At 37.9% G+C, this 144,179-nt stretch overlaps 1 protein-coding gene across 1 annotated transcript; it reads right to left on the bottom strand.

Annotated features, from left to right (window-relative positions):
- Nucleotides 1-30,098: 30,098 nt before the first annotated feature.
- Adgrl4 (adhesion G protein-coupled receptor L4) lies at nt 30,099-121,491 on the bottom strand. Its single transcript, XM_051195361.1, has 15 exons — nt 121,400-121,491; nt 119,967-120,116; nt 65,784-65,933; nt 65,338-65,408; nt 63,923-64,102; nt 63,636-63,819; nt 62,304-62,420; nt 58,061-58,266; nt 56,854-57,030; nt 55,409-55,612; nt 53,913-54,133; nt 53,724-53,790; nt 33,383-33,474; nt 31,607-31,775; nt 30,099-31,208 (listed from the first exon to the last, which is right to left on the bottom strand). The coding sequence occupies exons 1-15, from the start codon at nt 121,419-121,421 to the stop codon at nt 31,146-31,148; spliced, it is 2,073 nt and encodes a 690-aa protein (XP_051051318.1). The 5' UTR covers nt 121,422-121,491; the 3' UTR covers nt 30,099-31,145.
- Nucleotides 121,492-144,179: the final 22,688 nt, after the last annotated feature.

Here is a 144,179-nt window from a genome sequence, read left to right as displayed (position 1 = left end):
ATGGGAGGGACAAACTCGGAGGGGGGACCCCTCACTTCTCACACTGTTATCTGCATTTACCCTGATGTCCTCCTACACTTTACAAGGTAGCATGAAATATCATGCCATCATCTGTAATTTCTTTCTCCAACGTATGCACCCTAAGACTAGGCCTCTACATCTATCTGTGTGCTTGGCTTACTCAACCACACTTTTCGCCGCTGTCCAACACCATTTGTGTCATCTTCTTGCTCTTTGTCAATCCAACTTGTTGTCAACAACTCCCTTTGACACCTCACCTCTTTTAATGAAATCAATTCCATATCCATCACTGCAAGGGCATTCTTGCCAATTCCTTACATTTCCTTTCTTTTTGATTTCCCCTTTTGCAGCAACCCAAATGTGTCCTAAACTCAGATCAATCGTCTGTATAATTTGCTACTTTCCCTTGACTGTGTCAGCCCTTACCCCATATACTCCTGCCATCCCCCTTAACTCCTTCTTAATTTATCAACATAATTGTCTAAAATTCTCCATTTTATTGTCCCCAATTTAGTCATCAATTTGGTCCTATCAGGATTCTAACCTCTTCTTTCCACTGAATTAATAATGGCAAAACTATACATGCCCCTTGTCTTACTAAATCCTTTGGACAGTTAGCAGTGATTTTTTGTGATGTTTGAGAAGGAGGCTGTCCTTTTGACTGAACAATCTTGGTTCCTGTGTCATTACATTCCTCTTGTCACTTTCTTGGGATTTGTTGTTCCCTACTTCCCTAATAAGATGGGCTTGAATTGAAGTAGTTTTCTCTTCTTGTTTTATACTACATACACTGCCCTGTATTCATACCTGCTGATTGAATCATTTCACAAATAATTCAAATTTATATGCCTCACAAGGTGCATATCAGTATATGCAATTTAAACTTGATGCTTGCCTTCAATAACAGGGGAAACATCACAAAGTAAATAAAGCCAGATTAAATAAGTGATTCCTAGTCATTTCCCCAAGAATATAAACAAACTTAAGAGCAGCACACACATCAGCTCCAGATGTATATGATGGATATGGGGACAGGCAATGTAAAGGTATTTTATAAATGTAGCCTTGGGGTAAAACATAGCCTATTGCTTGGAGAATTTATTCTTCCCAAGAAGAAAAAGTAAACTGTGAGTCAGAATATGCTCTCTTGATATGTGTGGTAATAGAGATCCAACCCAAGACTCCACAAATGCTGAGAACTTCTAATGGTAGTTACTGAAGATAGCTCAAGTATGGCCAGGCTTATGCATGTGTATTCCATTGATACCAGTAGAGTGGAGTAGAATTTTTCTTGATTACTTCTGAAAGATAAAGGATTTTGGAGAAGGAGACACAAGGAGAGAGTGTGAGAGAGGGTAGGGAAATAGGAGGGAGAGAGAGAGAGGGAGGGAGGGGTGTGTGTGTGTGTGTGTGTGTGTGTGTGAGAGAGAGAGAGAGAGAGAGAGAGAGAGAGAGAGAGAGAGAGAGAGAGAGAGAGAGAGCCATGGAGGTAAAAACAGTGCCATGGCACACCTTCTATTGGGATTTTTGAGCTGGTGTCAGCACCTAACTCTCAGAATGAGCAAGAATGACTACAGCATGAAAGATAATTTTGTTCTTGGGCTTGAGTAAGTCCTGTGATCTAGGTAAGCAAATTCTACACTGCATCATTTGCTGGAATAGGGTTCCCAGAGAACCCCACGCACAGTGGCTATTCTGCACTGGAGAAACTAGATTCTGGTGTGCTGCTCCAAGGACGCTCTCAGCCGTGACCCTGAGGCATGCCTTTAAAATCTCCTAGCAATGGATGCGGACAGAAGAAACGAGGCAGGGGATGGGGAACTGGACAGACACAGCATGGTGACTTTGCTTTACGCGAACTTGCTTTGGATTTCCAGCTTCTAACATTCTCAGAAATGTCTATAGAGAACTAGAGAGATTTGTTACAGCCTGGAAACGTGGGTGCAGAGTGGAGATGGGGCTTAGAGTCACTGTCATTTGGGCTTCACATATCAGTGAACTGTCATTTGTACTCACCGGTTTATAGGGCAAGTCGGAAGTTAATAATCAACCTCTCACACACGGTAGCGTGTGTGGTGTAGAGCTATAGAGAAAAATGTAGCATACCTACTGGGGGCTAGATAGTCAACTCTTGTCTTAAGCCAATTTCAGCTGGTGATGGTTGGAAGCCCATTTCCTTTGTATGCCATCCATATAATTTGAGTACAAGCCAATGTGTTTTCCCAAAGTACATTAACGGAAACATCCCATTTTCCTGCACTGCTAAAGCGAACCTTGAAAGCATATCCCATATTCCAATCTGAGGGGTAAAAGCTGCTCAGGGCTACTGTGTCCTTGGGATGTCTGTGTGAACTCTCCATTAGTGTTTAATAGCAGCTGGACGTGTGCATCACGGAGATAACACATAGAGGACCTGAGACTGTGTAAAGGACCACATAATATTAGGGCTTTTCTTGTGGAATGGATATAAAAATGATTGAAATCCTGGGTTAAGGGGGAAAAAATCCCTGTATTCATTTTAACTGTCTTCTTTGGTGGTATTTATAGAAACCATTTTTTATTCTTTTTCCAACAGTTTCACCCACCATGGAAAAAAAAATAAATGATCTCAGTCTGATTTAATATAATATATAACCCCCCTCCCCACTCTGCAATTGTTCCAAGTGCTGTTCAGCTATAATAACATTTCCTTGGAATCTGGAAGGCTGCTCATAGTGGACTACCAAAATTTGCTTTAAGTTGACAGAATTAAAAGATTCCCGTGTATGTCTTTGAACATATATTGGTACATACAACGATTCCTCTGTGTGTCTTTGTACTTATATGTATTGGTATGGGTAAGTGCAAAATGTTTTTGTTGAATATTAAGATATGTACATAAAACGTATCGTTTAATTTGATTAGAAAATATTGAGTATTCTAAGTTCTGGTTGGTTCTCTTTTCAAGAAAAAAAAAAAAAAAGTCCTGTGCTTTTTCTTTTTAAATTTCATCTTCTGGTTCTACTCCACTGACATAAAGAAAACAGTCTAAATTTTAGGAAACATTCTAATAAATCTGTAAAGCACCAAATGAAAATATCTCTCTGCAGTTACGGAACCCACTGTGGTGAAACTTGATGGCTTCCATTTCATTTTTAAAGGCAGAGGTCCCCAAACCTCACTTTCAAACTCCGTGAAGGCGCGCTTGAAGAACTCTTGTCAGAGGCCGTTTCTCTGAGTGGCATCTGTGAAAACTGCAAGGATTCCCTTTCTTTTGATTCCACAAAGGCCATGGGTGGGAGGGCTGACCTGGCTGTGAAATCGGGGCTTCGGGCTGTGAGAGAGCTGGGAACACTCACCTGCGGACCAGCATTTTGGAGCTGAGGTCTTCCGTGTCTCCAGACCCTTTAGTGGAAGCTGTCTTGTTAAGTTCAGATAAACCAACACTTGCTTCTTGTGAGGATTTTGTCTTTGCATTTTATTCTGTACTGAGCTCGAGGTAATTAAAATTTTAAAATTTAATTTTCCTTTTCAAACACCATATGCGCTGTTTTGAATGTATTTCTGAGATGGAATTTCATTTCTAAAAGTCAACCCTATTATTATTTAAATCTATTTAAATCGCACATCTCTAGCTCCTCATATTGGACCCCCTTTTAGTGAATCCCGAGTCAATGTGACATTGGCTACTTATATTTTCTAGAATTTTGAAGAAACTTACTTTAAATTATGACTTTATTTTCATGGAAATTATCTTGGGATTCTTCTTTTAAAGATTTCCCACAAACTATGTTAAAAGATTCTATATTTTAAATGTCACATACACATAAGAAAAAAAAAAATCTCATCAGTCCAAATCCTATGTATTCCTGTCTTGACCCATTTTTTTTCTCATTCATCCACTCTTTAACCAAACTCTGAATATGAAAACTTTCTTTTCGTTTGATATACTTCTTGTTTCTTTTTGAATTTTAAAAAATCTTATTGATTAATTAACTGTGTATATTATTTAAAACTCCAGATAATTGTTCTTGAGTTTAGGAAAAAAAAAAAAAAAAAAAGTAAATTCAGTTTCCTCATCTCTTGCTTTTAAAGAGTTGTCCAGGAGGTGGCACTAAAGCATCATATAAAGGTCTTGTCATGCTTATCAATTTTAAAAGTACACCCACCTGGATGAAAAAACAAAATCTCAGCAAGGTCAAGAGGTTGTGGTATGCAAAGAAGGTCTGTTTGCAAACAAATGAACAGAAAAAAAAAAACCAATTTTTTACTTGAAAAATCTTAGTACCTTAACACTTGGTGGGTAGATTAAAAATGCTTTCTGTATTTATATAAACCTTTTCTTCCAAATAAGAGAAATGAATATTACACAAAAAAACCAGGGTTTTGTAGAAATATGTGCTTCCTTTGGCAAGAATTAATAGAATCAATCTTTGTCTCCAAAGAGTTTGCTAAATGTTGTATAAAATATCACATGAAATCTGCATAAAATTGGAATTAAAAATGTATTTATTAGTATCCATATGGTTACAGACTCATTTCAACACAAGGGAATTGGCGTACACACTCCAATTCCTATTAGTGTTAATGGGAATTATATGTGTGAATCCCCAACTCCCAGTGCTTGGAGACAAAAGTCTCTGAAAGGGTTTTTAAAGTCTGTATTTGTATTGGTTTTGCTTATGGTGAAACTAAAACCAGAGTAGGTGTTTCTAACATCTTTAAACTTAGTAGGGACGGCTTGCACCTGAAACAACAGGCCCCAGAGTGTTATTTATCCCAGCTGAACATTCAGTTTCATGTGATGATCAATTCAGAGCCAAAAGCTAGAGAGGTTTCTTGGATTGCCAGGCCTGAGTTCTGGAACAGGGCCATTCTCAAAGAGCTACCACAGCTGTTCCCTCAGTAGCCAAGGTTGCTCTGGGTTTAGCTTCCAAGAAGAGAAATCGCTTTGAAGCAAATGGCAAAGAGCAAAGCCTTTTCCCCATCCTGACCTTTTGTTCTGCAACTTCTTGGTTTCACCCAACAGGACTGCTGGGCATTACCAATTGCTCTCAGGTGTTTGATACTCTACTTGGACCTGAAGCTGGTAGGCAATGGCCAGGTAGAAACAGGCTCTTCCCAGAATGCCCCGGGCCCAGAAGCAAAAGTGAATGAGAGCGATACTACAGGAGGAGCAGGTTCTGACTGACATTTGTGGTTTGGCAATTACCCAGAAGAGCGAAGAAAGAGTTTTGACAGCTGGGAGATCCTTGCCATACAGACCTAGAAGATTCTCGTGTGGGAAAAGCCCTTCTACCCAGGACTGCCATACGCCAGTCTTTCTCTCAGCCAATGGTCTCTCCTGGCTCTGCGTCTCTGAGCTCAGCCATCCTAGATGACTAACACATATGGAAGGCTGGAAGACTGCACGAGGTCTCCAAACAGTGATATCCTCTATCTCACCAGGTCCCACAGGCTTTCTGCTCACAGTTAAAAGCCCATCTGCTCTTAAGTATGTACTTTCAGTAGCCAGTCTTCAGCTTTCTGCCACTGTATCAGACGTTTAGCCAATGTTTATTGAGCAGTTTCAGGGTGGCCCCTGATGTTTGTGCTGCTTAAAAAAGTTCCCACTCCTTTCCATTTTATCTTTTCCTCCTTAAGCTTTCTGATTTTAACTGGATTTGAAAAAAGAAAATTAAGAACTTTCTATTTTCTTTCTTCTAGGTGGGTTGTATCAACCATTTTGGATACTACTGGTTGCAATTGCCAAACTGGTTCCTGACAGTGTCTACTCAGCCTTTGCATTTCATGAGTAGGTTTCAGACGGTATGATTGAGTACATTCTTTTAAAAAAGTTTAAAAAAAATCTTTGTGTTAACCCAAAGATTCACTCTCCGTTATCTCTTTCATGTTTTGTATTTTTTAAAGGAAAAGAAAATACCTGCCTGTTTGTTTTTTGGTTGTCTGGCTATCTATCTATCTATCTATCTATCTATCTATCTATCTATCTATCTATCCATCCATCTATCTATCTTATCTATCATCTATTTATGGTCTATCTACCTATTAGCTATGTACCTCCCTACCTGTTTGTCTATCTACTATCTGATGGGATTGTCCTCCTGTATATATGTTTCTCTTATTGGTTAATGAATAAAACACTGTTTGATCAATGAGGCAGGAACATAGGCAGGTCTAGGAGACAAGAAGAATTCTGGGAAATGTAGGCAGAGTGATGCTGCTTGAGGAGTAACACCATGCCAGGGCATTTCCAGGTAAGCCACAGCCTCATGACAATGCATAGATTGATAGAAATGGGTTAATAATTAAGACAGAGATAGCCAATAAGAAGCCCATCGGTCAACAGTTTTATAATTAATATAAGTCTTTGTGGTTTATTTGGGACTCCAGGGTGGTGGGAGCCAGCCAAGCCAAAAAAAATCTCCATCAACAACTATCTTTTTTTTGTTGTTGTTCACTTCATATTCAAGGCAGGAGTGAAAACTGCAGCCCTGTTCTATGTGTGTAGTGATGACTTGCTTCATTGATAGAGCAAATTGCCTGTTGACAGTGGTTGACTGCAGCTGACATTGTCTAATAAGGGATGGAGGCTTTCTATTGATCATAGCCCAAAAATACCCAAACTGAGTTTTGTCCCTTTAAATTTTATTGACCATAAACTGGAGAACTTGTGCCTCTTCAGTTTACATTTGATCTGATATTACAATTACTTTTTACTATCTCTCCATTCACACTCTCTGAAAGGACACACACATTTCGTCAAAGAAAGAAAGAATACTATTTCTTCACAGGTTCTTTGCTTGGGAAAACTCAAACAGTCCCACAAGCAGAGAAGATCCAAAGAGATGCACATATTCTAAGTTTAAGGGACATTCTGAGGTCCTTGCTGAAATGTTTTGATTTAATGTCATTTTTTTCCAAGTTGAATATAAAATAGTATTTCTACAGCAAAGGATCTTCAATCCATATCTCATTTACCATATTTAAATCCCTAATCCTCTAATACCAATTCAAATAGCAGTCCACTTACTAGATGCCAGCTTTGGGTCACCATTCAATGAGAAATGACAGGCAGGGAGAACAGAACTCTCTAGCAAGTAGTTAATGGGTGTCAAAGAAAGCCTGGATGACTCACAAATGGCCAGACTTTACACGTTATCCAATAAGCAAGTATTTTCCAATCACTGTGCTAGGCAGTGACCGAAGTAATCATCATTCTTAGAAAATCATTGCTGTTTTTCCAGGGGTATCTAGTACAAATGACAACATAAGCCTCCTCATTCTTAGTGCCACACTCATGCTAAGTACCCAACACCCACCATCTCTCTAATCTCCAGAATCACCTCATGAAATACACATCCCAATCTCTATTTTATCAATGAGGCAATTAAGGCTCAGAGAGGTTACAGCCCATGGCTGTAAGTGACAAGAGCATCATTTCAGACATCTGAGATGGAGACCTTTCTCCACACCTTGCTGGCTCCTGCCCTTGGAAATGCAGATGATCAAATCACATTTCCTGCCAGGAACACTGAGCACCGTGAAGAACACTTGGGACTGAGCAATACATTTTCTTGGCACATTTCATTGACTAATTAAAAAAAGAGGTGCTGGGGTAGTTATATTTTATTCCATTTCCAGTTGGGAAAACACCTTGCTTCAAAGCTTTGTTGTGTGTGTGTGTGTGTGTGTGTGTGTGTGTGTGTGTGTACATACATACATACATACATACATACATACGTACATACATACATACATATGGGACAGATCACATTGTTGGCAGTTTGGAGGAAATGTTTGTAGTTATTCAGAATGGGAGTCTGGTCCATCCCCAACACATACTTTCACATACAGCAAAACACAGCTACAGTACAGTCCTGCTGTTCAGAGCGTGATTGTGGGCTGTATAAACTGGAGTGACTTTAGGAGGCAGGAGTTAACTCTCTGTCTTTGGCATTTGTAAAGTCCTTATTAGAGCATCCCACTTACCAAGTGAAACAATTTAAACAAGATTCACAGAACCTGAGGAAAGCCGAGGGGAGGACTAAACAATTCTTTCATCACCTCATGTGAAAGATTCTGTTCATCAAATGTTCCAGCATCCAGGGATCCAGCCCCACAGGGTTGGATCCCTATCTGGTTTGCTGATTTAAACCACTGTAGTTGAGAACCTTACTGTGGACACAAAGGACCACTCAGGTCTATGGGTGGGAGAGAAAAGTGAAGCAACAAATCCACAAAGGAAAAAGTGGTTCATTCTGTTGTTACATGAATGATTCTGGTAGGGTTGAATTCTGAAGGAGATTTTTATAGGTTAGTGGGAGAGTTTCTTGTGGGATTTGTCTATAAAAAAAAAGGCAGGCCAGGACTCTGTGCTGTGTTTATGGGAAGCCAATGGAGCTCATGGAAGGAAGACTCGGTAGACGAGCGTCAAAATTTAAGGTGATCTCAGGCATGTAAGGTTTGAATGTCATGTTAAGACGTTTTTTAGGTTTCTGTTTCTTTAATTTGTGAAGAATAGAACTAAAATATACTGAACTGTAATAGGATCACGATTCATAAGGAGACATATGTAACTTATAAGAATATTCTTTCTTAAACCTCAAAACTGTGCTAAGGCCTAGAAAAGTTTAAGTAACATCCTTAAGTTTTGTATTTTGTAAACAACATGTCTGTCTGAATCTGTATCCACTTGCCCCAGGTCCAGAGCAGCAACTGTTAAGCCAGAGTACCTTATTATCTGTGGGTACTGGGGAAGGAACACGAACTGTTAGAATCATATCAGTGAAGGATGCCTTAGAAATACAGAAAAAGCAGAGATAATGAAATCAATAAGATTACTGCAATAGTCCAAGGAAACATCATTTAAAGATACAGACATAGAAATTGTGTCTAAAACAAAGATATGACTGAGACACTAAAGTAATCTAATAAGGACTCACGTAGATGATAGAGCATTTTTTGATGCTATTAGGAAAATAGTTAATTTTTATCTTCTCTTAGTTTTGAAAGTACAGTGGCTTCTTGTGATTGGATGGAGTCATGAGATTAATTTGCAGTAAGAAGTCTTATGAAGACGTGAAGTATGTATTAACCTGTGCCTGTTTGTTTAACCTCTAGTGCAGGACTATCTAGGGTCCCCCTCCCATCTCTTTCTCTTTAACAGTGGAGAAGGTAACTCCACTAGTCCTTCAGTGCCTCTGGAGAGTAGAGCCATGATAGTCTACAAGAGGCTTGAAGGACATAATCCTCCACACACCCAAAGCTGGCCCTGAGGTCATAAGGACAGGAAAGATGTCCCTGCCCACTAGCAGCTGCAGGCCTTGCTCCATGCAACATAGTAGAGTTGGCCCCAAAGGTGTAGATGTGGGTGAACCAACTATGAGGCCCTGAAAGCTGGAGAACTGGCCCCATCCCTTGCTCATGTCTGTAAGAGGTGAACTAGCCAGGGCAATGCTAGAGAGCTCACCCTGGTGTCAAAGTCAGGGGAGAGCAAGTGGGCTGACCAACCTTGCAAAATGAGGCCTAGAACCAGGTTTATATGTTGGCCCATCCTGAAATCACTCCATCTGTGATCTGTGATTTGCTGGAGTGTGAGTGTGTGGGGGGGCATAGATGAGGGCCAGCCCTGTGAACCCAGGGCTTCAGGATCTCTATGACACAGGGCAGCAAGAGCATGTCCAGGAAGAGTCCCAGTGAGGGCCCAGTGTTGATTGTACAACAGAAACCAGGGGCTTGGAACCAGGCCAATGATTCTTTTCAATAAACCCTTGCATGAAAAAATGTATGGATAAAGGCATTTACTATGTGGCTCACTGTGTTACACTTCAGCTTCTACAATGGGATTTTCCCCTTCTTCCATTTTTCTTCCCCCTCCTTTTCTCTTACATTTTATTTTGGTTTATTTTGGGGTGGGGCAGATGAGTAGGATCAAGATGCATGATGTGAAGTACACAAATAACTAATAAGTAAAAAGAAAAAACAATAACAACAACAACAACAACAAAAACCCACCCACCCACCAACCAGAAAAGAATTGTTTGCAATGCATTACACTACAGTTTTAGGCTTATTGTTATTATGGAAAACATAACCTGTTATGCCAATATAGACAAAGAGGACAGTAGCTACGATTTATTAAATACTCACTGTGGCACTCCCAATGTGTGCATCATTATTCCTATTTCCGAGGAGGACCTGAGATGTGCTATTGTTACAAGAACTTGTTTGAGGAATACTTAAATGTGTAGGCCAGAATGTGGACTTGGGTATTTTCCCCCAAGACTCACCTCATAGAGTGTTGTCTTCACTGTCTATCACATGTCCTTGTCTTGAAAACTGGGGTAATGGCCACACAAGTTCACTTGAAATAAAGAGTAGGATTCCTCACTGTATGTGCAGAGGTGCATTTTTAATGCTCTTAGGTAAGCTTGGAAGTTGAAGCCGCAGCACCTTGGGCAACTTTATGTAATTTACTATTTGGGAGATGATTTAAGGTTAGTTTGGCAGACAGACCATTCTTTTCAAAGGTTTTCCATTGTAATCATGAGATCTATGTGTTTCTTTCAATGGCAAAATATTTTGTACATGTGATCAAGTTAAAAATATTGAGGTAGACAATTCTTAGATTACTTGAACATTTCCAGAAGAGTCTCTATAAGGGAAAGGAAGAAGAAGGAACTGTGAAGATCAAAACAAGCAGAATAGTGAAAGTCAGAGGGAGCCCTGAAGAAGCTAAACCACTCACTGATTTTGAAGGTAGAGGGCAGGGGTCATGCGCTAAGGGAAGCAGACAGCTTCCAAGTTCTCCTCTGCATTCTGAGAAAAGAATATGGTTATGTCAACCTACTTTTGACTTCAGACCCTAAATTGAAGCTGCACTCTTGTTCCTTTAAGCCATTAACTTTGGAGATGATTTAATAGTTATTGAACAACAGTAGGTTTGGATGGTTTTCCTAAGGAGACTGATATTGACCCTGGGTTGCTGGTGGGACTGTCTGGAGAGGGATGGGAAGGGAAATGGGAGGTGCTGTAGGCTGAGGCAAGGTCAACTATACATGCTGTTTAAACCTACAGAGGCAGACACAGGCCATGATAATGGGAGGCCACCACAGCTCTGTGAGGGGAGAATGTTAGCAGTTTTTCCTTGCAGGAGAGAGGCCCCAGAATTCTTCTCTCTCCATCCTCCATCTTGAATCTCCTCCTTCCTACTTCCTCTCTCCTCCTTGTCTCCTAGTCCCACCTATCTTGTTTTCCTATTGGCCAACAGTGCTTAATTCATTAACCAATAAGAGAAACATATTTACAGAATGACATCTCTCATAAGGAGAACTAAGGTCAAGCTCCCTACCGATCTTCTATGAAGCACAAGCATTTACACGGCATTTACACGGGTGCCTGAGGTAGGGCTTTACCCTCATACTTCCAGGGAAGGCACTTGGTAGAATGCCATCTCCTCAGCCCCTAAAATAAACCAGCTGTCAGTACCTACTAGACGCAGCCGCTAGAGGTGCGTCTTGTTGATCTTGTTGGTTTCAGACCATAGGAAGCAAATCCCAAAAGTCCTGACACCCCGCACTACAAGAGAAAAGGCCAACTCACTGCAAGTATGGCGGTGGTTCTCAGTATGGAAGCAAGAGAGAGAATTTTCGGAAAGTACAGAAACAAAGCATGTCTGGGAAACCCAGCCAGATGAGTGCCATCAACACCCACTCACCGGCAGTCTGTCATGTATTTCCCTTAGCATGTAAAATCGCCTTCCCCTACAGTGGAAGGATTGCCTCCGGTGGTCACTACTGATCGGGTTGTTTGGACTTTGTTAGCGCTTCCTCGCCACCTCTTCAAGTTGTGGCAGGACCAAGACCCTCTCTGCTGCATTAAGGCTGGGAAGGGGAATTAGATGACATCTCCCCAGTAAACTGGGACTGGAGGGGAAATAAGGGGGAGGGGATGGGTGATAAGAATATGAGGGGACAGCATGGTCAAATTATGACAGTGTTTTTAATCCAACACCATAACTGATTGAAGGAAAGGTTATTTCATCCAAAAAAATCACATAATTAATCAGTTTCATAGATAGATTCAAGTCACAGCTTGAACATGGCTATAGGGTCTGAGTTTTATATCTTACTTTCTAGTTTTTATCAACTCTTTTTAACTACTCTGTTCTTCAATACCAGACCAGTTTACCCAAGCTGCTGTCTTCGCCAGTCTCTCTCTATCTTCCCATAGTCTGGTGTTTCTAAGCTGTTGTCATTATAGTGTGTGATTATTGGTTGCTGCCTATGCTCTGCACTTCCATGCAAGGTCCATGGGAACATAGCCTTGATCTGTTCATTTAGAACAACCTGGTACATGGTGACATTCATGGCTTTGACTAATTCAGTGACTGAACTATTACTGGCTACTTAATGCAGACCAAGAATTATTGTATACACTTGTCAGAGGATTTGGATCAAAGAAAGAAGACAGTAATTATGACATCATAAGCAGCGTTTTAGTATGTTCAATGATGATAAATTAAATGAGTTCATTGGGTTATAGAGTAGTGAAGAGAATATCAGGAAAATGAAGAAAAGAGCCCCCTATGGATGTATGGGAGCTGAGGTCATGTAGCAAGGGCAAAGGCTCTGATGCTGTACTCAGCTACAGAGTGAATTTCTACCGTGTTCAAGGAAAGGGAAGTTGATGTTAGAGTAGGAAGCCAAATGAAAGGCGGCCAGAGACAGAAGGAGAAGAGAGAAATGGGTCATCATCGAGAGCCTTAATGTTATAAATAATTGGGATTTGCACATTGTGGTTACTTGAGTATGATGAATAAATAAATGAATAAATGATGATTTTAGAAGTCCAAAGTCTCTGTTGTGTAAGGTTATGTTAAAAAAAATATAGAAGAGTGACCAAGCATTTGAAACTGTGTCTATTTGTGAACCATTGCATAATTACTTCTGGAGATATGAGGAACAGAAGTAGATCAAATGTGGTCAGTGTTTGTCCTCAAATTAGTTTTTGTCTATTTAAAACATTTTTAAAAGTTTTATTCGTATCATTTAGCTATGTTGGGAAAGAACAGTTATTTCCCAATGGTCAGAAGACAGTTTCAGGTATGGCCTAGGATAATAAATTTTAACAAGGGGAGACTAGGCAAACAGTGTATTCTAATCACATTATCACACTCCTTTATCTCTTTTAGTCAGTGGGAAACATTCCTTTGGCACTTATGGCCTCAGCTTTAGATTATCTTTCATTAAAGTCACTGTTCCAGGCATTGGGAACATAAAATTAATTGACCAAGACATGCCCTCAAGAAGCTCATAGTCTAGCCAAACAAAATATAAACAAATCACATTAATACGACGTGCTGCTTGGCATAGTAGAGACAAACTGCTTGTTATGGGGGCATGCTGGCTGGGGCCCTCAGCTCATTTTCACAACTCAGAGCATCCCCAAGCCTTCCTTGTTCACAGATCACCTTTACCATACTCTCCATGTGTATGTTTTGTGGTGTGTGTGTGTGTGTGTATGTGTGTGTGTGTGTGTGTATGTGGTAATATATAGACCCCAGCCCATGCCAAGTCTGTGAATTCTGCATCTCTACAGACCAGGCTCAGGGGATGCTTTTCTGACAAGACACCCAAGGATTTCCACCCACACTAGCATCACTGAATTCCTGCTATGTTCCCTCCTCTCCTCCAGTGCTGTCTGGTAACAGGGCTGAGCACAGCACCAGCTGCAGTCATTCGGTTAACAGCTCAGCTGAGTCAGGGGAATTCAGAAGGTAGTCAGTCAGCTGCAAGCTGCACAGACCTGAAAATTCAGAACTGAAATAGAACAACACAGGCCCCCAAGCTACTCTTCAGACTAAGCCACCACTGTGGCTACCTGTGTGGAGAGCCCAAATAGTATTGTAGGTGATATTCTGCATTGAGTTTTTATTGCCCATTGCTACTTAATTATTTTTGAAAAACAGTTGGTGTTTGATAAAGTCCTTTTCTAACCACTAATATGATGAACACAGCTTTCCTTAGGGTCAAATAGATGCATTTATCAAAGTTAACCTGATGATCTAATTAGGGGCAGAGAGGTTGATAGTTTAGATGATATGTTTTCTGCAAGCTGCCAGGAAGGAAACAGAAAGGAAAGGCAATCAATAGTCCTACTTAGCTGTGAAATCTCTGAACCACAGTAATGACCAGCATGGCAAGATATGCCCAAAGTTGCAATAGTGGCATGCATATTTTGAGTGGTAACCAACTATCCAGCAGTCTGAATGGACTCAAGGACTGCTCAATAGAAGGGAGTTCATAGCTGGTACTATAAACCTTCCCAACTACCTGTGTTTGCAGTGGACACAGGCCTTAGAGTAGAATCTACTTCTGCTATTTTTCTAAATCTAATTGGATTCCAACTACATTCCAAACACTTATTCTTATGCCTACAGACAAGTGTAGGTCACACTTCTCATAAGAAACATTTGTTTTTGTTTTTGTTTAAAAGAGGATATTCCAGAGATCCACAAAATATAGAGGATAAGTGACTGTGGGTTGTCCATCCCCAGCTGACACATCTCCCGTGCAACCCGTGTAGGCTAAGACATAGAACATCACAGAAGAGGACCAGGTTGCCTTCTATGAGGTAGTGTCTTCTAGGCAAGAGAGGAATGCCACAACCCTGAAATCTCAATGTGTTATATGACATAAACAGTGAATAGTGACCACACCACTGTCAAGACAGTCTGGATGGACAGAACCTTCCACTTGTAGATGAAGAGCTGCAGCCAACCAGTGTCTGCTGAAAGAGGAAGGGTTGGTTTTGTCCAGCAGTAAGTCACAATCAGTCATCTCTAAATGTATGCACATATGAGCTACACTAAGCAGACTCAGTAGGCTTGGGGTATGTGTGCATGTGTGTATATTTGTGTAGTGTATGAACACACACATACACACATTTGCTCAGAGGTCAGGGGAGGATGCCTGGTATCCTACCCTACCACCCTTGGCCTTATTTTTTTTTCAATATAATTTTTTATTTAAGTTAGAAACAAGGTTGTTTTACATATCAGTCCAAGTTCCCTTACCGTCCTGTTCTCCCTTGTTCCCCCCACCAAGCCCCATCCCATCCCCTTTCTGCTCACTAGGGAGGGTGAGGACTTCCATGGGGAGTCTTCAAAGTCTGTCATATCATTTGGAGCAGGGCCTAGGCCCTCCCCCATGTGTCTAGGCTGAGGGAGTATCCCTCTATGTGGGATAGGCTCCCAAAGTCCATTTGTGTACTAGGGATAAATTCTGATCCACAACCAGAGGCCCCATAGACTGCCCAGTCCTCCCAACTAACAGTATATTCAGAGGGTGTGGTTCAGTCCTATGCTGATTTCCACTATCAGACTGGAGTCCATGAGCTCCCCTTGTTCAGGTCAGCTGTCTCTGTGGGTTTCTCCAGCCTGAACTTGGCCCCTTTGCTCATCCCTCCTCCTATCTGCTGTAGGATTCCAAGAGTTTGGCTTAGTGTTTAGCTGTGGGTGTCTGGTTATCTTTCTAACAGCTACTAGATGAAGGTTTTAAGATGGCTTAAAAGGTAGTCATCAATCTCATTATCGTGGAAGGGCATTTAAGGTAGCCTCTGTACTGTTGTTCAGATTGTTAGTTGGGGTCATCCTTGTAGATTTCTGGTCATTTCCCTAGTGCCTGATTTCTCTTAAAACCTATAATGACTCCCTCTATCATGGTGTGTCTTTCCTTGCTCTCCTCTGTTCTTTCCCTGATTCTATCTTCCCAATCCATCATGCCCACCTCTCCCCTCCTCTTCCTCCTAACTTCCTCTCCCTTACCCCTATGCTCCCAATTTAAAATTTTTTTTTCATTTTACAAATCTACCCCACTTCCACCTGCCTACCCTACTCCTGCTCCCCTGCCTCCCCCTCCCCCAATTCACTCCTCAGAGGAGGTCAGACCTTCTTTCAGGAGTAAACAAAGTCTGGTATACTTTGAGACAGGATCAAGCCCTTCCCCCACATCAAGGCTGAGCAAGATATCCTGCCATAGGGAATGGATTCTTAAAAAGATAGTTCATGCCCCTAGGATAGGCCCTGACACCATTTCTAGAGCCCCTTCCCAACAGATCAAGCTACATAATTGTCACCCACATTCAGAGGGTCTAGTTGGGTCCCGTGCTGGTTCCCCAGCTGTCAGTCCATAGTCTGTGTGCTACCACTAGCTTGGGGCACTGTCTTGTGGGTTTCCATATCATGGTACTAAACTACTTGTTCATACAATTCCCCTTCCTCTTTTCAATTAAACTCCAGGATCTCAACCCAGTATTTGACTGTGGGTCACTGCATCTGCTTCCATCAGTTACTGGACTCAAGTTCTATAAAGACAATTAGGGTGGTCATTAATCCAGTTATAGGAGAAGGCCAGTTCAGACACCATCTCCACTCTTGCTAGGAGTCTTAGCTGGGGTCATCCTTGTGGATTCCTGGGATTTTCCCTAGCACTAGGTTTCTCCCGAACCCCATAATGGCTTTCTCTGTCAAGATAGCTCCTTTATTGCTCCCCCTAGTCTGCCTTCTTCATCTTTCATGTTCCCCTCCCTTCTACCTACCTCCAAGTTTACCCAGGAGATCTTAACTATTTTCCTTTCCTAGGGTCCTCCATGTATGTCCCTCTTAGGGTCCTCCTCTTTACCGAGCTTCTCTGGGGTTGTGGATTGTAGCCTGGTTATCCTTTGCTTTAAATCTAATATCCATTTATGAGTGAATGTATGCTGTGTTTGTCTTTATCTCTCTCAGTCTGGGTTACCTCACTCAGGATTTTTTTTTTCTAGTTCTATCATTTGCCTGCAAATTTCAATATGTCATTGTTTTTCTAACACTGAATAGTACACCATTGTGTAAATGTACCACATTTTCTTCATCCATTTTTTGGTTGATGGGCATTTAGGTTGTTTCCATGTTCTGTCTATTACAAATAATGCTGCTGTGAACAAAACTGAGAAAATTTCCTTATGGTATGATTACACATTTTTTTTGTGTGTGTGCCCAAGAGGTGTATTGCTGGGTCCTGAGGTAGACTGATTCCCAATTTTTTGAGAAGCCTTCATATTGACTTCCAAAGTGGCTATACAAGTTTGCCACTCCACCAACAATGGAGGAGTGTTCCCCTTACTCCACATCCTGTCCAACATAAGCTGTCATCAGTGTTTTTGATCTTAGCCATTCTGATAGATATAAGATGGTATCTCAGAGCTGTTTTGATTTTGATATCCCAGATGCCTTAGACAGATTTAAACAGAGAATTAATAACAGAAGAAACTCAAATGTCTGAAATAAACTTAAGAAACTGCTCAATATCTGTGGCATCATTTTTTCAGATGTGGTCTCTCATTGAATTGACAGTCAGCAAGCCTGGTCCTTGTATCTCAGTCCATACAGTGCTGGAATTACAGGCTGGTACACATAGCCACATTCAACACTCTTTCCCACTGAACCACCTCCTTAGACCCTAGAAAATTACTTGAAGTAGGGAACTCAGCTAAAGGAAAGAAATAGAAAGAGAGAGGTAGAAAATGAGGAATTAAAGTTCAAACAAAAATGTGACAACAAGACTATCTTTGATTTGACCTCAAGATCACTTTCATTGTTTTAGAGCTTTTACTGATGCCAGGTGCTCATACATCCTTACCAGAAAGCTAAGAATCAATTTCTGTACAATTGTTTATCTCCTATAGCAATGGCTTTTAGTGTGTCCTCATTAGACATTTGAAGAAGCTCAGGCTAGAATACAAAACAATGTTTTATTACAGGAATACATGCATAGGAAATCAAATATGTGAGTGTTTTTAATGTCCTAAATATTCTACCTAGTAAGTGTATTGCTAGTGGACAAGAGATTTCAAAGACTTAGTGGTGAGGTTGCCAACAACAACACTGTCAGTTATAGCACCAAGATCAATTTATTTATGCCTCAAACAAGGAAATCACATCTGCCTTTCTTTTGCTCTCCTTTACAAGAGAATGGCAACCTTTAATTTATGCTACTAAATTTTATTCTGGTTGCTTTAGGGACTTGTTGCAGGTAATCTGTATAAGAATTTTTTTGTTATTCCAGGCAGCCCAAATATTCTTAGTCCTCAGGATTTCCTTGATTGCATGATATTCCTAGATGCAGATTTTCTTGCAAATATTACAGTGGTAATGTGACAGTTGGGTGGACCTTACCATGTCAAAGACTTCAGCATACTGATGGAAACTGGAGCCAGATTAGCACTCCTCAGTGTGGACCACTTGGAAAACTTGCGAGTAAGAACACATCTTGTTTCATGACCTTCAGAAGCTGAGGCTATAATCTTGACAATAGCCATTTCTCTTCCTTGTTTGATGCTGATTTATGAAGTATATCCAATTAATTTTTTATTCCCTATACTAGTTTGTCGCATCTGTAGGCACAGTTCTCCGTGACCAATTACCAAGTAGTGAAATCATGTACTGGTACCTAGATATCAATTGTGGAGTCACAAAGTAAGAAGTTAAAGCTCCATCTTTTTGCTGTGCAGAGGTACTCTCTTTATGATCCTGGGCATCCCAGGGCTGGACAATCACAGCCCATGTACCAGCCATGGGAAGACAAGAGCTATTCTAGCTTTATACTCTCTAGCCTCAGCCTTTGCAACTTGATCAATTGTGTGACTGATATATGAGGCTCTGGGTATAAAGAGAAGACATGTTTTACTACCAGGCTCTTCTATTACTTCTAAATCCCAAATGGTAGATGTATTGAAATAGAAATGGCTGTATGCTACTATGTCTGAGTCATTTTCTTATGGAGCAATAGGAAGCTACAGCATACTCTGTGTTCCAAGTTTTCAGCATGTGTTTTCACACAGGGCAAAGAATGCTTTCTCTGTCAGCTAAAATAAAATTACTCCAAGCGAGAGACATATCATGGAAATAATATTTTAAAATAATGTATTGCATTTTCTTCACTGTTCTCTATAACATTGTTAATGGTATTTCACAATAAAGAATTTGGAGGTTCGAATGTCAGTAAAACAATACAGATCAGTGCAAAACAAAATCTATATGCAAAGAGCTCAGCAATGAGTTCAGATATTGAATAACAAGAAGAAATTGGGTTGATCATGACACATGAAAAGTAATAGAGAAGGATTTTAGTGTAGGGGCAATGCACTGGTGGTGCCAGGTTGCTTTCTGCTACAGTGGTAAAGTGTAGACCAAAGCTACCTAGGGGAGGAAATGATATCCACATCACAGTGCATTGCTGGGGAAAGTCAGGGCAGGAATTCAAGCAAGGACTTAGAGGCAGGAACTGGAAGAGACGGTTCAAAGGATGCTGATTACTGGTTGACTCCTTTTGATTTGCTCATCTCATACAACCTAGCACCATATGCCCAGGAATGTGGTACTTCCCAGAGTGGGCTGGGCCACCTCAATTATTTAGCAATCAAGAAATTGTCCTGTAGATATGCCCACAGACCCCTCTGATGGAGGCAGTTCCTCAACAGAAGATGTTTCTTCCCAGGCATTGACAACAAAAGCTACTATGAGACTGTGTTTTGAGTTTATGAGTAGATAATAACTAATAACATGGGTACTCATTGTTGCTATTGTCAGGGAAGTTAGGTCTCAGATGTTGTAAATATGACCAACAGGAGAGCAGCAATAAAAGGAACTATCACATCCTGCAGTGATCAGTGTCCACTAACCAAGGGCACTGCATGAAGGCAGAAACAGTAGAAGCATGAGGAAATTTTGTAGAAACTGTACTTAAGAATTAATAATAAATTTTTGTCTTGTACAGAAAATATATTCTACATTAATTCCAGGGCAAGTACCATAATTGTTAAGGACAAGGAACAGCTAGAAAATGAAGGGTATTCTGAGGAAATTTCTAGCATTAGTTGCAAAAAATTTTGTCAAAAGTAGTAATAGATGCAAAGATACTTTTATGACTTTTTAAAATGAGTTTTGCTTTTTCCCATTAATCATAGTTCTCAAGCAGATTAATAGAATGTTTTCTATCTGATTTAGCAGAATGTTGGTTTAGGGCTCCAAATTTCCAGTCTCTAGTACAAGATAAGCAGCTGCTAGCATAGTGTGAATTCAGTCTCACCCAAGGTAACCATCATTTCATTAAGTTTATGGGAGAATTTAATGCATAAACAGAATGTTTGCCATACTTTAAAGAGACTACAGGGCTATATGTTTGGCATTCTGCAAAGTGACATAGAATAGTGTCATTATGAAACTACTTGGTTAACTTTGGGGGGTTCAGAAGAAGTGATCAGAACTTTTCAGTTAAATCAAGGCGTTGGCTATGGGGAAGGAGACATTAAAACTGGTCTGGTTTCTGGATTTTATATCTAGTAATTAAGAGAGGCATGCTTCACCCTAGCATGAATATTAGGTAATGCCATCAAGTATTACATTACGGTAGACTAACTGTTATACAGAATCCAATGATGGGCATAAAGATCTCAAGTTATATGTAAAAATTGTGCTAAGTCAATGTTGAGAAATAACAAGTCAACAAAGAACACTTAGTAAATAAAACACTTACACAACTGAAAGGAAATTCAGAGAAATGAGTGATTGTTAGAAACTGAGAAACAACTTATCTATGTCCTGCCAATGTGGGCATTCAACCAGGAGTTTAGTGCAAGATGTGCTTAAATGTAAGATTTACATAACATTTATTTAGTGGTTTTAATTCTCAAGATTGCTATGTCTGATATTTTGTAATAGTTTCATTCTAATCAGTATAGTCAAATGTATCCTAAGATTCTTTATTTCGTAATATATTTTTAAATGTCTTATTTACTACTGTTTGCACTGCATAATCATTTTTATGTGTTTTAACATATAATCTTGTAGCAATTATTACAGTATAATACAGAATGTTAGTGAATTAACAGTGCCCCATGTTTCAACTAGCCATAGACTCATCTTCCCAGCTGTCCTCTGGGAACTGCTTATCTGTTTTTGGTCTTTGAAGGTTTGCATTTTGCAGAGTGTAATATGAATGTGCTTGACAGTATGTAGTTTTCTCTAGAGCAGATTCATCCATTTAGCAATACATTCTGAAGGGTCACCCATGCCTCTGCCTGGCTTCATAATGCATTAATTGCAGACCTCAAATATCTATGATGTGGCTGTCCTGAAGTTGATCACCCATCCACCTACTGAGGGACACTTTGGTGATTATGAATAAAGCCTTTATAAACATTCATTAGCAGGTCTGTGTAGACATTAATTTTGAAGTCAGTTGGATAAATACTTAGGAACAGAATGCCTGGATCATACAGTAAGATTGTATTTAGATTTCTAAGAAGCTGCCAGGATTTCTTAGAGTAGAGGCTTAGTATTTTCACCAGCATCGGGTGAAAATTGATGAATTTCATTCCTGAAATGTTGTTGTTTAACTTAAATATTGGGCCCTAGAATCTATTGTAGTTTACTTTCTTATGTTTGAGATAGCATGTGTTTCCAGCCTTTTTCTGTTGTTCTCTTTTATATACACAGAATCTGATTATTCAGTGGCACTTGCTGAAACTGTTGTCCTCTCTCTCTTGAGTTACCTTTGTGCCTTTGTCAAAGGTGAGGTCACTGTATTTATGTCGATCTATCTATGCTTTAACAAATTATTTAGTAAGTGGACATGAACCTCACAGGGCATCTCTTACAGGACACAGGTTCAAGACCACCCTTTCTCAGCTCAGATGTCTACTGTGATTACCAGGACTTTTAAAATTAAAAGTATTAATTATGCATATGTGTGTATGGGTATACACAAATGTGCACTGGTGCTTATGAAAGATAGACATCTGATCCCTCTGGAACCAGTGTTATAGGCAACTGAACTTGTGTCCTCTGGAAGGAGGGGGTACTCTTTCATTCTCTCCTTTAAATAAAATATTTTTAAATTTATTATGTTATATTTTATACTCAAATCCCAGTTCTCCCTCCATCTTCTCTTCTACCCCCTCCCACATGCTCCTCCGTGAGACTAAGGCCTCCCTTAGGACATCTACTAAGTCTGTCCCATCATCTGTTTGAGGCAGGACCAAGGTACCCCCTCCCCCAAGTCTAGGCTGAGCAAGGTATCTCTCCATAGAGAATGGGCTCCACTAGTTCAGTTTGTGCGTTAGAGTGAGATCTTGAACCCCTGCTAATGGCCTCATATTGTTCCAGCTGCACCACTGTCACCTGTATTAAGGGAGCCTAGTTTGGTCTTACGCAGGTTCCCCATCTGTCTTGTGCTCTCAGGTCAGCTGATTCTGTGGGTTTCCCTATTCTGGTCTTGACTTCTTTGTTCATATTATTGCTCCTCCGTCACTTTGAATGCATTACAGGTGTTTACCCCAACGGTGAGTTGTGGATTTCTGCATCTGCGTTCACCTGTTTCTGGAAGAGGGTTCTAGCTTCTCTGTGTTTGTGGATTGTAGGCTGGGTATCTTTTACTTTGTGGTATCTCTCTAGTCCTATGACTATTAGTTTTATGTATAATCTTGTCTAGGTTGCAGTAAGCAGATATTTAATCAAATGCACATCTCGATGTTACCATGAAGGCATTTTGTAGAGGTTAATCTACAATAAAATTACTTTGAAGAAAGATTGCCCCATACACTGTGACTAGAACTCCAGAACAAGCACTGAATTTTCTCATTCCGGAAAAGAAAAATCAGCATGAAGACTGAAACACCAACACTTTTTGAATTTCAAGTTTGTTTGTCTCTTCTACAGATTCAGGCTTCTAATCCACCTTATAAATTTAGCTTTACCAGATACTGCATTATGTTATACAACTCTTTAAGATGAGTATCATATTTGAATGCATTTATAGGATAACATATATAAAATCTATTTATCATATACATATAGTTACAATGCTAATGTTCTCAAGAAATATATCGTATAATATATAATTTATGTATATGATAAACAGGTAAAAATACTCAGAAGTTTAACAATGCTGAGGAACACAGGGTACTTAACATTTTGTTTATTCTCATTACTATTATTATGGTTAATTATTTGAAACAAGCTTTCACTAAGTAGCCTGGGAAGGCCTAGAGCTTGAACTCTTCTCTTCTTGCCTTAGATTCCTGAGTGTTGTAATCACAGGACTTTTCCACTGTGTCTGGAATATTTTCAGGAATATTATGGTGAAACTGTAAAGATTAAAATCAGCCAGGGAAAGTACTGTCCATGGGAAGGAATCCAAGATGGGCCCCCCACTGCAATGCTAGTTGTCCTAGTCCTGTAGGATCATAGATCCCTCAAAAGGTGTGTAGATACAAGCAGACCATTAGGGAAGCTCCCCTGATCACTTTAGTGCACAGGGCTTCAGTTAGGGTGTGCAGCCTCCTGTCTCTCTAAGAGGTCAGGTCGAAGTTCTTATCCTCTAGTTCCTTTGGAGATCAGAACCAATTCAGCGTGGCCAAATTTTCAAACACGAATCACTTCATTTGATTGTTTTGAGGCCAAAGACCCAATGCCGTAAGAGATATTTTTAGTCAGGGAAGATACACCTCCAAGTTGCTGGAAAAAGCTGGACTCTGGCTTGAACCAGTTTAATTCTTCATTAAACATCATTTAATATAAGAAAAAGTATACACTTTTGAAATGTTAGGAAACTGAAATTAGCTACTAGTTTTGTTTATAAAGTGATTATTTTTGTTTTTCCTGTGATTGGACTATGATAACATGTAAAGGCCTCCCATTGGTTCCCTCAATTTATAGTACATTTGGAATGTCATTTCTTGCAAGCTATTTATCTAATAATCAGAATAGCCATCTGCTTTATTTCAGCACATTCACACCTGTAGCATGACTACTTGCTGTTACATTGAGATTCAATGTTATGAGAGAGTGAGTTAGCCTAATTAGCCTAAACTAAGTGGGTTAAGTTTTTGTACTGTTCTATTTTCTCTTCCAAAGTGAGAGACATAAGCTCCAGCTAAGGCTGCGTGATAACGGGCAGTGCTCACAGTCCGTGTTGTTTGGGCGGCTTCAGAGGAAAACATTTTGAGCATGCAATTTCTCACTTTCCCCCTGTTCTCTGTGGCTGCTCCTGCTGGCTGTGTGGTGTGATTATGTCTGATTTAGTAGTCTGTAATGTTCTCATTTTACTTGGAAGTGTTGCATACAAATCATCCATTAAAAGGAGAGGCTGCAAGATATCGCTGAATGCCATTTTAAGATTCCGTAGATACATCCTCCATTTTGTGGGGCTTCAGGGGAGGCATTCCTGCGAAGGGCTTTTGTTTGAAACTTCGTTGGTTTCCTCACTAATTCACACACCTACTTTCCCGTAAATGCCTCTACTTCCGGTTTCTGTCCCGTTTTGTGCGAAGCAGTAGTGAGGGAGGGACCTGAGAGTTTTTTGATGTCAGGAGTAACACATGTATTGTTGAGATTTTTGCTTTATCTAGCATTAGTGTCTTACTTGTGGGTTATAACCTTAGACACGGTAGTTATGGAAGAAAAAGAGAATGACTCAAATTTACGGTCTCATTTTTGGTCTCAACCAATATATTGAAATGTAAAATTCATTCCTGCATGTATAAGCTTTTCTCATGTTAAATGTTTACATTCTACTTTCTCCTGTTTCTAGGCAGAGAAGTATTTTGAAATAGTATTTTATAAACAACATCAGCTGGCCAGAGCAGTGTCAGAATGGTATATGACTATGTAATCTTAAATTATCTTCAATGTGCTCATATTGATACTAGTTAAATCAGAGTAGAATGTATGTACATATTCATATTTGTATAATATATATACACATATGGGTAAGGAGATGAAGTGCTAATATTCTTACTGGTTTTAACCTTTATTTTGTGATGGCACTGTTATTTATCATTAGCTTAAGTCATGATGTCAGAGAATCTAGGTTATTCATCTTTATAAATGCCTCAATCCCGTTTTGTAAAGCAAACCTTGAAAATGATTATTTCATTTTCTTATTCTTTTGTTTCTGTGTGTGTGGCTTGTATGCATATATGTATGCATTTTCCCCATGTATGTAGGCACATGTGTGTGCAGTTCTTTTACACCTGTGTGACAATGGGTGTGGAGACCTCAAGTCGACATCAGGAGTCTTCCTTGCCTTCATTCTACCTTATTGAATGAGGCAAAGCCTTTCAGTTGAGCCCAGAACTCACCGACAGGGGCTCATGTAGTATCAGTTGACCCAGGAGCTCACTGATAGAGGCAGTGTAACAGACAGCTTGTGGGTATTCCCTATCTTTGACTTCACAGTGCAGGCATAATAGACGGGCCTTCATGCACACTGGCATTATGTAGGTGCTAGGGATTTTCAACTCTAGTCTTCTAAAGTGAGAGTTAATTCTTTCAAGGAACACTACAGATAATCTTGAATGCTATTGTGTTTCCTCCAAAATTTTAAGTGACCTACTTCTTACAAGAACACTACATCGCAGGTTCTATTGTCTGTATTTCATAGACAACTGAGGCTCTGGACTGTGACTCCCTAACCGCCGCGGAGAGGAGCTGCCCTTGTTGAGGTTTGCCTGCAGCCCTGCCTGGATCCACAGTGCTGACATGCTTTGACGAAAGGGAAGCTCTAAGACACGCTCAGTCCTTCAGGAGAATCTGTGAAACTGCCCTGAGTGGGAAGATGGACTCGGGGAGCATTCCGTGGCTTGGCAGAGGACTCTTCCCTGGAAGAGCAGGCAGCAAGGCTATTTTGAATAATTACTTCCCTTGGGTCACACCAGGTCTCTCTGAAAAGCCTTCTGCATTAGATTGAGTGAAAGATGTAGTTGTCATGATTGCCGAGTGGGTTGAAGTGGCAGAATGAATGACCTCCTCAGCACAGTGCCTCTCTCCAGGAGCCAGGATGCACACAGAAACAGGGGAATTTTAGGGTAATTTGAGCAATATTTGCAGTGGTTGCAACACATGACCGTTTCCTCACAGCAGGCTGTGGTAGCAGGGAGTCTTTTTCAGGGCTCTGTCTTATCGCCCAAAGCCTCCAAAGCTTAACTGACTGCCAGGATAATTAACCCTCTTGCATCCTGAAGGTTCCTTTAGATCCACTTCCAATACATTAAGGAAAAGAAAGAAAACAATCATTTTCAGGTTGATCAGCCTGGCCCTTGGATGCTGATACATGGCAAATTGCAGCCCAATAGGAAACAAAACCATATTTCTCAAGGACAATATTGAAAGGAACCTGTTATTTTTTCGCTTATTTTTGAGTGCATGAAATTGTAATATACTTTGTAGATTTTATTATTTGCCGTGCCTCCAGGTGGGTGGTTGAATCCAAAAGCACAGTATCCCATTACTAGAAGAGATCTGTTGTAGCTAACCCTCTTATTTTATATTAATCATGGCTCTGCCACAAACCTACCATGTATGCTCCCTGAATACTAAACGAAACATTCTAAATACTAAGTATAAGATCCACACCTTCAGATTTCCCATTGACCTTAATGCCTGCTCAAACCCATGATGAATAATACCCATGTTTTTCCCTAAATGAAAATGACTACCGTCTTTGTAGCTCTCAAATTCATAACAGTTTCCATTAAATACTTGCAGAACAAACGACCTTTGCTCAGGGGAGAACGTTACTACCTTAGACAGTTTTGTGCTACTATATCAAAATACTGGGCATAGTTAACTATAAAAAGAAGAAAGGTTTGTCTTGGTCTCTCCTTTCAGAGTTTTCAGAACATGGTCCACTGGCCCTGCTGTGTAGTGCCTGTGGTAAAGAAGGCATTACACATGGCTGTGACATGTGACGTAGCGATCTGTTAACCTCATCGCTACTGGGAAGCAAATTAAGAAGAAAAGGGGGTGAATAGGTCCCCACAACCCTCCTCACTGGTGTCTCTACCAACGAACTCACTTCTTTCCATTTGGACAAACTTTCTAAAGGTTTTGGTAGCTTCTGATAATTCATTCCCAACAAGGAAATAAATAACCATTGGTTTAGTACTTTTGGCACCACTGCTAGCCATGCAGCACATGCAGTTTTATTTCTGAACAATACTGGGCTCCTGCAAATGTATTATTGCAGTATTGCAGACTGGATGCCAGCTGTGTGGTTTATGGTTCACCCTTAATATGGAATATGATTCAGCCACTAAAAAGAATGAATGAGCTATTAGGTAGTAAAAGCAAGCAGCATAGATAATTTTATACCAAGAGCTCATATTAGTGACTTCAGTATGATGATGTGAATAGGATGGGGGATGTGGAAGAATAAAAATCAGTTTGATAAAGCAAAGTGCTTGTCTCACGGTGTGAGTGGGTGACAGAAATGTGTGGGGGTAAACAAGGAAAAGAAGAGAGAAAACACTTCTCTGAGGCTCATGGTGTGTACTGGTTTCAAGATGAAAAAATATTGCAATCCTAGAGAAAAAAAAAAAAGGTGTGTGTGTGATGCTTCTTCCAACAGAGACACAAGTTTATAACTGTGGCTGGAAGATGCTCTGGGAAGGTCAGAAGCTGTGAGTGGCCCGGGTCCAGCCTTTTAGTCCCATATCCCTGTGAAAATTAAACACAGCAGCAGAATTTATCAAAAGATTATCCATGTCCATTTCAGTGACAACAGTTTTTTTTTTCTCCCCGTAAATGACATTATTAGATCGAGGCCTCTAACTTCTGTAATCTAATACTCAGGGGTCTTATGCTTGAGCACTGAGTGTCTACTTCACAACGAACCTCACAAGTGCTGTGTAGTCATGCCCAGTCTGTGACTCAGCGCAGGGAGGTGGAGGCAGTCAATCAGGAGTTCAAGGTCATCCTCTGACACACAGTGGGTTCAAGTCCAAGCTCAGATACAGGACATCATGTCTCAAATGAGGAAGTACAAACTAATGCTGTAATGACTGTGGGAATAAGAACCAGCCCAAGGTTTGCAGGAGGTGGCCTTGAGTGACAGATGCACTTTGCATGGGAGAGAACACTACAGGTGTAAGAAAACCCTGCTCAAAAGGGGTGCTCTTTCTGGCCATTCTGAATTCATAACTCATGATTTCCTCAAATGTTCCATGCTGGGTTAATCAGACAGGTTGAAGTAGGGATTCTAGGAACATATGCCTAGAGTGTTTATTTACCCAGTATATAAAAAGCCCTGAACTCAACCTCTAGCACTTAAAAAATACATATAAAGGATCATAGTTTGTAAGGAGTTTAGGATGCATTCAGTAAATTTGATCAAATACACAGACAATCATCAAATACACCGATTGACAAGGCTATAGAAATGGTGCTCTTGTCATGAAATTAGCATGTGAAGTTTGTTGGACATTCTTCGTTTGGGGGCAATGAAGTGTTTCCTTCCTGACTGCTGTGTGCTTTTTCATTCATTTCTTTTTTTCCCTAAACACAATGTAAAAATAAACAGAAATATGTACAATGGATTATGATTTATTTCTTAGTTGTAGCACGTTTCCGTAGACAGGATTTCTCTGACACTTCTTTATTGTCTATCTTACTGTTTGAGGTCTGACTCTTGAGATCCTCCAAACCCCCTATGTCCATTTATTTCTGACGGGGAGCAGAGTTTGTATGTCAGCCATTACTGGTGACTATGTGCTTGGGGTTAAGAGGCTGAGTTTACTTTCCTAAGGTGTGTGTCACTCTCCATCATATGAGAGAGGGAGAGGGGTTCACAGATATGGAGTGTGAAATATTTTACCACTGGGCAGGCTCTGCTTACATCCCTGGAGTTCTGTCTTGGAAAATCTGAGTCCAGGTACAGCATAAGCTTATGTTGTGTTGGTGACCCGATTCTGACGCCTCCTCTACACTCTTTTGAAATTATACGGGAAAATTTCTAAACTGACTTGTGATGTCTGACACAAGGGCATGGGACAGGGGGAGAATGCAGTGTTCAGAGCTGTTACCATACCTGCGCCATGTGCAGGAGGCGTGGGTAAGTAGACTGTGTTCAGAAAGCACACAAGAAAAAAAAGGAGGAAAGGACTTGGCACAAATTCACGGGCTATTGTAGAAGTGCGTTTCACAAGTTGTCACAAGGAGACTATTTCAGGGATGGAGAAATTGGACAATCATGAAAATGTTTTTACCCTTAGTATGAATAGTAGCTTAATCAAAAGTGTCAGTGTATAAATATTTCCTTTCTTCGTTCCTGATTGTAATGTGAGGTTCTTTGTCCCAGGTTGGCCCAGAAGCACGTAGACTCTGTATTAGTTATAAAGCTGTTGGCCGGTGACTAGGGCTTTTTATTTGGCTAACTCTGTCTTAACTACTAACCCATTCTATCAAACTAAGTATGTCCATGTAGTCTTATGGAGAAGGATCTGAACCTCTACCCTCCTTTGGTGGCTCACAGAGAAGAGAGTGATTTCCTGTTTGTCCCCATCATCCTATAGGTACCTCAAAAATGAAATGAAGTGCAATGAATTAAAATAACATAAATAAAAGATCAAAAATTCAGTGGCATCCAATAATAGAATTTTATTGCTTGGCCTCCCTGGAAGTAAAAGACCCAAAATGGGTGACCCAGACTAAATAACAGCACGCTTCTGCTGACTTCCATGGGGCAGCTGAGCCCAGCTGACTGCCAGCTCACTTCCCAATGGCAGCTCTTCTCCTTCTGGCCGCCCACCGTGGTCACAGGTTCTGAAGAACAGTGTATGGATATATGGGGATGGCTATTCTGTCTACCACATGGGATAGCTTTGTGTCCATTGATACCCCATTTCTACAGTACTATCCTGGAATGACAATTGCAGGTTCAGCGTGTAAGAAATGGGGAGATGAAGTGAAATACAAAGTCCTTCTTAGCGGATGAGCGGTCTTCTTGGGAGCACAGCCCAGCCAAACAGTGGCAGTACAGCCCCCCCAAGCAGACATTTTATTTGAAGGAGAAGACATGTCAGACATCATCCAACAGCCATACGATTAAATTAAAATCACAGTGTCCTGTGAATCACATTCTCAGGAAGGTGAGATGACTCATTTCTGAAAAAGGTCTGCTGTTCATTTGTGTAAGAGAATAGCTCAAGGCCACATGTTTAAACAAATCAGCTTTGGTAGGTAGTAGGAAATTGTCTGAAAATCTACAGTACTCAGGAACTTCTTTGCTATAAATTATGGTTTAATGGTGCATCCATTCTGATCAGAAAATAATTACAATTCACTTTATGAATACTTTAAACTTACAATACCCTCTCAAAAACTGTCAATTAAAAGGAATTGTTACAACATGAGTTATATTATTTGTAAGATTAAAAACAATGAAGTATTCAAGTATATTGCTCTAATATGAAAAGATAATTTTCACAACAGTAAAAATAAAAGTAGACAAAATGCTTTACACCCTACTTATGCACTAAAAACATAAACAGTATTATAATGTAACAAATTTGTGTTTTACTGATTGTATTTTTGAAGTCTCAGTCTGAAGAATAAAAACATTTTGGAGACAAATCTAATGTTAGTGTAAGAACATACATCCTGCACATTTCATTTGTAGGGATTTTTCTTCATTTGCTTTTTAGAATAAAAAATGATATGGATATAGCAAATTCAGGCCTGGCTCTTTTAAGTTCAGACCAATTCCCAAAGTGCTAGGATGTATTTTTCCCCATTATGTTGTCTTGAAATTTTCTCATCAAGTTTTGAGAAAGCCAGGTTTATTGGGATGACAATTCCTTGTCAGAGAGGCCTTCCTCACTGTTTTGTATTCTGCCTCTCCAATTCTCTTATGTTCCCCTTTCTGCAACAGAGCTCATTACTAACGTGGTAGGGACTCGTTTGAAAGGCAACATGAGTCACAGAGATATCAAGCCAGTGGCTTCCTTCAGGACATTCATATATTTCTTATGTTAGGAGGAAATCTTTCCTTGGGCACAGTGATATCACTCCAGAGAAACCAATTACTTTCCAAATATCTGCAGCACTATTTTTGACATATCTAACTATATCATATAGGAAAACACGCTGTAGCTCTCTGGTCCTTAATTTCATCTCCCATTAACTCCATCTTTTATACTCTGAACAGAAACACAAATTTGTAATTAATTACTAACAATAAAAGGATAGGTTGATTTTTATACACAGGTTATCTGAAGCTTGGAGTTTTCATTTCATCGCTGCTATAATTACCAGGAAATTTCTTTGTTTACCTTAAACAGCCAAAACAACAGGGGACATTTTTGAACAATCTATAATATTCTTCTTGAATCTTGAGGGAAGAGAAAAGAAAAAATACTGCATCATTAAGACAATCTCATGCTATTATTTTCTAGGCACAATAAAAGGCCATATTTACTTTACTGAAGTATTATTGCTGTTTGAATATAATAATATATTCAAGTGACTATAAATTATATTGCATCTATTATATTAAATTATGCATATTAAATAACAAGGGTTTTTGCAAGGCATATTTAGATATGAATACTTCATTCTGGCATTTTAAAGTGAAAATTACATTAATCATTGTTATATATTTAGAATGGACTACAATTAGGCAATGAAAGTTGAAAGTCACAAATCTTTAAGGCTAAAAATTTTCTATCAGTTTGGAAGCATGCTACATGAATATAATCTAGTTTTGACTAAAATGTTTGGACTACTTACCTTTCTAGATAAAACACATAGGAACAAGAAAATGAACATCCCTTGGAAGGCATTGCTGACTGTGAAGAGGTAAGCTGTTACCACAGAAGCATGTACCACATGGAGTACCCCGAAGATCCAGGTGGTGCCCAGGAGGAAGAGGAGGGCCAAGGCTCCTCTGGCACAAGACCTGTAGTGCATTTGAAGAGCTTCAGTTAGAACCCATGCAAGCCCACATAATGTATCCTACACTTCCCCCAGTTTTTCTAAGGATTCATGTAATAAGTATTTTATGATCAGAAAGGTCATAAATGACTTAGATAATGACAGCTGGCCTGTGTTTCGATGTGATAGCATTTAGGGCAAATACCTTCCTGTTCAACCTAGAATCTACTTCAAATATTAAGGCCTCATTATTAAAATGTACCATTTTTGAAAGAAACTTAATTTTAAAATATTTTAAACTGGCATACCGCAGTAGGCAGGCTTTGATTCTCTGTCTACTGTGACAGTAGTTCTTGAAGAGCACCCCGTGTGGAAATGCACTTAATATCATCTAAAGTGGCTTTTGGCTTGTGCGTAAGTTCAGTAGCGATGAAAATACAGAATACAAATCTAGAATTTGTCATTGTTGCATTTGCAAGGTAGTAACTTCAAATAAACTTATACCAGTGTTTTAAAATTTAAAGAAAATATGCATACATATATTAAGCTATTGATATTTTCAACCAGCTGTCAATGACTTCAGGTAAAACAACATTATATCTTTCTCACTAGGGTCATGGCCTTGAAAATGACGCTACTAGGTACCACATGGCCGTGGCTTTAAAACCAGCACTCGGTGAGGCCACCAGAGTTACCTAGGGAAAACATGTCTTGGAAAATCAAACACTAAAACAAACAAACAAAAAGCGAAAGAAAAAAACGTAAGTAAAAGAAGCAACTGAAGCTTCCTGTCTTACTTTCACTCAAATCGGTAGAGCCACTGGTGCATTATTGCAGGTGGGTTAGCAATGCACCACAAAATATGCAGCATTTTGAAATTTATTGAAGCCTGGAAACAACATGAAACTGTAAAGAACTTAAAGAAGATAATCATCCAAACAGTTGCTGAATCCCAATTATGAATCATTCTTGAGGAATCAGAACTGCAGGATGCAGGACTGTTCCCAAGCAACACAAGCAACAGTTGTTTCCAACACTCCTACTTCAGAACAAAGCATTTTCAAGGTCTTAAGAGATCGGTCTTAGAGAGAGAGTTAAAGGAAAAATCATAGAAACATATAAACTCTGAACCAGAAGAAAGGTTTGCCAGGCTCTGAGAAATGTCTTACAAAAGACAGTCATTAAGATCTATTTTTAGTTTGGAACAAATATCATCTTGTCTCTTTCAAATGGGATGGATTCACTTATCATTTAATCTGTGATGTTTATAATTTTATTAAAAGCATTAAATACTTTATCCTAATGCACATTTTAAGTATGGAGAAAAACCCAATTCTTTAAAAAAAAACATAGTCTCCCAGATTATTTGTTTTTTGGGTGATGAACGGACTGGGAGGCTGAACACTACACTTGCCTACCACAAGGAGCACCCTGGGACTGAGTCTGTTATAGCCCCAGAACCACAAGGAGGGAAGAGGAAAAGAGAAAAGAAAGAGGGAGAAGAGAGAGACAGAGAGAGAGAAAGAGAGAGAGAGGAAGGAAGAAAGAGAGAGAAAGGAAAAAGATAGGAAGGAAGTAAAGAAGGAAGGAAGTGTTGCTAAAACTTCTAAATAAACTTTAAGTACGACATACCTTATGTTCTCATAGCAACTAACTTCTGGTTTCAACCCAGCAGTGTGGCGAAAAACTTTGTATATGATAACTCCAAAAGCCAAGAGATTAACCTGGAGAGATGCATTAATGTTAAAAGAGACCATTTTCATTGTACACTTTTATTTACCTAAATTCAATAAACAAGCACTAACATTTCCAGTAACAGACATCCCAAAGACTCTTGTGACACACACATCTGTGTATGCGTATGTGCACATGCACACGCACACAGGAGTGAATTAAGTTTGTAGTTGATATTGGCGGTGCTGAGGAACTTTGTCAATACACACTATGAGCAGTGTAAGTGCCATTTTGTTCACTGCTTCGTTGAAAGGAAGTTTGGGAGATAATTTCCACAATCATTTGGAAATTTATCTGGGAAGAATTCACAGGAAATTAGTAACTCAGCTAAACACCACAACACACCCCCCATTGCTAGAAAGGCCTTGAATGCACTTTGTTCATCTAGTCTTGATATTATCATAAGATTTATTTTCTGCATGCTTAACTTCAGATGCTGTTTAAAGTATCAATACATGGAAAGATGTTGGTTGAAAATACATTTTCCTACTAAACTGATTCTTTAAAAAAATTATTTAAATTAAAAACAATCTTATTTTACATGCCAATCTCTGTTCCCTGCTTGCTTGGCATTGCATCACATACATACAGTACCGATGGAGGCCAGAAGAGGGCGTCTGATCTTGGAACTGTAGTTAACTGTTGGTTGGGCTTTACCATTTGGGTGCTAGAAAGTGAATCAGGATCCTCTGAAAGAGGGATCAGAGCCCTTAACCACTGAGCAGTCTCCCAGCCCTATTTTCCTATGTTTTTGAGATCCTACAAGGCAGACAAGCAACGTTCAAATGATAAATGCAATCCGTCCTAATACAAATATGCAAATAACAAAATATTAAATATTATATATGCGGTTAATACATTAATATTTTCTGGAACTTATGGCAGTCTAAATAGATTTTTGAAAATACATTTTTAAATGATAGTACCAACTGCTATATCATAATTTTAGGTAACTCTTTTATTAACAATTTAGAAGCTTTGAGTTATAGGAGACTTTACCCTATTTGAAGGAGTTGATTCCTTTGTGTATTGTTGGTGATGCGATAGATGGATCCCATGACCTTGCACACACTAGAAGAGTATTCTATCACTGAGCTACATCTCCTGTATCCTAAGGAGTTTTGTAGACTTTCTCAGAATTCACTTGAGTAATTTCCATTAAAATAAGAATAAAGAAATGGGTCAGAGAATTTCATATTGCGACTTACCCACTGAAAGGTCTTTGAGATGAAATCTTAAAGGAGTAAGGGTTCTAGTCATTTCTTTTTGCTTCTAACTGTTCATTACTTCTAATTATATGATTAATTAATTCCAATTACAGTAATACTTCCATTAAAAGACCTTAGCAATTACAGAGGCAAGATAAAGTATTTTTAAATTGACTTAGTTGACAGTTTCACCCTATTTGGATGTTCAAATAATGAACTGAAATGTCAATTTGATAATATTTAATAAATACAATTTAATAGTCATAAAATTAATATGTAACATTTTACACCTTTTAAAAACCATGGTTTCTCATTAAATTAGAAATCACAATGGTTGATGTCATAAATACATGCATCTGTATTTTATGTAATAAAAATGTTTCAAAATTGGTTAGTATAAAAGATGTATGCCATAACTCTTCAAACCATTTAATGATATATTTATAGTGAATGATTGCTGTCCACAAAGGAAGGGCTATAAGATAAAGTAAATGATTAAGAGTCGACTCTAGACCCATTATTTAAATAGGTTATTTAAAGTATTGGCTGTTTCTTTTATTCCCATTTTTTTGTAAACTTGATTTCTGGGGCTCAGAAGCCCTCATACTTTTTCATTTGCCTTTTCTCTTCCATGCTAAATCAGGGAGGAGGAGAATAGACCGTTCCTTTGAGGAGATTCAGAGCTGGAAAATACATTTTTCTGTCAAATAGGGGAAATGTTTAAAAGAAAGATCAAGAGGAGGAGGAGGGGGAGGAGGAGGGAAAGGAAAAAAATCAACAGTACGTGGTGCTAGACACGGGGCGGCCACAGACACGGGGCGGCCACAGACACGGGGCGGCCACAGACACGGGGCGGCCACAGACACGGGGCGGCCACAGACACGGGGCGGCCACAGACACGGGGCGGCCACAGACACGGGGCGGCCACAGACACGGGGCGGCCACAGACACGGGGCGGCCACAGACACGGGGCGGCCACAGACACGGGGATGTCAGTTCTTGTCCATAAGCTCACATTTCTTCAAATGTAAAGAAAACTGTTTAAGATACCTTTACCAAAAGCTATAGTAGTCATAGCGAAGTTCATCAAAAGCCTCACTAACACTTCTAATGTTTTATTTCTACGTGTTGATTGCACAAATGTCTGGGTGCTAAGTGGTTTTATTTTTTATTTTAAAAATTGTCTCAAGGGTCTGAATTATCCGGTGCCAGACACCGGCGAGAACCTGGTACACACAAATTCATGACTGAAACTTTACTTGTCAGGGATTCTACCAAGAGAAGAGAAGGTAAATAGGTAACCTTAAATTGCCTATCAACACACTAACTGATTTTAAGTCACAGTCAGGACTGCGGTTATAGTTTGCAAGAGGACCAAAGGAGGAGGGAGAGAGAAAGATGTGGTATGAGGGGAAATCCTCATGAGATACAGGTAGGTGGCTGTAGTCGGATTTTCCTTTGGGGCACCAGCTCACACACACAAAAAAGGACGTGGGAACTTACTATTAATCAAAGCTCAGTGGGACATTGGTGGCACATGCCTTCAATTCCAACACTCAGGAGGAAGAGGCAGGCAGATCTCTGTGAGTTCGAGGCCAGCCTGGTCTACAGAGCGAGTGCCAGGACAGGCTCCAAAACAATACAGAGAAACCCTGTCTCAAAAAACTAACTAAATAACTAAATAAATATTAAAAATAAATAAGAAATAAAAGCTCAGCCTGTAGTTTAGGCTTGTCCCACTAGCACTGAAACTAACCCATTTCTATTCATTTATGTGTTGCCATGTGACTCATGGCTTTTACCTCTCCTGCACGTCCTGCTTCCTCTGTGTCTGGGAAGTGACTCTGCCTTGCCTCCTCCCTGAGACCTGTGTGTCCTCAGAAGTCCCACCTAACCTGTCCCTGTCGAGCTACTGGCAATTCAGTTCTTTATTAAACCAATCATAGTGACACATCTTCACACTGTGCAGAGGAATATTCCACAACAGGTGGTTGTGCTGTGAACACAGTGATGTCACTTGTCCTGTATGGGTGCACTTTTGTGGCAGATTTTATTTTGTTTTGAGCCAGTGTTACACTCTATAACCAGGCCAGATACTCACATCTCAGATATGTTAAGTGTAAACGTAAAATTGCAGTGAAAATTAATGTGATTTTTAAAAAAATAATAATTCTAGTTACAGCAATAGTGTTCTAAAGTAACTTGTATTTTTCTTCAGTTATTCAAGTTTACTGTTTCAACATTACATTTGGGTCATAAGGTGCAGAAGTGTAATCCTGTTAGTAAAGCCTGCATAACTTCTTAACATTACTTGTGCAATTTTCTTTGCTCACAAGTATATACATTTCTCTAAATGACTATTTATTGGCTCATAAGCCACATGTAAAGTGTCAATATCATCTAAAGGTTTCCAAAGGCTTATGTAGAGAAGGAAGTGAAGTTTAATCTCTACAGTTTACATGGAATGGGAAATGTCTTATAAGAACATGTTGTGAATCAGTGTAAAGGATCTAAGCAAAGGTGACAAAGAGTAACTTGAGGCAATTTTATATGGAATTTAAAATTTCTGATCATATGAAACCCTTTGTGCTTAATCCACATTGAGGTCAGATGTTTTTTATTTTATTTTATTAAGATTATGATTATGTGGTTATGTAACTGAAAGCCTGAGAAAATTATAAATATAGGAAAAACATTCATGTTAATCTTAATGAATAATTTCATTTCTCATTAGCATCTACCTAAACTATTTGAAGGGTATGTATACTATGATTCTGATACAATCATGGCATTCATAATTTTGTCAGTTGTAATTCCTCTGTCATTTGTACCTAAATGCACAGGGCCTAAGAACTTATAAATGGATATTCATTGTTGAGTTTTTGCCTTAAATTTTAAACCAGTTGTAGACTCCCATCCCAGAATCCATTATACCTATACAGAAATAAACACAACACAAATCCTAGATGGCAAACAAAAATAACCCTAAGGTTTATTGCTGTGTGTTGGAACACAGAGGAGGGCAAAGGAAGCTATGTGTGTAATTAATGTCATGAACCATTAACACTAAAGGGATGGTGCTAGTTTAAATTTAGCATCATGTGCCCTTGTAAGTGGTGTTTGTCCACACAGTGATCTACTTTTAATATCACTATCTCAATGCTTCAGACATACATTCTGTTTAAAAGTCTATTGGAAAAATATCTTTATGCAGTCTTCTTATCCTTTTAGTTTTTTTTTTCCTTAAAAGGAAATTTAAACAGATGATCAGACAAGAGAGCAAGAGGGATCTTGGATCTCCAGAAACCTTTAACCAAAGGGCTTAAAAACCACAGTTCAAAATGCAGCATCTCAATCAGTCATTTTTTCTTTTCTTAGTCCTTCTCAATAATTGATAAGCCATTTATATGCTGATGTCAGTTCTCATGGAAAAAATTGGGAAAATTTCTATTGCAGCACTTTTAGACTCACATTTTAATTTTTCATTATATCAAATAAAATCAGGTTCATTTAAGACTGTGTCATGATTACAGCTTACATGTCCTTTCAAAAAGTTTTAATACCTTTAAATTAACTGGCACCAGACAAACATGCTTCTGTTCTTGAATAAACATCAGGTTTCTATTTGACTTCTGAATGTCCATATAAAGCACTTATTCCTTTCCAAACTATGGACCACCTTTTAAATAATGGAGCAGTTCGGTTTAAGAACAAAGAAAGTATGCTCCATTAATTGTGTATTAGCAGAATTAGAATAAAAGGGTCTTGTCTTCTATTCAATTTTATGTTTATTGTCTTTCTCCACTTAGAATAATCTCTGAAAACGCCTCAGATAAGTTGTAAATCATACACTTCAGAAAATCTGGGGTATGTGGTAAACAGAATGTCTTCCCAAGAGTTTTCATACTGTAGTCCTATATCTGTGAGTATGGCATGCATATATGCATGCACACACATGCACGCACACACACACATACACATGCACGTACACATGCACAAATGTGAGCACACACACAAGCACACACATGCACACACAATCATGCACACACACACATGCACATACACAGAATGCACATACACACACATACATTCACACACAATGATGCTTCAGACAGAACGATATATATATGTATATATATATATATACATATATGTATGTACACATATATCATGTGTGTACATTTAGCATAAATAATGAGAGTCCCTATGGTTATGGATGATTGTAGATTATATTTAAATAAAAATTGATGTAGTTATACTGTATACACTCTTGTATCATTAGCTCATGTTTATTAATGATGCTCTATGTATTCAACGAATAACCAATTACATAAGGTTGTCTTTATTATTTATTATTTGTGGGTTATGCTCCTGTATTTCTTAAATCAAATAATTAAGATTAATTGTACTAATAACTGGCTTCTTTTGCATGGTGACCCATGCAACTTGTTCTTTCAAGTTCCTCCCACTCTTATTTGGGCTATGTTTATCCTCAGCATTGCCTGGTGTGATTTATAAGCAAATATACATGTTACTTTTTAACTTAAATCTCAGACACGCAAGGAATATTTTGTGTATGTGTGTTCCATAAAAGCATTTGGGACACGCATAGAACTCACTATTTTGTAGGTTAACCTTGATTTTTACAAACTTCCAAATTCACACCCAAATTCCTGCATCATTGAAGACAGGATATCTTAGAGGAAACCCCAAGGCTGTCTCCCTTTCCATAGAGGCCAGTGCAAAAAGAACGTGTCAAAGTTTGAGGGGGTAAATTTTCAGATCCTGTTATAGAACCTCAACATGGATGTATGTCCAGAGACTGCCCATGTTTACCAATATTGGGAAGTGGGTAAAAGGACAGAAAGCCCTGAGTGCAGGCAAGAATGCACATACACAACATAGATTTGGCAGCATGCATTCTCCTTGGAAATGCCTCACCGTGGTACATGGGAAAGTTGTGCCAGGAAGCAAGGAACTGGACTTATAAACGCCTTTGTTAAAGAGTCATCATTAGGGGCTGGGCTTGTGATGCAGTTGTTAGAGTACTTGCCTAACGTACAAAAAACCCTGGGTTCCATAGCTAACATCACATAAACTGGGTAGTGTGCACACTTGCAATATCAACCCAAGAGATGTGGAGGCAGGGGGGTTAGACACTGAAGTCATCCTCAGTTACATAATGAGGCTGGGACATGTGAGATCTTGTCTCTAAAAATATTAAATAATGGACAGAAATAAAATCTGCAAATGTTAGTGATAAAAAGAAGGAAAGATTTACTGAAAGTTCACAGAAACCATGGCAACGTAGCATGTGCAGACCTATTCTCAACACTGTGGGCTAACTGAGTAACCTCTCTCCCACAGAGACCGAAGCACCGCCATGTGCTCGTCTGGTTTAGCATTTGGCTCAGCATGCCTATCTCAGGAATGTCTGCACAGGTGCTGAGTGAGATTCCAGCACTGGCCCAACGGAGAGTAGATGACAGAGAAGAGGAAGGGTAGCGTAGAAGTGTCTGACAAAAACAACTGCTGAATTCCAAACAAATAGAAAGGTCTGATGCAGTCTGCAAATGTAACAGGTACACTCAAGAGGGCTGTAAACAGCATCTCAAGAGAAGATCACCAATAGCCCACTCTGGGCCAGTGCACCTCTTCTGATATTACACTGATCTCTTGAGGTTTGCACATTGGTAGAGAGCAATGTTTTCCCAGCAGGCAAAATGCACTTGAATAAATAGTTGATCTGGGATAAGAAACCTGACAAAAATACCTTCTAAACACCAATATTCATTGAACTTGTTAAAGTGTGAGAACAAGAACAAAGTGATGAACCTTTCTTGATAGCATCAGCTGTTGACCAAAAGTGATGGATAATTCCTTACACCCATTTCTGCCCTCACATCTCCTGATACAAAATCTATTAATAAGTGGGTGTGTGCCCTAAAGATTTACAGTAGAGCTGACCGATTCTTTTTTCATATATAAAAGTTTAGGTGTTTTTTTTTTTATTCCTTTAAGAATCCTTAAAAAATACCTTTCAAGATAAATAATAACTGGGTGTCTTTCTTTGTAACTGCTGGTAAATACAGACTGACAGTAAAAGACCAGACAAGAACACCCTGCTTGCCCACGTGCTTAATCTATAACAAGTTGCTTGTTGTAGATTGTATGAATGTATGTGGGCTCTTGAATAATTAGTTTTTCAACTGTTGTACATAAAATGTTTAATCATGTAAGAGATACAGAAAACATGCTGTTTTTTACTGTCTGTTTTGTATTCATTGTAATCATTCACATGAAAAACATAATATAACCATATTGTAATTCCGATATTGCCTGAAAAAAATCGTTAGGATAGATAAGATGTACAAAAAAAGTAGTAAACAGTAGAAATAAGACAGAAAGGGAAGAATATACAAAGAACATGAGAAAACAAAGAATAAAGAAGGTATCCATCAAGAGAGAGCGTGTGTTTCTTTTCTTAAACCCCCTCAGATAGAAAACTGTAGTTTATGCTGACTCCATGGATGTATCTCAAAGCCCTGTCCTGCTGGAGGATGGCCCCACAAACAGCAGTAAAACACCATTTCAAACGCAAAAAGACAGCATCACTGAAGACATAAAGGGTTATTGGGAGAGTCCTCTCTGATGAAATCTGAGGCAGGCACCTCAACATGGACATTAAATGCATCTTTGTGAGGCTGGAGCTGGAGGAGCCCTCTAAACAAAGAAGAAGGGCTGTGTCTCAGGGGCTTGCCTAGGTAAGCACAAAATTCTGGGTTCAATTCACAGAACAACATAATAGCACAAAACACACTGTGTTTATTCATGTAATTTAATTACTGTATTTGTAAAAAAATATACTTTCAATTTCAGATAATGAAATTTAAATATCATAATGGAGTATATATCAAATGCATGAAATAGTTTTCTTTCATATTTAAGTCTTTAATATTTTCAAGAATGTTTTTTAACCTACATACTCAGCATAGTGTAAGGCAATGTGCATAAACCAGTAAATGTGAAGTGGTTTCTGGGTGTGAAGATGCATTTAATAAATTGTACACTTTCTTATGGATAACTCAACTTCCAAACAGAATACATGTCCCCTAGACCAATATTGGGAGTCTAGCTCCTGGCCTGATAATTTGCTGAGATCTCTTTATTTTGCTTTCTTAATACACAAAACTAAGCATTATTAATGTTTATCTTACAGATTTTTGTCTGAATAAAATTATATAGTTATTGTATGGTTTTCTGAATTGTACTCAGTATGTAAATGCCCAATAAATAGTGAATCAATAATGTCTGTTGGGCTATAATTCATGACCATAAGAATGAAATCATTTTTAAGCTTTATTTTATGAGTCTCAAGTTCAGGATAATGACTTGTATCTAACAGGTTCAATATTCACATGTTATATGAATTAAAAAATAAAATTTCTAATTAATTAGAAAATTTAATATGCTGTACTTGTTATCTCAATCACCTGTATAAAGAAGCTATCAACTGATAAGTCATTAACTGAACAAATATGTAAAATGATCATAATTTGTCTCATATCTTGATTGTTTTGCTACAAAAGTTTCTCATTAACACTAAATTATTTGATGAGAAAAGTAACAGTAGAAACAGGGAGAGATATAAGTCATCAAAATGAAATGATGCTGGAGTGCAACAATGTAATGAAATACTTGCAGAACATTCTGTAGACCCTAAACTTCTAAACACCAGAGTAAGAGAAGACAGAAACAGATACATTGTAAATTGTCACAAGACAAGGACCCTCTAGTAAGAACCCAGTAAGTAGAAGGGTGTGCAAAGTGGCCAGGAAGGCTCAATTCTATACCCTGGACTTTGTGGATAGTCAAGGGGGCATATTCACATTGGCGTCATTAGGAATCATAGATATGTGTGCCTAGGATGCGTGCTCATTAAAGAAGGTCTGGATAAGAGGTGAGGCACACTAAAGCTTTCATACAGTTGTCAGGATATTCCTTTATTAGGATAGCTCCCCCTTCCTCCCCAGCTGTTTTCCCATGTTAGTTATTTAAGGCTCTCTCCTTTGCTATGGCTAAATTTTTTTCTAATAATGATCATCTTTGCCAATAAGAGAATTATTTATATTCATAGTTTTGGTTGTTTCCATTAGAAATATTTTATGCCTCAAGGTTTTTGGTGTTTAAATTAGAATAAGAATAAAAGGAGAAGAGAATGGGATATTTATAAACTGGGGGATACAGCGACCCCTGTGACTGTAAGTAAATGTCATGGACTCGTTCTTATAGCTGGTTTTCACTGTAGTTAGTCATAGTTCATGGAAACAGAGGTGAAGGAGAAAACCCGTGTGCAAAGACCATTTGCTACAGTTGATCACTTCAGTGTCACGGCAGAAGAGAAACTGTACGACAAATTCTCTTTTGTTATGCTTCAGAATAAAAAAGTTCTCATTTCATACACCCTTTCAGAATAAAATGTGGCTGGAGGTTTGTGGAAGCAACAGCATTTTACATAAACTTGGATAGTTACTTGACTATTCACTAGACTTTAAGACAGACTTTCCATAATTATATTTAAAGGTGCAATATTCAAATTGTTTGCAAAGTTAAATTTTTAAAAGGGATTTTTTGTTGTTATTTTTAATTATATGTATGGTTGCATCTGTAAATGTAGGTGTTCCTGAAGATCCAAGATGTCAGATCCCTTGGAGCTGGCATTACAAGTGGCTGGGAATTATCTGACTTGGGTGCCGGGTCCTGAACTCTAGTCCTCTGGAAGAGCAGTACACATTCTTGACTACTGAGACATTTCTCTGGCATCCCAACTCTGGAAAGCTAGGCTTTAAGCAAAAGGGTAAAATTGTTTCCCAAATTATTTAACTTTCTCCCCCTTCTATTGCCATTTGCTGTAATTCTGTTGGAGAATCATCTGTGCACGAGAGACACAGGGCATGGAAAGGACTCCATGAGTGCTCCCTTTACTAGCCATGCTGCCTTGGAGACCTCTGGCCCTGCCCAGCCAGGACCTCACTTTGTTCAAATGAATTTAAAACACCACTTTACATCTTTTAGTGAAATCACACCACAGATGGACTCACTGGCCAGAGACAATAAGCCTTCCTAAGAAGAAAACAAATAAACTTGAAAGATTTTAGGGAAAGCCTCCGAGTTTTATGCTTGGTTCCTTTCTTTGCATTTCCTCTGTGGGAAAGGAGTGCGTAGGTTTGAACAAGTTCATCCTGCTGCATGCTGCATCACTCTCTTTTTTCCTCAACAGTAGGGCTGAGTGATTACAGCATGCCGAACCTTAAGAACAATACAGTGCAGGAAGAGCCATGATATTTTCCTCTCACAGACCATAATGTCACCCAAAGAAGATAAATACTGACAAATCATGGATAAGATATTTAAAGAACTTGCACTGGGGAAAGGATTCACAAGAAGAAAACAGGCATCTAATTTTCAAAGCATTAGCAAAGTATTTGTTATAGGCCAATGAGTCAGGCAAGACTTCCTTTAGGCAATGTTTTGACTGAAGTATACAAGATGAATGGGACTTTACTAGGGGAAAATATGAGAAGGAGTTGAGAAAAAATGGCTCCATTCATAGAGGATGCGGTGGAAGGTACAGACAGGGCAGGCCCAATAGCCACTGTGGTTAAACACTAACCGCCACTGTATGAAAGCTGACCAGGTAGGTCACATGATGAAATGTGTTCTATGGAAAGGATCTCCATGTCATTGTTGTCATGGACTGTTGAGCAGTGTTCTTTTCGGGTTAGCATTTAGTGAACATCACATTAAGGTAAGCTAAGAGAGGTCTGATGTAGTCTACCCCCAGCTTCTGTCATATTTTCTGGAGTACCCTGTGAAAGTCACATATGCAATGTACATGACTTTGCAAATGGTTCAACATGCTTGAAAGAGCATTGGCAATACCCCACTTCTATTTCCTTTCCCATGTTCATACACTGTAAGTTACCAAGTTCTTGGGAATATAACCAGACTCTGCTGGTTGAGTAGCAGAGACTTGTGATGGCCATCATGGTCAGTCACATGAGATTTTACTACAAGTAATTTTTGTTTTGTATAAAAAAAGAACTAATTTAAAAATTAATTTTGGAACAGAGCTGTTTTATAGATTCCCTACATAATATCACTAATGTGAATATTTTTATAGACCACTATTACTCTCAAAATGTTTGGAGATTAATAAACCAACAAGCCACTCTTAAAATAAATCATGTGTAAGATTATAGACTCAGTCCCAAAACAATTTGAAGGCAAGAGAGGGGCAGTAGGGCATGGAAGGCTGGAGCGGCATCACTTAGCTGCAGACGACTTATGCAGACACCCAGCCTCACTCTCAGAGAGTGATACAAAAGTGGACTTGCCTCTTGATTAAACTAAATAATTTTAAAAATTCATCATAAAAAATCTTGAAGGTTTTATGACTTAGATTCAAGATAATACAAATGATTTTCTTTATTGTAATCAATCCACTTAAGGGAATTTATCTGCTCCTTAAATTATAAATAGTAGAACCCCTCTAGGCACATCTAAACAGATAAGTCTAGATTATAGTTCCAGGATGGGGCAGAGCTCTCCTGAAATCCGAGCGACCAAATGCTTCTCCTATTTTTATTTTCTTGTATTGCAGAAGCTTCTGTGAGGATCAACGGAGACATATTAAAAAGGTTTTGTGAAGATTAAAAGATTATGCAAATGTACACCAAGAACTAATTCTAATGACTGTGTGGACACGCCAACACTGTCAGCTTTCTTCTTCAGGACCACACTTCAGAACCCTTACTGCAGGAGGATGCTCACAAGGGAGCATTTGAGATCAGCATCAGTTTAGACACTCCTTTATAATTGGGTTCCAGAGACTTAAGGTACTTTTAAGAAACATTTTTACTTTATCTCTAATTTTTACGAGTTTATCCAACTCTTAAGAAATTCTCCAGTGGGCCCCAGAAGATTATCTATGAAGGTATTTTTCAGTAACAATACAACTCCTGTGTATGAGAACATATTGAAAACCAGCAATGTATTATTTATATTGCTTTTTTCCTCTCTCAAAACACAATCCATCCACTTCATCTCTTAAAAAATAATTCTAGCTACCTATTGTTCAAGAACGTCAGAATAATATGAAAAACAAGCACAATGTTACAGACACTAAAGTACTTTTTAGTATACAGTATAGAGAAAGGCTGGCATATTTAAATGCTTTAATACCTAGATATCACTGGAAGATGCAACAAAAAGCATGCTGGCACTAAACCGGAACTTCCAATAAAATCGGTGGTCTGATCTTCACAAAATTTAAATTAAAAGCTAGTAGCATTTCTCAGAACAGCTTTAGTGTCGTTATACAGTGCCTACTCCTTGACCGTAATTTCTCATGTCTGTGATCTTTGTACAGGAGTGCAGCTAATGTTAATAGTGCAGTCTAGACTAGAGATATTTCCCAATGAAAGGAACTTGGCTTAAGGTCCTCCGGGTATTTTGACCCTAGAGATGTGTTTACTTGTCTTCTGAAGGTAGTGTGGCTGTGGGAATCACTCCCTGTGGGTGATGTGGACTCCAATATGCCGTGGACAGCGTTACAAGAAAATGCTTTGTCCATTGTCAGCAAACCTGTGTTAGAGTGATATCTTACTGTGTGTGGAACCAAGCCCCTGCCTCCTCCAGTAAGAGTTAATACAGTTTGGCATGGCAATCACCTGCCCAAAGGGCCACCACTGAGCAGCCAGGTGGACTGAGGAGGCAGGGTCACTGTAAGGTATGCTAAACAGAGGGGAGGAGTAATCACCCTTTAATGAGAAGATGATTTCCATGTTAGAATTACACTCCTCTGCCCTGCCCTGCCCTTCCATCCCCTCCCCACCCCTCCCCTCCTCTCCTTTCTCTGCTCCCTTCCTCTCTGCTCCCTTTCCTATAAAGTTCCTCCTCTGTTCTATTGTCCTTCCTTTTTCATCCCCATTCCTTTCCTCCAGGCAGCTGCTGAGATTTACAACCCACTTGTCCTGCAATATTTCTTTTAAACAGTAACACAATTGTCCCCGAGCTTCTGTTTGACTCCATTCTACAGTATTATCTTACAAGTACAAAGGAACTTTCCTGAACTTCTAGTAATAATTGGTCTATTGTAATTCTTTTGTCTTTATTCTAACATCACCATGTGGACACCATGGTGGGTAATAATACCGAATATTGGCAGAGGTGCTAGAATAAACACCCTTTCATATATTATTGACAGAATACAAAAGTCAATTCATAATTATCATAGGATAATTATGTAAATTTTAAAACTTGCACTTACTTGCATTTCTATCTCTAAGATTTGCTTTCTAAGACTGTCTTAATGGATATACAGCTGTGGTGGGACTTGGATTTTTTTTATGCAACACTACACTGTTTTTTAGTAAGGAAGTACTGGAAACCAATATTCATCCTTAGGGAAGTTTTAAATACACCCTCATAATAAGCAAGGGTAGAAATGGTAAAATTGTAGGTTCTAATGAGGAAAGATAGACATGATATATTGTGGGCTATAGGTAATTGAAGTTTTTTTTTTCTTAGTTTGTAACTAAGTGTATAGATACATACAACAGAATAATGATCTGTTAGAATGCTGAGTAAATATGCTAAAGAGTAAATAACCTGGCAGAAGTGTATGTGTGTATACATGGATATGTATGTGTATAAGGAATATATATATATATATATATGTATATATATATATATACACGCATACACACATACATATATATATATATAAATACATACATATATATTCTAAAGAGATATTTTAAGTATAAAATTATTAATAAAATGCAAACTGGAAATTGAGGTTTCCCCGGCAGTCTCATGCTAAGGAAGGAGAGGCCTTGGCCAGCCTGTGTGAAAATCCTCCTATTCAGGAAAAGATTTAGAGCTATGTAGAAGGATGGACCACAGAAGGGGGTGACCCACATCTTGACAAGGACTGCTTAGATGTGCATATCCTTGGCCTTCTATTTAAACTTTAATCTCACTTCAGGATGGCCACTGGATCTTTTCATTCCTCTTCCCAATATGACCACAGGGAATAAATCTCCTTTATTTGCTTTCTACAGCTAATTTGGCTGTTTTAATTGGTTTCTCCAGGATAGTTGAACAAATGTGTCTTTTTTGAGGTATAGATAGTAACCCCAAGTTTTGTAACAGGAGTAGTCCATTACAGGGAGTACAAGTATAGGATGGAATATACATTCTTATGGTATTTATATGTTTCTCAATCTTGGACAATCATGAAATCCAAAATGTAATGACATCTCAGGACCTGTGCTGTATCACACGCACGCATGCACACACACACACACACACACATTCACAAGTCCTTCCATGTGTGACTTACATGAATGATTCATTCTCAGTAGTTTTAATCAGCATTTCTTAAAAAGAAGTCACATTAGACACAGAAGGAGAAACCAGAGGGGGATGCTACAGCACCTGAGTGGTGTGCTGTGGGGTGAGTGCAACACGGCCATGCTCTATTACAACGATTTTGATTTAAGTCCTAATGAAAAGTCACAGCTTTTGGAGATCTCCATCAGGTCCTTCCCCTTGGAGCTTGGGGAACCCCGAGGAAGTGGGGACAAGAAACTGCAGGATCAGAGGGGAGGGAGGACACCATGGGAGCACTGCCCACTGACTAAACTAAGCAGGGCTCACAGAGCTTAAAAACAGCGATCTTGGGGCCTGCAGGGCTCTGCACCAGGTTCTCTGTGTTTATGTTGTAGCTGTCAGCTCAGAGTTTTTGTGAGACTCCTGACTGTGGGAGTGGGGGACTCTTTCCTTCCATTGGGCTGCCTTGTCCAGCCTCCATATGAGGAGGGTTTGGCCTTGTCTTATTGTGCATTGTTTTGTTGTGTTTGGCTGTTGTCTCTTGAATGCCTGCTCTTTTCTGAAGGGGAGTGGATCTGGGGGAGAAGGAAGGTGGCAGGGAGCTGTTTGGAAGAAGTAGGGGGAGGGGAAACTGGTTTAGATATACTGTAGGGGAGACTATTTTGAATTTTTAAAAAAATTTCCAAATGTAACCTAGCCTAATTAGGATTTGGTTAAATCAAGGATCCCTTAGCAGGATGGTGGTGGTTCTTGCCTTTAACCCCAGCACTGGAATAACAATAACTGGACGCATATCTATAGGAATACTCAATTTCTAGTTCAGGGTTATCTAATTTCTTATAGACTTCTTTTTATATTTGTTTACTTGAATCTACTGGCTTGTATAAGTTTTATTAAAAGAACTCAACATTAAAGATGAAAAATGTTGAAAAACTATGGAAATTATCTTCAGCTTGGAGCTCTCCTTCCCAAAGACTTAGAAGTCTCTTTCCAATCCATGTTACATTCAAGATCAAGGCAGAGATTTTTCTGTGTAGTCACAATGTTAAATTTTTAAATGTCATGATTCTTAGAATCAACAGGTTCATCAGTTTCTTATTTCTGAACTAAAGAGATCCCTGATATTAATAAGTTAATAACTGAGGAAAATCTTTTGCATCATCAATGGAGAAAATGTTGCTATTCAAATGTCTTAGCACTTAACTCTTTATCAGAGGAGACTAAATATTAAATATGTGTGTGAAACAACATACCCACAACAGGGAAAGGTACAGGAGCTAAAAGTAATTCAGTTATTGCTCATTTATATTGTGCCTCAAAGGAATTCTATGTTCGGCTTCAAGCCCAGCAAACTCCTGAGCAACACTTAAGGTGGCTTAGACTTACAGATGGTATTCAGGTCATCATGGAAGACAATGGTGACCTTAAATGATCCCACAGCATTCTTATACCTCAGACAAAGCCTGTGCTTCATGTAAGGTCATAAGACAATCAACACCAGCTACCTGCTTAAACTGAAAACTATACTTATACTTTGTTTTATTCTAGAAACAATATTATTTATTTTACTTTCATTTTCTCTATTTTAGTTAACTTTTTTTTTTTTTTTGGCAGTATGTACTTCAAACCACACACTCTAGATAATAGCAGGCACATAAAATTACTTTGCCACAATTAAATGCTGTGACATATTCACTAACATTTTGAAAGCTAGGATCAGCACAGGCACACATATGCATAAGCGTTGCATTTGATCACACATATTTTGATGACGATGATTTGGGGCTTGGGAAATCCTGTTTCCAAATATGTCTTTTTAGTTTGACTCTTTTAGCACAAAGGGTAAGAATAAGAAAGTAGCATGAGATTTTCTTCTGAATAATTTGAGATTTTCCTTTTTTAATTGCTAAAGAATGGATACTTCATAAAGTGTGATATTTATTATTGCATTGTTGAGTTATTCTGGCATTATAGTCTCTTCAATAAAGACCGCACAGCCTTTCTTGTTGCCCCATGCATTACTATGGTTTTAATGGCAAAGTAATTAAAATTTAAAAATGACTGTCACCTGGGCAGTGGTTGTGCATTCCTTTAATCCCAGCAGCCAGGAGGTAGAGGCAGTCAGTTCTCTGTGAGTTTGAGGCATTGTCTACAAGAGCTAATTCCAGGACAGGCAGGGCTACACAGAGAAACCCTGTCTCAAAAAGCAAAACAAAACAGAATGACTTCCAAGTACTCATTCGGTCTTTTTGCATTCTAGAGTTGCTCAAAGGTACACATAGAAAGTTATCACATGAATTAGAAAAGTTTCGAAGATAAAACAGAGGGTTAGAACCCAAATTTTATGGAGCATTTAGAGAAATAGAATAGTTTCATGTTTGAGAAGGGCCGCGTGGGTCTCTGCACTAATTAATAATTTCTGACAGATTTAGATGACCCCTACTGGATGGTATCACCCTACATGTGGAGTGGAGGGATGGGAGGAGAGGGTGGTTGGGGTGCATGTGAGGGGGGAGAGAGGGAAAGAAGGAGGGAGGGAAGGACAGGGAACTGGGATAGATATGTAAATACATAAATAAATATAATAATTTCTGAAAGTAGAACCTTATTGAAAATATCAAGATTATTGAAGGAAAAGATTCCCAGAAGGATTGCTTAAGCAAGTGTCCCAACAAGGATAAGGCTGTGCTGTGCAGTTATGTTAGGATAAGGCTGATGTCAGGAAGAAGTACATTCCCAAGAACCCCATCGTTACTCCCTGGTCTTGGCTTGTCTAGACAAGAACAGTCAGCACTAAGGCCAAGATGGTAGGCAATGACCTTACTTCTGCTCAGACTATCCCCAAATGAGATGTAATGGTACAGAAAAGCCATCAGAAGGTAATTACAGAGGAGTCAAGGAAATTGAAAGATGTGGTTTAAATGAAGGCAAGAAACAGTTTCAAGTCCTAGTTATGGAGCTTAGGCCAGTCACTAAAACTATAGGATATCTAAGGATAATTAGTATTAAATACTACCAATGCATATCAGAACAGTGTGTACTTAGTAATTTGTAAAGCAAATACTTATTGATACTAGAAATTTAGTGGGAGACAGAAAAGGTCTGAATGTTAAAATAGAGAACTAGGTACATTTATTTACTTAATACTAGTTAGTTTAGTTTTTAATTAGAAATAACAATCTAGTATAGGGTGGTAGCCTGCATGAAATTTAATTCTTGAATACTCATAAGAAAAATCCTATGATGATGCCTTCTTTCCTTCCTCCCCCCTCCTTCCTTCTCTTTCCTTCATTTCCTCCTTCCTTCCTTCATTATTTTTCCTTCTTTCTTTCCTCCCTCCCTCCCTCTCTCCCTGCCTTCTTCTCCCTTCTCTTTATTCATGTTTTATTTTGAGGCAGGGCCTTGTTCTTTAGCCCAGGCTGGTCTGAAACTACTATGTAGCTGAAGATGACTGTGGAGCCCTGCTATTCTTGCATTAGTATCTCAAATTCTAAGATTAGATTTAAGCGCCAGTATGCCCAGATATATTGTTCATTCCCTGCTCTTTCATTTTTAGAAATACTGCATGATGACTCTTTCCCTTCTGCTTTGTTAGATACTCCAGTGAGCATGACACCTTGCAGGAAATTTTAATCAGAAGTGGGTGGGGGTCTTTGTGCTCACGTGAGGCCTCCCATCAGGAGACACATTTCAGTGAGCTCATAAAATTGTGTTCACCATGCCCTGCTCTCTTTGAGCAATCACCACCTTTCTGTAACACTGGCAGCAAAAACCAAAAGGTCTAGGAACGTTGTACTCCATTGTGGTGATTACCAACTGTAAACTATCTATGGTGAGACATGGCTGCCCTACTGTCTCTCTACAAAATTTATGTGGAAACTCAGGTCAAGGAATAAAACATGAATAGCACACAGTTTATCTGACTCTGTCATTGAACATGATATTATTCTGTGGCAAAAGAAACATTTCAGTTAATATCATCCCATGCCATTGCACCCCCGAGAAATGTAAATGTGGGGCTGCAGAGTCAGGATGACTAGAATGCACTAATTCATTTTGATATAGTAATTAGTAGTTTGTGGTATTTAATAAGATGCAATAATTAGAATATTATGTTTTTTAAAGAACCCACGACTTAAGGAACCCCCCTTTTGACTAACCTGGGAAAGATTAGCATACTAAAACTGTACAGAGGTGAACTGATTTGCTAACTCAAAACTAGAACATTGTGATAGAATTAATTTACACTTTTGGAAAGTATTCAGGATTCCATTTTAGACAACCGACCCAGTGTCTGAGTAATTCACTCTGAAGTATCTATCTTCATTTATAAGCAACTTTAAAACATTAGTTTAGAGAAATTTCTACCCCATCTTGCTTTAGAGAAACATGGCCCCATTTCATCCTGTTTTCTGCATAATTTCTAGATTTCCATGTTTCATCTAAGCATGAATAATTATTTTTCACAGAACATTCATTTGCTTTGTTGGAAAGAAATCAGAAGAGGAGAACACATAAAACATCATTACATGAAATCCTCATATAAAAACCACCATTGGAGCTGTGTGGATTGGACAGCACTTGGTCTGTATTATGATATGGACTATAATACTGGAGCTATAATAAACTGTATTCATTCAAATAATTGTAGTAGGTATCTAGCTAACAGTTTCAAAACATTAGCTGGATTAATTCTGAGAATAATAAATAATTGTCTATGGTTATCCACATCACTAGCAAAAAAGCTATTTGAGAACACTCTGTTTTGCATATGAAGTAATTTCTGCTTAGCTGTTCCCTCACAAGCATGCAAGATTCAAGAGAAAAGAGGAAAAAAAGGGAAAGGGAAGTTTATGGCCAAACCATATGGGACAAAGTTGTCCAAAATATTGTCACAGCTTTTATTCTGACAATTTGTTCCATTCTTGCATCTCGTCGGGCTTCCCTGACTCATTGACAGATTATTATATTCAGAATGGCTGCTGTAAACTTTCATCACTCAGAAATGCTTGTGAGACATATAAAAATGTCTTTATTTAGAATGGAACATGTAATACCTGCCAAATTTGTAGGTTTGAAACCACTTTCAATAAGAATTAAAAGGCCTTCTTCCTTGTTGAAATAGGACTATCAATAGTTGACTTGTCCGCTTGTGAAAAATAGTGGGTTCTCGTCTCTGATGTTGCAATTTAGTTTAAAATCACTTTGTGATGACAGGGTACATAAAGACGACAGAACTCTTACGATGACAGTCTAATTTTCAAAGATGACCGATCATCGATAAAAGATTAAATAACGTAAACATTTGAAACGCCAGATTATCAGGTGGTTGGCACACTTTCAGGGTTTCAGGATACAGAAACATCACTGAGAAGACAGAAGGACACATCTGTCATCCTTATTTTACACGATGCCAAAACCTATCCTTCCCTGAGAAAAGAAGTAAGTGGTAATTGCTTTTCACGTATAAGTTATGTATTTTTCTCCATCCTAATTCAATACGTTAAATGGTACCAAATGACAAAAACAAAATGTTCAAAATAAGTTTTTACAAAGCAGAATATCCGATTTGGGAAATCTCTTCTCAACCATAGCTAAGATTTATGTTTTAATAGCAGTTTTTATATACATACAAGAATGATTAAACATGCTGGTCCTATGAAGCTCCAAATGAAGTTGTTTTCAGTGCTCAGCCAACACCTGAAAAGTGAGAGATAAAATCACTAAGTATGTTGTGTAGACTGAAGCAAAACACCATTCTCAGAGATATGCAGAGTATTCAGTAGTATCGTTCATGTGCTCACAAAATCTGTTTTACTTACACTTTGGTGGTACCATAATACTTGTATCCTACGGACGCCGAGAATCCAACAACTACAGCTGGGCTGAGATAGCCAAAGATATAAAAGTTCTTGTGCAAAAACCCTTTGTTGTAGATTATTCCCACAACAATGAGATACAGGTGTATGCCTTCAATGCACATCCAGGCAAAGGCAGCTAAAAAGAAGTAATGAAGCAGGCCAGCAATGATGGAGCAGACCAACTACAATGCAAAAGAAGGAAGAAACCATGAGCAACATTTCCCTTAAAATTATGTCATCTCTCAGTTTCCTTCATGAATGATGTCACATTGTGCCATGACTGATCACACTAGAATATTCCTGTCTCATCTGCTTTTAAGATGTACTACTTGAGGCTGATTTAAAAGAACTACACTTCCTCAGTGGAAGTGCCAATGAACATTGTGATAAGTTAAGCTGTTGACTTGTCCATGGATTTGTCATTTTTTTTGCTTTGATAAATGGGGGAATTGTCACACCTAAACTATTAGTTTCTTAGTGGCCATGCGATGGCTTAAACTGAATTCTGTCTGTAGATAATTCTCCTTTCCATTTCAACAAACTCCAAAGAATATAAATTATTGTGAAGCCATATAAAACAAAGTGAGCATCTTGACTAAGTGCTAGAATTTAAAATGCACAAATAGTATATTTAGCCAAACTATCCATTGTAGAATTGCTTCTAGTTGTACAATTACTAAGTACATTTTAGATACGTTTTGGTCAAACATTTTTCATGAACTATTTAGAATTGGTACTAGATTTAAATTGTCTTTTTAGAAGTATGTGTATATTTGTGTATCTACTTGTCTGTATGTATATGTAGGTGGTATATTTGTGTATCTACTTGTCACTATGTATATGTAGGTGGTATTTTTGTGTATCTACTTGTCACTATGTATATGTAGGTGGTATTTTTGTGTATCTACTTGTCACTATGTATATGTAGGTGGTATCCTTGAAGGTCAAAAGAGGCAACCATGATGGACTGTCTTAGAAGTTCACTGTTCTTCCTTTTGTCCCTCAGCGAGGCTCTTGCAGCTTGCAATTCCAATTGCCTCTCATGAGCACAACCCGTAATGAGTGTGTTACGTGTTTGATCCCATTATTGGGTGTACATCTGTGCAGATACAGATTAAAGTCACCCCACCTGCTTTTGTGCTTACTCTCACTTCTAAGACAAACTCTTTATTCCTTTATAATTGCCCATGCAAAACCAAGTGTTTCTTTGGTATAACATTTTGGTTTTCCCAATAATTCACATAATAGAGGGTTTTTGTTGTTGTTGTTTAATGAATTTGATGTATGTCCCTTAGATATCTTAGCATTATGGAAACCTAGAGAAGATAATCTTCAACAATTATCTAGCATTTCTGACCCACTAAGACCTTTAATATTGTTGATGTTTATGTGACTTGTTCTGTGAGAAAATACTAGAGAAAATAAGTATCACGCACAGTGGGGGACAGGTTGCCTACCTTATTTGTATTGATGTTGACCCCAACAAGAAACACAAGTTCTGCTAGGAAAAGGCTGCAACAGAGATTCTTGTGAATTGTGGTCCTAGTACTCTGAATTTCACTGAAGAACCAGAAGGTGAAAATACATACAGCAAGGCAAACCAACGAGATGATTATCCCAAGCTGAGTGATCCTTGTCAGGATATTATAATCTTTAATTCCCTATGGGCAAACAACAACAGAATTGTTAAAGGAAGACTTAGTGACTTATCAAAGGGACTATGATTCCTAACGAACTTCTCAGGGAAGCATTAATCAAAATGTTCATAAAATGTAAAAATAAAAGTGTATAATTTGGATGAGAAAAACTTGTACTCGGTATCCTGAGAAATCTGATATTAATCATGTAGCAGGCTAACAGCACTATAATTAGGGATTTTTTTTTCTTCTAAGCATAGTATATATTAGTACATGCCTGAATAATGTTATCACCATCAGTTGCATGATATTGGAAAGGTAATTCATCATTGTAATGGGAAAATGGTTAATTAAAGCAGATTTGTCAGTGGTAAGTCCAAGGCTATGTCTATGAGGTAATTCATCTAAAACACATTAAACAAAGGTAAAAGAAAAACGGGATATATGGAAGGCCAAAATAGTATAGTTGAAGCTGAAATGGAGACAAGTTGTTTATTTTTTACATAAAGAATAGAAGCTTTACTTCCACCCCAATACACTGGAGAGAAATCATCTTCATGATTGATCCTACTTTAAACAAATATATTGCGACACTTCCTAACTTCATGGATTATCAGTATTAATGGAAACAAATGAATGACCTGATGAAGAAACTGAGAATCGGCAATCCAATGAAGCTTACAACACAAACATACAAAGAAAGAAATTATGCACTAATAATAACCATGCAGTCTGAGGCAATACTATTGAAGCAAAATATGCATTACAAAGACATTTGCCTTAGTTTCTTATGTTTGAAAATCTTTGTGGTTTTGATTTCTTAAAGATATATTGAGTAAAAGGATGCCAAATGTTACCAGGCATCAAAATGATCCCATTACAAAGGAAAAAGTTCTCTAGATACTATGACACTAAATTTCATGAATAGCTATTGAAATGTCATGTAAAATCCAGAGCAATGGAAAAATATTAACTTTAACATGCAACCTAATAGACGTTATGGACTAGACAAGTTCTTGATAGGAAATAAACTAAAAATTTCCTATTATGCATATGCTATAGGGGAGGAAAGAAACCATACAAAAACAAAAAACAAAATAAAAACCCAGGCTTTTCATTTGAAGTAAACATACTAAACATTCAGTTGGCCCCCAATACAATACAAAAGGGCCATTTTTGTGCTGATGTGAGGTGAGAAGAGGAAGAGGGATGAGGATGAAGGATGGTGGGCAGCTACGAGGATGTGAAGCACAAACTGGACTTACAATGGAGGTGCTAGAAGACATCAAAATTGCAAAATGTGTCAGGTGATTACATCGGCATGAGGTGTGGGTGTCATTTGAATATGTCCTTTCACAGCCCTCGGATGACCAACTGCCATTGTTCATGGCATCTGCTGAATAGTTCCAAAAGGCACACTGTGTCCTGTACTTGTCTGAGACCTGAAAAACAGACATTCCCCTCATGGCACAATACACATCATTTCAAACATCACTGATAGGATTAGCACAATGCTTAACCTGTAAACACAGGATCAGTAATGACAAACGCATAACTTATTTTTTTTTGTTTTGTTTTGTTTGTTTGTTTGTTTGTTTTGCAGCAGGTTTGAAAATTATGTTGCAGCAATGTTACAGTTTTTCAATTTTGTAGAACTGTAATAATTTTTATTAAGTGAGGTCATGTATATTAAAAAACAAGACCGTTACAGGCATTCTGTCTTTATTCAGCAAATGCTTATTTTTTTTATCAAACAATTATAGACTAAAAAGACAATATAGACCAAAACAATGTGCACTGCTGTTGATCTTACATTCTACTTGTAAATAAAAATTTGTGAAAGGAGAAAAGGAAACAAGAACAAAGAAGAAAACAGAATGGGAAGTAATCAAAGAGACTTTTCCTAAGAGATGATGTCTAGTCATGTGGGTACATCATACTTGTGTGTGTGTGTGTGCGTGCGTGCCACAGCACACATGTGGAGATCAGTGATAACTTTCAAGATTCAGTTCCCCCTTCTCTCGTGTGCATGTTGTTCTGAAGAATTAATTCAGGTTGTCAGGCTATGGTCATTGAACCATTACACAAGCTATTAAATACATCTTTACATCCTTAAATATATAGACCTAGACATTGCCTCAATTAACACTATAGTTAACATAAAACTAGGAGATCGCTTAGTCTTAGAGCATTAAACATGTGACTCATTGGCAATGACTAGAAGAATTATAAATGTAAAATATTTTACAGAAAAACTAGTTGAGTGCTGGAGTTGTAGTTCATTGGTAGAGTGTAAACATAGAAGGGCTTAGGTTCTACTCATCACTGAAGAAGATCAAAATTATATCACCTTTTTGTTTAATTTTCAATATACTTTTTTTCTAGAACTCACATATAATTAAAGTAATGCAACCAAAACATATTCTAGTTCATTGAATGCATAACAATTTTAAGTAATCCTGAACAACTTACCTTTCCATGACTTAGCGTAAATGTAATTTTTTCAAGTTCATACAGTGTGGATGGATTTGAGCTAATTGAGGCAGAAACCACAGAAGAAATGACTTTTTCCTTTTCTTCAGAATTTTCATCATTTTGAGGATTCAGTAAGAAGTCATCAGATGGGGAAAGCAAGGGGCCAATGCTCTTATAGCACAGGAATGCAACTACAACACTGCCTGTCAACCAAATAAATGCAGTCAATGGACTCATAATCAAAGTTCTTAAGCACACAAGCTGAAAAGACAAAAGTTACACTCCGCAGAAATCATGAAAATTCTGACCGGAATGTGAAGTACAATGTCTCATATATATGCTCATTAGCATATTACATTCCTGTCTTACATTTTTACTTGTGTAATCTAGTATGGCATCACCTTTTCACAACTTTGGTGGGATGAAAAATATTCCTGGATAACCTGACAGCCTGATCCTAACAGAGAACCAGAATTTGAGACATATTTGCCTCCAAAGAAGTAAGCTTTAATTCATGTGCAAATGATTCAGAATGAAGGGGACTGAGAACTGATTACAGCTGTCAGTTACTGAGGTCAACCTTGTAATCTCTGCAATGCTCCCTCCTGACATTGATAACATGTGGTTCTGGAGTTAAAGGACCCATGTTTTACCTTAGCACAGCTCAAATGCAGCCTCAGAATACACCCCAATGCTGCAGAATTACAAACATAAATATTGATATTGTATTCAGAAAGCATCATGGTCACAAATCTCGGCTCCTCCACAGCACACAGAAAAGTAATATTCCTTCCATACAATCATATGAGGTACAGCTTCCAAATTACATTAATGTTTGTTTTCATTGTTACAAGGCCTTATTTAACCTAAATGCAGTACATAATATTGCTTTGACCTACCACCGTGAACATCGACTCATGAAACATAGAGATATTAAACATGCTTGTCCATACCTGCAGAAGAGGGAACCCCAACTGAAGAAATGATTCCCTTAGATTGTTCTGTCTCTTGGCATTTTCTTAAATGCTAATTTAAGTAGGGGCCAACTCTTGGTGGACAGAGCAGGTACTGGTAGGGTATGTCCGGGCTGTGTGAGGAAGGCACTGTGTATAAACCTGAGATGGAACAATCAGGCAGACTTCCTCCATTGTCTCTCCCTTGGTTTGTCTTTGTGATGAACCCTAACCTGTAAAGTCAAGTAAAACCGCTGCTCCCCTCAATTGCTTTAGGTCAGTGCTATAGATTTCTAACTAAAATGGTATATGATGTATTTGGACTCTCAGAGATGATCGTGATGCTAATGTTTTCTGTGGATTGACTAGAGCTTGAAGGAAGATTTAAATCTTCAAGAATCACGAAGTACATTTAGAGGGATGGTTACTTCTTAGGGGTCATAGTAAGAAGCGGTCCCTACTCAAATGAAAAGTTGGTTAAAAGAAGGTATCTTTAAATTATTTTATTAATTACTGCTATGTAAAATGATACTTTATAAATCATCAATTTGTGACTCTGGACAAGGGGTGTCACAAAATATCCCCCAAGTCCCCATGGCATCTCGGCATTTCCCCCAGCATTCTGCACCTTTCCAGTTCTTATGACTTCTTGATAATTTTGCAGCTAATTGAGCTTCGAACTTCCTTACCAGAATGATCCTTAATCACTGTGTTTTGGATGCATCATCTCTAGCTGATGGGAGATCTTGAAGGCTAGAGAACTTTCGGTAGATTCTGTCTGCCTTGTGAGGATTTCCCTAGACCTGAAAATTTGAAGGCCACTTCTGCTCTCTGTCTCATCCTGCTTTCTCTAATTCTTGGTTTTGGGCATGTACGAAATTCTCTTCCCACTCCACTTCTGTCTGCCATGAACTCTTCCAAGTCTTTGCCACCATGACGGACTGACTCAGAATGGACACTCCCAAACTGTGAGCGAAATAGATTTTTTTCTCTTGGAAGTTTCTCTGCCAGATGTTCTGTAACCCACACAGCAAATCTGCACTTTCTTCTAAAAAGAAAGGCTCACTCACCAACAAAAGGAATCACAGATATAGACTATTTGAAAAGATTACATCATTTCATACTGAGTTCCATCAGCTGTCTTTTTTTTTATTTTGCTTATGATGTTTATGGGTTTTTTTTTGTCCTATACTCTTTGTATATTCTGATAGCATTAGCATATTCTTTCTTCTAAGAACAACAACTTCAAAAACCAGTGTTTCATTCAATGCTTAGAACAAATATGTACTTATCTAGTGTGAATGACTGTGTTAAAGTTCTGGAGATACCATTTTAAGAAAAAAAAAGTGTGTGTGTGTGTGTGTGTGTGTGTGTGTGTGTGTGCTTGTTAGTGGCTATTTTCCCTTAGATTCATTTGTTTTGTTTGTTTGTTTCTTTATTATTATTATTATTATTTTCTGTTGGAATGCTACCAGTCAATTTTCCCTATCAATGCAATAATAAGGCTTTTCAAACTAGATTACTGAAAAACCATCAGGGTGAAAAAGTTAATATTTTCCTGAATGTTAAGATTCAAGAATAATTTTTCCAATATAGAACATATTGTGAACTTATTAGAAACTCTTGTTCCCAAATGACTTCTTGTTCCTTTTTGTTTTTAAGTATGCTAAATGGTGTACTCAGCAGGACATTCTTCAGTGGTCTTCTTGGGCATCTGACTATTATCCCGATTTTGCAAATACTTAAAAGAAGGTGTGTAGAATTCCTTAGCAGAAGTCTATTATGTTTTTATTGTAAAGTCATGGTTCAGATCACGGAATCTTGTTTCCTCACCCCATCCCATCCTTAGCACATTTCTAAATTAACCTCACAAAATAACATAAGGCCCATCTGTGCCTCATGATCCCTCTGCATGCCCATCAATGGCACCGTGTCTTTCTTAATGAATTTTACAAGTAAAAATATCATGCAGACATCATTGAAAGGCTCAATCAGTTTGCACATTTGCCCTTTCTTTTAAGATTCAATCTTGAGGAAAAGACATTTTTTAACCTGCCTTATTAAGATCTGATATTATCGTTTTTTTCGTGTCCATTTGTTATGTTAAACCTAACAAAGCTACCAAGCAATCAGTCAGCATTGCTGTGAGATTTTAATTCTGCAACAATTTTAACATTTGTCACCATAATAGGTATTTTCAATGTGTTTTCCACAACTTCTGAACATTATTCAAATTGTCTTCGAAATTTCAACTGTTTACTAGGTTCTGTGGATAAGTTTATAAATATTATATGTATGCTGTGTTGGTTACAGTATGATTTAGTAGCACATGAGCTAAGGGTTCAGTGGCAATATATCTTGGTTCTCTTTCACTTGTTTTGTAACTATATGTCTCTCACTTTGATCAGAAAATAAAAAATGGCGAGGATAAAGAATAGAGAAAAATTCCTAAGTAGCAGAAAACAAAATTAAATGAAGCAAAAACTGAGAATATATCATGAGGTTAGGTTGTAGTATGGCCATTAAAAATAAATTTGGACTGTTCATAAAGCAGTTTCTATGTGCATTTACTGTCTAGTTTTTAATCTATATTTATGATTATCCATACACTCTGAGAAAAGGTTTCAATTCATTTTTGCCATCAATACTATGTCTTTACCTATAAGATAGCAACTATAACAGAAGTCATGCTATGATACAGAGAATTTTCTGTGCACATTATTCAAAGAGGAGGTATGTGATTATATAAATTAAAATAATAACTACTTGCCTGGCTCCAGTTAGGTGACAAGGAAAAGCTTGTTGAATTGATTTTTTTTTTATTAACTTCTTCCTTTCTAGCATTGCTCTAAACTATTTGCTGATAAACATGAAGACAAATCCATTAACTTTGTACTTTGTCCATTATCTATCAAATGAGATTGTTAAATAAGATAATCGCTAAACTGCTAGCTACCAGAATTCTGTCTTAATTTTTTAAAACTTTAGAGTTTACTCTACAGAAGCCAAGGAATACAAAGAAAGGTCAAAGCTTAAGCAATAATGAGCGCTTCAAAAACATATCCCTTCATGCAAGCGCAGATTTGGTTTCATGAAGAATTAAGACTTTTTGGTTAAAATTTTCTTCAGACAGTCATGTCAGAATGAATCTCAAGTATAATCATGGATGTTCTCTGTATGAACTTAAAGTATTTCTAAAGGAAATCACAGGTGTCTCTATGACATAGCCAAGGGCATATTGGTATTTACTAGAAATTCATGAATTTGCATAAGATGTGAAAGCCTACCAGTTGAGTCATAAGAAGTTTTTCTTTTTGGGAATATTTTCACGTAGCCTCCGTCCACATTCATGTGGGGATGAGCATGCTTCACGTGACTTGAATCAAACATGAAAACCTTGAGAGCTGAAACAAGACCATGAAAATGAATAGTCTAAAATTAGTTTAATTGATGTAACTTTTAAGTTTAGAGGCAAGTGCATTGAACACCAGTTCACTTCAGCTTTTGGCAGTATGATGCATCACCTAAAAGCTAAGAAAACTAGGAAATTCTGTTTTCTTTTTCTTTTCACTCCCAACTGCACTCATGGTTTAGTCTTTACTGCAGTTAAAATAAAAACTAAAATCTCTACACATGCAAAAGCATTCACATACCATTACTAAAACTATAAGGGCTACAGCGTCTTATAGGTCTGTCTAACCAATAGCCTGTAGGCTGCATTCACCCAGGAAAGCCATGAATAAGCCATCACATGCAAGAGTAAACTTAATCAAAACATTAAGATTTTTAGATTTTTTTTTAACTCAATTGCTTGTTTCTCAAGTGTGAGCTTTGTAGATGATAATGTTCTGCCTAAATGTGAAAAGGTTGGATGTGCCTGTTACACTATCTGCAATGTAAATATAATTTACCATCTAACGATTGAGAGAATTAAATATTGGAGTAATAATTCCTTTTGGGGGGTACATTAGCATTTCTCTTACTCAAAAACATAGAAATATAGTGTGCCTACAAATCAGCCTCATCATTTTCACTCTCAATTTGGGTTCTGTCAATATTCTGCAACATAGAAGGGTATTAGTCAGACATACAATGCAGACACATGTAATGACTACTTAATAAAGCATACTTTGCTTCTTTGGGACAATTTCATAACCATCCTCAAACTTTATTCATAATTTTACAATTTTACTTTTTTTTTTCTCAATGAACTGCAGGAATCAGGAAATTGTATTTCATTATTGTAATGGCCCCATGTTACCACAGGGCTAAGCATTCCTAAGGAGAAATATACTATACTCATAATTTCTGTTGTAAATATTATAAGTTAAGGTCAGGATATCACTGAGTGTATATGATATTGGAGTTATGTCTTCTGCAAACTTTCATATTACACAGTTAGTGAGTAGCAACAAGGAGACAACATAAGATGGGAACATCTACGTAGTCAAACTTTCTACCAGCATTGTTCTTCACTCACATTTCTCTGGTAATACAAACCCCCATTCATTTCTGCATTGACAAAACTGTGTACAATTTATTAGTATTTCAAGAACCACATCTCACTGTCTTGTTCAGCACCACTGCTTGGAAGCAAACCATTTACCTTCATGCCTTACCCACATCAGTAGAGCTCAGATCAAACTGAGTAGTCTTTTGGAAGTTCTGAGAGATTCTTAAGGTGACGAGCTCAGCGGTGTGCATCAGCTTTGTGAGATGAAGTCGTCTATGATTTGTAGGTAATTGGTCCCAAATTTTAAGTGTATTCTTTTGAACAAAATTGTTGATGGTTTTTACAAATTCCTATTTAAGGGAAAAACATGTTATTGTTATATTACATGAAACAGAAGAACAGGAAACATTTTAAAGACCAAGCACACTATGAAGTAAACATCAGCATACTCACAGTAAGAGTTGAATTGAAACGACTGTCCTTGAAAGAAGTGGTGTTATTCATGTAACCTAGTGCTGGGGATGATTGGGCAAGTACCTCTATGTATGTGATTATATCCACTGGTGAGAGCTCACCCTCAGAATTTCTGTAAATTTCATGTAATAATGCCAGCTGTTCCTTTATTGGTCCAATCTAAGAAAAAAAATGATTTTGGAGAAAGAATCAGATTTCTGTTGGAGGATTCTAAGAATAAGATTTAAGGGGTTGGGAAGATGGTTCAATGAGGAAAACAATTGATATTAAGGTTTGAGGACAAACCTTCAGATGTACAGACTCTGATCCCAGTGCTTTGGAAGTGGAAACAGAGGATGCCTCTTGCAAGCTATCTAGCTAGTCTAGCCTGTGAGCTCTGGTGGGGAGCGGGAAAAGAGAGAAGAACATGACTCAATCACTAATGTGAGGAGTGATAGAGGAGTCCACTCAACATCAGCATCTGACCTCCATTTGCACGTGGCAGCCACGTATATGAACACACATACATGTATGCCAGCCAGACACGAGTCCACATGCATTAAAATGCACAATAAGACGTATTTCAAATTTACCCAGAGGTTGATTCTCTTGTCTTATCTGTATAATAAATTCAGATTATCCTGAAATCATAACACATATCAATGGAAACAGAATTTATCTAGAAAGGCCTCACAAGCGGCTGGGGATGCTTTAGTGTACTTCAGAAACACATTTGAATGGATAACTTAAAAATAATTTTGAAAATAACTTCCTTTTCTGCGGTATAGAATTATGTCCTAGCCAGTGAACCTATCTCAATATTTAAATTCATTAGTGCATATAAGTTTTGATATGATAATTAAGAAATTTTGACTCAGTAACCTCTATCAGATAGTTTTCCATCAAAACACTCCTCAGTAAGGAATTGAAAATGCCTTGGCTGGAGGTTCCCTCCTCATAGTTTGATTCACCCATTCAATCACACAACAGCAATTTTGTGAATGTCCTACTTTATTTCTTTATTTCCTCTTTGAAGTGTTCACTTTGAAGTACAAAATCTAGTTGCATTTAACTACATCTCCTTAGAATATGGGATTGGGTTCGAGCCAATGTATGTTTTTTTTTTTTTTTTTTCCATTTTACTCAACAACTTTCTTTCATGTTGAAAATAATTTTCTAATACACCAAATAATGGAAAGAAATAAATGAAGCAGGATAAAGTCTTATGCAATGCATTTCCGAAGTTTCAAATTAATCCTATATGCAGTGTAAATAATACTTACATGGCTGTATGCAAAGTCTCAGTTCTACATGGGGTTCAGTTGCTAATATTTTCAAATGGGGCCTTGGTAGCATTGCTAACTGAGATCAAAATGTCAAAATAAAGTATATTTCAACCTAAAGTGTCTACTTACTCTTTTTAAGGTTTTATTAACGTTTGCAGCAATGCAGGCATGCTCTAAGTGGCAATTTGAATTCACGCTTTCTGTAGAAAAAGAAAACACATTCCACAGTGAGTCTACAAATCATTTTTCCTTGTGCTGATTATGTTGACTTGAGTGATTTTTGTGCACTTAAACATTAAAAGTGCATTCTTTAACAATTGAGATTCCACTTGAGTTCCAGAATCTGTAATGTATCAGAGGAAACAGAAGAAAGAAGTTTAAGGAATAGGGAATGAATGTGAACTACATTAAACATGCTGCTCCCATCTTCTACTATGTGGAACAATACACCTTTCTTAATTTATTTTGTCAATCTTAGTGAATCCTGGCACAGATCTTGGAAATGTAGCTCTTTGATACTTCTCAAATGTGTAGTAAATATTTTATACAGTTTAAGATTGAAGGCTATAAATCACCTTGGCAGTAAGAACCATCATTAGGCATGAACTGAGACTTCCCCGTGGAGGTCTGATAGCCTTCTCTGCAGAAGCAGTTAAATCCTCCGTTCACATTTTCACATACAGCATGATCACCGCAGACAGCAGACTCACTGCACTCATCTATATCTGCAAATATTTCAAAAGGCAATTGCTTAAATTACTGTTCTTTTACTTGTTTGTTTCCTGATAACAATATTACTTATTGTTAGTGATTTCATATCAACTGATACAACCAAGCAGGGGGAAATCCCATCGTTTGGGAAAAGAGAGGATAAACTTGGCTGCATGCATTTCTTGACTGTAATTTGGCCAATCCATCCTGACAGAGCATTGAAAATATTATTCATGGGCCACACTCTCAAATAGTTTTCTAAGTAGCATGATTCATCAACAAAGTCAGTAAATCTATTCCCATCATCTAAGATGTAACAGTTAGTTCTAATTTAATAAAGACTCATTTTTCAAAGTGCACTTACAATTATTTGCCTGCTAGTCTTAGGCTCAGCTGATGATAACTCAGTTTAAAGTAGCCTGGAGGCTAAAGATGGACTCTCTTCCTCTTTAAAGCTCCATTCCTGCCTGTGATTTACCCCAAAGCTAGAGTCCAGCACATTATGCTACTCAACTCTCTTAAGATTTATCACGATTGATTACTTTTGTTCATATTACACTTGGACTATGATTCTAATATGCAATCATCATAGCTCAGTATGGATGAAGAAATAAATTGCACAGAATTAAATCAGAGATTCTCAGTGGCTATATATTGACACTATAATAAAGGTGCAGGGTTTTTAGGTTCACATCATTTATATTCTTAATTTAAAATTTTACACACTGCAGTGAAATGTGCCTTAAAGTTATAAATACAGTACAAATATGCTGCCAGGTTGGAGAATGATTCCAAGGAACTGAATAGTCCAGGCCATTACCTTAAGTAAATGCAAAGAATGTGTGTGTGTGTGTGTGTGTGTGTGTGTGTGTGTGTGTGTGTGTGCTGAGTCCAGTTCTGGCATCTTAGAAATACTTTCTGTTAGATTAATGAATGAAACTGTAATTTTAATTTACAATTTGATTATTAAAATAACAACATGTCATGGTACCGTTTGCCAGTATAAAAAGGAAGGGAGCTATTAAAGTCTAATTTAAAATGTCATCAGGATGTTGTCTTAAATTCAGCTGTTGCCAATTTTTCATTTGAAAACACAATTTAGGCACAGAAAATCTTGTGACTCAAGCCAAGGAAAAGCAAGTCAGCACAGAGCCTCTTGTTATGTTCTTAATGAACATGACAGTAGATAGAAAGGTGGTGATACTAGATTATAAAGACCATTATTAGAGTGAAAGGCTGGAAATCCCATGTGGATGATGTCTACATATCTATGATGTGTGTGGTTATATACCCTGGTGTACAGCCTATAAAGGATCATCCTCCGCATTTATTTTAATTTGAGTATATGTGCAAAAACTACTGTCCAACACAAATTGACACTTGCTAACTAAAAAGGAAAAAAGGCTATAGAGTGCTGACTCCTACAAGGAAGAATCACCCCCCCCCAAGATTTCCAAGCTGTGTGGAAGGTGGAAGGAATGAGCCATGAGGCGTGGGTGCAGACAGAACCAATCAAGTGCAGAATGTGGGGTTCAAGCCAAAGAGCCCTTTACTGTTGTATTGACACAGGGCCCTCACAATGCTGCTCTGGAGCTTACTATGCAGACCATGAATTCATCCCTTTGCCAGAGTCTTCTAAGTTCAGTAATTGCAAGGCTGTCACTCAAGAGCTCTCCTTTCCCTGGGCTGTTTTAGAAGCACATGTTACACTCCAATGTTAAACAGCCCAAATAAGACTGTGTGCAGACTCATTAATTATCACAAATGATACAAATTATTTCAAGGGCAGGACAATTAATGCATCCTTTGTATATCCATATCTTGTCGCATTAGAGTCTTTCTAGAATTGATTTCTTAAATGTGCAACATCTTCAGGAACTCTATCCAACACCAACCTATGAGCAATATAAAAAATGGCCCTCCAGAAACTCAGCTCTCCTCATCCTTCTTCACAGTGAGTTTCAATACACCTGGTGATTACACCTTACATTTTCTTCCCATGCCTCATATATGCTGGTTTGGTTCTGCACTGGTTTGGGATTCTATTTTTTTAATATTCATTCTTTGAATATTTCATATACTTATACTCTATACCTTGGTCATATCCACTCCAAGTCTCACCGAGACTCAATCACATTTCTCTCCCAACTCTGTCTCCTCTCTCTCCATCTGTCTTTCTTTCTCCTCATTTTTTACCCTCCCCTTCCTTATTTTCTTTTACATATTTTATCCCACTGAATCCAATTTGTGACGCTACATCTGTATGGGTGTGATCCATCCAGTGTTCTTGAGGAGAGTATCTATGGGTGAAACTCTTAAAGAAAAGTTACCCGTTCAGCTTCAACAACCAGGAACTACCAATATCTTCTCAAAAAGAGGACAAGCTGTCCTTGGAGCCCTCCCCAGTCCATGGTGAGGGATTCTGTAGAGACTGTATGTAGGTGAGCACAGCTGCTGTGGGTTTGTGTGTGTAACAGGCACACCGTGTCCAGCAGACAGCATTTAACAGCATTAGTTTCTTCTTTGGTGAGTTCATGTGTGTGCGTTGCACAGTCTGACTACTAAGTCTTCTCACTTTTTTATCCCACTTTGTAATCTCTTTCCCAAAACAAGTTCCCTCTCATTGCTATTTTCCTTTTGTTCTTGATTTTGTTTTGTGACCTTAGCTATTTTTAACCTTGGCTTGTTCAACCTTGGGAATGTAGCTCATTGATACTTCACAAATGTGTAGTAAATATTTTTATCTATTTAAGATTGGTGGAGATATATGTAAATCACCTTGGCAGTAAGAGCCACCACTAGGTGTGAACCGTGACTTCCCTGTGGAGGTCTGATAACCTTCCCCACAGAAGCAGTTAAATCCTCTGTTCCCACACAGTGTGATTACCACTCATCTACAACTGCATGCATTTCAAAAAGTATTTTAGTAAATTAGTGGGTCACAAAAGATAACACTTTTATATATGGTTAGTGACTTCATATCAAATGGTATAAGACAAGAGCAGTGCTATGCCCAGGAGTTCACTGAGAAGCAACTCCCCAGTCACTACACGGTTGAAGACAGTGACTTTCCCTTCCCTCAACAGCCTTCAGCTGTCAACAGCTTCCTCAGGAGGGGCTGGAGACCAGGAGCCTTCCCTCTATTCTTGATGGAAAGTTGAGTCTGGTTTTGTGTGGCCCACTAAGCAGGGAAGTGAGTTTGTCCGAGTTCCTGAGTACCATGTACACTGCTGTTCCTTGCTCTACTCGATGGCTTCCCACTGCTGATCTCTCAGATGACTGTCATCCCATCATCATAGACAAATTAAGGCATTTCAGCTTCTAAATGGCAATCCGATGATCTAATGATGGTAGCAATGGTGATAGTATTGTTTTGGGATGTTAGCATTCAAGATTAAACTCATGCAAAGTTTTTATATTTACCACTTACATTTTATGAAATACTATCAATTATTCTGGGAAACTAATGCTTCTTAAATTTTAGTCTGATTTCTAGAAGACATTAGCGAGTAGCAGACATTCTGTTCCTATGACTCTTACAACCACACACACATAACTATATATACATACATATGTATATATATGTATATGAATATATATAAATGCAATCACACACGTATGATTATCACTAAACATGGGAGGTCATAAATTTCCATGGGAGTCAGTGGTGAGGCAGGAAGAGTTGGAAAAGGACTGAAGGAGGTGATACTAATGCAATGCTCACACGTGGAGCCCCCCCCCCAAAAAGGAACTCTAAAAATAACATACAATTGGGATATCAACCTGTGTCCCTCTTCGAGATATTCTATGTCATAATGGCCTGAAGCTGCCATGGATAAAATAAATATTGTAGCAATGTCCATGCTACATTTGCCTGAGTCTCCTATGAGGTTCAAATGACTTGAACATCCTACATCTAATGTGTTTCTATTTTCCTATAGTTATAGGGCTGGGGATGGCTAGGTTTATATCCTAAATCCCTTACACTGCAGCTGTAATATAGTAAACAAACATACCTAATGCAGAAGAGGTATATCTCATAGCACATGGGGGAGAGCATTGAAGGTAGTAGTGGTACCAAGGCTACAGCTGATACCTGATCTAAGAACTGGAAAATCAAAATCAGAGGTTCTGTTCCTATATGCACTGCTCTTCTTGAAGGAACCCTGGAAGTATGTACACTCAGGATGCAGAGGAATATGTTGGTCACTTGTCAAGTCTTGGTAATTATCAAAGTTATCTAAGAGAAAAAGAACACTAGCTTCTATCATAATGTCTGGCTAAGACTGACTGACAAAGTTTAATAACTTGTCCAGTTTCCCTGCTATTAACAGCCCTTGCCTTTGTACTAAATATTCAGTATTACTCAAGAAGAAGAGCAACCTTTATGATCTCAAGTTATTCACTGATTTTAATTTAAAAGGGCATGCTTGTTTTCTGTGTCTATGACTGGCAACCCCTGTAGCATTTTACTATGATCTTCTTCAAAGTATGATTATATGTAGTTTTCTAATGTTGTGTTACAGAATATATATAATGAAAATTTTTAATTATTAGAAATAATTCACAAAGATAAGATGCTGTGTAGTGAGATAGTCCTTCTGTGGCACTGACCACGCCCAATGGGGGGGTGGAGCCATGGGCAGAAGTGACCTGTGGAAGGAAGTCAGAGGGAGAGCCAGGAGAAGCACTTGCTGGCGTGACTCGGACAAGAGAGCATCGGGTTGAATTTCTTGGTGTTCATCTGTCTAGGTTGTAAGTTTTTCCTGAATAAACATCTATTCGGCCTATTTGTTTATCCTGATCCTTATTTAACTGCGTTATCTGGTGTCAGAAGTGGGATCAGACGAGCCTTGGCGGCTAGGTGCTATTTGGTGACACATCTCCAGGCGTAACTACCACAAGCTAAGATCTACAACTGAAAAGCATCAAAGTTCCAGGACAGCAGAATTACACCTAAGGCAATTGTAACATCCTTTACAATTTAAGCTGATATAAAATCTGAGATCAATTGTTCCATAACTATGACAGATAATTTTACAATGCAAAACTTTAAGAATTATTTTACTTCACATATAAAAGGGATTTTAACAAAAGAAACTTATGACTGGACCAATATGTACTTTTAATTTGTAATAGCAATGGGTTTCATCATTAACATGATATTCTTAAGAAAATGGTTTGAAGTTACAGCAAACAATAAGGAATTTGTACAAACCATAGGAGACATAATAACAAGGATTCAAAACATTAAAAATAATAAAATTCAAAGCATAGAGACAAGGATTCAAAACATTGAAAATGATAAAATTCAAAACATAAAAAGTATAAAAAGAAGTTTCAGAATATTAAAGATGGCGTTGGAGAACTGACAAGTAAAATTTGTTTCATGTCAGATACGTCAGTAACCAGAACAAAAACAATGCAATGCATTAACACACTAACAAAAACAGCTCGTTCCTGGTCGGAGGAAGCTACTAATAAGTTTAAAAAACTAAAACATCAGATAAAAAGACTAGATGATAAACTCTCTTCCATGTCTGAGGATAATGACAAGCTAACAGATAGAACATTGTTTCTGGAAAACAGTTTACACGCCATTCAGATAATATCTAAGAATGAGAAGATTAAAAACATGGAATCATTTGTAGTTGGAGAAAGTAAGAAACTGACTGATGCAATGAAGTCTCTAGAAAGTTATTTGATTCAAGAAGTTCAGACACTCAAAGAAACAATGGTGAATAGATTTCAGGCTTTAGAAGACCTTCAGTCAGATACATCAGAAGAAGAACTACAGGTAACAGGACATGATAAAGACTTAAAATTTTCCACACCATTTAGGGTCAGGGGAGCTTTCCCTGTATCTATTCATGAAAAGCCAGCAACGAAGAAACATCCAAAAGGTGTCGTTGCATATCAGTGGGAACCAATATGTATGAAAGATTTAAAAGGTATAAAGGAAATAGTAGTCTCTTATGGCATGCACTCACCTTATGTGAAGCAATTAGAATCATGGGCAAGGAATAACAAGGTAACTCCTAAGGATTGGGATCAATCAATATCAGCTGTCCTTAAAAACTACTCTCAATTAGAATGGAGGGCTTTATGGAGAGAGGAAACAAAAGCTCTTGAACTTCAGGGCTTAAAAAAAGGTTATAAAACTCCGCAAGATAAAATTCTTGGTGAGGGTCTCTATGCTAACCCAGAAACCCAAGCTGCCTATGATGAACATATCTTGTCTCTATACAATACAGCAGCTTTGAATGCTTGGGATAAGGTTAATAAATTAGGAGAGAGGATAGACTCCTATACCAAGATAAGGCAAGGACCTAGAGAACGTTTTAGTATCTTTCTAGAAAGATTATCTAGGGCAGCACAATTAGAGGTAGCAGACATAGATGCTAGGCGAATACTCATAGAATATTTAGCTTATGCGAATGCGAATCCTCAATGCAAACACGTGCTTTGGCCTTTAAAAATGCGATCAGCACCCTTGGATGAATGGGTCCTATATACAGGCAACATTGAGTATAATGACAATAAGACTAAAGCATGGATAGGAGAAGCTATATCTAAAGGTCAGAGAAGACATCAAGATAACAGAGTTCCTTACTATGGTGACTTCGAAGCTTGGGTAGGAGAAGCCATCTCCAAAGGTTTGAAGAAATATCAACATGTCAGATGTTATAACTGTGGTAAGATAGGACATCTTAAAAATAAATTGTAGACAAAGCTTCCCTAGAAATAACACTCCCAGAAATGAATCAAACAGAAGGCCTCAGCCTCCTGGGTTATATAGAAGGTGTGGCAAAGGCAGACACTGAACAAATGAGTGTAGATCGACCAGAGACAAGCAAGGAAACCCTTTACCATCGGGAAACTCCTTGGGGGGGGCCTCTCGAAGGCCCCCAAGTCACAGGTGGTTCAAACATTCCCAGTCACAGTGGAAGACAATCTCCCACAGGACAATTAAAAAAATTCTGTGCCTATTATAAAAACTCATACTGCTCTGGATAACAAACTAGTGACAGAAGTTGAATCAAACATGACAGAAGAAAATAAAAAATGTATATTTTGGCAAACCGCTATAAATTGTCATAGGCCTAGATTGATAGTTAAGATAAATAATAGACTCTTTGACGGTCTCCTGGACACAGGGTGGATGTAACTATCATATCTAATAAATCTTGGCCTCGAAGATGGTCCCTGCATGAGGTAAATGTTCAATTCTTAGGGATTGGATCCCTGTCTCAGGTAAAACAAAGCACGAGATGGATTAAATGTATAGGACCAGAAGGACAGAGAGGAAGATTGAGACCATATATGGCTGATGTAATGATAAATTTATGGGGTCGCAATCTATTACAGCAATAAAATACACAGATTAACATTCTTCCAGTATTAGATAGGAACCATAGATGACCTCATGATTGTAAAAAAAAATACTGTTAAGTACTATACAAGACAGAGACCAAATATCCAGGCAGTACAAAAAAAAAAAAAAAAAAAATACAAGTGCTGAACAGAGGAACCAAAAGCCCTATCTTTAAAATGGCTAACAGAGGAACCTGTCTGGGTAGGACAATGACCTATGACCTCTGAGAAGTTAGAAGCTTTAAAAAGCCTGGTTCAGGAACAGCTAAATGCTGGACATATTGAGAAATCAACCAGCCCGTGGAATTCTCCTGTATTTGTGATCAAAAAGAAATCTGGTAAATGGAGAATGCTTACAGACCTGAGAGCCATCAATAAAGTTATCCAGCCAATGGGCTCTCTCTACAGCCTGAAATGCCCTTGCCATCTTTGATACCCAAAGAATGGCCTATTATAGTTATTGATTTAAAGGACTGCTTCTTCACTATACCTTTACAAGAACAAGACAAAGAGAAATTTGCCTTCACGGTACCTAATTACAATAATTCTCAACCGGTGAAGAGATATCAATGGAAGGTTTTGCCACAGGGAATGCTAAATAGCACCACCCTGTGCCAATATTTCGTACAAAAACCGTTAGAAATAATTCGTAAACAGTTTCCACAATCCATAATCTATCATTACATGGATGATATATTGTTAGCTGACTCTAAAGGAGAAATACTAGAAAAAATGTTTGAGAAAGGAAAGGAAGTTTTACCTCTCTGGGGATTACAAATTGCACCTAAAAAATACAAAAAGGAGATTCTATCAATTACTTAGGATATAAAATAGGTCTACAGAAAATTAGACCACAAAAAGTACAGATCAGAAGAAATCGCTACCAGACTCTTAATGATCTTCAAAAATTACTAGGAGAGATTTCTCAATTGCAAACCATTATTGGAGTAGAAGGGCATGATTTGAAAAACTTGAAAATGGCCCTAAAAGGAGATAAGGACTTGAATAGTACATGAATACTATCAGCTGAAGCTGAGAAGGAATTAGAGTGGGTAGAAAAGAGGATACTAGAAGCACATGTGGACCATGTGGATCCAAACCTAGACTGTATTCTGGTTATATTACCATCTAGAGAATGTCCTTCAGGGATTTTGATGCAGAGAGAAGATATCATATTAGAATGGATATTCCTACCACATAAACAGAATAAAAAACTAAAAACATACATAGAAAAGATCTCTGACTTGATTATAAAAGGTAAATTAAGACTTCATCAACTAATAGGAAGGGACCCAGCAGAAATTATAGTACCTTTAACTAATGAGAAAATTTCCTCCTTATGGAAAGTTAACAAATATTGGCAGAGAGCTTGCAGTAACTTTTTGGGAACGATTAACAACAACTATCCCAAAACTGAGAGAATCAAATTCATAAAAAAAAAAAAAATGATTTGGATCCTTCCACGCATTGTAAGAAAAACACCTATTTCTGGAGTTCATACATTCTACACAAATGCAAACAAATCAGGTAAGGCAGGATATAAATCAAAAAAAAAAAATTAACAAAGTGGTTCAAAGCCCTTACAATTCTGTACAAAAGGCAGAATTGTATGCCATTCTCATGGTACTTATGGATTTTAAAGAACCCCTCAATATAGTTACTGACTCTCAATACACAGAGAGAGTCGTTTTACACATTGAGACTGCAGAATTTATTCCTGACAACACAGAATTAACTTCATTGTTTATACAATTACAAGATACTATCAGAAAGAGGACTCATCCTATATATATAACACACATCAGATCCCATACTGGTCTGCCAGGTCCTCTAGCACAAGGCAATGATGAAATCGATCGTTTATTGATAGGAAGTGTGCTAGAAGCCTCAGAGTTTCATAAGAAACACCACGTGAACAGCAAAGGTTTAAAAAAAGATTTTTCTATCACTTGGGAACAAACCAAGGAAATAGTAAGGAAATGTCCTAATTGCTCATACTATAACCAAACTCCTTTACCACACCGTGCACTTTCCCGAAAATATGTTGGACACTGTTGTTGCTCCTGCTGGAATTCATTCTTGCCTCAGCTAATGGCCTGTTGGGCAAAGAATTGCCCCCACCTTGACCACTGATTTGGACATGCAGTCCTATGTGCTTGCAGGAGACAAATATAGAAGACTGCTTGACCTTGCCAAGTCAGGGTAAGACAGCCATTCTACCTCCCTGCTGTTGTTGTGGTCTGTCAAGTTCTCTTGGCCTTAGCCAAAACTGGGTGTACAAACGTTGCTGTGAGACCTAGGGTGACTGTCCAGGTAGCTTGCTGTTTCTGTCCTTGCTGCACCTTTTGGAAGTTGTCCATCCGCACTTCCTGTCTACTCTAGTATTGTTAATTTCCTTCTCAGGTCTTGATGAGGTTAACGATTAAACTATCACAACTATTATTCTCTCTTCCTAGTTAGATATATTAGGTACTAGACTTACGTTTTCCAGCTTAGGACAACTCTATTGTAAACTCCATTATGCCTTCACCCTAGGACTAGATATGTAGGTCATTTTGTTCTAGATTTTCCTTTTCTTAGAGCACACTTGTTATTCACTGTTTTGTATATAGTTTTGTATTAAGCCTAAATCTTTTCTTTAGACTAAAAGGGGAATTGTAGTGAGATAGTCCTTATTTGGCACTGACCACGCCCACTGGGGGTGGAGCCATGGGCGGAAGTGACCTGTGGAAGGAGGTCGGAGGGGGCCAGGAAGGCGCTCTCTTTTCTGGCGTGACTCGGACAGGAGAGGATTGGGTTGAATTTCCTGGTGTTCATCTGTCTAGGTTGTAAGTTATTTCTCCCTGAATAAACATCTATTCGGCCTATTTGTTTATCCTGATCCTTATTTAACCGCGTTAATGCGGTTTTAGTATTCTTGAACTTCAAGAAAACATAAACCACTACAGTTGCATGGAAAAACCCAAGGTAAGTAGAACACACAAAAAAAAAAAAAAAAAAATTGCATGCTTGGTAAGAAAGGCTCCAAGGAGAGGATTAAAGGAAGAAACGATTCTCTCTACTCCTAGCTTTTAGTCACTTTGGCTTCTGGGTGCTTAAGTTTTCCCATCTGTGAAATGCTGGTCTTTAACTGGTCTTTTAGGGGTTGCACAGCTGACTTTCTTTTTTTCAGCGACTCCAAGGGGAAGAAAATGATGCACTGTACTCTCACCCTCCTCCTGACTGAAAAAAAAAATTACCTTATATATGCAAAACTGCATTTAAATATGTCCTAAAGTTAAAGAATTTCTCTTGAACCATTTCTTCCTCTGAGTAGGAAACTTAGTTGTCTTTGTATTTGATGTTCGATGATGTTTCTATATGTTGATGTTTAAAGATCATAACCATTATTTTTGTTGCATTTAAGAATTAACTTAATTGCAGACCAGAACCACTACATTACAAGGTGGATAATAAGACTAGGAGGGCATAGATTTATGCCCCTTTATGCAGTCCCTGAGAATGATCAGAGTGAACAATGAAAATTACTCTGGTAAAATGGAAGGATCTGAGCAATATTGCTTCTTAGGAAAGCATGTCCCTAATGGACAACAAAATAGGTGAGAAACAACATTCTTCCAGAGAATGAGTTTTCACTGAATAATCCATCATATGAAACAGGTAAAACACAGGACTCAGGGCTGGCAATTTGGTTTTCACAGTTATTGTGTTTACAAACCTCTTAAAAGAGCTACAAGGGAGTTAGCTAAGGCTTGGGGCTGTCCTTCAGCATACTAGTGGAAATGAAGATGGGAAGGACGTTTTAAATTACAATGATAACTCCACTTACAATGTTGAGAATCATCCGTGTGTGTGTGTGTGTGTGTGTGTGTGTGTGTGTGTGTGTGTGTGTGAGTGTGTGGTGTGTATTTATCCATGTGTATGTCTGTTTTCTATGGTGGATGTGATATGGAGCCTTCTTTAAACTAAGAATATGAAAAATAAACCTAATCAATGAGAAGATAGATGTCTTCTGGAGACTGGAGAGTATAGAAAACTAAGTAAACAATTAAATTTTTCTTTAATCACTGTGTTAACTGTTATGTCTACTCATATTTACTGAGGTACATAATCAGTATTTAACTCCTAACAATGAAATATATGACATTCTAAGGAAATAAACAACTGGAATATAGACTTGAGAAATTCAGTTAGCATTTGTGAAGAACAGCATTGTTTTCTAGCCTTTGTACCCTGGCAGAGCTCCATCCACCACATAGCAGGTGGAGTAACATCCAAATGTACCCACTTAAGTCTCAATGGAAACAATAGATTTCTGGGCATAAGACCATGCTCCTACCTCTCCCTTTATTGGAAATGTATCCATGTAGAAGAATCTTTTCACTGTTAGCATAAGCTAATACTTTGCCAGTCTATATTTATTTAATTATTTTATATAAATCAATTATTATGCAACTATATATAAATACCCAGAAAGCAGAAATACTTATATCACTGTACCTACATAGAAATAAAGGCATCTATCTGTCTATCTTGCTATCATCTATCTATATGTACATATGTGTGCATGTATGTAACAGAAATTGTACTACTTCATGAAAATTAACCACGAGTATATCATAAATTGCATGCAAAGCACCTAAATTAGGTTAAAGAAAATATTTCACTAACATTGAGTTTGAGTCAATCATTTAGTTACTCAAATATTTATGGAGTCATTCAGTTCCCAAATGTGAATGTCTACATTGGGAAATAAGTAAAACTTAATCAAAAAGTCAGGATCTGTGCCCTCCTGCCAGAGTTCACTTTCTGAAGGTAACTTACCACACAAGCAGATAATTGAGTTTTTATTAAAATAAAAGTTTTCATTTATATCTCCAAATTTGAATCCTGTCACAGAATGTTGGGGGAAATTTATATTAAACTTTAAATTGTGTTTTCAGATAAGTTATTGGTGATATAGAGAATGATGAGGAATAATTCCCACATGGGCTACTACTACAAAAGATAATATGCAAACATGCATAGGGAAACGGTACACTAGATCTGAGTTACCAGTCAAAGCCTATGAAATCTACCACCTTATATTGCCTAGATGTGTGGTTTTTAGAATAAATTTTCATACTAATGTGCTAATTCCAACACATCTTTATTAATATTGCATAACATATTCATAGGAAAAAGTTGATATTGAATTTTGTATTGTTCTTTGAGCATAGCTTTGGACACTTGACCTCTTAGCTTTTTTTTTAAATCAAGAATTAGGAAATTAAAATATTTGCTATGTCCAAGTCTTGCAAAGTGGATATATGTTATAGACAAAATCCCCAGAGTTCCTATTCAAATCTTGGTCAATAAAATATCATTTATATGAAAGTAACCTCCAGATAGTGAATAGGTAAAAAATATTTTTAGAAGTAATATATAAATATGAATTATTTAAATACTCTTAAACTTTGCAGTGTCTAGCTTTATAATAATTAACATTTAAAGAGAAATTTCCTTCAGATGGGTAGACTGTAGAGAAGTAAAAGCTGCTTCTTGGGTTGGAAATACGGCTCGGTGGTTAAGAATGTGTACTGTTCTTGCAGAGAGCACCCACATCAGACAACCCACAGTCATGTGTTTCTCCAGCTCCAGAGGGACCCGACATCCTTTTCTGGGATCCACGTGTAACTGTACTCACACCAAGACATGTCCACATACAGAAAAGTGCATACACGCAATTTAAAACAATAACACAAATGCATGTTTAAAACCTGTTTCTTTTGTTCTCTTTTAATACTCTAAATCATAGTTACTGGCAGTGACTCTATGTTGAATTTATCTCTACATTAATTCATCATATTTATATATAAATATTTGTATTGATATTCTTTAAAGTCTCTCATACACAGTTTAAATGGAGAAGATTTTGGACTTAAAAACTATTAATAGGGAGACATATTTAGCATCCTTTCATTAGTACTTATTTGATGAGAGATGCCATTCTGTAAATATGTTTCTCATACTGGTTAATGAATAAAGCACTGTTGGCCAATAGGAAAGCTAGATAGGCAGGACTAGGAGATGAGGAGGAAAGAGGAAGTAGTAAGGAGGAGTCAAGATGGAGAGACTGGGGAGACCAGACGCCAGCCCCATTCCCTGGTAAGATAAGACCACGTGGAAATACAAAGATTAACAGAAATGGGCTAATACTTAAGACAGAGCTAGCCGATAAGAAACAAGTAACTGGTCAACAGCTTTATATCAAATACAGAGTCTCTGTGCATTATTTGGGGCTGGCACGGCGGCAGGACAAGACCAGCAGCGGGTGGAAAAACCTACTCGTTACACTTTTGGCTCATCCTTAACAGAATAAACTGAGTATGACAAGCTCAAAAATACACACAATCACTAAGAAAATTATGCATGGCTCTGGAAAAGATTTATCAAAGACTCAAATAAACAGAGTGGTGTGTTTGCATCAACTGTGTCTGAACTCAGTAAATAGTGACATTGCTAAGTTATAATGCAGATAATGGAATGGTTTCCTTAGGCCAACTTCTGCATCCAAGGATTCGTGCTATTAGAAAAGAACCAGGAATTACATTGTAATTACTAGTTTAGTAAAAGCAAAGTCACTCTGGTGACACATTGAACTGAAACAAACAAACAAACAAACAAACAAACAAACAAACGAGAGTTTTCATAAACAACTGGCATCATAAAATAAGGAAAATTATGTATTGAATCATGAAGTATGGGGAGGCATGATCAACACTGGGGAAGGACATGCTAAGCACTTGTACGAGGTCAAAGATGACCTTCAATAGATTTTGTGTAGAATGAAAATTAAACTTGAATTTGAGTAACAGAGCCGTTGCGAATTACAGGAAGCACTGCTAAAGATCCATGTAGAACCTAAGCAGACTGAAGAAAGACACACTATGTTTTATCGCTATTTAGAAATTGAAATCTATGCCTCGGAAAAAAAGAAAGCAGGTGGAGTCAAATAGATTAAATATGAATCTAAATTTTTCATCTGGATGATGGCTCAATGCAGATTATTGGTTTTGCCTACATACATTGTTTTCATGGTGAAATAACATTTAAGATATATTTTCGCTATGACTGGTTAGTTGTTTTCCTTAAGGTCAGATTCTGCATTGGGCCAGCAAGATTTAAACCAATAATTCAAAAGCAGGAAAAGAATATGTGTTTCAGGTACTCTTGACTGGAACATTTTAATTACTTAATTGCTGTGATAACAAAATGCCTCATTTTACTAGTAAACTACTTCTGGGATAGTTTAAATGATGCCAGTACAGAGGCATGTAAATTTTATGCCTGGCTTCAAAGACAACCTGCTTATGTCATTGAGAAAACTATGTTTCTAAACAGGGCACAAGTAACAAGCATTTGAACTTGCAAATCCAAGAGACCCAAGTACCTTAGTGATGGCCTACTTGAGTCCTAAACGAAGTGACTACTGAGGTTCCATATGTAATAAAAAGGAGTTTTATTGCATTTATAGGACATTGGTTCTCTGAAATACTGACAAGATTTTATTTTGCATCTTATTTTCAGATATAGCTACCAAAGATAAGGAAAAATACTTTAAAAATTGAGACACTACCGGCTAGGTTCAAAGTTGATTGTAACAATTTGAAAGGCACAGAATTTGAACAGCAGCTTCCCTCTTGGATCCATCTTCCCTCTAGTTATGACTGCTAGTATTACTCGGCAAATTGGAATACTAAAATGACTATAACTATTAAGTGATTCTGCATAAAACAGGCCCCATGAAAATGTCTTACAAGTGGTCCTCTAATGAACTTAGAAAAAACACCATCACTCAGATGCCTCAATTTTGTACTACCCACTGACTGTGTCTTTCTGGTGATCATCAAGGCAGACATACAGGTAAAGAGGAAAGCCAGGAGGAAAAGTCAGCCAAAAGGGAAGAAAGAGGGAGAGCTGTAGTGAAACAGAGTGAGTTCAAGCAGTCAAGAAAATAGTAGACCCACTCTGTGCATGTCACAACTGATGTCAATATCCTAGTCAATGAAAGGCCAGGGAAGGAGAGAAAAACTATAATCATATTTTTTTTCCTTTTCCTCTAGGTACATCTTTGACCTCTCAATATTTCAGGGGAGGAAATAATTCACTACAATGCACACATAATCCAACTTTACATGCATACATACTAGCCCCTGCAAGATTATTGATTGACAAGACACATGAAATCATAAGTCCAATGCTGGAGGCCATGTGCCCCTCTTTTCCACTGTTGATATGGAGCATTAGTGTAAACTCACGTTTCCTTGCATGTGGATTTTAGTAAGTCCAATTTACTAAAGAAAATGTCAAATGCAGCAAGTGAAAAAAGTTATAATTTGCAAGGTAAACAACGTAGAGTTATACAAGAATAGAATGTTTGTTCATATTTTTTTTAGCTTCTTTAATGGAAATGTGATTTTTAACCTGTTCAAAACAGCAACTATTATTTCGAGATCTTTTGAAGAGAAAAATATGCCTTTGACGATGGATCAGCTTTTGAATGAATGCAGAAGCTGTTGTGGGGGAAGGTGATGACAAATAATACATGCACAAAACATTCTCTGGGGCTGTTTTTGCAATTACTTTTTTTTTTTTTTTTTAAAGGAAAATGTAGCACTTAAGAAAATACTCCCATTTTCTGGTACTATCATTTTTTGGTCTTCTCTTTGTCAGAACTATTAATGCACACATATTATAAAAACAAGCACACTGAATAGAAGTAGAGGAGGGAAATGGAAGAAAAAAAAAAAAAAAAACAGGCTTATTTTTCCTACACACCAGAAACCATTTCTCTTGCTCACTGGATACGAGGCTGGGATAAAATCCTGACACATTTCTTTCAAACTATTAATCAATGATTCTGCAACGTTTTCATTCCCTTGTACCCATCAGCTCTGATAGTAAAGATGAGTAATATTCTCATCATCTCCCTGGGACTCAAATGATGGTTATGAAGTTGCTTCTGTGGAACTCATTTTATTGACTTTTGTTTCTAGTCATTGAAGTGATACATATGCAATGGGACAATCAAATCATTGATAGAAGGCCTGACAAGCCCTTAGTGCAAAAGCCTTGGTGGTTTACAAAGGAACACAAAGCCGGGTAACTTCAGATTATGCAGTTTGGAGAAAGTAGACTAGAATGTGTAAGTTACTGAGATAAAATGATTCTCTATTATTCTCTAATCAGCTAAAAGGAAGTTCATCTTGCTGAAAGACTTTTACAGAGATACAGGGTCACACAGCAAATCACGTATGAATTATGCAAGGAAATGTTAAAGAGGGAGTTGTATGGAAATGCCAATAATTTCAAACATCCACATAAAGGCTAGACAGTGTGATATGCGCCATAGGTAACAAACCCTACATGTATAATATCCCAGGGTTAATGACTGTGTGATTATAAGGACAAAATCCTGCTATCTCTCCTTATCTATGGGGGTATGCTGCAACTGAGACCCTCACCACACACCTGAAACTTTAGGCAGTACTTACTATATGTGCTTTTCTTTGATGAGAAAGCTTACCTTAAAAATTAGGCATGCTGAGTTGTGAACAAAAATCAAAGTTATAAAACAAGACAGTTACAACAATATTCTGCAATGGAAGCTATGGGGATATTGTTTCTGTCAGAATATCTTATCATACAATATTTCTTGCCAACTTCATAATAAAAATATTTTGTATGAACGTATGTGATATTTTTTTTCTTCTCAAACTTGTAAAATTTCTTCTTCCCACTTAAAGAAAGTGTCCTATGGCTTCTCCATGAATATCTTGAAATATTTTGCATTTTGGAATAACCAAGAAAAATAATGGATTTTTAAACACAGGGTCCCAGATGTCCCTGTAGTTGACCAAGATTGCTAGTGAATGATGGGAGACAGGACACACTACAAGGAAATGCTGAATACAGGATGACACCCATCTAAATGGAGATGCTGATATATTTCATCAAACTATATAGACTCCTTCATAGTTTGAAACTTGTGCATTACTCATCTGTGAAGTTTTCCATTTATTATTCCAATACCATTGTTAACTAGTGTTAACTGTAATCTCTGAAGATGAAGCTACTTTCCGTAGGGAAGGCAGAGTATCTTGTAGGTGCTAATTAGCATGCTAGTGCATTCTAGAGGAGAGGGGACTAAATACTCTGAAAACATGAAGTTTTGTGGGCTCACACTACTTTGGTCACTGGTCAACATGGGCCAATATGTATGTATGTATGTATGTATGTATGTATGTATGTATGTATATATTTATATATTACGTATATACGTATATATATACGTATATATTTATATGCGTATATATATATTATATGAAGATAAAATAATATATATAACATATATATATTATATGAAGAACTACATATTCTATCTTAACACTTGAGTCTGTACTAGTTTCTTTTACTTCTATGAGTGCACAGGTATTGAATGAAACATTTTGAAGAATGTTGAAGGCTTCAGATACAGTTTAATATGTGAAACATTCTGAAAGGCAAAGATGAGCCCAAACTCCTACTCTTTATTGAATTTTTTTTGAAGGTATCACCTACATCTTTCTTAAATGGCACTTAGGGGCATATTGTCACATAGACTAATTCCTCTAAATGTGAAAATGGCATTTGTTTCTGAAGAATCACCTTGTATCATGATTCATCTAAACCACGACATATTTCAGAAGGCTTGATATTTTAGCTGAATCCATGGCATCTTAACAATCTCTATAATAGTTCAGACCATAGGTGACATGAATAATATTTATCATTTGAAATTGTCATCTGACAACCAGGAAAAATATCATGTAGTTTCCTGATAATTATTAGACTTTGAAACATCCCGTAAGTATATGAAATATTGTTGTTCTTTCATCTTAAACAGTACCTAGGGCTTTGACCCTTAATTATCAAAATTATCCTCTACCTTAGTCCATGATTTAAAGAGCAGGGCAAACTGGGTCTGAGACACGGTGTACGGAAACCAGAGATATTATTTTGATAAACCTTTAATCATTCCTTTTTGGATAATATTTCATATTTTTCACAGTCCCATAATTACTGACTGCTCATGTACACCATTTCCATCTCTGCAAAATTTGTATGTGGGAGTTCACTTCCACCCTCAGTGTTTTCTGGAATAAACATGACAAGTTGTAGTACACTGAATTCTTCTTCAAAGAAGGCAATGGGTTGCCTTGTTCACCTTCTCTTGTTCATGGAGTACTTTCACCACCCTCCTTTGTGTCCATGCGGATAACATCTCTGTTTTTCTCTCATCCCCTTCTCCCCATGCAAACAGAAATTTGTTCGTTTCTTTATATACTTCCTTCAAAGTGGTGGCACAATATCACCTGCATATTTTGTTTTGTAACTGTACAGAGAAACACATTATATCTATGTGTCCCAAAGAAAATAATATAGAAATTAGAATTCAGCGTTTCTTTTATATATGTCTGTAGTTGAAATATTATATTGACTTATGCCTATAATAAATCCCACCCAACAATTAACTCTCTCTAGCCATAAATTGTAGTATAATAAGAATGACATTATATTTAAATTCTGTGGTTATGTAAATTAATAAGTTGCCATTCTGTTTCTGAAAAATAGCTGAGGAAGTTTAGGAAAGTTATATTCAAGCTACACTACTACAAGAATCTCTCCTTGTTTCTTTATTGGAAGTTGACAAAATATTTTGTACATTTATTCTGTTTGGAACTGCCGTTCGAGTAAAAAAGGCCATAAAATGTCTGTTCATTGGGAATGTGTACATAGTTCCCACATCAAGATACACAGCAAATTCTAGCATAATGATGGAATTATAATGTTGAGTTTGCTTTTGTATATAGAGGTGAGTGTGTCAGGTACTTATTATCAACAAGCTGTTTTACTCAAGTGTCTGTCTATCATACATTTCACCCACAGGGCAGCCAGGAAGCAGCCAAAGGCTGCCCTTTACTTACTTTGTGACCTGATGCAATTCCTTTGAAGCCTAGAAGAAGCGAGGGAGAAATACTGCCATGGGAGCATTCGCACTCCAGGGTGCAACCAAGGTGTCTTTCGCTCTTTGCCATCTCCACTGACGGGGCCATCTCATCAGACCTGCCCATTTTAAAACTACTCTGGAACTATGTCAAATGAGATGTGCATCTGAAATTCCTCATTTGCATGTTAGCAAGATGAAGTATAACATTTGTTTGTATCTTAAGACAAGTATGCTTTATCCTGAAAACAAAACAAAACAAAACAAAACAAAACAAAAGAAAAACCCTATTTGTTCGTTATTTATGTGTGGCTGGTCTCAAACCATCCGTCATATGATAGTCTTATATGATTCCTTCATAAGTTTAGTTGAAAATAAATTTTCACATAAAACTAAAGCCCAAGAAGAAAATTAAAGCATGCAAAGAAGCCTTGCTATGCTTTCAAGATTGTGAACATTTTTTTCCACTTTAGACGTCTTCATTGATTTCAAAATTGTTACTTTTCAAAAAAAGGCATTAGTAATTTATAGCTATTTAAATAGAAAATGGTACTGAGTGTAGACAAATTTCAAGTTTCCAAGCCTGAAAATAATTGCCTCGAGGGTCAGTTAGAAATTGTTTTCCTCCAACAGTTTTGCAGCCTGAAACAGTGGCAAGAGAGACCCAGCTTCATGGATATGATTCAACTAATACCTCAGACCCTGGGAATAGACACGAGGCCTTATTTTCTGGACCAGTGATCTGGACCCACATTTGGTGGTAAAACTGATCCTATACCTTAAGATATGAATGTTTAAGTGCAAAGGGACTGATTCTGAAACACAGAACAACTTGGAGATGAGTGCTTAGGATCAGGGTGACTATGATAGCGCCCGTGAAAGGTACACTTATTTATCACACTCCGATGCCTCTCCACCTGAGACTGGGCAGTTTCAGCATGTTTTAATGTTCAATAACAGCATTTTATGACAATCCTGAAGTTTTAAAGGTGTCTTTTTTCTTATCACACATGTTACTTTTGATCAAAGTACAAAGCAGGAAAGGTTGCATAGTAGCCTTGGAACTAAATAGTTTCTATACTTATTTGTGATGGAAAAGCAAGGGAAAACAAGGATGTTGGAAGCAGTTCCTGAGTCTGAGTTCTTGCTATGTGCTTAAGATGTTTTTATGCTTATTTTTTCCTTAGCGCTACTGCTAGGGATGCCATCTCAAAACCTAATAAAATCCTTGCTCTTAAGCCCTTTCTTCCCACAGCTCTTCATCAATCACGGCAAAACTGTGCTCTGTCATGGAGTAATTGCAAGTTGGCAAGCTAAAAAGGGCATCTTCGTGTCCCATCCCCTTATCTTTATTCAGGACAAGGATGACAGACAATTTATTAGTTGAGATACTGTTAAAGTCATCAAATACAATAGTGTGTTCCCCCTTTATGATGTTTTGTTGTTGTTGTTGTTATGGAATCAAGGTCCTTTGAGATGCTTGTTAAAAGATGCCTGTAATAGCAGTGAGCTATGCACAAGGGTTCCTTGGACAGTGAGCACTTGAGGGCTTGTAGTTAATGGACCCTCACTAGAAGAGGAAAGGTCTGTGACCCAAAGGCAGCTTTGCTTGCTGTTGTGATGTCTTTGAGTTGAGATGAACCCTGGCTCTGGTTTCTTTACAACATGTATTGTTTTGTTTTCTTTATTTGCCCCAAGCCCTTTAGCTCTATGTTCTATCTTTTTGTTTGTTTGTTTTAAATCATCTACAAAGTTAGGAAATCAATTCTGTATCTTTAGGATTCTGAAGACTTACTTTCAGCATTAAGTGAGATAGAGATTAAACATGGATCTGAAAACTATAAATATGTGAAACTAAAATGTTACTAGCATTTTACTATTTAAAAAGTTCAGAGGCAGAGGCAGGTAGGTCTCTTATGTAAGTTCAAGACTAGCCTGATCAACATAAGAAGTTTCAGGCAAGCCAGGGCTACATAGTGAGACCTTTTTAAATAAAATAAAATATTGATCTCTAAAAATGAGAAGTTGATTAAATCATAAATAGAAACCAACTTGATGCTTGTGGTTATGAAATCCAGATTTTTAGTTTGATGAACATGCTTGTTTTAAATAAATAAATACATTCTTAAAATTAAAGACTAACATATTATAGTTTAAATTTTTTGTAAAGGACTATTTTCTCTACTAGGCTTTCTTTCTTGGGCCACCAGCAGCTCTCAAATCACGATACAGAGACTTTTTCTTAGTCACGAATGCTTGACTTAGCTCAGCTCCTATTTTAAACTGTTCCTCTTTATCTACACTTCTTTTTGGGTGTCCTACTTTCCTGCTTCTCTTGTCTGTCTGTCCGGCAGTTGCTTGGCTTTTGGCCCCAGATGTGTTCCTCGTTTTCTTAATTGTTTTGTTTCTCTCTCTCTCTCCCTCCCTCCCTCCTTCTCTCCTTCCCTCTCTCCCCCTCTCCCTCCCTCCCCCCCCTCTTGCCTAGCTATTGGCTATTCAGGTCTTTATTAGACCAAGCAGGTGCCTCAGGTAAGGAAGGTGAAACAAATGTAGCCCATCTTGACATAACTAAACAAAGGGAGCAGAAACAAATGTAGCACAACTTCACATAGTATTCCTCAGCATGAACACATGACACATATCTTTGCTTAGTTAAAATAATATTCCACAACAATTGCCCTTTAAAATGACTCTATAAAACCATGGTCTATATAGTGTTTTGTAGAGAGAACAGAGAGTTGGCTAATGATTCGACGTTACCTATTCTACAACAAAAACTACTTGGAGCATAACCTCCTTGCTCAGGCTTGTTCATCCCATGCAAACCTTGCAGGCTGATAGAACAGTAAATGTTACAGATCAACATGTTAACATTTCAGTTGCTCTAGTGTCCCAGGGACACTAGAACAATTAAGTATTAAGAAAACAGGAAGGTCTACTGTTTACATCACAAATCAACAACGTTGTAGCAAGCAACACAAATGTCTAGAAAAATCAAAGGTAAATGGAGTCTTCATTGAAATAAAGATCCCTAAAGATTCAAAGTTTGAAGCAGCCAGAGAATATGTATATGAACTTTGCTGAATCAATTCCCATGTATCCCTTGTAAGGCAATTGTTGGTATTGATTGAGTACTTAAGATCTAGGCCAAACTGTTGTTAAAACATGGAAATGCACCTCTTCAAGGATATTGCCCTATTTTACAGATGGCAGTACTAAAGGCATGAAGGAGATACTTTGCAACTCAGCCTGCAGTTTTGTTTAGTTTTTTTTTTTTAAGTTGAATAGGATTTTTTTAAATGATAATATTTGTATTTAAATTTGAAACAAGCTTGTTTTACATGTCAATCCCAGTTCCTCCCCTCCCCTAACCGCCATCCCTTCCACCTTCTCCCCTGGAGGGTGAGGCCTTCCACAGCTTGGTGCATCTTCAAAGTCTGTCCTATCATTTGGAACAGAGCACAAATGAAAATTACCAATAGGTGAAAAAGTCTAAAATACAAAATCATGAGAAAAGATTGAGGGAGGGAAACACAAATGAAAGGCTTTATTCCTATAGCTAGACTCTAAAATTTAATTATAGTATATACTCACTACTAGAGTGTGTTAAAACACAGTGTTCAAACATAAAATGATACAGGTCAGGAGACAATTATTTTTTTGTTTGTTTGAAACTCCAAAAAATAGTACTGACTGTTGGTTTCATAAATGGTATGTGTTCGTTCATCCTCAAAGCAATCAGTTCTTTGCTATCCTATTTCCTGATTCAGCAATGGTTACATTCTATGATTAATTTCTCAAATTATAAAACTTTCCACATAACTTCATGGCCGGCATACATCTGTGTCTGGATGCCAGCAATGCCAGCAATGCCAGCAATGTTTTTTTTTTTTTTTTTTTTTTTTTTTTTTTTTTTGCTGCAGTACTCCATCTGTTGTTGTTATTTATCCCAGGGTGCAGAAAAGTGTGGGAACTTGAGTTGACGAACATGACTGCCAGCGGACCCAGCTCTTGCCAGGTGCAGGCCTCTCAGCTAGCGACATCAGACAGAATTCAGTTGCAGAGCACATATTTCTTTGTGTTTTAAGGGAAGCCAGACAGGTGGTACCCTTAGGTTTTAGCATTTGCATTTTCTCTCAAATGTCATTTTCTCTGCTTTATTTCTGTTTCCCTCCTGACTTAGCCACCCCCTCCTCCCAGGAGCCAGTTTCAAACATTGGAAAAATAGCTACTTTGTTTTGAGTCTTAGTTTAGAATTAAACAAAAAGCCACTTTGTTTTCTGTCTTTTTATTTATATTTATATTTTTTTTTCCTGTGAAGATTATTTTTGCTTTTCCTATGAGAGAAGGGTGTGTTGGTGAATCATGAGACTGTGGAGGCCACAAGAGAGCATTGAAGCCCCCAAGGTTGGAGTTACAGGCAGCTGTGTGCTAACTGATGTGAGTACTGGGAGCAGAACTCTCAACTTTAGTTCTCTACAATGCAGCAAGTGTTTTAGCTGCTGGACCTTCTCTCCAGCATCTTTGTGCATATTTTATACACGAGTTTCTTTTATCTCCATATGACAGGTTAAATACCTTTAAGCTGCATGTGTATTTAATATATACTTACATATCACTTATACAGATAGAGCATCAACCATGCTCTCATTTGTACACATATATTAGACAGAGAGATATTTTTTTTAATTATTCTCCCACATATAAATCAAAATATTACTTTAAAAATTTGAACATAAACAGAAGCTAAAATTGGAATCATCTGCAACCAATCCAGGTACTTACCTAAGTGACAGACTTTCCCTGCCTGAATACACAGGTTCTTGGGTCTGATCTGCAGCACTTTCCTGTTCCAAGTGTTGAACCAAATATGCAGAACAAGTAGATCTCTCCCACTCACATGCGGGAAAGCAGAACGGTCCCGCTATTTGAGTCTATGTTATGCAGTAGACTAGGTGGTGATCCGTGTACTGGCAGTTCTACTTCTCGGCGCTTGCTTAGGAGGAGCATCCGTATAGGCCCACTCTGAGCCATCTATCCAAATACTCACAGTGCATTCTTTGTCAGAGCCCCAAACTACAAATAATTGGAACCTGTATCTACAGTATAAGTAAGTCACAAGGTAATTATGCTAAGAAGAAGTTGTGTTATAGAAATATGATTTTGCACATTTGATATAAATGCACTAGAATTGGAAATCCTCAGAACTAGTTTGAAATTTGGGGAAAGGTTGTTGCTAATGGAGGTACAGGAAGGTTTTGGAGGAGATGAGACAATCTAGATATTGATAATGAATCAATGACTTAAAAAATTTATAGACGCCCATTAAATGTTGAATTAATGCTAATTATATTTAGTAAAAATTTCCAAACACAAAGAGATGCTTTGGTAATACACTCATGAATATAGGAAACCAGGTTATATAACTTCAGTAGTAACAAGATGCTATTGAGTTCCACTAACTAAGGTGGTGTAACACCTCAGTCTTGCAATCTGTGTATGTTCACACTTGCTCTTTCAATTGGTCCTGGTGAAAATCTTGTCCTTTAGATTTTATGGATCTTCTCCCTACTTAGAAGATTGGAGTCAAAGACATAAACCTTAGGCCAAAACGTATTCTAATTTCTTTCTTCATATTATGTTCTCCAAGGTAGATTGGTGATAATAATGGCAGTGTACCACATTTTCGTACTTTTAAACTAAGAATGAACTGAGCCTTCTGAAATAGGCCTGTAATTCCAGTTATTCCGTAAACTGAGATAGGGAAATTTCGAATTCCAGGCCTTGCTGGAGTACAGTTCCCTGCCAAGGCTAGTTTCGGGGACATAGTGACCACCTGCATCAGATTTTTAAAAGCATAAGAAGAGGCTGGGGACACAGCTCAGTAGACAAGCCCACCTGGCGCATGTGGCTCCACTGCGCTCACGTTTGCAGACAGCTGCATTAGTTCGTAGAATCGGATACAGGTTAAATTCTGTGTAATCACTTCTCCAAGCGTAGCTAAGTAAGGACAGGCGTGTGGCAGTACTCTCTAGACTCTGCAATTGTCCTGCACACGCTCCTGTCCTTCCTAAGGAAATCAATCCAATTTACAGAAACAGTTGGTGAATGAGGAATCAAACTCCCCAAATTAAACATTGTTCCTGAAGGCAATAATGAATCATGTTTTTTGTGACATATAAAACCCATGTTTCATCTATTACTCAACAACACTCTTCTCTGTCCTTCTGGCTAATCTTCTAGGAATGGTTGAGGATGTTCAAATATCTCATGCTCCTCATCTAGAACAATCAAACATGGTTTTTTGTTTGTTTGTTTTTGTTTTTGTTTTTACAGACAGGGTTTCTCTGTATTGCTTTGGCGCCTGCCCTGGAACTAGCTCTGTAGACCAGACTGGCCTCGAACTCACAGATATCTGCCTGCCTCTGCCTCCCGAGTGTTGGGATTAAAGGCATGTGCCACCAACGCCTGGCTTAAACATGGTTTTTAAGTCATTCTTTGCTTAACCTCACTTTAATATTGTGGTACACTGTTCAGCATGCAGCTTCCCTAACTACTGATCTGTACATATACAAACACATACATACACACAGCACACACACACACACACACACACACACACACACACACACACACACACTCACTCACGCAGATTTTCCTCCGCCAAGTGTTACTTTGCCTAATTATGCTTCCTTGTACTGAATTTGAGTCAGTTTTATTTACATTTGAAGTTGCCATTGGTTAGGAACACACATGTAAAGAAAAACACAAAACACTATTGTTTACTGTATCTATCCCCTTTGACTGAGACTTAAAATCAAGTCCATTTTAGAGTCTTACTTTAAAGTATTGGTGACCCCAGAAATTAGAATAGTTTCACTTAATATTTGCAAAATAGGAAAATTAATAGTCACTGAGGATTTGAAGTTCATTTATAAAGTCAGAAGAAATGCTTTGTCACAGCTGACCATTGAAATGCTAACTGTAGTTTAGTGGAATTTATGAGAAATTTTTAAGAAATATCTTGTTCCTTTACAAGGTTGGGAATGGCACGGGAAGATCATGCCAAGCATCTCTGATGTGTAAGTCATTACACAGAAATGAGAAACCATGTATAAAAGCCTCTGCATAGTGGATATGAGGCGTTCTCCTTCCACCATTTCAGCACTAACCCCCATTCATACTAGACTCTTTCCTCGCTTACCTAAGGCACTAAGGCTAAATTCTCATCCCGTTGCCTTTGCACGGGAATCATCCAGGCTCCGAGGCCTAGATTTTCATCTCTCTGTGTGCAGCCATGACTCTTCTACACTGTGCTCTTTTACTGCATTCTTCAGTAACTCCTTGTCTCAGGCTAAATAGGCACTTCCAATATGGTATTAATCTTTTCAACATCTGGGTGTTCTAACAGACACCATCAGCTCCTCTGTAAAGCAGCTTCCTAATTTCCAGTCTTCTCTCTCATCACAAAAGCCTTCACAGAGTAATCATGTGATTATGCAAAGTTAAAGGAGACAGAATAAAAATAAAACAAAAAACAAAACAAACAAACAAAACCCCACCAGACCAAAGAAAATCAAAAGTCCAGTGCTTTAAGTACCAAGATGATGGAGATCCTCACCAAGTTGGATTAATTGCTATGAAGTGTTTGCTTCCCAGGATAAAGAAGGTTGGAAAATATACTAGTCATTGTGAGGTTGTGATTTTTAAAGTCTGTTTGCTTTATATTTCAAATTATTTTGTGTCAATTTATTGCACAACCAATTCATATGGAGGAAAGTTATGCTTACTTTTCTCAACTACAAAATATATTAAGAATTCTGTTCATTGGAGTTGATGGGGTATTGTGAACTTGAGTAGCAAAGCTATTGTATTCAGTAGGTGCTTAGTTTATATTATTTGGTTTTATTTGTAGTACTCTGTTAATAATTCTTTTAACTTTTACACTGTAAATGTGTGAGCATATATTTATGATTTTTTAAAGATTTTTTTTTTGAGGTGAGATCTCATGTAGTACAACCTCACCTTGGAAGTTACATAAAGATCAGGCAATGACCTTGAACTCTGATCTTCTTGCTTCTATGTCCCAAGTGTGCAAACACATTGCATTTAAACTGTACTAAACATAGTGTCTAGGCTATGCTAAAAGCTAGGCAAGCACTCTACCAATTGAGTTACATTCCAATCCTAAAACATACAACAAAAAAAGAGTAAGAAATAATGAGTTAAAGCATATAACAGAAAAAACCTCTACTTGATATCCCAGTTTTCTTCAGTTTTATAAACTGAAGCGTAATTAAAATGTTTTGTATTATGAATTAAGTTTGGTGAATTATTAATGCAAAATAGAGCTTAAATACAAATTAGGTGATTTGCATTATTGCATTTCTTCTCTCTTGCCCTTCATCCATCTACAGAATATTATTATCATTTTCAGTTTATGTTCAATATGTAACGTAATTATTGTTTGACTTTACTGCTATATCCATTTTTGTAGTTTTCCTAAAAAATCAGCCTCATTTTTCCCATCTTTCATTTCTAGTTGTGTTTAGCCCTTAGAGTCTTTTAAGTAGTATGTTGGTAAATTGAGATTAAACGCAACACTTTCATTGATATATTTAAGTAATTTTAAGTTTTCTGATTCAGTGTAGAATTATGAACTTGGGTTTATCACAAAGCCCCATTTTTGTTTCTCATATTTTCAAGCAAAAACTTTGAAAATCTGTGCACCAACTTTTATTATTCCTGGTAGAATCATTGTTTTAGCATTCCGAATAAAAGGTAAGTTAGCAATTTCTACCAATATGGTCTTAAGTTTAATCTGTAAGTGGGAAGAGTTAGTGGTACAAATGAACATGTTAATTATTGCTTAGGTAAGATGCTGTTCACTTAATGTAATGGAAAAGTTGTTGCTTTAAAAATTGTTATTAGTTATTTGGGAGTGTTATGCAATGTGCCTTGTCATATTTGTCCCTGTCCCATCCCTTTACCTGTCCACCCTCTACTTCCCTTCTCTCCAACCTCATGCCTTCACTTTAAAACAAAACAACAACAAAGCAAACATTCCTTTTTTGTGCTGTAATATAGTCTTGGGTGTGTACACATTCACCCGAGCATAGTAGACCTATCAGGGTCCACACCCTTAAAGAAAATGGACTTTTACAGCTGTTATCATTTGCCAATAGCTCCTCAGCTAGCGGTGGGACTTCCTGCCCACCTCCCTTCCCCAACAATGCCAGGAAAGCTTATTTCAAAGTGTCTTAAACATAAAACAATCTTATAAATCATCTACAGGGTTGATTAGCAGGCCATCAAGGTTTTCCCCTGTCTTTGCTATCATTGGGAGACTGGTATTTTCCCTTTGACTAGTTAAATGTATTCCTTGATATAACATGATTTATAATGTGTTTTGATTTCATATTCTAACAATGTGGGAGAAAAGCTTAAGAGAATGTTAGAACTAGGCAATAAAACAAAGAAGTCTTTTAGGACAATGATGACTTTAGTGACCTCTGGGAGCTTACACTGAGACATCTGCCAAAAGCCAAGACATCAAAAGGCCCCAGACCCAGCCACAGCAAGGCCAGGAAAAAGATCTTCACCTGGTAGAAGAGATAAAATTTTTTTGGCATGACCCAGGCTGCCTGTGAGTGAGTGTGGGACAGACATTTAAGATTTCGGGATTCAGTAACTGTGGCTATAGGAGCTCAAAGCTTACAAACAGCAGAAACTGACCTAAAGGCGTTAGGGTGGATGGAGCAGCCATTGGGGAAACACAAATGAGCATTTATCCTTCACAGAAATATCTTTGGCGTAACATCACAGTTTTCCCAGATACAAAGTCTACAATCAACCTTTTTACCAAAATTAATTAACCTGCCCATAAAAGTCCCACCATTTGTCAAGAAGGCAGAAACTATAATTAGTATGTTTAGAGAACTTTAGTAATAATAATGAATAATAACAATAATGTATAAATTATGTTAGGGGTTGATCTTAAAACATGTGAGAAAGCTTCCAGTATGCAGTACACAAGGAGTTTACAGAGTCAAGTAGTGTTGGAGTGAAAATACCTAATCATTAATTAATTTAGTTTAAATTAAAATTAATTATTTAAGTGGTTACACGATTAGAGACAGCTCTAAAAATGTTTGAAGTGAAAGACTTGGAGCAAAGCGATGAAAAACTTTTAAAAAACCAGGCAGCAGACAAAGAACATGTGATTGTAACTCCAGTCTGGGTAAACAAGCATTATTTTAAGAAACTAACGATGAATAAGCTGGCCTGATGCCCCCCTCTTATAATCTTAGCACCTAGGAACCTGAAGTAAACACGGATTGCCATGAGTTTGAGGACATTGTGTGCAACAGAGGGAGACCCAGCTTTATATCACTGAAAAATACAGACTTGGTAAAAACAGCATTTAAATTTGGAGAACACGATTCTTAGCCAAACGAAAAGAAATCTAAACGTGGAGGTGACATTGAGCAATTTCAATGTAATCGTCAGTTGATGCTGTAAGCAGCTATAGAAAAATAACAAGAGGGCATTCTTCTTAAATGGCAGCATCTAGAATATGACACATATATCACGTGCCTTCAAAGATTCAGGAAAAATATCTATGAGCTCAGGGCATGTCCTGAGGAACAAGAAAAATTAGAGTTTCAGACTGACACACACTGACAATTTGTGGTTAAATGTAGGACAAAGATATATTGAGCTCAGATGGAAGCAAAGGGGAGCAGTAAGGGCTGGTGAACGGAAGTGTGAAACTGTCCTGGTAATGTTTGGGCTGCACCATGCCATCACAATGTCACTAATCTTAGGAAATAAATGTGTATGTGCTGAAAGCAGATTGTGTGACTTATATAAGTGAGGTGCCAGACACAGAGTAAGCAGCTTCTCTTAATTCCTAATGCTATTATTTCTCTCTCTCTCTCTCTCTCTTTCTCTCTCTCTCTCTCTCTCTCTCTCTCTCTCTCTCTCTCTCTCTCTCTCTGTGAGTGTGTGTGTGTTTCATGCGTATACAAGTGAATGTGTGGGTGCATGGAGGTTAGATGTCAACCTACAGTGTTTTTCCTATGATCCATCAACCTTAGTTTTGGAAAAAGGTACCTTCCTGGGATCTTGCTTTGCAGATTACACTAGACTGGCTGTCTTAGAGTCCTCGGCCCCTCCTGTCTCTGCTTCCTGAGTCCTGGGGTTGTAAGTGGACTACCACAGCACTTTCCACACAGAGCCTGGATCTTGAAAGCAGGTCCTTACACTTTCACAGCAACATTTCATTGACTGAGTTGTTCCCTATGTCTCTGTAGTTAGTTACTTAAAAATAATGTTAGACGAAATAAAAAATAAAGCATATTTCTGGATTGCAATAATATAAACTGGGTACAGTTCTTGAATTTCATTTCCATATTTTGTATGTATTCGTGTTGGCAGAAATGGTATGCCATTGATGAGAAGCAAATGCCAAACAGGCCTCAAACTTTGACAGGATCACTGTCAGTGTTCAAATCTACAAATTATGGTTTACAGAAATTAGTTTGACTTTAAATGATGTATCCTGACAAAATGTGCAGGTATAAAGGGTAAGACACTTGCAGATACAGATAAAAGTAGAGAGAGAATACAGTTAGACAAAGATCAAACATACTTGGTGAAGGAATTCCTAGATGCTGGGGTGTAGGTCAAACATAGAGCAATTACCTAGTATGTCCTGGGTCTTGAGCATACTAGGTGTACTTTTGCTCCATGAAAAAGATAACATTAAAAAAAATTAACTAATGAGTTTTGTTTATAAAAAGTTTCCATAGTAAAGATGGCTCTAAATAAATATTAATACCTTTTAAATGCAAAGTCAAAACTAAACTATAGAGAACAGAATATCAATATTATGACCGGCTGCACATACAAATATTCGCAAACTGTAAGACACCAACATAGGCAATTCTAAGAGGAAAGAGAATAAAGCAGAAAATATTACCATAGTGAACAACAATTCCCGCTTGTATCAACTGATCAAATAGTAATGTCTAAAATAAAAATGAATGCTTGAAATCATGTGGCTATTCTATATATTTTGGTTAAAGTTATTTCAAAATTATCTTTTATTGTGTATAAATATAGAAATCTTTGATCATAGGTCTTTTCTATTTAATTTTCTCTTTCATCTGGTAAAACAAATGTGGCCACCTTTCAGTGAAAGATGGTTTAGGTACCAATCCAATTATTGTAGTAGCATCTGTCTGTCTATTATCTTTCGATCACCTACATTACCCAGGATATCTGTTTCTGGGTTTCCATGCATGTAAGCATGTAAATGAAAGTAAGGATGATTTTATTTATTTTTTGAAAGTGGCTTTAGGCGTTGGAGATTCTTGCACTGGTTTGCAACTTCCCTTGTTTTGTTATTTGAGACAGGGTTTCTCTGTGTAGCTTTGGAGCCTGTCCTGGCACTTACTCTATTGAACAGGCTGGCCTCAAACTCACCAAGATCTGCCTGCCTCTGCCTCCTGAGTGCTGTGATCTTGGTGAGTTCAAGGCCAGCCTGGTCTGCAGGGCAACTTCACTTTTTAAAAGTTCTTTCTATGATAAATAAATGTTACTCTTAGAAATACATTATTTTAAATAAACTTAAAACAAAAGAATATAGCACATTCTTAATTTCATCAGTCTAAAGGCAGCTTCATAGTTTTGCACAGTGAGGTTAATATTCTTCCTTTGATTGACAGACTCCATGTAATCTTTTAGTCCTATCTATACTGCCTTTTTGCCTTAATTATTGGTAAAAATATTAAAAATTAAACAGAGTATGGAGAAATAACCAAAAACCAAACAAGCCTAACCTAGCCACAAACAAGCAATCATAAAAGCAAAATCAAACCCACACAACTGATACATGCCTTTAAACAGCCAGCATGCTAACCTGATTATAAAGGGTTTGTTGTTGTTGTTTTGGTTTTGTTTTTTGTTTGTTTGTTTTTCAACACTAATCTGTTTTTGAAAACCAGCTACAGCCAAGGAAAGCTAAATTTAGAGGTAAACTCAGAGAAAATGTTTATTGAAAAAACAAAAAAAGGATTCTTTAAGTCAGAATACAGAGAGCAAAAAAGATTAAGGAATGCATGAAAATATGATTCATATCTCTTACTCAGTGACACTATGAGTCTCTGCTGTTTGTGTAACATTATCTTCAGTGGAGATGCCAGTTTAGAAATCAGTATGTATTCATTTCTGTCCTCTAATCCAGAGTTTTTAAAGTTTAGATACAAAATATTTTGCAAGTAATAAAAAAGCTGAAATCCAATGCAAACAATGTTGCTGCTCAAATTCAAATATTTTGCAAGTTGTCAAGTCATCAAATCTAAGAGCATCTGGTGTCCTATCTGAATGTACTGTAAATAATCCAATCCAGAACCCCCAAAGGTGGAAAAATATATCTGAGAAAAGGATTTGGATTGATGGGGGTTGTCCTTCTGTATATATGTTTCTCTTATTGGTTAATGAATAAAACACTGATTGGCTGATTGGCCAGACAGGAAATATAAGCAGGGGTAGGAGATGAGGAGAATTGTGGGAAACACAGGCATATTGATTTGTCATGTAGAGCCTGGGAAGAGAGGACATACCAGGTGTTTTCCATTAAGCCAAGACCATGTGGAAATACACAGATTAATAGTAATATATTTATAATTAAGAAAGATCTAGCCAATAAGAAACCCTAGCCACCAGCCAACAGTTTCATAATTAATATATGACTCTCTGTGTTTATTTGGGGCTCAAGTGCAGTGGGACCCTATGGGTCCAGAAACATGATAAGGAGTCTAAAATTAAATTCAACCATAGGGAGGTATTTGTAGAAATAACATGCTTCAAAGGCACTTTACTATTAACTTTGTGCCATGGCACCCAACTAGATAAAGATATTTTACAAAGTGATATTAGCATTGCTTTCAAATTCCAGGTTTTTATGATGTTTTAGCAATCAAGAACATTAATAGGAGCTGCAGTTTCAATATCTAAATCCCCTTCTGTCAGGGAGCAATATAATTACCATTTTAATACAATCCAACACAAGATTCATGTAAACCTCATCTGAATCCCAGACAGAATATACTGTTGTCTCCACTTGGCCTTATGAACTCACACCATTCTAAACTGTGCTTATCACTTTTCTCCATGTGCATTCCCTTCTGCACTAAAATGTTGTAAACACCCACCCAGTTGTTCACAATATGAGCCCGAGGCCTTTTTGTCACATCTGTTTTTCTCATACTCAGAATATGCAATCTCTTACAATGATGGGGACATCTATATTTAACAATTCCCTCTGGTTTGTCACCTGTCTTCTTGCAGAGCAACCCTGTTTAAGCACCATTGATCCAAGTCTCAATGATAGCTTAATGTTGCAGGCTCACACCTGTAACAACAATGTTATTAGGCTGTTGTAGCAGACATTCAATTTCATGTCAGTTGGGGCCACCTAGTTAGTTTGAGGTCGACTTGGGTCATAATGTGATCCTGTCTCAAAAAAAAAAAAAAATAAAAAAAAAGAAAGAAAGAAAGAAAAGAAAAAGTAAGAGAAAAGAAAAAGAAAATAGATAAAAAAGAAAGAAAACCAACCAATTAAACCTACTATTGTTTCTTTTTGGATAGTATAATAGTACAATAGACATGTACCTAATCAGCCAGCATCAACATTCTTGCTAGTTTCCAAATTATTCTCTTTCTGTAGAAACTAATGTGACTTCTAAAAATATAAAAAATATGTAAAAATATCTAGCTAGCCTGTGGATAATAAAAGTAGGCTACATAATATAGCAGGTGACTGACTTTATAGTTATAACAAATATGTGATCATCAAAGGCAATTATAGCATGAAGCTACTGGACTTTTTCTTTTATTAATGCATATATAATGATCATTCTTTCCCTCCCTTGTAACGAGTACGGTTTTTGCGCCTGCCGCCGCTGGTGTTGTCCTGCTGCCGCACCAGCCCCAAATAATACACAGAGACTCTGTATTAGATATTATACTGTTGGCCAGGTGCTAGTTTCTTATCGGCTAGCTCTGTCTTAAGTATTAACCCATTTCTGCTGATCTATGTATTTTCACATGGCCTTCTCTTACCGGGGAGGCGGCTGGCATCCAGATCTCTCCAGACTCTCCATCTTGACTTCCCCTTACTATTTCCTATTTCCTCCTTGTCTCCTAGTCCCTCCTATCTTCCTTTCCTATTGGCCAGCAGTGCTTTATTATTAACCAGTATGAGAAACATATACAGAATGACCTCTCCCATCACTCCCTTTACTCCACAAACGCATGGCTTATGGATCCAAACCACAGTTCAACTTTCATGACATTTCTTCTTGTGAACATTTCCTATTCATTCAGACCACTGAAGAATGTTCACTTCTTTAAGCTAGTTTTCATTGTTCCTTATTATTCTAGAATCAGTGGCAGAGGAGGGTTAATTGCTTCTTCTTGATTTAGATTTAACTTAGTAAAGTGTCACATATATTGTAGATGCTGCACAAGTTTTTATTGAATGAATGAGCTGTGAGTTAATGGACGTTAAATTATCCATGGGAGTTTCAAATTTGATTCAACTTTATTGCTTTATTATTTTAAAAAATACAATCTCATTAACTACAGAATGGACTTTTAGATTTATGATAGAGCATTATTTATTATGTTTCTGTTAAAAATACTTTCTATAAAAAATCACAATTACTATTGCTATAATTTAAGAATATCGACAAATTAGAATAAAATCTAATATATTAATAGTTAAAAAATGTAAAAGCAATGGTGTTTCAAGCATAACAGCTCTTTCTTGACAAAATAGGAAACGAAAGTAATTAAGTACAAATGTTGTCATGGCAAGTGTTTAAATACTTTGTTTCAGAACATTTTAGAAAGTTAATTTGATCACCAGCCTCCTGACAATCATTTTGAAAAGACAAATTGGAACTGGTGGTAGAACATTTAGACACAGGAGAAGTTGGTGGCAGTTTCTGTTATTGGCCAAGTGCCTAGCTAGCTGTTTCAACAATTTAAAAGTATGTAACTGATCTGGGGGTAGGAGAAGAAGCCTGTATTACAAGGACTTCAAAGGCAGAGTCAGGGCAATCAGGAGGTGAAAGAGAGTCTTAGCTACATAGAAGACAGGCCTTAAACCAAACATCAGGCAACACAACAAAACAAAAGAAAACAAGCAACAATAAATAAATAAATACTCCACTTAAAAAGACACTTTGTATATTTTACATGTGGGGACTTTCTGAAAAGGCCTCAATGTTCTTAATTGTTCTTTCCTTAGTAAAAAATTCCGGAAATGGTTTTACAAAGTGGACAGCTTTTCAGAGCTCACTGTTTTGGGGGCTGAAGCCCACTGTGCCTTCTAGAGTGAACCTCTGCTCCCTTTCTCTCAAGGCAGTCAAATCAATGCACACAGGAAGCAAGTTCCCAGACCTCCTCCAAAAGTGTTTGCAATGGCTAAAGACCTCCCACCAGACCCTACCTCCCAACCAAGCCCCAGTCACCACAGACTCTCAGGGATCACAACTAATCATGAAAGAACAGCCTTGGTTAAATATTTTGGTCATCTTGAACTGAAGTTTTAACCATAACTCAGAAAGGTTCTGAACTAAGTGGAAATGCCTTACCTGTTTCCACTCAGGTCTCTTCCCCAGTGTTGAGAAATCACACTGACTTGCTTGTGGAAAGTCAGGAGAGATGGTACTAACCATACCTCTGTTGAGTTCCTGGTCATTTCAAATACTGAAGCCCTGATACCTATTGTCTTATGCATCTTTGATATTTTTCCCCCGCATTTAAAAATCTGAGGGGGGATTTTATAGGACATCTGGGAAACATAATTATGGCTAGTATTTAATCCTTCCACTGTACAAAATAATTTAACTCTCATTTTCTAGGACTCATCTTACACAGACATACACACACACACACACTCTAATGCCATTTGTCCATTTGTGTCAGCATATTCTTGGGCTTTGTCAGACTTTCAAAGTGACACTTTAAAGAGGTTTCATATTCAGTCATATTTTCGGCTCTCTATCCATTTATCTTCATTTAAAAAATTTTAAATTTTTATTAATTTTCATGTGTGTGTTTATGAATATGCACCCTATAGATACAGAGGTCAGAGGGCAATGTGTGGGAGTCAGTTCTCTGCCATGTACATCCTGAGTATTGAATTCAGGTTTGTTAGATTTGTTGATAAACACCTTAAACTCACTGAGCATTATAGGCAGCCTACTTCTGTATTTCTATCGAAGACTTATGCACACACACATACGCAGGCTTTGAATTCCCTGGGACTGAAAATTTGGGTGGTTGTGAGCTGCCCAATGTGAGTTCTGGAAACCAAACTCGAATCTTCTGCAAGATCAACAAATGTTCTCAAGCACTGAGCCGTCTATCCAACTGCAACCTTTCCTTCATGTGTTTTTTTACTAGCTAAATTCAATCAGAGATTTTTGGACACTAAACACAAATATTTAGAATTTTAAACATAGATTTATTTTTAGTTTTAGTTTGTTTATTATAGGTATATGCTCATTAACACAGTTGCCTGCAGAGGCCAGACTTTTCAGGTCACCTGGTGGTACAGGTAACCTTTGTTAGCCTACCAACATGGTGCTGGGAAGTGAACTTGAGCACACTATCAGAGCGATATGTGCTCTTAACTACTGAAATATTTCTCCAGACACATATTTACACTATTTAGTCATGTCTTACTCCAGTTTAGATCTCCCATTAGGCATCAAGCCTTAATGCTACAGAACTCTTTTTTCTGATTTCTTAACTGATTGATATGCAAACACACACACACACACACACACACACACACACACACAGACATATATATATGTATAAAATTTGGCTTAGTATTATATACATGTAATGCATTCATATAATACACTACAATATGTAATATAACAGATGATTTATTCACATAAATGTATTTATATGTGATTTAGGAGAAATTAATTTCCAGATATTTCTTTGTAAGCCTTCTCTTTAAATGCAGGCTTGCACCATGATAATCCATTCAAAGAAAATGTTAAAAAAAAAAAACCTCACTCTTCAGAGATAGGTAACTAATAGACAGCTTCTTGTTTTAATTGCCTTTGGACATAAGAAGCATGAACTGTGAGTTGAAAATTGACCAGTTGTCATTGTACTCGAATGGAAGTGAGCATGTGTGTTGTTCTTTGCGGAAGGGCATGAAAATGCCTCCTTATTGTGTCCTTATTGTGTGATGACAATAATGTTCAAAGCTTGTGGCCCATGAACCTTCATCTACTTTGCTCAGTGGTTGGGGAGAGAAGACAGAAAATGTGGTTACAAACACTTTTGACAGTAAGTGACTGGCAAACTTACATGAATAACAGCCTTGATTTATTGAGATCTTTCTGTAGGACCGTTTTAATTAAGTGCTTAATTTGTATTATCTTCTTTAATCTTCAAAAATGACTTTGGTATTGACAAAACTGTGTGTATTCAATAGATTAAGGCACTGAAAAATTCTAGGATGAGGATTCAATCCCGCAGATGGCTTCCTCAGAGGTTCTGCTTTCCAGAGTGCACAGTAAGTAATTCATCGTTCTACGGATTAGAGGGGCAGTTTCATCAGGCTTCAATCAATTTGGACTGCAATCATCCTTACACAGTTTCTAAGCCTAAACTATGGATGCCCATATTTCAGTGGAGTGTCTCACCACAGAACTTCACCATCTGAAGCCTACCCTGTCTAAACAGCTGCCATTGTTTCTTCTTTATAGTTCTTATCTGCCCTTGATATCCTTCCTCTGAACACTGATCATAGTTCAAACCTTAGCTCTGAATACTGATGAAAAGTCAATTTCATTAATAGAGGAATGCATATCAAGACATAAGAAACAGTAGATAGGAATCAATAGCTTCTAGTTGAATTATTTGGCTAAAATTTGGTAGATGTAGGCTTTTTAATTATATTTTAGCTCAGTAATGCAGTTTGTACCGGGCATCAGGAATAGGAAAACAAATTAACAATCCTTAAGAGTTTCTACTACAATTATTTCACTGAAATTTGGTCATACTTGAATTTTTTTTTTAATCCAGCATAATAATGCTGTTTGTACTAGGGCAACTATCAAACCCTCTCTCACTTCTTCAATTTCAACTCTTTACTCCCTTCTTCCCTTCCTCCCTCCCTTCCTCCCCTCCTTGCTTCCTTCCTTTACATTTATTATTAATTATTAATTAGTGTGAGAAAGTGTGTGTGTGTAATTAGACTAATAGAGTAAGCACTGTTATTGGCTGAGCCATTTGGTAGTCCTTTTCATCCTTTTTTCAGACAGGGTGCCACGCTATAGCACAAGCTGCGTTGGAACTTACTGTGTATTGAAGGCTAACTTCAAACTCATAGCAGTCCTCCTGCCTCAGTGTCCTGAGTGCTGAGATTACAAGCATGATTTATCACACCCACAGATTCCCAAGCTTTTCTTAAATTCAGATTTGCTCTGTGCTTGCTTAGTCTTCAGGCAGCCGTCTGAATTTTTCCAAGGGATAAGTATAAAGGGATTGTTGACTATAAAACAACAATTAATGAATCTACAGAAAAATTTCAGACATACTTGTGTCCTAATGAACTGAAATTCAGAGTCCAAAATACACTTTACAGATCATTCTCCTCCGCATGGTGTTCCATTACAAAGCTGCTGCAATGAACATAACATTAGTTGAACAAACATCTCAGCCTAATCGAGCATCTGCTTGCCGCTCGCAATGAGGAGATGCAGAGATCTGTAGCACTTTCTTTAGTATTCTCAATGGGTTTCTGTGTTTATAGAGGTCCAGAAATAATCTCAGAATTTCTTCTCCATATGGTGCCAGGAAAATTGGCATAAGATTCTTTCTGACAGAAAGCATATATGGCTCTCTAATTTGACAATATCAAAAGTTTGCCACAAAGGCAAAAGTATCAAACAAATATTAAAACCACTCTCTGTTTAATCTTATCAAACTGATTTAGGTTCTGTATGTGTCAATTTTAGTGCAATTAAAGCAAACAAAAGTCTGTGTGTCCCTCTCTAATTTTAGGCCTACTTGTTAAGCATGGCTTTAATTGAAATTTTAGTATTAATTTCTTTAAGACACAGGATGTATTCTTGTTTTGCAGAGGACCAGAATACGAAGTCATTCTATGGACATGATTTATATTTCAGTCCTGATTACATACACAAAATAGACAAAGAAAATAAAAATGGATAGTTACTGAACAGATAACTGATTCTGTAATTTAAACCCATGGGTAATATGCATTACAATTTCTCAATAGCTTCAAACTTCTGAAATGATTTTGTCCTGTGTAAATAAAACCAGAATCAAAACCTGTTAAAGCAACTAGTACTTAAGATGTATATAGAACATTGGCAACTACATACTATATTCTACCATATTTTTTAAATTAACTTTTTTATTTAAATTAAAAACAATCTTATTTTATATACCAATCCCAGTTCCCTCTGTTTCCTATCCTCACATTCCCCCCTCAACCTCCCCCATCCACTTCTCCAGAGGGTGAGGCCTCCCATGGGGGACCATCAAAGTCTGTCCCATCATTTGGGGCAGAACCTAGGCCCTCCCCCAATGTGTCTAGGCTGAGAGAGTATCCCTCCATAGGGAATGGGCCCCCAAAGCCCATTCATGCTCTATGGATAAATACTGGTTTCACTGCTAGCTACCCCATAGGACTTCCCAACTACCATCTTCAACATGCAACTATGTGACTTCTACCATCTTTAAATCTATATTATGAAACTAAAGACTAATTCAAAATTGATGTCACTTTAACTATGTCTGAATACAGTCAGCAGCAAATTCTTCTTTATATGATTTAATGAATAGAACATTTAAGATGTTAGAAATATTAGCTAGGCATAGGACTGACTACCTCTAACTTCGGAACTCAGAAAGCTGAAGTAGGAGAACTATATATTTGAGACAACCCTGGAATACACAGTGAGTTCTAGGTCAACCTGAATTATAGTGTGAAACTGTCTCAAAAACAAACAGAAAGCAAAAAAGCAAGAATATATATTAAAGCTAAAATATTAGAAAATATAAATCAGAGTATCACCTGTGATAATATCATTCTTAAGTTAAAAAAATCAATTTTCAATATTGATTGAAAACTTAATGGAATGCACATGGTATAGAACCCAGGCATTAGTCAGTTGTGTGTGTTGCCTTGGGCAGTGTCCTGGTGGTAAAGTTTGCTTCCTTATATGATAATGAAGAGATTTAACATGGGAGCTCAATGTGAAGCAATAATACGGTTCCAAGTACATATGGTATCTTTAACCTGGTCGAGACACATTGCCAGATACTTCAATTAATGTAGGCCAGGGTCACAAAATCCATTTCTTATCAGCCAAAAACACTTGTGCAGTAAATTTTATTTTCAGACCCCAATCTCTAAATTGAATCTGTGTACCTAAAAACTAGAGCACAGAAGCCTAGTCATTGGGTTTTCTCCCCGATAGCATCTTCAGAAATGGCACATGGCTTTGTATGCTATATTTAGCTACAATATTTGGTTAGATTCTCATCATCCCAGAAAAAGTCATGGTCTCTTTCCATGGCAATAACAGCCCCAAGTCTTAATTTTCTCCTGAGGTTTGAACTCTTCTGACATTCTGTCACACAGCGACAGTAATTTATTTGGGGACTTTAAGACAATTGTAATGTGTATCTATGAATCTGTATACTAATTCACATTTCTTGGTAGTATAAATTATGTATCTGAACATAAGATTATACAAAAAAAATCTCGTTAATATGGAAAATAGCATTTCCATGCAGTAAATCCCAGGAGAAGTGATGTTTCACGGGTTGGGCATGTCTGACCAACGCCACTCAAGATAATAACATTTTTAATGAAAATTCTATGACTTGAATATAAAATATAATCATCTATTATACACAGGTGCTGGAACTTTCTCCCTCTATTGGTTGTTAAAAAAAGGTTTTTTTTTTTTTTTTGTTTTTTTGTTTTTTTTTCTATTCCTTGTACCTATTCTCATCCTAATCACAGCTACAAGTAAATTGTGGGGCTTTAAAACTAGTTTCTCTACATGTGGCTGGTGGGAATGGACCAAACGGTTAATTATGCTAGTTAAAACACTGAACTAGTCTTTCGAAAGGATTTAATTTTTAGAAAAATCACTATCTCTACGCTAAACAAATATCCTCCTATCCATTGTTATGAGCAGCCCAAATGTTATGCCCATTTATGACCATGTTGTATGGGATGTAAAGTGGAGTCTTTTCATGAAACCAACTAGAAAATTTTTGAAATTGAGGATAATGTCAGACCCAGGGTTCGATGTTTCATAAAAAGGAAAGAACATTAAATCACAAACAATCAGGGAAAAGTTTGAGATATTTACAATGTGTGCTCTTCCAGATGATTACATCGCTGCCAATAGAGTGGGAAATCATTCTCAGAGGAGCGATGTCTGACATAGGCACACTTGAGGAATTGTAAAACACACTTTGTGTTTAGAAAACTTTTCTGGATGGAAACACAAGGTTTTGATTTAATAAGTTTTATAATTTGTGAGTGAGGAGATGAGGAGGGCAATGAGGAGTGGAGGGAGGGGACACTCTGCTTGGGGCATACTGTATGAGAGAAGAATCTATTTTCAATTAAAAAGAGAAGGAATAGCAATGTGGGAAGGTACTATTCACAGCTGAAATGTTACAGATTGACAAGACATTTTGTTAGTATCTAAGGGCACAAACAAGTATAACAATTAATCACCAGAGCTTTCAGTCACCACTGACATACACAGAGACATTCTGGAACCACACTTCAAAAATGTATTGATTTAAAACAAAATGAAATAGCTATAATATGAGAAAACTTTAATTCATAAAAATAGAATATTTTAGTCTTGCAAAGAAATTGACTTCAGTTGAAACTTATGCAATGAACACTAGTTTATACTATTCACAATATTGAAATAACTCAGTTTCTACCATGATGCTATCTGATCATTCTATCCCATTCACTGTGCCTGATACAAAGATGTGTATTTGTGAAACAACACCTATTGCCCTATATACGCACTCATTCCTCAAAGGGTAATTTCACAACGCAGGTGATGATAATTAAATTTCCTTGAGTAGAGTAGAGGGATAAATACAAAATCTGCCTTGTTGACTTAATTATTTTTTATTATCAGTAATTCTCTCAGTTATAATATTTAGTACCTTGTGTTATAATTTTAAAAAGAGACTTCACAGAGAAAGATGCCATGTGATAGTATTCAAGCACAGGGTTTTTTTTTATTAAGGGAAACGGATTAGAGAAAAAGGAATAGGGGAGGGGGCAGACCTGCCTCTGGGGACAGGGGCAGACCTGCCTCTGGGGACAGGGGCAGACCTGCCTCTGGGGACAGGGGCAGACCTGCCTCTGGGGACAGGGGCAGACCTGCCTCTGGGGACAGGGGCAGACCTGCCTCTGGGGACAGGGGCAGACCTGCCTCTGGGGACAGGGGCAGCAGGAGAGAAGAGCTACAGATAGAGAGAGAGAGAAGGATGGGAGGTGGGCAGGGCCCTTTTAAAAGGGAACATAGTGAATGCGCACAGGTGGTGCTCTTAGTGGATGCAACTGGGGGTGTGTCCTGTCAGAACCTCAAGAGCAGGCCAGTACTGATGCTTGAAAACTAAGACCTTGCATGCTAGTACTGTAACTGTAATATGTGCAGGAGGAGTCTGTGAAGATTTACTCAAAAATTTATTTTAAATGTAAAAGAATACAAAGACTCTTCAAAAAAGTCCCTTGGCTAATATACAGCACCTGCCTGGTAACACTGAGAGACTGTGGTTAAATCCAGCTCAGCAGTAAGGAGCATCTGTCCTGGGGTCTTTAAGAGAGGAGAAGACAGGGCAAGAATATGAAAATGTCTTTTGCACTGGACATGCCAGCTCCAAAGACTAACTGAAACAACACTGTTATAATAATTATTTTCAGGATACTTTTTTGTTTAAATTTGAAAGAAGCTTGTTTTATATGTCAATTCCAGTTCCCTCACCCTCTCCTCCTCCCCTGCCCCCCCCAGCTCTCATTCCAACCTTTTTCTGCTCCCCAGAGAGGGTGAGGCCTTCCATGGAGAGTCTTCAAAGTCTGTCATATCATTTGTAGCATAGGCCCTCCCCATGTGTCTAGGGTAAGAGAGTATCCCTCTATGTGGAATGGGCTCCCAAAGTCCATTCATATAATAGGGATAAATACTGATCCACTACCAGAGGCCCTATAGAATGCCAGTCCTCCTAATTAGCACCCATGTTTAGGGGGTCTAAATAGGTCCTATGCTAGTTTCCCAGCTATCAGATTGGGGTTCATGAGCTCCCCCTTGCTCACGTCAGCTGTCTCTGTGGATTTCTCCAGCCTGGTCTTTGCTCATCACTTCTCCCTGTCTGCAATTGGATTCTAGGAATTTGGATCAGTGTTTAGCTTTGATATATCCTTCATTGATGTGTTCATGAATTTTATATTTCTGTGTTCTCTATCCTGTGTGCTGAATGGGACAAGAAACCCAGGAATGGGAGACTTTTTTTCTGATATGTTATTGTTCTCATTATACAGTATGGTGCAGCTTGCATGTTGAGGCCAGAGGACTGAATTGCTTCTCTCCTTCAGTCATGGGATTCTAGAGTTTGAACTCAGGTTGTCAGTCATCCGTGGAAAGGATTTTTCGACTGTTCTACCTCCCAGAGCCTCTTCTACTGTTTCTGAATATGTTTTGCAATACTGAAATTTCACCAGCTGATTGCCTTGACAACCTGTCTACTGAAGAGGTATGAAAAGAGAAACTAGATGCAAGAAAATGAGGCACATGGAGATTTTAGGATGTATCCTACAAAGTTGTCCAAGTCTTTGATATTTTGACACCTAGTCCATACTTTTGTGATTTAGTTGCAAAATTTGTCAAAATTTTCCTGAGCATATTTATATTCAACACTTTCCCCAGAAACCACTTCCGTTTCACTTTTCAGGCTCAACTTTTCCGTTTATTCCTCTTTATATTCACATTATTGTCCTTCAGTGACTGGTTACGGTTCAATGATCATCACATGTTCCCTTATAGAGTAATGGAATGCTATCATACTTAGCTTGGCTCAGATTTTTTTCTATCATCCATGATAGCCTATTAAGTACGAGCAAATTCAGTTTTCTGCGTATATGATAAGGGAATAGCATTTGTTTTCCTGCATTATTCCAGCATCCATAGGTGGTGAAAAAGTAAAAATTTGGCATCAGTTCCCACTGACAGGGCTCTTTCTCAGAAGATGATTGCATGTCTCTTGGGAACATTCATTTGGCTTTATCTGGGCCAAGCCATAGTAGATGACAGTCTCCAATGTATGTAGCCTGTGAAAAAGTGTATTAACTACTCACCTAGATTTCCACTCCATTTGTTCTAAAGTACTGAGTGGCCTCACTACAAGAGCAGTTTACCATCTTAATGTACCTGTCTTTGAGTGCAGTCAGTGAGCCCTTTAGAGCATCCATGAGTTGAGTCTTCAGTTTCTGACAACTCAGGTTCCCTCTGAGTTCCCCTATGTGAAGCTGCTTCACTTCCAGGTGTGTATAAAAATAGTTAAATGCTTGCATTTCATGTATGACATTTACTAATTCATTAAAAGTCATAAACATTTAGTTTATTTAACTTATGGTGTCAATTTATATTATCAACTCCACAGATAGTATTGTTGGCAGAAGGAAGGAAGTGAGGGCTAAAGTTAGAATTAAATCTATTTACTTTTATGACAGTGATATTTAATTTCCTCATTTGCCAATCTAATTATTTGAAAATTACCTATAGCAATTCTTAGAGTATGTTTTCCCTAAAAACTTACTTATCTATAAATTAGGATAACACAGTTCATATTTCTGAGAGTTATCGTAAGAATCGAATCCATAGATATGTGTGAAATATTAAGAAGTGTATTACTCACAGAAAACATTAAAGTTGACTTCAGTGTATCACAGATTCTGTTAAGCTGTGATCCTGAAACAATTTGAGCACTATAAAGATTACCTCATGTAGAAAAGAAAGCACAAGAAAATAAACAATAAGACATATGTGATTTAATACCACCCTTTAAGGGGGCTATGGGTAACTGGCATTCACAGAACAATAATTCAAAATAAATTGGAAGCATTAAAGGATCCAAGAACACAGATCTATAACACAGAAAGTAGGAATCTGGATGCACTGGTTATTTTAATACTGAAGGCATTATTTCTTCAAAAAAAAAAAAAAAAGATTTACATCTGACAGATGGCTAATGTCCAAAATATTTGGGAGCACATTCCTCATGGAAGGATACTCCCTTAGCCTAGAGACACAAGGGAGGGCCTACCCAAATTACTTGACAGACTTTGATGATTCCTTCATGGGAGCCCTTAAGCTTCCTGGGGAGTGGTGGATGGGGGATGAGATGGAGGGTTGAGGGTATGGTAGGGTGGGAGGGAGAGGGACCTGGGATCAATATGTTAAATAAGAAAAAAATAAATCAATAAAAGAAATAAAAACCTAGATATGAAGAAAACAAATAACCCAATTACAAAATATGATACAGATCTATACAGATAATTCCAAAAAAAGAAAACTCAAATTGTTGAGAAACACTTACAGAAACATTTAACAACATTAGTCATAGGGAAATGGATATCAAAACTATTTTAAGATTTAATCTTATACCCAAGAATGGCTAAAACCAATAAAACAAACTTGTGTACTGAGGATGTGGGACAAGGGGAACACCCATCTATTGCCAGTGGGACTTAAAACTTAGAGAGCCACTGTGACAATCACTGCATTGATTCCTCAGAAAACTGGGGATAGAGCTACATCCATATCCAGCTATCCCATCCCACTCTTGGGCATGTACTCAAAGGAAATTCATCCTGCCACAGAGACACTTGCTTCCTTGTTTATTGATTATTTGTTCATAGTAGACAGACATTGGAAACAACCTAGATATTCTTCAACAGAAGAATGGATTAAAAATATATTCATTTATACGATAGAGTATTACTCAGCCATCGAAAATAAAATCATGAAAATTTCAGGTAAATGGATGGAACTAGTAAAAAAGTCACTTTGAGTGAGTTGATCCAGATTCAGAAAGAGACATATATTTGCTTTTATATGGATGTTAGCTGTTAAGTCAATGATAAACAAGCATCAATCCATAGAATCACAGAGGTTATGTAATGAAATAGGGTAGGGACAGATAGATCTCATTAGGAAAGGTAAATAGAAAAAATAGCTAGGGATGAAAGAGGGGTTATTGAACAGGATGATCAAATGGGGAGATGGAGGGAAAAAGTAGAGGGGGGAACATCGGGAGGGACAGTTGAAATTAAGGGTTATTGGAGAGGTACTATGGAAACCTAATAGAGCAGAATCTTGCTAAAATATATACCTATATGAAGGCAATCTCACTGAAATCACCAAATGATGTGGGAGACACAGTCCCAACTGGCCACCTCTGACAAGCTTCCTGTTCCAGAACTGCAAAACATCTAATTACATTGTTGGTCATAGGAGTCCAGTGGGAATCCCCCAAACAATCCAGTCTGTTATCAAGACTATAGGTTGCTCTCTACAAACTGACTACAAGGCTCCATTGCTGAAGACAATACCTATACAAGTCATTGAACAAGGAGAAATTAAACTGATGCCCACATAGAATCTTCACCCCTACATGCTAGCATCTTTGGTACAGGAAGGTACTCCACAGGCTACCAAAAGAGAAATATAAACATCAAGTCAGCCACAAGCCCTTTAATCTACAATGGTATCCCGATTGCAAGAGATGCTAGGGAACTTGTGGCACATATCTTGTTGGAATAAACAACCAATATTTGATTTTACTCAAAGCACAGTCCATGAAAAAGAAACCATACTCAACACCGCTGGATTGACCAAGAACCTGAGACTTCTTTAAGGCCTTAGGATAAAACCAATATGTCTGATATATGCAAAAAATTGACTTCTAATGACATTCTGCTATAATCATAGAGTAGTGCCTTGGTTATCTAGCCTCAAAGAGGCTTCTTCCTGCAGCAGATGGGTAACCAATGCAGATACCCACAGCCAAACACTACCCAGAGAGTGAAAGACCTTGGGACACTCAGACCTTATTATCTTCATCAAATCCTTCCCGTCAGGGCTCATGGATTCATGCAGAAAAGGAGGCAAAAGGAGTGTGAGAGCTAGAGAGGGTAGAAGACAGCAAGCATGCAAGACCCTCTAAATCAATATCAAAGCACATATGAATTCACAGAGACAGAGGTAGCATGCACAGCCTACACATTTCTGTACTAGATTTTTTTATGTATTTATTATGGCTTCCATTTTAGTCTTTCTATGAGATTGTTCAGTGTGCAGATGAGTAGGTCTTCATTCCATGTGCTTTCTCTTGAACTCTTTTCCTTCTACTAGTTTCTTTTGTACAATTGTGAAGTATTATTGTTTCTTTCATTATGTAATATTACATTATTATTATTTCTTAGTAGCCTGCTTATTTTGAAATGAGAGACTAAAAAGGAGTAGATCTGTATTGGAGAGGAGGTGTAGAGGAGCTAAGAGGAACAGATGGAGGGAAACTATTTAGGCTAGAATATGTGAGAAAAAATGTATTTTCAATTAAATGGGGAAAAGAGTATGAGTATTTGCCTTCATGTATGAGTGTGTGCTACCCGTGTGCCATGGGCTCGGGAGATGGATCAGTACTGAAGAACATTTCTTGCTCTTGCGAAGGACTTGAGTTCAGAGTCCCATATGACTACTCACAGCCTGTAACTAATTCCAGTGTCTCAGACACCCTCTTCTGGCTTCCTGAGGCACTTTTATCACAGATGCACATATACACACAGCGTAGGCCCACGATCACACAAAATACTACTTTAAAAAGAAAGAAGGGAAGCAGGACACAAGAATTGAAGAATGAAATAGCAGGAAGGTAGGGAGGAAGAAGATAAGGAGAACAGAGGTAAGACTGTCCAGAGCAGCTCAACTCTGATGAACACCTAAGTTTCAGCACCGCACAAAAATAGTCGGCAGTACTTTGATTTCATTTCAGCTGGAATTATGTTTGTTTCTTCGAGTGGATTCTCTTTCCACATTCTGATTCCATATATTATTTAATCTCAACCCTCAGGAAGTTCCTATGGCATTGTTCGTATACCTTTGCTAGTGTCATATTGCTCTGCAAAGTATGACAGCATACTTCATAAGCATCTCCATGTTCCTTATGTAATGATGAAAACTGAATTTTATTATTTATATTTTATTACATTTATTCATTCATTTTGTGTGCATGTGCAGGTGCAAGTGTGCCACAAATCTGTAAGAATTTCAGAAGACAACTTGTTGGAGACTATAAGTTATTTCTTCTAACAAATGGGCCCTGGGAATGGGATTCATATCGCTGAGCTTGGTCATAGGCTCCTTTACCTGTGGAGCCATCGTGCTGGCCATGAATAGTGTTTTATGAAGTGTGCCACATTTATAGCAAGAGCCAGTACCTCATTGTTTTCCCTGTGTTGTTTCATGATAGACATGTTCCAAGCTATGAAAAGATGTTTATACACATGCACTAGCTGTCAACAATGCATCCTTCCTGACACTTCCTGTTCACACCTGAGACAATTGTTTGTCTCACTCACTCACATTCCATTCAAACACCAAACATTTCTGTACTTAGTGAATCTTTCTGCTAGGAGGGAGCTGGTTTCTCACATCCATTCTTACACTTACACAAGCCTATATTATACAAGAGTTGCACTTTAGTCATAAACAGAAAATCCATATGTACCCTGACTTTCTCCTTTTACTTGCTTTTTACACTTACCTCCTTACTTCATGGGTGAACATTCTTTTCCTACCTATACTTACAATGGAGGTGCACCAAAGTGAAACCAAAAGTGTGTTGAGATGCATAATTAATAGCGATATAAATAGTAAAACTAAGAAATCCTGTGTTAAGATAAAATACTTTCAACAATTCCATGAGCCTTTTTATTACACATTAAAATTTGTACATTTACTTTTTCCTTGCTTAAAATATTCCCAAATATCTAGACACTACAAAATTTCAAATAAACTATGACTTTTACCTCAATAGGTCTATTAAATACCCAATTTCTGCTCTAGGCCTTGCTCTGAAGGCTGTGCTACCCTAACTATGTCAGCTGACCAAGGATATATTGGCATTCATTGTCATTGTTAGAAAGTTATGGTCCCAGTGTCTGAGTACTGTCTCTACCACCTGTTCTTAAGGAATGTGGAGCTCACATGTCCATGGTTCATAGTGCTTGTAAATGCTAGTATGATTAGTTATAGTCAAATGTGGAGGTCAAAATAATAATGATGTGTTGTAAACATGTATTTCTGATGTTTATACAAGTTTCTACAACAACCTTTGATGCCTTGTTATCATTTGCCTGTAGGTTAATCTTTTTAATGTACAGAATGTATTATGTTACTCAGTTACTTTAAGGCTTTGTAATGTCTCTTCTTGCTAATCTTCTTTGCTAATTGTATCAACATCTTAACAGGCCCTACAGTTTAATACATTCTGCCGTCTTGCATGAAATACTTAGGACTTTTGAAAAACTTCAGGTATGTTCAAATTCTAGATATTGTTTGATGGGATGTCATTCTGTAAATATGTTTCTTGTATTGATTAATGAATAAAGCACTGTTGGCCAATAGGAAAGCAAGATAGGTGGGACTAGGAGACAAGGAGGATTTGGGGGAGGTAGTAGAGAGATTCAAAATGTAGGACGGAGAGAGAACAGCTCCAGACCCTCTCTCTGGTAAGATAGATCACATGGAAATACTTAGATTAATAGAAATGGATTAATATTTAAAACAGAGCTAGCCAATAAGAAATACTAGTAACAGGGCAACAGCTTTCTATCTAATACAATGTCTCTGTGTTATTTGGAGCTGGCGCTGCTGTGGGACTAGGCTGGTGGAAAAACATGCTCGTAACACTTGTTTACTTAGTTTATTCCAATGAAAAAGAGAGTTACAATATATAAATACTTCAGACTATTTATTGGTAAATATTGTGTATTTTCCTGCTCTCTCATTGCTGTTTTGGACATCTTGACAAATATAGTTTATTTTTCTATTATCAAGCCTCCATGTCATTTCCACTTGTCATGCTTCTGCATCCCATACATTCACTTTATAGCTCCACTTTACAACAATTAATACAGATTATTAACTGACCACTACGTACTTCCTATGCTAAAGACAATTGCTTGTTTATATTTTTAGTCTAGGGCCATGGGGGTATTCCTAATCAACTACCCATGGCTAATGAAGCCATGGAACCTAAAGCCTACTATAGCCACTTCCTTATACAAATAAATGTTTTAACTGCATTCTAAATACTCATCCTTATACCCATAGGTAAATATAGCTCTCAACCTTCACCAATGAAGCTTCTTTTGCAACATATGGAGGCAATTACAGAAAGCCACAAGTGATTAGAATGCGCAGAACAATTGGCCATGGGGTTCATTTATACACCTACAATACAACCCCTACACATGACAGAAGAGGAAACAGAAAGGTGGTAAGAGTCGGAGGAATATGACATTTCCTGTGAGACCATGTCTTTCATATAGGGCAGAAAAGCTACATCTATGAAATCTCAACAATATGGGAGACTGTACAGAATTTGAAAAATAACACCAGTTGACATGCCAATATGGATGAAAGAACACTCACAAGGTTCCATCCCTAGATAGAAAGCTAAAGTCAATTAATGACTATTGACAGAGGGAGGATTATTCTTCCGTTGGGGGGGATAAACTTGGTTATATACTATCAAGTGGTCAGCCCTAAAACCATAAACATAGAAGCAACATTAAACTGGCTTAATTCAGCAGTGTAGCAATGTGGTGTGTGCGTGTGTGTGTGTATCTACAACTGTAGAATAAGACAACGTTGCTGAACCAATTTTTTAAAATCATTTCTCAGTTGCACCCTTTGATGTGTTCTCCAAAGATAAAAGGGACCCTTAACAGGGGAGGCATTTTACTAACTCATGCCTTGGCTTCAGTGTGCGATACTTAATATCAGTCTCAGTGATGACAGTGGTGACGATAATGATGATAAAGGTGACTATCTGTTAAGTAACAAACTGATTAGATGAGATTAACTCATTGCTGCTAAAACTTGTTTGCTTGGAATCATATAAGACATGTTCTATGCGACTTGTTTAAAGTTGACTCTTACCATATAATTAGTGGGAGTGAGTTATAATGAAAACATGTATCTTGTATTTCTAAAAAAAGTATCAAATTCTGTATTGATCATGATGGTGATGGTTATGATACTGTAAATAAAACAAATGCTAATTTTAAATCACTTGGCTTCCTTCTTTACAGATGAAATGCTCCCCCATGCATTTCTTACTGACAGAGTACCACGCTTGCAAAGACACATAAGAATTATGAGGTATATCTGTTAAGAGATGAAAAATCCAACACAAAATATCTTCACAGTCAACATATGAACTACATTTCTCAGTAGTTGAAAATGTAATGTTTTAAGTTGAATTCTAAAGAGCATATTAGCACACCTACTGAAAAGGATGTTGAAAAGAGGAAAATCACTCTTTAGCAGTTTTAGAAGACATTGCAACTTAGATAATGACTACTAAATCAAACGAATGCCGACCTTTCTCTTTAAATAGAAATGGTAGTTAAGTTAATGCATTTTTAAAAAGAAATAATTCCCGTTACCCATTACATTCAGAGTGAGAAGAAATTGCAAGTCACAGGTCTTTCAGGCCTTTTATTTTTTTTATTTTTTTCCTTTTTTTTTTGAAGGTAGTGGAGACAACACTGTGTATTGGAATATGTTTTTCCAAAGAAGTCATGAAAGTCATAATTATCAGCTCATTGATTGTCTAAGGCCAAAACCAAAAATGTATTGATGTTAATGATGATAATCATGGCAGTAAAAGTATCTAAATCACAGAATGGCAATGGTGCCTCTAAGTGCTCCAGAACAATTCATAATGATTACTGGAAAAGCATGCTGATATATTGGAAGCAATAATTTGAAGGTCATTCACCTATCAGCTTGCCTTCATGATATTCAATTAAATACATGCTAAAACTATCTATCATTATTTATGGAAAGTATTTTGTAGTGCTTGTAGAATAGTATATTACAAATTCTGGCTGGATGTACGAACAGAAAAGGCAGATCTAATGCACCATTAAACAAACTGCATCTTTGCTGCACATTTTTGAAGCATTAGACTAATTATGATGAGGTTTGAATTTTACTATACACTGCATATTTAATCTTTTTAAGAGCCTATCAAGATGAATCACGAGACACAACTTGTTTATGCTATAAGCAACAACATGCAATATTAACAAAGCACAATATCCTAGCTTAATTAGAAAAAGTCCATGTGTTCTTAAATACATTTAGGAGTATAACGCCACACAGCTCTAATGTGAACTTGGTATTTAATTATATTTGAAAGTAATTTATATGACTTGCAACATTTTCCCCTTCTCCATCTCTCTGTACAAATATTTCACTAATGACCTATTTAAAAGTGGCCTCTGTTGAGGATTGTGGGAAATATGAACGACAAAGTGAGTCTTTTTTGGCAGGGAGAAACACTGGCTGAGGTGACCACAAGGTGGAACTCACCTCAATTGGATTACCAGATGGTGTTTGTTTATCCTATGCAGGCAATTCTCTGAACTGCACCTTCCAAAGAGCCTTCCCAGCAGGCTCTGAGGGGCCTCCACCAATGACATTCTATGGGCAGAGTCTACTCAGAGAAGAATCTTTTTTAATATCCATTCTTTCTTCTTCCTTCCTTCTCTCCATATGTCTACTCCCCCTGTCTTTCCCTTCCATCTCTTCCATACTCTTTCCTTTCTCTCTATGCCTCTCTCTATGTCTTTCTCTCTATGCCTCTCTCTATGTCTTTCTCTCTATGCCTCTCTCTATGTCTTTCTCTCTATGCCTCTCTCTCTGTCTTTCTCTCTATGCCTCTCTCTCTGTCTTTCTCTCTATGTCTCCTCCTCCTCTATCTGTATTGTCAGGGCGCCCCTAGATCTTCAATCTTTCTGTTTGTCCTTCCACAAAACTTTCTGATTACAAGTCTGCAACAGTACAACATTATTTTCTGTGCTTACATCAAATTTAAATTAGGTAGTTAACTTCTGCAGAAAACATCCAAGGAGCACTCATGCTAGTATTGACTAGGATTTGAGAGCTTTCACAGCTATTAACTCTCTTCTTTGTGCTTAGACTCTCTGGCTTAATGATAGCAGTCTTTAACTCTCAAAAAAAAAAAATATGTGGGGTAATTAGTATCAATACTAAAACCACATTTTGACATAATAAGTTCATGCTTGTTGGGCAGTTAACTGGGTTCCTTTTTTCAAATTTACACAAGTTTAACAGGTAAAGCAAGTTAATTTCTGGAGAGCAGAGAGGAGTCAGTCACCTCAGAGCTGATTTCACAAGCAGATCAACAAGAAATCAAAACTACTTACCTTCACAAATCGTGACTCCATTTCCAGAGAAGCCCACACTGCAGAAGCAGGCTTCCACACCATTGTGGATTTCACACTTGGCATTTGGTAGACACGGTGTCTTGGTGCAATTTTGTGTGTAGGAACAATTCAACAAAGTGGAGAAACCCACTAAATAAAATCAAGACATAGACCTTGTCAAAAACAAGAGACTTCCTATCCTTGTATTAAAGACCAATGCCCCACAAATGCTTTTTTCTTTACATCTAGAAAGGTAAATTATGAAAACTTCCCAATGACTCATTTATTAAATCATAGAAGTGACTAAGCCTAAAGATTAAGGAATATATCATGTACATTTCAGTAAAACTAAAATGTAATGGTGAATCCAGCTTTATAATATAAATCATGAGGTCATCCAGTTCTGGAAACTCAGTATCTCTTGTTGCTGAGGTAAAGTGTTTACTTGCGAAGGTATTGCCTGATTGCAAAGCAATTTTCCTTCTCTTGCTCTGGGAGTTACCCTTTCCCTCCAGAAATCAAGGTAAATTGTGTATCGAGGGCTCCGCAAACTAAAATCTTTCATTTTAAAGATATTACTTGTCATATGTAGGAAAAGAAATGCACTTCCCTTCCCTTCTCCCAGTGTTCTGGCAATTGTCATTCTGCCCTTTTCACTGAAAAAAAAAATGCCTTTTATGGTATCTTGTATAAGGAGAATTAAAAAAAAATTCTACACACTGTTCTATAATTGATCTCTCAGCCACAGAACACCCGCCTAACATGACAAACAAAACAATGTTTTGAGGACTGCTAGGAAATGATAAACAAAATCATAGAGTGTTTCTTTTTATTGTCTTGTTCCAGGCACACTTAAGAGCAAGCTTGGACCGGAACAGGGATGAATCATAAAGCTATTGTTCTGAAAAGTGTTATCTTGGATAAGTTGTCCTTATCTGGTACCCAGAGATCCTTACACAGTCAGTTCTAAATCCCAGCCACTTACAAGACTATATGTACTCCCTAAACCTGGATACATTTGCCTTCAAATGAGTGATTTATTATCTCTCCCCAATGCATCACCAAAATAGAGTTTTAAAATGAACCCAAAGTCCAGGCAGGCAGTAGCCTTAAAAATGTCAGGAAGTCTCTCTCAAGCATTTGCGGTTTAGATTTCCCAAGTTTCTTGGAGGATAGCACAAGAAAGGTCAAAGTATGAGTCTTCGAGGACTATCGGGATTTCTCCAGGAAGAATAAAGAGGAAAAAGCCTTGGGTCTTGAGTAGCAAGGTCCAGAGTGTAAAGGCCAAGCAGAAAAACATCCTGTGAAAGCCTGAGTCTGTTTTCCTTGGAGACCTTGCCAGACATACTTAACACTTGAACCCCAGCAAGTCTTGGTCCCTGGTTCCCTGCAGGTGGGCGCTCTGCAGCCTCCCAGGCCCTGCCCATACTCACCTAGAAGCAGGAGGAGTCTCATTGGAAGCCACGGAGCTGGCAGCTGAGCGCTCAAGGCTGGAGTGTGGGTCTGTCCTGAGCTGGGCAAGCGCAGCAGGGTCCCGCTCAGTCCCCTGTGACGCACAGCTTCCTCCTATCACTTTCCGGCCTCTTTTGTGTGAATATGTGCACAGCCCTGAGTCTGCAGGCCACGTCCGGCGCCAGGCCCCTTCACCCAAACAGCCTGGGCTCCATTCCCATGCTATGGTCACAAATTCCCTCTGGGGCTAAGGGTGGGACATTGATGTGGCTTTGCATGGCTTCGGGAGCAGCCACCAGAATGTCCTCAAAGTTTGTGCTCACACATCTCACAGACCCCTTGGGAACTCCTCCTGGGACAGTGTCCAGAAGAGAGCACTGACTGGCTTTCTGTCCATTGACAGCTGTCCTGAAAGGAAAAGGGCCAAGATTGCAACAGGAGCCCAGGGGCTCTGTATCACTCTGTCAGTGCTGATGGGGGATGCAAGCACCCAGGAGTAACTTTTGGTTAAAGAAAGAGTAAAAAGTAAAGAAACAAATACTAGTAAAAGTCAAGCTTTATGGCAAACAAGACACAACAAAACAAAATGCATGGAACAAAATGTTCTTTTCTCTTTCCTAACTAACTGTCAAATGGGATTCATCGTTGCACACCTCCAGCTCATCACACCTCCAGTACAGCTTGTGCGTCATACCCAACTTTCTTTTCATTTTTTCCTATTAGACAATTACACGTAATTGTCCATTATGTGTAAGTGTTTGGTTTTCAGGTTAGAAAATAGAAATGGAGGAAAGATAGTTAAGACCCAGAGATGGTGGATGCCTCCTAGGAGATAGCATCTTCCAGACCCAAGATGGTTGCACATGTGAACTCACAGGGACTGTAACAGGTTCAAGCCTGACACTATACACAAAGCACCACCCCTAAACAAGACACTTTTGTAATTTATTCCCTTTGGGAAAGGGAAATCAGTTTTCCCCAATTAAGTGGCACTAGGTATATCACCCACAATCCAAGGCAGGCGCCAGGCCCAAGAGCTGCCGACACACAAGACAGCATATTATTTTATGGGCTTTTTGCTTAGCTTTATTTTGGTGTTTTCTTGTCTTTTTGGTCTCTTATTTTTTGACATACATTTCATTCTCCTCTCATACATTGCTCATCCTTTCATTCCTCCCAATACCCACTCCCTTACCTCTCCTCTCTCTCTCAAACCCACCCTTCCTCCATGTCTTTTGATTCTCATTTATTTGGATTGGTAGGAGAGGAGAAAATCAATTTGACTTAATCAGGGTAGGGAGGATCTGTGAGGAGCTTGAAAAGGGGAAACATGATAAAAAAATATTTTGAATAAGTAAAACTACTCAAACAGAAAAGGAAGTGATTCTAGCTTAAAACACTAAGAGTAATTTGCACACGAACTAATTTATAATAGTATAATGTAGACACAGGTCTGCCTGAGGTTGGGACAAGCTAGGAGACCGCAGAGATGTGCAAAGGGAACTCGGGAATAAAGGGACGTCTTGTACCTTGATGGTACTAGTGATGACTTGGCAGCATGTGACTGTCCAAGCTTTTCTAACTGTATGCTTACACTTTGTGCACCCTATCGTGTGCAAGCTGAAGAAAATGTACATGTGGGCTGACATCGAGAAATGACTGAAGTTGGTTCCGTTAGCCGGTTTACCTCATGAAGTAGAGCACAACTCTGATACATCCAGTGTCTACCAAATGACTTCTGGGAATCTCCTTTTTGTTTTGTAGCACATCTTCTCAGTGTCCCTCAATTCCCTGGATCTTACAATAATGAGGCAGCTATTGAAACCAGTCACTAAAGTGCAAGAACTCATAGACAGAGCACATGTCTCCAGCTTCCAAGCATTCCTTGGAATCTAGAAAATTCCTTTCTAGATTAATTTAACATGAGCCAAATAAATAAATGATTTGTTCCTGGAAATGATTCCACTACATGTAAAGAAAACGAGGACCAGAATGCCATGTGACTTCTGCTCGACCCCACAAGCTAGCCCAAGGAGCCGGTCCCCAAGATAGCTCAGGCTGTTTTGCTCCAAGCCCATGTTGTCGGTGGCCCTGGTATAGTCTTTTGTTCATGGTACTCCCCTTTAGAAATGGTGTCAAGAAGGTGGAGCTGTAGGCAAATGCAGTCAGGGAGGATGAAAAGGTGATTGGAGTGCTTATATTTCATTAAAAAAAATGTACTAATTTAACAATAATTTCTTTATTCTCTTTTTCTCTTTGTAAACACTGAATAGCAACATAGGAATCCCAAGGAATTTTCCATGGCAAGGAGCCATCTTCACATAGTTGAAGAAACAGACAGCAATTGCCTGGATAAGAACAGCATACCAGTGCTGGAGGAGACATGGGCAGATTTCTTAAAGAGCCGGATGAAGCCACAATGATGCAGCTGATTTGGTATGGTCATGCACGGATGGCCAAGCATTCTCATGATCTAATGGCTTGGTTTGAATGCCATTGAGGAGAGGGTGTGAAGGTGTTTAATTTCTTTTAGGTGGGAAAGGTTAGATCATTTTACAGGTGCTAGAAGGCTCGGATGAGGACTCATTTTGAAGGGAAGAAAGGAATGGGCCAACCTTCATTGTGTTAACCCAGAAGCATTTTAATGATCTGAATCAAGCTATGTGGTGTGAGTTCCTTAGGTTAAATGAAGTTGCATTTCATTGTACATTTGCAGAGACTACCTTCAAAGAGCTTAATATAGAAATTCATTATTTTATAAGAAAAGTTATACACTGAGACACAATACCTATTTGAAAAAGTTATTAACCTAAAATAATTTGCTGCACCTATCTGTCACACACATTTACCCTTTAGCTTTGCCAAAAGATAACAGAAGATAGCAATATCTTTGAAAATGTTATTCTTGCATAAAAATTAACAAAAGCAAATTAACACCTGAATGCTGTGTAGAGTATGTTTTCTCTGTTTGTTGTTATTAAAAGCTGGAAGCTTATTCATCCTTCAAAAAATGATAGCATACGAGGGACCCGGTGTGTTTAATGTGGTTGTGGTTGTAAGATCATTCATTGTGAGGCCAGAATCATTCTAAAGTGCATCATTTGAGAAAGTCTGCATTGTTTTAGATATGACTTCACTGTGTGGCTCTGAATCCATTGTCTTTATAGTACGCTGAAAGACACAAGAATTTCAATAAAAATATTTTGTCAGTGAAGGAAAAACCTATCTTAAAAGCAGTGGTTACTAAGTAATTTCTATGTGTGCGTGTCTTTGTGTGCGTGTCTTTGAGTGTGTGTCTGTTTGTCTGTCTGTGTGGTGTTAGGTACACATAAGTGCAGTGTCCATGAAGACAAGAAGAGGGTGTCTGATGAGTTCCCTGTCGCTGGAGTTACAGGCAGTTTTGAGCTGCCTGTGGTAGGCACTGGGAACCTGGGAAGTGAACCCCAGTCATCTGGAAGAGTCGTGTGTGCCTTTATCATCTGAGCCATCTCTCCAGCCTCATGTTTAACTTTTGAAGACAGCAATCACCCAAGACTTTACATCGTTGAAGTATGTCACAGGGAAAGGAGTCACTCACGGTAAGCTCCCTGTGTGACAGGGGCTTTGGGGAATGACTGGTACAGTCCACCTGGAAATGTGAGGTCTCAGTGCTTTGTCTTACTCGGTCTGCAGCAGGACAACCTTGAGATGACCTTGAGCAGGTCAGACTGTGAAGGTCTGGCCTTAGCACTTCACATAGAGTGAACTATGAAACAGTTCCCATTGTCAGTTGATTCCATTGCACAGAAGCGACACCACCCACACGCCAGAGGACAGTGTGTGTAACTCAGTATGTAAACATTGACACACCTAAAAACAAGACATCAGTACACGGTGGGTATGAAGACATTCTCCACAGCCATGTTTACTGTCCCCAGAAAGGCCAGAGCTAGAAATACTATGCCCTTTCCTCATGTGGTTAGAGTAATCTTTTCCTTAGTGTAAATCTTGTGATTGGATTCTTTTCCAGGCCTGTAATTATTGCTCTAAACATTTGTTATTCTCAAACACACAGGTTTTTTGCTAAAGTTTGTGAATTGTGTCCCCCATTTGTACAATGAAGTAACTCACTATGATTTTACATCGACTGTTTCCTTAGGATATTCAGTAGAGTACAAGTTTTCTGAGATTGTTCAATTAGCTTCAAAGGCAGCACTAACAGCATCTGGGAGTGTGAGTCAGTCGGTAGAGTCCTTTCCTCCTGTACATGAGTCAGATGTACTAGTAGTAGCACAGGTCTGTAACCCCAGAACTCTGGAGGTGATGATCAGAAATTCAAGGTGTACTTGGTTATTACACTGTGGGTTTTGGATTAGTCTAGACAAGTGACCCTGTCCTAAATAGAAAACAAGAATACAACATTCACAATCTATACTTAGTAAACATACTATAGCAAAGCAAAGAAATGAGGGAAGTGTAAATTAAAACTGATTTTATAGAGTGTAATTAAATATTGAAACCTTCAGAAGCTGTAGTACTGACTCAGCACCCACAGCATATGGCAACTCTGAACAGTAGATACGGTCTGAGGTGATACATGGCAGACTTGTCTGTTTAAGATTCTTCTAACCCTGGTTTCTTGGAATGAGGAGATCAGGGCTGCGGTTCTCCAGGTATTTCTTTCATGCACCACATGCATATATAATTAGACAAAAGCTGGTTGTTAGGTGCTGTAGCGTATGGGATGCTGAAGCACAAAGGTTGTCTGGAGTTTTAGGTCAGTCTTGCCTACAAAGTTCATTGTGGGCTCATCTGGTGAGCTTCAGCTGTCACATAGCAATGACCTTGAAAGAGTGCCTCTCATTGACTGCCTCAATGTGTAAATAGCAAAATCTGTCCAGAATGCTAGTTTGTTCTGGGAGATTAGCTGGAAATGCTTGCCTCGGGTGTCTTCAGCGTTTCAGATGCATTTTGTGGTATTGGGACTGCAAGGGCCTATATTTTCGCTAATTAATTAAAACAACAAAACACAGCTTAACTCAATTATTTGAACAGGAATTCATAGTTTCTAAACGGGCTGTGAGGGCAAGTCTTTCCTGTCTGTCTTCTATTTAATTCATGAATTAACAAGAGAACGAGGAACTATTACAACGTTCAGACCTAGATACTACAAGCAAATCTTGAAATGTGTGTCCTTTTTAGGTTATGATATATTGGATCTTTGCACATACATTATAACAAAAATAGTGTTGGTGAGACAGCTCAGCTAATAAATGTCTTGTCATTCAAATGTGGAGACAGGAAGTCAGACTCCAAAACTCATGAAAATGCAAAGTAGGAGCAGGGCTCAAAATAAAAATTCAGCACCAAAGGGGAAACCAGGGCTGACTTCCTAGGGCAAGTGGGCTGGGTGACTGGCTAAACTGGTGAGCTCTGATTTCAAAGTGAGAAAACCTGTCTACTGTGTAAGGTGAAGAGCAAATAAGAAACACAAACCCTACTATCCACACACACAGGCACATATGGCACATGCAAACACACACACACACACACACACACACACACATACACACACACGAAACATCCATACATATGTAATAATTATTGTTTTAATATTCATTTGTACTTAAGTATCAGTCCTTTATCCATCCAATTATGAGGTAATTTTATGTTTAAAAGAATGTTTTCAAAGCTGACTTCCTGATCTGAGCAGGAATACTTGCTCAGCTTTCTAGCTGTGGATTTTCTAAGTGGAGAACAGGTCATCTGAAGGGTCAGAGCATCTGAAGATTTTCAGTGTTTCCTGGGAGGGTTGAGACTAGAGTTCTTTCCCAGACTGCTTCTTCCCTTGTTTCGTAACCTTCAGGAAAAAAAAAAATGACAAATCTTTTGAGTATTCTGAGTAACAGTTTCCTATTCTGCATGGCTGGTTCTCTCTTAAGATTCCACTTCTAAAGATTTGTAAACTGGCACCCAAACTTAGGAAGAAGGTAGACAGAGGTAGAGGGAGGGAGGGAGGAGGGATGGAGAGAGAGAGAGAGAGAGAGAGAGAGAGAAGAGAGAAAGGCAGAGAGAGAGAGAGAGAGAGAGAGAGAGAGAGAGAATCACATTGATGCTAATTATGTGCCTTTTGTCAGACTTCCAAACTGTATCATTAATTTATCTTCCTTTGTTTGGACCTTTTCTGTGCCGTACAAATATCAAAGTGACCTCATATTTTCAAAGGGCAGCACTTCTAAAACAGGTACCACATTGAAACAGCTTTCTATTTAATAGTGTTATACACTTTAACTCTGCTTCCCACATGTCACAGTGCTGATTCATTCATAGCTCTAGTTCATCAAATTGCTCTGAATAACATCTCAAGAGGTTACCAAATCCATCAGGATGTATGAGTAATTTAAATCATTTGTTCCGGTCTGCAATACAGTGTACATTATGTTAAACTTCATCTACCTTTGGGCTTTTCAATTGCTAGTTTATTTCATCTTCTTATAATTCCTCACAATTGATCATTTATTTCAGGAAAATTAAATATTATAATTGAGTAGTAAGAGCAACTAGCATCCATTGTTGGTGATGAACACATGAAAGATTCAAGTTTGGGTTCAGATCCCTGGGGGAAAATCCTTTTGAACTTCCTATCACATTGGGAATTACCTCTTTAGACATATTCTTTCTGGTGTGTCACACACTTTTAATCTTGCCCAAGATTTAATTTTCTGTTATAACATGTTTTATTAATGCCTTCTGGGGAGGGATATTGGCTTAAAAAGCGAAAAGTGCCTTGGAAGTCTAGGTTGCATTAACTGATAATATTTTGTACTTTATCTTATTTTTAAGTTGTAATAATGGGCTTAATTTTCTCCATTTCTTAGTCTATGCTATAAATAATCATAAATAATATCAACTCCATTTATTGCAAATATAACGTTGCCCATAATGAGGTGTTTAGACAAATTTAGAGGTCATCATCTAATTTTTCAAAAATTCCTTGACCACATGGTATTATTGACACATAATTTGCAAATTAGCATAAAGAAAAGCTATCATGTTGTTTTATTTTACAGATGTATGTCTCAGATAATTTTATGAACCAGTTGTGCCATTTCTCTGAAATACTTTTATAATTTATGATTTCCCATTAAATTATATTGCATAATCATCACTCTAGTAACTTTCTCTAGATCTTTATTTAGTAACATATTGTGGTGCAATTGCTTTACAAGTTGTTATGTTCCTTTGTTGTAGACTAACATTGTTGTAGTCACTCACAAAGATGCTGTAGTATTTCCCACAGCATTTCCACAAACACCGTTAAAAACTGCATCTTTAAAATTGGACCAGAGTTAAAACTGCATCATCTTTTCAACTAATCCACGTTGTAAAATAAAGACTATTTAAGGTACTGTCCATAATGAGGATGAAACAGTAATATATTACTTTAATTTCTGAATAACTATGATCACTTAGGCCAGAAACTTAGAAGATAAGGAATTTTTCTTTTGTTACTTGAGGGTTCTGCTTCTGTTCCATTTCAGGATTGCTCATATCAGGCAAATCCTCCATCACTGATCTATTTCTTCACTATTGAGAGCTTTTATTTATTTACTTTTTAAATGCCTATATTCAGATATTTACAAAGCAGCTTTTTGGTAAAATGTATAATTTTAAAACAGATTTCTAACTTACATTGGTAGTTAGCTATGAGTTTGTTTTATTATAAAAGACTGAAATTAGTTACTTACTATACATATATTTTACCCATAAGCTTGATGTTGAGATTCCATTTAAGAGTGTGTGCTTATCTCTTTATCTAATTGAATTAGAAGATAATCATATAATCCTGTTATAAATAAATATTTCCTTAATCTAGGCACATCATATTCTTTAGAAAAGAACTCTAAGAATTATTTTAGTGGTTTCTATTTTTATTTAGTAAAAATTACTGATGTTCCTATTGAAACAATAACATTGTTTATTATTGAACAAATTTATTATTTATTTTATTCCATTAATCTCCCTATCCTATCTTTAGTAGTAATATATCTTCTGCTACTTCCCCAAATCCCTGTATATTTTAGCCTAAAATTATTTTGCTCATAGTTAAGGGAAAGGACATTGGAAAAGTTTATGAAAATGCCTATTATTGAAGTTATGAGCCCTTTGTTCATGGTCTTCCTTTTTATGGAAAGCTGAAATTAATTTTATGCATCACTTTTACTGTGGGAGCAAAAGTTGATAAGGTTGGTTTGTAGAATATTTAAGTGATGCCCCTTGTCTACTATTTTCTGTGGTCCATTACCATAGCACTTGAGAGGCACTGTGTTATTATGGTCTTAAAGGTTGTCCTGTAAATACACTAATTTAGTTCCATTTCCCTCCTGTCCCTGTCAGTGGATGCCTAAATCTCATGTTTATTTTGTTGTCTTCTGTTATCCGAAGGACTTATAAGGCTGTCAAGAATAGGGATTAATTTTGTGCATATGTCAACATAAAAACCTACACCTAACAAACAATGCTATTTGAATTTAAAGTGTGCTATACAACGGTTTTACTGAGAGGTAATACTGGCACATAAACAAATCTATTCTTATCAGAATTTTTGTAACTCCACAGTTCTATCAAGGACCACACAATTTTGAACAAATGTGTGGTAAAAGAACTTGCCCGATACAAGCTCCCTTCCCAGTGGTACCAAAGACAGCAGGTTCACAGTGGAGAATGAGAGACAATGAAGGCTTCGGTGACAACCCCACCCCAACCAAGTTTAAAAAAAAAAAAAAAAAAAAAAAAAAAACCAAACAAAACAGTCTAGACTGGAAGTCTTTGAAGAGTTGTTAAAAATTGTAATAGGGATGTTGAACTGTAGCTGTTCACACAGCTGATGGTTTCTGGAAGGGTGTGGAGTGTGGGGAAGTATTGCAGTTAAATAAGGATCAGGATAAACAAATAGGCCGAATAGATGTTTATTCAGGGAGAAATAACTTACAACATAGACAGATGGACACCAGCAAGTTCCACTGGATGCTCTCCTCTCCACCACCCACCAGCAAGACAGCATTCCCCCAGCTTCTCCTCCGACCTCCTTCCACAGGTCACTTCCGCCCCTGGCTCCACCCCCAATGGGATGGTCATTGCCACAGAAGGAGACAAAGTGAATATCCCACTACAATTCCCCTTTTAGTCTAAAGAAAAGATTTAGGCTTGATACAAAACTATATACAAAACAGTGAATAACAAGTATGCTCTAAGAAAAGGAAAATCGAGAACAAAATGACCTACATATCTAGTCCTAGGGTGAAGGCATAATGGAGTTTACAATAGAGTTGTCCTAAGGTTTGGAAAGCTTAAGTCTAGTACCTAATATATCTAACTAGGAAGAGAGAATAATAGTTGTGATAGTTTAATCTTCAACCTCATCAAGGCCTGAGAAGGAAAATAACGATACTAGAGTAGACAGGAAGTGTGGATGGGCAACTTCCAAAAGGTGCAGCAAGGACAGAAACAGCAAGCCACCTGAACAGTCACCCTAGGTCTCACAGCCATGTTGGTACACCCAGATTTGGCTAAGGCCAAGAGAACTTGACAGACCATAACAACAGCAGGGAGGTAGAAAGGCTGTCTTACCCTGACTTGGCAAGATCTAGCTGTCTTCTATATTTTTCTCCTGTAAGCACATGGGACTGCATGTCCAAATTAGTGGTCAAGGAGGGGGCAGTTCTTTGCCCAAGAGGCCATTAGCTGAGGCAAGAATGAACTCCAGCAGGAGCAACAGCAGTGTCCAACATATACAATTTAAGATCAATTTTGTGATGTGTATATTTCTCATTTTGTTTAGGTGTTGTGTTTATATAGCTCTTTTAAAAATGTAATGTATAATTTAGTACAGATTTTAGATAGTTGACAATAATAGTCAAAACTTATAGCTAGGTGAGTTATGTTTTCTAGATATACAGACATGTATTTGAGATGAATAGGCATTCTTCAAACCTTTCAAAGACCTACAGAATATGGCATTTAAAATGGTTTAGGGTTTTTCTTGACAGTGAGACATGAATGCTCCTGGAAACACCACCTATGTCAGAAAGGAAGATGGACATCAAAGAAACATGTTATGGAGTTTGCTTCCAGTATGGCCAAACTAGCCATTTCGGCAAGATACTGCTCTTGTCTGGACTGTTTGACTTTAGGCTGTATAAGCTAGACATGCAGGACCCACAGAAATGTGACTGCTATTGCAAAATGGACATTGCTACAGAGTTCCTGCTTCATGGAAGAGTCTGCGAGACAGTCTGCAGGATACAAAGAAAAGTGACTGACAAACTTCCAATACAAGAAGACAGTTTAAAATTTCCTGCTTTGCTGAAGAGTCTGCAAGACACACTATGGCCTATGGGCTGAAGATGGAAGATTACAAAAGAATTTCGGGTGCCTAACCAGGCAGTGAGTTGTCTCTGTCATTTCTAAAGTTTAAATATTATCCTTCTGTGGTCTTTGATGGAGTTGAAGACAGATAGTTATGGTTATAGTTTTCCTTAGTTAGGGTTAAAGATAAGGTACATATAGGACTTTAGACTCACAAAGATAGGAAAGATGATGGAATATTTTCTTACATCTTGCTAAATGTTAATGGACTAATTATTGTTCACTGTGATTCTTACTTGATAACTGTTGTGTTATATATTTTGCTATGCTAAGGTTAAAACCCTTCTTTTATTTTAGACAGGAAAGAGGAGATGATGGGAGATGTCATTCTGTATATATGTTTCTCATACTGGTTAATGAATAAAGCACTGTTGGACAATAGGAAAGGAAGATAGGCAGGACTAGGAGACAAGGAGGAAAGAGGAAGTAGTAAGGAGGGGCCAAGATGGAGAGTCTGGAGAGAATAGAACCACTGGCCCCCTGCTTTTCGGTAAGAAGACCACGTGGAAAAATGTAGATTAACAGAAATGGGTTTATTCTTAAGACAGAACTAGCCGATAAGAAACCAGTACCTGGCCAACAGCATTATATCAAATACAGAGTTTCGGTGTGTTAATTGGGGCTGGCACGGCAGCAGGACAAGACCTGTGGTGGGAGGAAAAACCTTACTCCTTATAGGGAAGGACTCAGTTATTTTTAAGGAGGTGGCTTTGACTATGCATCATTGAGTGCATCAACACAAATCAGATTTGTGTACTTTTTTCTTTTTTATTCATGGGGGCACACAAGGGTGAGAGTGTGGACCTGGAATGGGAATTGTATTTGATAGGAATGGAATTCCCAAATAACCAATAAAAAATATTATATTGTAAATACAACTAGACCCTGAAAAAATAGTTTTATTCAAATTTCCTTGTAATAACTCATTATTCAGTTATCAAATTACTTCATCATTGAATCATATTCAAGCATTATTATTCAATTAAAGCAATAATTATTAAGATACCGGGAGCAGTGAAATGCCAGGCACTTCTTAATTTCTTGCATATGATAGCTACTGCATCCTATATTATACACATCATACATTGGTCATTTATATTAGGTGTGTGGCACAATATTACAATTTTCAGGTGAGGTGGCAGCAAGTACATTTGAAGACTATTGTCAGCAACTGGCATTAAAACTAAGATTTTTTTTTGACATCCCAATTGACTGATAATGCCTTCCTCTAAGACTGACAAGATTGTACGTAAAATACGATTGAAAAAAAAAAACTGACAATATTGAACTCTTGCTCATCCTACCACAGGGGAAAGTAAGACTCTGCCTCTTAGAAGCTAGAATTCTACTTCTGGAGATCCTAGAGGCCTCTGATGAGCACTAGGGTGCCTGGGCCTTCTTTTCTGTTGTTGACTCTTGCCTGGCATCTTAGACCTCTTTTCACTGGTCATAACATAATAACAAAGACTGGGCAAGTCATGTAGAACATAGGTTTGTTTTCCTCATGGCTACGGATCTGGTGGTGAACTTGTCTTCAGAGTCTCATTGCAGCACAAGGCAATATGAGAGGCAGTTCTTTTCTGAATTCAGAGCCCTAATCGTGTCTCTGAGATCCTACCTGGACTCATCTCTTCAAATTGCACAATGAGGACTCAATCTAATTGGAGTTCCTAAGAGTACCTGCCATTTTAAGAGCAGAAGGGCTTTGGTTCCCACTCTCTTTCCTCTCTCTTTGTCTCTGTCTCTATCTACCTCTTCCCTCCCCCAGTGTTTTAGAAATTGGCCACTGCTGCCATCTCAGAACACCTTTTCAAGGGCTAAGATTACAAGCATGCTTGCTCATGCTTACTCCAGAGCGAATTTTGAGTACAATTAGTTGGATACCTACCAGGAAATTCTCATTGTATTTCTGTGGAAGGAATTTGTCTCTCTTCTCCTTTCTTGCAGGGTCCATGTGAGACAACATCCTTAGAGGGCAGCAAATAAGCAAAGTCAACAAAGTTGTCTTTAGACCCGATCAGCAGGAACCCATGGCCCTTGGGAGATGATTAGTCTTCTGGTGTGTTGTAGGGTGAGGGAGAAGGTTGCATTCAGTTGGGAAAATGACAATCTCATACTCAAGTTTCTTGCTGGATGTGTGTGGTGAGTTCAGCGGGTTACACGGAGCAATACTGCCACATCATGAAAATGCCATGGTGTGATGTTGTGCAGTGATGTTAGGATTAGGAAAGTGATAAAATATTACAATGCCAGGACAATTACCAAACACTGCATAATCAGCACAGTATGCTCCGTTGCTTGCTTCCCTAGGAAATAGCAGTTTTAATTCTTTACTTGTTTATTTTTTAATAAAGATAACGGGTACTTGAAGCTGTGAACCTGCTCTCTTCAGAGACAGATGGCACTTCCCAGTCAGCCCTGCATGTGGGCTAGCTGACACTGAGTTCTGACTATTGAAGAATTACTACAGGCTTTGGATTTCAAATTCAGAGATCTTTGATGTTCCTTTGTCTCCTTGCCTGTTGCATTCTGCTGCTTATGACATGGTCATGAAAAGTAGAATTCCAGTAGTTATTTTGGACTTGGAAAGTTATGGCTACATGATATTTTCAATCTAGTAGAATCCCTGAAAAGAGCCAAGCGAAAAAAACATTGTCTGTGGCAGGCGTGGCCACTTCCAGTCCTTCAGCTGGTAGACAATTTGCCTCACATCTGGTCAGTTTGGGATACACTTGTAAGTATGAAAGAGCCTAATTATAACCCATTGATTATCTCAGATCCATTATTGGTTTGGAGTTGAGATAGCTGGGGATGAGAACAGGGTAAAGGGACACCAAGGCCCATCATTTGTAATTGTCCTTCTGCACAAATACACAGTTACCTCTGCCATAATAATAAAATATTCATGTTTGACCTGATTTGTCTTTGGCTTCCATTATAATCAAGCTCTTAACAAAGAAAGTGAAAGGGAAAAGAAGCAAATAATAAAAATGAGGCAAAACAGGGCAACCAAAGTTTGAGCACAACTGCAGAAAGTTAAAGGCATTGCTACATACAAGCATGTATACCTATAAATACAGATATAAATATATACATATGTGTGTGTGTGTGTGCGTGTGTGTGTGTGTGATTTTAGAAATAGAGTAAAAGAGTGAAATTTTCATATTTTCACACTGAAATAAAAACACCTAAAATTAAGATTTATTTATTTTCAATTTTGTGTTTGAATGTATAGGAAGTATCTGCATTTGCATGTGGAAACCTTCAGAGGCCAGGAAAGGGTGTTATGTCTCCAGGAGCTGGGGGCAAAGATGGTTGTAGTTCTGGGATTTCAAGTCCTCTTCAAGAGCCGTATGTAATCTTCAGCCCTCACAAAAATTACAATCTTTAAGTTCGTATCACTAGTCCAGGGATTGAAACCACATTCAGAAGGGTAAGTACTTCCTGAATAGTTTCAGGAAGTGATATTAGTTTAATGATGCAGTCCTGTCCATACAAGACTCTTTCCAGAAGTTGAGCTTGTGGCAGACCCTTTATTTGTGAATGAATGGCTGTGACAGTCCCTGATTGAAGTATCAGCTCTGCTTGACACTTCCTCCACAGAGCATGCCCCATACAAGTCAATTAACTACCCTTGATTCTGCTCTCCAAGTGTTCTGCTTCATCTGTTAACAGAACTACAAACTTTCAGAATCTCAACGAAGACCATCAGGATTCTGCTCAAAGGGCTATGGAAATATTTCCATGGTGGCTTTGATGGATTATGAAGATATTCATTAAAAACTAAGATAATATTTATTGAAGTCACAGGACAACATCCCAGCATACTGTATGTGATTACAGAATATATTGCTTATAATGATCACACATAGTTTTTCTTATTTCTGTAACAGAATCCCTAGCTTTGAGTGCAGCAAATGTGGTTTATTGATAAAGTCTCACAGCTGCTAAGTAGTTGACATCTTAGAACTGATAATTTCAGTTCTGGTTTTCATCTCAATTGCATTTTCAGATAATGTAGACTTGCAGATGTCAGTGGGTTTGCTTTTAGTGGATGAGGTTTTCTCACTTGTCCTTAAATGTAGTTTACCAATGGGTTTTATTATCCTTTACACTAATATTATTTTTTGCTTTACACCATACTTTTTCTACATAAAATATTTTTTCAATCACTAATACCTTGTTAGTTGATATAATATCATTTAAAAACTATAGTCACCGGCAAACATAAGAAACATTTAAGTATGTTTTTCAGTCATAAATAAAATGGTGCTTCAATATTATGGTCTACAGAAAAGTAGGAGAAAAATAATTGAAAACAGACTCATACTATGATCACACAATAGTTATGAAAGAGACCATTTATTCTGCAATTTGGAATTGCTTTTTGTTGCTGGTGACCCTGCTCAGACACCGATTGGGGGAGGGGCTAAGAAGACACATCACCAAAGAGGCAGGTACCAGTGGGGGCCAGGGAGTAGCAGAGCCTTTGTCAAGGTGAAGATTCCTTTGTTAAGGAAACCAGGCCTGCTTTTATGTCCTCTCCCAAGGTGCCACTGACTCAGGCGCTGGCTCTGCCTTACTGTCTGCTCCTCCTGGGGGGTGTCTGGTCAGGTGTCTCTTTTTCAGCAGTCTCTGGGCAGAGTGGCAGGCCTGGCTCAGGGAGGAAATGCCTGCCTTGCATGCTCATGTGGGCTGGTTTGGGCAAGGCGACTGTGGCTTGGGTAGGCTGGCCGGCAGTTTCTCTTACAGTTTATGTCGTCATTATACATGTATCGGTGGCTTAATTTGTCCATTTTGACATTTATGTTTACCACATATTTAGATTCCATAAACAGAAGATGTACAGTCTTTTTCTTTGTTCTTATTTCCTAAAAATACATTTCACAATGTATTTATGGGGAGTGTGTATGAATTATGCTCAAGCACCGTGCCTTTTTACAAAGGGACTTGAGCATTCATGAATTTTGACATCTAGAACACTCATGAAATTCGTCCTCCAAGGACATCAAGAAATGTTGGTATTGACTGTGTACTTGCAGTTAGCTGAAAGGGCAGATCTTACGAATTCCCAATACAGGCACACACATAAAGGTTAATAACATGTACTGAAGGATGATGATCACTTTCCTCCATAGAATTAATCATGTGCATCAAATAATTTGTACACCTTAAATATATGCAGTTTTTATTACTCAATCACAGCTCAATAGGACTGAATCATTTAAGACACACAGAGGGGATAAAATCTATTCAATAATGCCTACCAGTGAGGAGCAGGTGTTAGATCCCACCAGTTTGATGGGATCTGGGTTCAGCTACAAAACACCTCTCTGGGGTGGATCAGCCCTGTGAGGAAGAGTGAACAACATGTTCAAGATGCTGTCCTCATAGGAAGAGGTCTGAGGGATCAGGCTTATTTGCTGCTGGACTTTGTCTCCTGAGGGAGTGTGCCTATCACTGCCGAGGCTGCCACCCTCTGCTAACTCCCAGCTTGTTTTGGTGATTTTGACATAAGCTGAAGGTGGAAGACTAGGAATCTCCAGGCCTTGTGTAGCAGACTGGGACTGCTGAAGCTTCCAGTTTCATCCCCAGAGCATTGCCAAGGCCCCTTGTGTGCATTAGTAAGTCACCTTTTATAGTGTGTGTACTTTCTGCCAGTTCTGACTCTTCCTAATATGACTCAGATAATAGATGGCTTAGTATCAAACACTCAATACACAGACACAGGTGCAAACCCTCAACACCGCTTTTTATTCACACGCGTGTATGTTTCAAGAACACTTTATGCTACCTTTTCCCTCTCATTCTGTGTCCTAACAACTTGTTGTGATATTTTACTAAGGAGGTCCACCTCTTCCTGTGAGAGCAACAGGAAAACAAACTTCCTCTTTCCAGGAGTGGCCTGAAAAGGGAGCCAGATGCCTCAGCCAGTTATTGTCAGGAAAATGTGTGATTGTCAACTATGGAAAGGTCAGAGTTCTTGTTGGGCACAAAATGACCTGGTATTATAATAGGTAACCCGGAACTAGCATGACTCTTTGTCTGGAAACCTGTTTTCTTACTGACCTTCTTTAACTGACTCACACAGTGCTTACAGTATACATGATGTGTGAAGGAGACATGGGAGATCAAAAATAAACAGTTCTCTCTCTCTCTCTCTCTCTCTCTCTCTCTATCTATCTATCTATCTCTCTCTCTCACACACACATATGCACACACAATTCAAAATAAAGTAAACGTAAGTACTTTAGGATGAGTAACGATTAGATGGCAAACGTCAAGAATGCTATGAAAACTCTACATAAGTTAGATACATGTGGAATGTAAGCATGTCGTTTTCCCATAAACAAATCTGTAAATCAGTAGGATGCTCAATGAAATAAAAGCCTTCAATACAACTGTCTGTCTCCTTTTGTAGAAAGTACATTGACATCATTGTTCATATGGATGCAGATGAAGTAATATTTTTATTTTCTATCTACTGAATACAAAGCCAGCTACTCAAGAGTTCTACTCTTGGTTATACACACCAAGAAGCCCTTGAATATGTTCTTAGCACAAATAAAAGAATTCAAAGCAATTTGGTTTGTAATATGAAAAGCCAACAAAAATAAGTGTTCAGAAATAAACATTTTAGGAAGAGAACTACACGAAGGAGAATCTCATAAATAAACAATAGCATGTAATGTGACGTTGCATGAAAGTGAAAAAGAATGAAGCAAACTTCAACAAATGGATGTTTCCCTAAAAATGTGTAGGAAGAAAAACACAAATGATAGATAGCATCAACTTTGATGTGATTTGTATGTATTTTTAGAGCACAAAACTATTGTCTTAGAATAGATATTTTGGATGGGACTCATCAGAAGCAAGGGGATTGATAAAAATAAATAGTGTAGTAGTTATTTATACATGAGAGATAAAAATAAGCCATATTGGAAAACAGGCTATACATATGGTGGTAAGTGGGTTGTTATTATACATTGTAGGTAGAATGATTTATTCAAATGGTCTTTCTTCTGAATCAAACTTTCAAATCAAAATGCTGACAAATTATTAATGGTGCAGTGCTAGATACATAGTGTTCACAGTATATTTTTAGAAATATTAATATTATCCCATGCAATATATGACCTGTGCTATTGACCCATGGTACTCTCTTTTGCTTCAGACTTTTCAAGTATTCATAGTTCTATCCACTATCATGCTTACACTTACTTCCATTTTGTGTTTTTGATGATTTGTCCTGTCACTTAACTGTTCAAGCAGGACTAACGTTCAGTGAGTAAGACTGTTTATTAGCTTATGGATATGTAAGTAACGTGGTAACTGCACATGAAGAACAATTTTCTTTCAGTTCAATAAATTCCACACTTGACCTTTTATTGGAATTTACACATTCACCAAACTTAACACCTTTCACATAGGAACTGTAATATATTTTATAAATATTAACTCTGGTTTCTATAAAATTTCAGAGTAAGTTGTTAATATTACTATTTAGACATACATTTTACAACATTAAGTTTTAAGAATGTATAGAAGAAAATTAGTTATGTTGCCATTGAAGTATTTTCAGATATTATGGGATGTGTTTTTAAGCTTTTAGAAAATGATATTACTATCTCTTCACAAGGGAATTTGAGACACTTGTCTAGGAAAATTTAGAGTCCCTTCCATCTTTGGTTATTATTTGGTATTACAATACTGTAGACTGGGTAAATTATTTTTAAAAACACAAGCATTTATTTAATTAATGAGTCTGGAAGCTAAAAAGTCTAAGATTTCTGAGTCAATACTGGGAAGGGACTTCATGCTGAGTTGCAACATGGCAAAATGAAGCCCACTGTGACAGAGCTGTTGGAAATATGTAAAAGAGGGCCAAATTTACATCTTTAGGATGTGACTTCTACAACACTGTATTCTCATGTTAAAATAATTAATGTTTTCATGGGCACATTTGCTAAGGCCCATATGCTCTTCAAGGCTCTATCTATCTCATCACAAGCCTGCAAAGGCAATTAAATTATGTGGAGAGGTCATTTAAAATATGGCAGCTTCTATAGAATATTTGGGCATTCGAATATGGAGACTTGGGATGCTTATTGGTAGGCACAGTTGACCCATTGGTTAATGAAGATGATGGACAATTTTTTTTCTCAGGAGTCTGGCATTCATAGCTAGCAGACAAAGAAGGGACATAGGCCTTGTCTTTAGAAAGCACAACACTAGTCATCCATTACTACTTTCAAATTCTTGATTTAGGAGGAATCCAAATTGCATGAGCCATGTAGTTGTGCTACAACCCTTAAATGAGTTCCTGCCTAGCAAGCACAGTGTTGAACAGTCATTTTCAGAATGGTAGAAATGGTAACCACTGATTCTTGGTCATGCCACACTGCTAACATGGAGTACTTTGCACTGCCCCCCTGTGTTAGTGGAAATGCTTAGGGAATCAATTAGAAAAAAAATAAATTTTAGATATAAAACCTTCTGTAGAGAAATAAAATTCGGCACAAAGACCAGAACTAGACAAAATTTTGAAGTAGGTAATTGGTGTACAGTCATGAAATGTAATTATCATCATTCCTTCAGTTTGTTTCCTGGTTGTAACCTCCTCTTCAGCATCAACTTCTACATCTGACCCAATGACAATGCTGTATAATGCCATGATGTGGATGATATATGCTTTTGCAGTCTCTCCTGCTAGCTAGGATCCTCCTACAAAGACAATCTTTCATACAAGAAGTAGAGGAGTTCATTACTTAGACAGGATTATATGACTAAATATTTCAGTGGACAACAGGCTAGAACTTTGAGATATTTATTCTTTATATATCTCTCCATTGTACGTGAGTTTGTGTGTGTGTGTGTGTGTGTGTGTGTGTGTGTGTGTGTGAGAGAGAGAGAGAGAGAGAGAGAGAGAGAGAAAGAGAAAGAGAGACAGAGACAGAAACAAAGGCAGAGGCACACATGGAAACAGAAAGAGAGAGACTGTTACAGAGAGATAAATACTCACAGAGAGCATTTGTTGATCAGAAAGTTAATTCCTTTTGCTTACAAATAAAAAATGTGTCCCTGGGATGCAGGAATGGTTTAACATACAAAAATCTATCTACATGATATACCACATAAACAAACTGAAAAAGAAAGACCACATGATCATCTCCCTAGTTGCTGAAAAAGCCTTCGACAAAATTCAACATCCTTTGATGATAAAGGTCTTGGAGAGATCAGGGATAACAGGAACATACCTAAACATAATAAGAGAAATATACAGTGAACCAACAGCCAACATCAAACAGAATGGAGAGAAGCTTAAGGCGATCCCTTTAAAATCAGGAACAAGACAAGGATGCCCTCTCTCTCCATATCTCTTCAATATTGTACTTGAAGTTCTAGCTAAAGCAATACAATAACAAAGGAGATCAAGGGGATACGCATTGGAAATGAGGAAGTCAAACTTTCTCTATTTGCAGATTTTTGATAGTTTACATAAGTGACCCAAAAATTTCTACCAGGCAACTCCTACAGCTGATAAACACCTTCAGTAAACTAGCAGGATACAAGATAAACTCAAAAAAAAATCAGTAGCCCTACTTTTTTCAGACGACAAAGAGGCAGAGAAAGAAAGCAGTGAAACATCACCCTTTACAATAGCCACAAGCAACATTAAGTATCTTGGGGTAACACTTATCAAAGAAGTGAAAGGCCTATATAATAAGAACTTTGTGTCTTTAAAGAAAGAAATTAAAGAAGATACCAGAAAATGGAAAGATCTCCCATGCTCTTGGATAGGTAGGATAAATATAGTAAAAATGACAATCTTGCCAAAAGCAATCTACAGATTGAATGTAATCCCCATTAAAATCTCAGCACAATTCTTCACTGACCTTAAAAGGATAATAATCAAAATTATATGGAAAAACAAAAGACCCAGGATACCAAAAACAACCCTGTACAATAAAGGAACTTCAGGAAGCATCACCATCCCTGACTTTAAGCTCTACTACAGAGCTGAAGTCCTGAAAAAAGCCTGGTATTGGCACAAAAATAGACAAGTAGACCAATGGAATTGAATTGAAAATCCTGATATTAACCCCCACACCTTTGAACACCTGATTTTTGACAAAACAGCTAAAAGTATACAATGGGGGGGAAGCATCTTCAATAAATGGTGCTGGTGCTAGCACAATTGGATGATGGTATGTAGAAGACTGCAGTTAGATCCATGCCTATCACCAGGCACAAAACTCAAGTCCAAATGGATCAAAGACCTCAACATAAATCCAGCCATACTGAACCTCTTAGAAGAGAAAGTGGGAGGTATCCTTGAACAAATTGGTATAGGAGACAACTTCCTGAACATAACTCCAGGAGCGCAGACACTGAGATCAACAATTAATAAATGGGACCTCCTCAAACTTAGAAGTTTCTAAAAGGTAAAGGACAAAGTTGACCAGACCAAACGGCAGCCCACAGACTGGGAAAAGATTTTCACCAATCCTACATCTGACAGAGGGCTGATCTCCTAAATATACAAAGAACTCAAGAAACTAGTCACCAAAACACCAAGAAACCCTATTAAAAACTGGGGTATAGAACTGAAGAAAGAATTCTCAAAAGAAGAAATAAAAAAGGCTGAAAGACACTTAAGAAAGTGCTCAACATCCTTAGCTATCAGGGAAATGAACATCAAAACAACTCTGAGATACCATCTTACTCCTGCCAGAATGGCTAAACTTAGAAACACCAATGACAACTTATGCTGGAGAGGATACGTGAAAGGGGAAAACTCCTCCACTGCTGGTGGGAGTGCAAAATTATACAGCCTCAGGAAAATGGGTATCAGTCTACCACAGGACCCAGAAGTCCCCCTCTTAGGCATATACCCAAATGATCCACATCCATGCAACAAAGACATCTGTTCAACTATGTTCACAGCAGCATTATTTGCAATATCAAGAACCTGGAAGCAACCTAGATGCCCCTCAGTTGAAGAATGGATAAAGAAGATGTGGCACATCTATACAATGGAATACTACTCTGCGGAAAAAAAATACAATGGAATATTGAAATTCGCAGGCAAGTGGATAAAAACCATCCTGAATGAGTTAACCCAGTCACAAAAAGAGGAACATGGTATGTACTCGCTCATATATGGATTTTAGACATAGAGCAAATGATCACCAGCCTATAATTCACACCTCCAGAGTAACTAGGATACAAGGAAGATTCTAAGAGATTCATATAAAGTCCCTCACAGAAGAGGGAAGGGACAAGTTCTCCAGAGCACATGGGAAGTGGGGGGGGGGGCAGTGAGGGGAAAGGGAGCTAGGAAAAGCGAAGGGGAGGAGAGGAAAGCAAGTGGGACTAGGAAGATTAAGTCAGGGGAGGAATGGATGAGAGAGAGAGAGAGAGGGAGGGAGGGAGAGAGAGACTGTAAAAGAGGGAGCCATTATAGGTTTGAAGAGAAAACTGAACCTAAAGAAATGTCCAGAGGCCTACAAGACTGACCCCAACTAACAATTTGACTAACAGTAGAAAGGCTACCATAAATGCCCTTCCCTGATAGTGAGATCAATGACAAACTTATCCACCATCATGGAGCCCTCATCTAGTAGCTGATGGAAACAAGTAAACATACACAATTAAACACTGAGCCAAACTGGAATCCAGATGCAGAAAGGGAGGACAAGATCAAGCTGCAGAAACATGTAGAGACAGCTGACCTGAATAAGGAGGAGCTAATGGGCCCCCAGACTGGTAGCTGGGAATCCAGCATGGGACTGACTCTGAACATGGGTCTCAGCTAGAAGCCCTGGGCTGTCTAAGGGACCTCAGACAGTGGAACCAGGTGCACTAAAGTACTTTGGGGGTACTTCCCCCATGGAGAGATCCTGTCTTAACCTAGAGACAGAAGAGAAGTCCTAGTCCCTACTCAAGTGACTTGATAGATTTAGGTGATCCCTCCTGGAGGGCATCACCCTACATATTGAGTGGGTGGGCATGGGAGGGGAGTATAGTCGGGTTGCATGTGAGGGTAGGAGAGAGGGAAAGAGGGAAGGAGGAAGGGAGCGAGAGGGAACTGGGATCAAACTGTAAAATAAAAATGAAAATAAATTAATATAAAAAATATAAAATGTGAGTCTCCAAGAGCTTTGAAGTTTGGACCATGTTCAGTTAAAGTGATTCTTGTATAGCTCCTCCCAGTTTTTCTTTGGAGTCAGAACATTAGGCCATTTCTTGCTTTGAAGAATGCAAGCAAGGATTTGACCTGGCTAGATTCACCTGTGGCAATTGGGTGGAGATAGCTTCACTGGAGACCTGTGACCTGCTTCCTAGTCATCC

Source organism: Phodopus roborovskii, unplaced genomic scaffold (assembly GCF_943737965.1).
Source record: "Phodopus roborovskii unplaced genomic scaffold, PHOROB, whole genome shotgun sequence".
In the NCBI taxonomy this organism is placed as follows: Eukaryota; Metazoa; Chordata; class Mammalia; order Rodentia; family Cricetidae; genus Phodopus; species Phodopus roborovskii.
The sequence above is the reverse complement of the archived record's forward strand: the minus strand, read 5'-3'. Positions and strand labels throughout refer to the sequence as shown.

Bases quoted from the DNA above. Each gene is read 5' to 3' on its own strand.
- Adgrl4 (XM_051195361.1), bottom strand. From the start codon at position 121,421: ATGAGACTCCTCCTGCTTCTAG. The intron at 54,134-55,408 runs GTAGGCAACCTG...TTTGCATTGTAG, and splicing joins TCAACATCAATACAAATAAG to TTGGTCTGCTCCATCATTGC. The intron at 31,776-33,382 runs GTATGTCGTACT...AATGCACTACAG, and splicing joins AGTTGCTATGAGAACATAAG to GTCTTGTGCCAGAGGAGCCT.